General features: G+C 44.9%; 1 protein-coding gene, 1 long non-coding RNA gene and 1 other non-coding gene across 3 annotated transcripts; all 3 read left to right on the forward strand.

Annotated features, from left to right (window-relative positions):
- The first annotated feature begins 24,833 nt into the window (after positions 1–24,833).
- On the forward strand, positions 24,834–97,875 carry LOC133765222 (rho GTPase-activating protein 20-like). The gene is made up of 17 exons (XM_062198880.1): positions 24,834–25,296; positions 30,624–30,716; positions 38,215–38,379; positions 42,126–42,269; positions 44,740–44,781; positions 45,959–46,043; positions 52,391–52,468; positions 54,624–54,690; positions 60,464–60,643; positions 64,497–64,633; positions 65,845–66,006; positions 70,428–70,534; positions 71,260–71,455; positions 72,625–72,775; positions 79,784–79,867; positions 96,539–96,633; positions 97,858–97,875. Exons 4-17 carry the CDS (start codon positions 42,244–42,246, stop codon positions 97,873–97,875), a joined length of 1,428 nt encoding a protein of 475 aa, XP_062054864.1. The 5' UTR covers positions 24,834–25,296; positions 30,624–30,716; positions 38,215–38,379; positions 42,126–42,243.
- An 8,033-nt stretch (positions 97,876–105,908) lies between these two features.
- Positions 105,909–110,692, forward strand: LOC133765481 (uncharacterized). Its single transcript, XR_009866599.1, has 3 exons — positions 105,909–105,947; positions 108,345–108,382; positions 110,434–110,692. It is a non-coding gene; the product is annotated as an uncharacterized LOC133765481 (long non-coding RNA).
- Positions 110,693–142,413: 31,721 nt separating this feature from the next.
- On the forward strand, positions 142,414–142,486 carry TRNAK-CUU (transfer RNA lysine (anticodon CUU)). Its single transcript has one exon. It is a non-coding gene; the product is annotated as a tRNA-Lys (tRNA).
- Positions 142,487–144,179: the final 1,693 nt, after the last annotated feature.

Raw genomic sequence — 144,179 nt, forward strand, 5'->3', positions numbered from 1 at the left:
AAGGCCAACACTGCACCTTTATGAGACTCCCAGTGGGCTGCCTCTCTGATCCCCCAGGGCTCGTGGTCTGTGTTAACAGGCTGTGGCTGGCCTTCAGTTGTCATCTAGCATCCACCTGTGACACTATGTTGAGGACATCGTTTCAACTGATAATCAAGAGAGGAGGAAAAATGGGCCTCAAACATCAGCATCTGACAACTTGCCCCTGTCGGTGTGGACCTTAGCTTGCAACCTCAAATTTTTGGTCTACGTTTTGAAAAAGGAATTCAGAAAAATTGCTCAGCAAATCCACATATAACTCCTTCTCCTCAGTGACTCTGTTTCAACCAAGGAAGCCCAGCACATTTTCACTTTCTGATAACACCAACATCCTCACCTCTAGTGAACCCTAAGACCCACCTATCTCACCAGTCACCCACAAGGATGCTCCTTGGTGGAGAGTTTGTGGTTCTGAGGCTCACACTGGTAAAGGACTTGAACTTAGCTGTGAGCTTTTAGTGACACTACTGTTTGACTCACAGAGAGTTTGGACTACCTCACTCAGCATCATGAGCTGGGTCCTGGCCTCCAGCCACTGGGAATCTCTAGTTAGATGAAGTGGGCAGGACGTGTGATCATCCTACTGGTTCTTGAGCAGCCCACCCTCACTCAAGGCCATTTTGAAAGTCACATGTCCTCCAATTCTTGGGACATCACCAATTGCTAGTGGCCTTTGTGTGGCCTCAAACTGGACAATTCTTACCCTTACATTGGAGTACCCCCTTTGGTGGGACACTGTTGATATCTGTGCTACGGGCCTAACCTCACTGACCAACTCTCAGCTATTTTGATTGCCAAAATTCTACTGCCTTTTAATGTAGTAAAACTGCACTATGTATTCTCTACATCCTTGCTTTCATAGTGGAGTCTCCCTGGCTTATATTATTTGAGACATCATAGGCCTGTCGACTTGGATTTTAGCTTGTAGCTTTCCTATTGTATCCAAGTCAGTGGTGGAAGTCCCCAAGGAATGCCTGCTGTACAGACAAAACTGTCATTCCTCTTTGTCGCATGGTTGCACTTGGAGTGGTGATTATTCACATGCTACCTGGCAAGTGGATTTTATTGACCTGCTGTAGCAAATGGCAGGTGCTTCCTGTTATGTAAGCCAACACCAGACTTCTCCTTGCTTCTTTCCTCATGGCTGAAAATGTCATCAGAGTCTAAGTACTTCATCCCTGGTGCATTAAACATGGGACCAAAAGTATTGAAATACTTAGTTCCTGTCCATTTGGTGTATACACAGCAATGGAGTTTCTAGTTCATGTGAAGGTTATGTTTTTTTTAAATTTTGAAGTTAACAATAATTGTACATACTTAAGGGCTGCTGTATGATATTTTGGTACATGTCTGTAATGTGTCCTGATGAAAAATGGGGTGATCAGTATTTCCCTTTGTTTGTCAGTACTTATGATTGAAGTCTTGGGATTTCTTCTGTATGTTCATACAACACGTACTCCGTTATTGTGAGCTATCCTCTCCATTATTCTGTGTAACATTAGGAAGTTATTTCTTTGATCTTACTCTGATTCGGTACCCATCATCAAAACTCCTTGCATTTTCCCTCCAACCTCTTACATCCTTTATTAATTATTACATATTCAGATTGGTGTATTTTAAAGATTTATTTATTATTTTTATTTGAAAGGCAGAGCTGCAGAGAGAGGGAGAGACAGACAGATGTTTTCTTTCTGCTCATTTACTACCCAAATGGCTGCAGTAGCTGCAGCAGAGCAAATTCAAAGCCAGGAGCCAGGAGCTTTTTGTGGGTCTCCCAAAGTGGATGTAGGGGCCCATGCACTAGGGCCATCTTCCATTGCTTTCTCAACCCATAACCAGAGAGCTGGTTCAGAAGAGGAGTAGCAGGGGTATGAACCGGTGCCCACATGGGATTCTGGCACCACAGGCAGAGCCTTAACCTACCATGCCACAGCACTGGCCCCCGATTGTTTTTTTAGCTTGTGTTTGTGAGGGAGTGGGTACAGTATTTGTCTTTCTGTGTCTGGATTGTTTTCACTTACTTCCAGTTCCATACATCTTGCTTCAAGTGACAGGACTTCATTCTTTTCAAATGGCTGGATAGTATTCCCTTTTGCATATATACAACAAACTCCTGACCGCTTCGTCTGATGAACTCTCCGCTCATTTTGTTTGCCAAGATACTATTCCCTTTTAGTGAGACAAAAATGCAGTCTACTTTATCTGCATTCCTGCCCTTATAGTGGAGACTGTGGTACGAGAATGAGTTTCTGCTCCCGGGCATATCTGATTTGGGGACATCTTATGCCTGTCAATTTGGATTTCTGATTGTGGTTTTCCTATTCCATCCAACTCAGTTGGAAAAGTCCCCCAGGAATGTCTGCTTTGCAGACAAAACTTAAATCATTCCTTTTTCTCCCACGGTGGCATTTGGAGAAGTGGTTACTCTCACATGCCGCTTGGCAGGTGGGTTTTATTGGTCTGCTGTTTCAAGAGGCAAGTGATTATCGTTGTTGATGGGCACACCAGATGCTCCTTGCTTTTTCCTTCATGGCTGAAAATGTGCTTCAAACATGGGACTGTAGATACATGAACTACTCCCTGGTGCTTCAGACACGGGGCTATAGGTACACAGAACTACTTATACTTAGTTCCTTTCTGTGGGACATGTACCCAGTGGTGGTGTTGCTGGTGCACGGTATTGTTCTGTTTTCTGAAAATTTTGACATTAGCAATAATTCCACATACCTGAGGTCTACAGGATGATGTCCCGGTGCATGTCTGCACTGTGTCCTGTTGAAAAATGGGATAATCAGCATTTCCCTTTCTTTGTCACTGTTTTATGACAGAAGGCTGGAATTCCTTCTGTGTGTTCATGTAATATGTACTAGGTTATTGTGAGCTAGTCTCCTCACTGTGCTGTGTAACGATAGGAACTTGTTCCTTTGATCCGACTCTGATATTGTGCCCCTCATCGAAACTCCCTTCATCCGCCGCAGTGCCTGCCATCCTTTATTAATCATTATGCAGTCAGGTTCTTAGCTTGCGTATGTGAAGCTGTGCACGTGTTCTTTGTCTTTCTGTGTCTGGCCTTTTTCACTTAACATGATATCCTCCAGTTGCATACATTTTGCTGCCAAGGACAGGATTTCATTTGTAAATGGCTGAATAATATTCCGTTTGGTAGATACACAACAAATTCTTGATCTCTTTATCAGATGATGGATTCGTTGGTTGATTCCATAATTTGGCCATTGTTAACAGTGCTGCAGTAATCATGGTGGAGCAGGTGTCTCTTAGATCCAGTGATTTCATGTCTTTTGGATGTATACTGAGTATTGAGATTGTTGAGTCATATGGCAGTGCTATTAGTTTTTAAGAAATCTCCACAGTGTTTTCCTCAGTGGTTGTACTCATTTGGATTCCCACACTTGGTATATGAGAGTTCTCCTTTCTCCATATCCTTGCTAGAATTTTTTACTTTTTTTTTTTTGATAGGCGTTCTAGTTTTATGAGGTGATATCTTTTTTTTTTTTTTTTTTTGACAGGCAGAGTGGACAGTGAGAGAGAGAGACAGAGAGAAAGGTCTTCCTTTGCTGTTGGTTCACCCTCCATTGGCCGCCACGGCCCACGCGCTGCAGCCAGCACACCACGCTGATCTGAAGGCAGGAGCCAGGTGCTTCTCCTGGTCTCCCATGGGGTGCAGGGCCCAAGCACTTGGGCCATCCTCCACTGCACTCCCGGGCCACAGCAGAGAGCTGGCCTGGAAGAGGGGCAACCAGGACAGAATCCGGAGCCCGACCGGGACTAGAACCTGGTGTGCCAGCGCCGCTAGGTGGAGGATTAGCCTGTTGAGCCACGGCGCCACCCCTTTTTGGGGTTTTGATTTGCATTTCGTCTTCTTTTTTTTTTTTTTTTTTTTTTTTTTTTAAGAGATTTTATTTACTTGAGAGGCAGAGTTACAGACAGAGAGGTAGGCACACAAAGGTCTTCCATACACTGGTTCAGTCCCCAGATGGCCACATTGGCGAGAGCTGAGCCCATCCAAAACCAGGAGCCAGGAGCTTCTTCCCTCGTGGTTGCAGGGACTCAAGCCCTTTGGCCATCTTGCACTGCTTTTCCAGGCCATATGCAGAGAGCTGGATCAGAAGAAGAGCAGCCAGGACATGAACCAGTGCCCACATGGAACGCTTAGCCTAGAATGCTGCAGTGTGGGCCCCTATTTTCATTTCTCTGGTGGCTCTTAATAGTTTTTTTTTTTTTCATATATTTGTTGGTCATTTCCTTTTTTTTTTTCTTTTGAGAATTGCCTTTTTAGGCCCCTTGTGCCCATTTCTTAACTGTATTGGATGCTTGATTTTGATTTTGTTGAGTTACTGATATTGTGGCTACTAACCCTTTGTTGGATAAGTAAGTAGTTTGCAAGTATTTTATCCCTTTCCATTGGTGGTTTATTCACTCTATTACTGTTTTCTTTGCTGTATAGAAGCTTCAGAGTTTGATCTAGTTTTACTTTTGCTACCTGAACTTCTGGGGTTTTAAACAAAAAGTCATTGCCTCTACCTCTTTTAAGAGGTGTTTCCCTATGTTGTATTCCAGCAATTCCGTATTTTCGGGTCTTTGATCCATCTGAGTTGATTTTTATATGTTGTGAAAGATAGGCATTTAAATTTCATTCTTCTATATATGTATATCTAGTATTGTCAGCACCACTTATTGAAAAGACTTCGGGATTTTCATCAAGAATCAGGTAGCTGTTATGTATGTATGTTTGTATTTATATATTTTTTCTCTGTTTTCATTGATCTTTGTATCTATTTTCATGCCAGTTGCATCCTATTTTAGTTACTATAACTTTGTGAAATCAGGTATTGTTATCCCCCAGGTTTGTATAGGATCACTTTGACTTCTCTGGGCCTTCTCTGGTTCCATATGAATGTTAGAATTTTTGTTTCTGATGGTTTAAAGAATGTCATTGGTATTTTGATAGGACTTGCATTGAATCTGTAGATTTCCTAGCGAATATGAAGATTTCAATGTTAATTCTTCTAATTCACGATCAGGGGATGTCTTTACATTTTCATGTGTCTGACGATTTATTTCAGCAGTGCTTTATAATTTTATTGTGATCTTTCACTTATTTGGTTGTATTTATTACTAAATATTTAATATTTGTAGCTACTATAAATTTAGTTTTCTTTTTTCCTGTTTTTACTTTTTACTTAAAATACACAAATTTCATATACTTCATATATAGAGGTTCAGGAAGATGGTGATACTTTCCACTCAACTCTCCATCCCACCCGTACTCCCACCTTCCTTCCTTTTCCCTCTCCTGTTCCCATTCTTATTTTTTACAAAGATCTTAAACTAACCTTTACAGAGGATCATTATTGGTGTGTAAGAATGTAACTTTTTTTTTTTTTAACATTGATTTGGTATCCTGTGACTTATTGGTTTATCACTCCCAACATATTTTTACTGTGGTGTTTTCTGTCTAAAATCAGGTCTTCTGAAAAAACAGGTATTTTGATTTCCTCCTTCCCAATTTTCATCCTTTATTTCTTTACTTTACCTGAGTACTCTGGTGAGTACTTGAGATACTATATTGACTAAGAATGGTATATGTGGAGTTCTTATCTTGTTCCAAAACTCTGGTGAAATATTTTCAGCTTTTTCCCATTCAGTATGATATTGGCTATTGTTTATCGTATAGCTTTGATAATTTTGAGCTATATTTCTCCTGTACCATGTTAGTAGATTTTTTTTAATCATTAAGGGATTTTGAATCCTGTGACAGGAGCATTCCCTGAATCTGTTGAGATGTTCATTTGTTTTGTGTTGTTCGTTCTGCTGATGTGATTTCATTGATATTTTTATAGATGTTGAACCACACTTGCATTCCTGTGATAAAACACATATTACATGTTGTGTGTGTATATGCATACATCATACATATGTGTTTGTGTGTATATGTATATATCATACATATGTATGTATATGTATATATCATACGTGTGTGTGTGTGTGTGTATGGTATCTTTTTGATGCATTGTTGCGTTCATCACATTTGCAAAGCCTCACAGTCTAGAAAGTGGTTGAAATAAGAAAGCTTGAACTCACTACCCATGCTTTTTCAATCCTAGAAAATCCAAAACATTTTCCCTAGGCCACAGAATGACAGACTGTACTAAAGAAAATATTCAAAACCTAATTCCAGGGACTGGCACCGTGGTGTAGTAGGCTAAACCTCCACCTGCAGCACTGACATCCTATATGGGTACCAGTGCATGTCCTTCCTACTCCTATTCCAATCGAGCTCTCTACTATGGCCTGGGAAAGCAGTAGAAGATGGCCCAAGTGCTTGAGCCCCTGCACCCATGTGGGAGACCCGGAGGAAGCTCCTGGATCCTGGATTCAATTCGGCCCACCTTTGGATGTTGTGGCCATTTGGGGAGGGAAACAATGGATTTAAAACCTTTCTCTCTGTCTTTCCCACTCTTTGTCTATAACTCTCTCAATTAACTAAATAAATCTTCCAAAAAAAAAAAAAAAAAGAACTTCCAATGACAGTAAACCTTTCTGTATAGATATAACAATGTGAAATTCCTTCTGTATGGCATGGTCTAGTTTTGTATTCATTCAATAAATGTTTTTTCATATATTTCAAACTGAACCATTAAAAATTCATAAATTGGAAATTTAAATCAAATGAATAAGATCTCATATAGGCCAGTGCCGCGGCTCAATAGGCTAATCCTCCACCTTGTGGTGCCGGCACACCGGGTTCTAGTCCCTGTCGGGGCACCGGATTCTGTCCCGGTTGCCCCTCTTCCAGGCCAGCTCTCTGCTGTGGCCCGGGAGTGCAGTGGAGGATGGTCCAAGTGCTTGGGCCCTGCACCCCAAGGGAGATCAGGATAAGCACGTGGCTCCTGTAAATTAAAAAAAAAAAATCTCATATAAATTTCATCACGATTTTTCTAAAGCCATGAGTACAAGCATCCTGACAAAAGAAACTAAAAATGTGTTCCAGAATTTTGCTAGTTCCTTGGTTGATTTATTTTTATTTATTTTTTAAATTTATTTATTTATTTGAAAGTTGGAGTTACACAGAACAAGAAGGAGAGGCAGAGAGAGAGAGAGCGAGAGAGAGATTTATGGTCTTCCATCCACTGGTTCATTCCCCAGTTGACCGCAACTGCCGGAGCTGTGCCAATCTGAAGCCAGGAGCCAGGAGCCTCTTCCAGGTCTCCCTTGCAGGTGCAGGGGCCCAAAGATTTGGGCCATCTTCTACTGCTTTCCCAGGCCACAGCAGAGAGCTTGATTGGAAGTAGAACAACCTGAACTTGAACCAGTGGCCATATGGGATGCTGGCATTGCAGGCAGCGGCTTTACCTGCTATGCCACAGCACCAGCACTTAAAGTTCCTATTTAGACAACCAATCATTCCATCATCATCCAGTAAAATGACTACTCTGTCCATGACTGTACTGTCAAGAATCAATTAATGTGAGTTGTGAAAGGATTTTCTATAGTCTAGATGGAGAACATGAGACTTAATGGAGGTGACCAGTGTATATCTAGACTCTCTGAAAGGCTCAGTTTGATCTATAAATATATTCTCATAAAAAAACCCACACATTAGGTATCTTTATAGTAGGCCATGAAATATGTTAGAGTATATATAAATCCTATAACTTTGCTTTGTTGAATTTCATTATGGCTTCCCTGTGTCTTTATAGTCCCATACTAAGTTTAGAATCAAGTGTGTCAAAGTTAATCAAAATGAAACAAAAACTTTTGTAATGTTTATAAGTTTTGATTGAGATCATGTAAATATATGTATCTGGGAAGGACCAAGAATTTGATGCTATCACTTCCTTGAATGCATGATATCTATCTGTGTATACAAATTTTAGGTGGTATTTAATTATTGTCAGAAATGTTTCATAATTGGTAATATACTAGGTTTGCATATATTGTGTTGAATTTACTTTAAAATAATTTGTCCTTTATATACTATCATAAAGGATATTTTAATTTGACTTTCTGGTTTTTTGTCAGCACATGGAAATGTAATGGATCTTTTTCTACTAGATTTTCTAGTATTCTTCAGATATTATACCAACTATAAAGCCTTGTTCTCTGTGAAAAGAAAGCATTTTATGTCATTCTTTACAATGAGCATGCTTTGAACTCCATTTTTCGGTTGCTGGGACACCCAGAAAACTGTTGCGTAGTGATGACAGTGGGCATTCCTGACTCCCAAGTCTTAGGGAGAAAGTAGTCAGTAGTCACTTATCTCTTGTTATAAAGTGCTGCGTAGGTGATCAAAATGCTCATTATCATGAAAAACTTCCTTTTTAATTCTAGTTGTATGAGAGACAGTTTGTCTTGAATATATACTGAGTTTTGTCTCACATTACTTCTGTATTTATTGAGGTCATCATATACTTCTTCCCTTTATTCTGTAATGTACATTGCATAATGTATATTGTACATAACTATTTATATATAGTATACAAGATATAAATGGTATACGTTCTGAATGTTATACCAATCTTACATTCCTGAAATGTAAAAACCTCCTTTTCATGATGTATTTTCAGTTTTACATATTAACCAAATGAATTTCTAAACAATTTGCTCAATATTTTTATGCCTCTATTCATAATGGCCTCCCCAGATGCAGTCTTGTGAACTTCTTGGGGCCACTATGCACTGATCTGGTTATGCCTTTCTTTGCACTGAGATCTAAAAAATGCCATAAGGCAGAAAGTCTGAGCTGATCAGTACTAGTTGTTGCTCCTGTTTTAAAAGAGATTGATCGTATCTCTGATATCTTTGTCTATAAATAAGCCTACCAACTATGACGATGAATGGACAAACAAGACAATAAAAAAGGAGAGAATTTTTTAAGAATATCTTGATTTGTGTTGCATGGGTTGTTTTCAACACTGCTTGCATAGACTGCAAAAATATTATAACCCAGGTTTCATCATCAGGAGTTTTAACTTAACTGTTCTGTTTTAACTTAATGTAACATTTCCTTTGCTATGTTTTTTTCTGTGTTAATTTTTTATCTTGTGAAGGAATACATAAAATCACAGTTGAGAAATTACATTGGAAGCCAATTAAGTACAATTAATTTCTGCACAGCACTTCTAGATAGCTGTCTCTTCCCCTCTAATGGAGGTTAAATAATTTGCACAACTTCATACACCAAGGGAGTAGAGAGTCTTTATGATTTGTTGATCAACAGCATTCCTGTTATTTGTACCATGCTGCACTGCCTTCTCAGGCCAATGTTATGTATTTATTTCCTTAGTTTAGTATTTAGCTGAACCTCTTACTCATATCAACTGGCTGTTCTATTCAATTAAAAATTCCCTCGATGGTGAAAACTCTGTGATTGATATTTCTAACATCTGACCATGGTCCTCACTACATTGCACAATATGATTCTTCTCAACCATTTTCCTGGCTTAGGCTTAAATCTTGTTAACTGTAATTGAAAGAATTATCTCACAGAAGCAACCATAAAATCAAATTCATTGCTAGCTTAAGTTTTGTTTACTGAACTGAGATGGCTTCTATCAGAGTGTTGTCTTACAAACAATAGACACTGATCATCAATGACTTAAGAAACAGAAACGTAATGGAGTCGAAAAGTGGGGAGTGGCTGCCTGCATTAATGGATGGGAGAGTAAATGAGACTAGGAACACAGAAATGTACAGAAGGATGTTCAAAAGTCGGTACTGGGTTTAAATCATGCCACAGGATGTGTCTGATCAAGAGTGGCAGGAACGCTTACACCGAGTACTGAATACTGATGTTAGCACTTTGGTTTTCACCAGCACAAGGCACTATACATCCAAGGAGTTTTCATCTAGATCTGTTTTTCTGCCATGTTCACCTGATATTTGATGATCTCCTCTATGTTCCTGCTTCCCACTTAGGATTCTCTGCCTCAGACTGACCAGTCTCAATCACATGCAAATACCCAGCTAGATAGGAAAAGTGAAAGCAGAGGCTGCTCAGCTTCTCTGCAGTGGTCAGTTCTTCCAAAATGGGGAGGGAGAGCATAGATTGGTTTGGAGTGAAGAGGAGTCAACTGTGCTTTCATCCCTCTTGGTTGGGTTCCAGGAAGGGAAGAATTCCATGTGAATGTGTTGTTTTGTCATTAGCAAACAGCATGGGGTTCTGGAATCTGGGCCCTGAAGACCTCTGCTTTCCTGTTCCCATCAGAAATCTGGTTCTAAGAAGTAACAAAAGACCATCTTTTGATTTACTTACATTTCATTTCCTTCTCCAAGTAATCTAAATTCTGCCTTTACATTAGTTCATCATTCAAAAATCTACATATTCTAACTGTATTCCATTTGTCTGAATAGAAACATTGCAAAATTTTATTTCACTTTTTGCTTTTTACTTTTATGTCATAAAATTATATGAAAACCATGATATATTTTCTTTGGTACTATTGTAAAAATAGTGTTTAGGCATTTCTCATATAACATCAGGCTTTAGATTTATTTCTATTTTTTTAGGGCTGAGAGTTAACAATCAGAACAAGAAAAATATTCACTTTGCTAAGCAAATGGTATCTTACTTCATTTTAGCTAATGTGTGTGAGACAGCCCAATTCAAATAGAAAGTAGCTTTTTACCATACTCGCTTTCTTTTGGCAAGGGCGTAGTGAAGTCAGAATCGCCAGTCCTGTTGGGTGACTCCCAAGGCAGAGTCCTCTAGGGATTTGCAATTTAAACGCCCAGAAGCATGGCACTGGCGAAGGAAATGCCCTGACCACTGCTGGGCCACTTCCAAGGCTTTGCTCGGATGTCTCTGGTGAGGCTCCCATGCCTCCTGGCTCACCCAGCAGCAGTCCAGGCACCAGAGCCATCCATGGGTGGGGCTGGCGCAGCTCCAAAGGCAGCCGCTGCAGCCTCTGGGACCCTCTCACTAAGCTTCCCCCATGGAGAGGAGGCATCTTCCTGGCCTTGCCTTCAGAGCCAGCCCCAGGTCTGAGAGACTGAGTCAGCCTGGGGCCCACCTACTGCGGAACAGGAGCTGCAGAAACCTGAGCTTGGCTGCTTCAGAAGAGGATTGCTGGACAGTCTCCCAGGGTGCAACCCGGGCATCGCGGTGACCATTCGCGCACCTGGTACTCGTGGGTGCCCCTGTCAAGCGCCTGGAGCTCCCCCTGAGCAGCCGAGCTGGGAACGGATGGCTACTTGTGATTGCTGCCCCTTCGGAGCTTCGAGGAGCATGCACTGAGGAAACCCTACCCCACTCCTTATCTGAGGGCAGAGAGTCCCCGCGCTGTGGGTGCCAGAGCCTGCCCAGGGATGCCAGGCAGTTGGGCCTTGACCCACCGGCCAGTGAGCGAGGGGAGAGCAGCCAGCAGGAATGTGCCCCTTTTCCCTGTGCATCCCTGCCATGGGCAGGCCCCAACAGGGTGCCCAGGTCCTGCGGACCTGGCCCAGTGGCCTGCCACCACCGGACCTCGCTTCGAGGCCTGTGACAGATGTCCTGGCCCAAGTTGCCTGGCCCTCGGTTTGACAGATTGTGATGGGTCGCCTGGGGACCAGGGCAGTTGAAGCTGAAGGGTCACTTCACCATGGTGTGTGTGTGTTGCAGGAGGCGGGGGCCACTGGATCATAACTATCCACACAGGAGAGCTGGGGGAGGGCAGCAGGCGCAGCTGGCCAGCGCTGGTGGGGTTACATTAAATTTTCTAATGCAGCAAAAATGATAGTTTCTGCAGGCATGTTTTTACAAATTGTTAGTACTCTGTTTCTCGGAGCCCATAGGCAGAAGTGGCATGGAAAGTGGAAATGTCTCACTCTTTGCACCCCAGTGAAGGCAGGCCAGAAAAAAGCCTGTCAATGGACTTCCTTGGATGCTGGAGACTGCCCCTCTGCACCTGGATTCTGGAATCCTTCGGGCGGGCACCTGTCTTTCTCTCCTCTGACTTCTATTTACACTCCCCAGATCGTTGAGATGATAAATAGCATAGGACTCAGGGGAGATTCTCTATCTCTCTGAATTTCAGATGTCTCATCTGTAGAATTATTTTTAAGTTTTTTTTTTTTTTTAAGGTGGAAGTAATTTAAAGTATAATACCATGGTGCACACACTAGGTGCTCCAGAAATTAAAAAAAAAGTATTTTTACCTCAGGAAAATAAAATTAGGTTTAACTAGGAATCTGAACGTCAAAGAAGGAAAACAAATCATCACTAAACCACAGAGCAGCCCTTGTAGTTTTTTTGTTTATAAGCTGGGTCCCCTTTTTGTTTTTGAAATCCTTCTTGTGATTCAGCTGACCTTTCATTTTTTTATTTTAAGGGTTTTATTTGATTTTCAGTTAGTCTTAACAGATTCAGTATAGTTCATAGATACAATTCTTGGGAATAATAGAGGAAGGAGGAGAAAGGGTGGGAGAGTGGATGGGAAGAAGGGTAGGGTGGGAGGTATCACTATGGTCCTAAATTTGTACGTGTGAAATACATGAATTTTGTTTACCTTAAATGAAATCTAATAAAAATGTTAAGTGAACGAATGTCATGTATTTAATATATATGCAGACTTAGGAGCATAGTAATGTTTCTTCCTGGTCTCCCACATGGTGGGCATAGGGGCCAAAAAACCTGGGCCATTCTCTTCTGCTTTCCAAGGCACATTAGGAAGGAGCTGGATCAGAAGTGGAACAACTGCTACTCGAACCAGCACTCATATGGGGTGCCAGTGCTGCAAGTTGCAGCTTAACTCCCTATACCATAAAGCCAGGCCCAGTTCCCCTTTCATAGCAGCTGTCACAATTATAATTTATATTTTTAGTGGGATGATTGCATAAATGACCATCTCCGGTGCACTTTAGCATCAGGGTGTTCATAAGGCACCCATCATCCAGTGTTTTGTGTGGTATGAATACTGTGAATTTTTTAAGAAAGATTTTGTTTAATGAATACAAATTTCATAGGTACATCTTTAGGAATATAGCAGTTCTTGCCCCCATACTCACCCTCCCACCCCCCAGTCTCATCCCACCTCCTGCTCCCTCACCCATGCCATTCTTCATTAATATTCATTTTTACTTCTCTTTATATACAGAAGCCCAACTCTGTATTAAGTAAAGATTTCAACAGTTTACACCCTTGCACACACACACAAAGTATAATGTACTGTTTGAAGACAAGTTCTACAGTTAATTCTCATAGTACAACTTGTTAAGGACAGAGGTCCTACATGGGGAGTAAGTGCACAGTGACTCCTGTAATGTTGACTTAACAGTTGACACTCTTATTTATGACATCAGTAATTGCCTGAGGCTCTTGACATGAGCTGCCAAGGCTATGGAAGCATTTTGAGTCCACGAACTCTGTCAGTATTTAGACAAGCCCACAAGCAAAGTGGAGGTTCTCCCTTCAAAGAAAAGCTCATCCTTCTTTGATGGCCTCTTCTTTACCCGCAAATCTCACTCACAGACGTCCTTCATGGTGATCATTTTTTTGCCACAGTATCTTGGCTTTCCATGCCTGAAATGCTCTCATGGGCCTTTCAGTCAGATCCAAATGCCTTAAGAGCTGATTCTGTGGTCAGAGTGCTGTTTAGGGCAATTGTCGTTATATGAGTCTGCTGTGTGGACTGCTTTCCATGTTGGATCATTCTCTCCTTTTTAATTCTCTCTATTGTCATTTGCAGACACTTGGTCTTATTTATGTGATTCCTTTGACACTTCATCCTATCTATATGATCAGTTACACACTTAATATGATCACTTTGATTAGTAAGATGGCATTAGTACCACCCAGCTTCATGTGATTTGGAGTCCCATGGCAAGTTTTTAGCTTTACCCTTAGGGGTAAGTCCATGGGAACTTTTTGCTGAACTGTACATCTCTTCTCTTTCTTATTCCATTTCTTATTTTTTTTTAACTGGGATCTATTTTCAAATGGATTTAAACAACTATGATTAATTCAATGTTAAGTAAAGAGCTCAACCAATGGCATTAAGTAGAAAAAGTGCATAGTGACAACAATAAAATCATAAACTGTTTCTCGACAGTCAAGACAAGGGCTATTCAAGTCATTGCTTCTCTTAGTGTCAATTTCACTTCTAGAGGTTTCCTTTTAGGTGTTCTGTTAGTTGTCACAGATCAGGGAGAAAGTGATATTTGTCCCTTTGGGACTGGCTTATTTCACTAAGTATGGTGTTTTCAAGATTCCTCCATTTTGTTTCAAACGATGGGATTTTTTTTTTTTTTACCGCAATGTAGTATTCCATAGATTACATATCCCATAATTTCTCTATACAGTTTTCCATGGATTGGCATTTAGGTTAATTCCATGTCTTAGCTATTGTGAGTTGAGCTGCAATAAACATGGAGATACAGATAGCTCTTTTGTTTGATGATTTCTTTTCTCTTTGGTAACTTAGAAGGAGTGGGATGGCTGGGTCATATGGTAGGAAAATATTCAGACTTCTGAGGTTTCTCCAAAGTGTCTTCTAAAGTGGTTTTACCAGTTTGCATTCCCACCAACAGTGGATTAGGGTACCTTTTCCCCCACATCATCACCAGCATTTGCTGTTTGCTGATTTCTGTATGTGAGCCATTCCAACCGGGGTGAGGCGAAACCTCATTGTGGTTTTGATTTGCAGTTCCCTGATGGTTAGTGATCCTAAACATTTTTTCATGTGTCTGTTGGCCATTTGGATATCCTGTTTTGAAAAATGTTTAAGTCCTTGGCCCATCTCTTAACTGGGTTGTTTTTTGTTGTTAGGGAGTTTCTTGATCTCTTTGTAGATTCTGGTTATTAATCCTTCTTAGTTATATAGTTTGCAAATAATTTCTCCCATTCTTTTGGTTGCCTCTACACTTTCCTGTTTCTTTTGCCATACAGAAAGTTCTCTATTTGAAGTAATCTCATTTTTAATTTTGGCTTTGACTGCATGCACCTCTGGGGTATTTTCCAAGAACTCTTTGCTTGTGCCAATGTCTTGCAAGGTTTTTCCAATGTTCTCTAATAATTTGATGGTGTTGGGACATAGATTTACGTCTCCAATCCATGTTGAGTGGATTTTTGTGTGAGGGGATAAGGTAGGGGCCTTGCTTCATACTTCTGCGTATGGAAGTCCAGTTTTTCCAGCACCATTTCAGGAAGAGACTGTCCTTGCTCCTGGGATTGGATTTTTAGCTCCTTGATCAAAGATAAATGGGTTGTAGATGTGTAGATTGATTCCTGGTGTGTCTAGTCTGTCTGTTCCATTGTTCTATCCATCTGTTTTTGTACCAGTACCAGACTGTTTTGATTATAACTGCCTTGGAGTATGTCTGGAAAACTGGTACCATGATGCCTCAGGCTTTATTTTTGTTGTATAAGCTGACTTGAGCTATTCGAGGTCTCCTGCGTCTTCATATGCATTTCAGCATCATTTTTCTAGATCTGAGAAGAATGTCTTTGGTGTTTTGATCAGTCTTGCATTGAATCTGTAAATGGATTTCAGAAGAATGGACATTTCGATGATATTGACTCTACCAAAGCATGAACATGGAAGGTTTTTCCATTTTTTGATATCTTCTTCTATTTCTTTCTGTAATGTTTTGTTATTCTCATTGGAGAGATCTGTGACATCCTTGGTTATATTTATTCCAAAGTATTTTACTTTTTATAACTATTGTGAATGGGTTCAATCTTAGAAGTTCTTTCTCAGCTGGCATTGTTTGTTTATACAAAGGCTGTTGATTTTTGTGTGTTGAATTTATATCCTGCTACTTTACCAAACTCTCCTATAAGTTCCAGTAGAGTCTTAGTGGCATTTTTTTGAATCCCCTACGTATAGAATCATGTCATCTGTAGCTAGGGAATTTTGACTTCCTCTTTCCTAATTGGTATCCATTTGATTTCTTTTTCTTGCCTTAAGGCTCTGGCTGAAACTTCCAGGACTATATTGAGTAGCAGTGATGAGAGTGGCCATCCCTGTCTGGTACTGGATCTCAGTGGGAATGCTTCCAAGTTTTGCCCGATTTGCTTAGAGTTTTCATCATGAACGGCTGTTGTATTTTATCAGATGCTTTCTCTGCATCTATTGAGATAATCATACGGTTTTTGTCAGCATTTTTCGAATGTGATGTGTCACATGGATTGATTTGTGAATGTTAAGCTATCCCTGCATACCAGGGATAAATCCCAGTTGGTCTGGGTGAGTGATCTTTCTGATGTTGGATTCAATTGGCTAGAATTTGTTGAGGATTTTTGCATGTATGTTTTTCAGGGAAATTGGCCTGTAATTCTCTTTCTCTGTTGCATCTTTTTCAGGTTTAGGAATTAAGGTGGTGCTGGTTTTAGAATGAATTTGGGAGGATTCCCTCTCAACTGTTTCGAATAGCTTAAGAAGAATTGCAGTTAATTCTTCTTTAAATGTCTGGTAGAATTCAGCAGTGCAGCCATCCAGTCCTGGGCTTTTCTTTGTGGGGAGGGCCTTTATTAATGATTCAATTTCTGTCTTGGTTATGAGTCTGTTTAAGTTTTGTATGTCTTCATGCCTCAATTTAGGTAGCTTATATGTGTCTAGGAATTTCTTCTACATTTCCCAGTTTGTTGGGATACAGCTCTGTGTAGTCATTTCTGATGATTTGGTTTTATTTCTGTGGTGTGTGTTGTACATTTCCTTTTTCATCTCTAATTTTATTGAGTTGGGTCTTTTTTTTTTTTTTTTTTGGTTAGTTGGGCAATGGTGTGTCAATTTTGTTTATTTTTTTAAAAAAAGTAGCTCTTCATTTTGCTTATCTTTTATATTTTTTAATTCAATTTTGTTGATTTCTCCTCTATCTTTTTTTTTTCCTACTAGTTTTGGGTTTGGTTTACTGTTGTTTTTTCCAGATCCTTGAGATGTACATAGCTCATTTATTTGGTGCTTTTCCAGTTTTGTGATGTCGGCAGCTATTGCTCTAAATGTTGTTTTTAACACTGCTTTGCTGTATCCCATAAGTTTTGATATGTTATGTTGTCTTCATTTGTTTCCAGAAATTTTTTGATTCTTCTGTTGACTTCTTGTTTGACTCACTGTTCATTCAGGAGCATGTTGTTCAGTCTCCATGTTTGCATATGCTCTAGAGATTCCTGAGTTGCTGATTTCCAGCTTCATTCCGTTGTGGTCTTAGAAGATGCATGGTATGATTTAGATTTTTTTTTTTTGAATTTGCTAAAACTTCCTTTATAGCCTCATATGTGGGCAGTCTTAGAGAAAGTTTCATGCACTGCTGAGAAGAATGTGTATTCTGCAACTCTAGGATGAAAAGTGTTATAGATCTCTGTTCAGTCCATTTGGTGTATAGCATCGATTAAATCTGCTGTTCTCTTGTTGACGTTCTTTCTGGTTGATCTGTCCATTGCTAAAAGCAGAGAAGTGAAGTTCCCCATTACTATTGCATTGGAGTCTAAGTCTCCCTTTAAATCCTTTAACATTTCTTTTAAATAGCCAGTTGCCCTGTGATTAGGTGCATATATGTTTATAGTAGTTACATGTTCCTGTTGAATTGATCCCTTAATCATTACATAGTGCCCTCTCTCTCTCTCTTTCTCTCTTAAAGAGTTTTTTATTTGATAAAAGAGCTGTCTGCACTTAAATGTTTATTGTAGCTCAATTCACAATAGCTAAAACATGGAATCAACCTAAATGCCCTTCAACAGTAGACTGGCTAAAGAAATATGGAATATGTACTCTATAGAATCCTATACAGCAGCCGGTGCCGTGGCTTAACAGGCTAATCTTCCACCTTGCGGCGCCGACACACCAGGTTCTAGTCCCAGTTGGGGCGCCAGATTCTATCCCAGTTGCCCCCCTTCCAGGCCAGCTCTCTGCTATGGCCCGGGAAGGCAGTGGAGCATGGCCCAAGTCCTTGGGCCCTGCACCCGCGTGGGAGACCAGGAGAAGCACAGGCTCCTGCCTTTGGATCAGCGAGATGCGCCGGCCGCAGCAGCCATTGGAGAGTGAACCAACGGCAAAAAGGAAGACCTTTCTCTCGCTCTCTCACTATCCACTCTGCCTGACAAACAAACAAACAAAAAAAGAATCCTATACAGCAGTTAAAAAAAAAAAAAGAAAGAAAGAAAGAAATTCGGTCATTTGAAACAAAATGGAGAAATCTGGAAAACACCATACTTAGTGAAATAAGCCAGTCCCAAAGGGACCAAATATCATATGTTCTCCCTGATCAGTGACAACTAAATTAGCATCTAAAAGGAAATCTGAGACTGGCACCACTGCTCAGTAGGCTAATCCTCCGCCTAGCGGTGCCAGCACACCGGGTTCTAGTCCCGGTCCGGGTGCCAGATTCTGTCCCGGTTGCCCCTCTTCCAGTCCAGCTCTCTGCTGTGGCCCGGGAATGCAGTGGAGGATGGCCCAGGTGCTTGGGCCCTGCACCCGCATGGGAGACCAGGAGAAGCACCTGGCTTCTGCCTTCAGATCAGTGTGGTGTGCCGGCTGCAGCACGTGGGCCACGGCGGCCATTGGAGGGTGAACCAATGGCAAAGGAATATCTTTCTCTCTGTCCCTCTCTCTCTCTCACTGTCCACTCTGCCTTTTAAAAAAAAAGGGGAAATCTGTAGACGTGAAATAAACACTATGAGAAACAATGACTTGATCAGCACTTGTCCTGACTGTAAAGGAAAAACTTACTGTTTTATTCCATTTAGTATTTTTTTTATACTTAATACTATTGGTTGAACTCTTTCATTTACACACAAATATTCTTAGGTGTTTAAATTTAACTGAAAAGTGATCCCTGTTAAATATAAGAGTGGGAATAAGAGAGGGAAGAGATGTATAGTTTGGCACATGCTCTCTCAGACTTACCCCAATGGTAGAGCTAGAAATGTTCCATGGGATTCCAAATCAGTCCCATCAAGGTGGCATGTACCAATGCCATCTTACTAGTCAAAGTGATCAGTTTCAGTTCATAATTGATCAAAAAGTTAGGATTAAGTGTCAAAGGGACCACATAAACAAGACTAGTGTCATAAATAAGAGTGTCAATTGTTATATCAACAACAGGAGTCACTGTACACTTGCTCCCCATGTAGGACCTCTGTCCCTAATATGTTATACTATGCAAATTAATGGTAAAACTAATCTTCAAACAGTACTTTATACATTGTGTATATGTGTGGGTACAAACTGTTGAAATCTTAGTATATACCAAGTTAACCTTCTGTATATAAAAATAATTGAAAATGAATCTTGATGAAGAATGGGATAGGAGAGGGTGTGGGCAATGGGATGGTTGCAGATGGGAGGAAGGTTATGGGGGGGAAAGCCGTTATAATCCAAAAGTTGTACTTTCAGAATTTATATTTAAAAATAAAAGTTTTTAGCTGGCGCTACGGCTCAATAGGCTAATCCCTCGCCTTGCGGCACCGGCACACCGGGTTCTAGTCCTGGTTGGGGTGCTGGATTCTGTCCTGGTTGCCCCTTTTCCAGGCCAGCTCTCTGCTGTGGCCAGGGAGTGCAGTGGAGGATGGCCCAAGTGCTTGGGCCCTGCACCCCATGGGAGACCAGCAGAAGCACCTGGCTCCTGCCTTCAGATCAGCATGGTGCGCCGGCCGTGGTGGCCATTGGAGGGTGAACCAACGGCAAAGGAAGACCTTTCTCTCTTTCTCTCTCTCTCTCTCACTGTCCACTCTGCCTGTACCAAAAAAAAAGATAAAAATAAAAGTTTTTAAAAAAGAAAAAAAAAGATTGATTCATTTGAAAGAGTTACATAGAGAGAGGAGAGGCAGAGGCAGAGGCAGAGAGAGAGAGAGAGAGAGAGAGAGATCGGTCGATCAGTCTTCCATCTGCTGGTTCACTCCCCAGTTGGCTACAATGACTGGAGCTGCGCTGATGGACTTGGGCCACCTTTCTACTGCTTTCCCAGGCCATAGCAGAGAGCTGGATTGGAAGTGGAGCAGCGAGGTCTCAAACCAGTGCCCATATGGGATGCTGGCATTTCAGAACAGGGTGTTAACCCATTGTGCCACAGCACCAGGCCTATCCTTTGTCTCTTTTAACAGTTTTTGTGTTAAAGTCTATTTTGTCTAATATTAGAATGGCCACACCAACTCCTTTTGGTTTCTGTTGGCATGGCATATCTTTTTCCACCCTTACACTTTCAGTCTGCATGCGTCTTTCTTGATGAGATGTGATTCTTGTAGGCAGCAAATAGATGTTTTTTAAATCCATTCAGCCAGTCTGTGCCTTTTAATGGGGGAGTTGAGGCCATTTACATTCAAGGTGACTATTGATCAGTAATCACTTTTTCCTGCCATTTTTCCAAAAATATTCCCATTTTTTAGTTCGAATTTTCTTTGAACTTTCACTGATTCATTTTCTTCCTTCACCTTCTTTCATAGTGATGTCAGTGTTTCTGTGTGTGACTCATCCTTAAGCATTTTTTGTTGGGCTGGACAGGTGGCAACAGATTGTTTTAATTTCTCTTTGTTAGGGAAGGTCTTTATTTCATTTTCACTCGTAAATGAGATCTTTGCAGGCTATAATATTCTGGGATGACAGTTTTTTTTCTCCTAAGACTTGGACTATGTCTCACCATTCTCTCCCAGCTTGTAGGGTTTCTGATGAGATGTCTGCTGTGAGTCTAACTGGAGATTGTCTGAAAGTAATCTGGCGTTTCTCTCATGCACATTTTAGAATCTTCCCTTTAGGTTTTACTGTGGTGAGTTTGATTACAGTGTGCTGTGGTGAGGATATTTTCTGGTCATGTCTATTAGGTTTCCTGTGTGTTCCTTGTACTTGGATGTCCTTTTATCTCTCCAAACTAGGGAGGTTTTCTGTTAATATTTCACTAAAAAGGTTTTCTAATCCTTTCTCTCTCTCCATGCCTTCAGGAACTCCTAGAACCCGAATGTTGTGTGTGTGTGTGTGTGTTTATAGTATCCTGTAGATTTCCAGCTGTGTTTTTTAGGCTTCTAATTTCCTCTTCTTATCTTTGGTTTGACTGTATTCTTTCCTGTGCTTTGTCTTCCAAGTCCTATAGCCTTTCTTCTGCTTCACCAATTCTATTGTTAAGGCTCTCGGTTGCATTTTTGTATTTGTTCTGTTGAATTCTTCATTTCATTTGGATTTCTCCTTATGATCTCAATTTCATGGGAGAAATTTCCTTTCATATGCTGTTTGGATTTCAGTAGTTTGTGCATTTGCTTCTGATTATTTCTGTGTAATCTTATGATCAATTTTTTGAGCTCCATTTCTTGCATTTCTTCCATCTCATCATCTTCACAATCTAGCATGGAAGCATTGTGTTCTTTTGGGGACTTCATGTTGTCTTCTTCCTTCTTGTTTCTTGAATTGCTGCATTTGTTGTTTGGCATTTGTGGAGATACTCATTGTACTTTTATTTTTTTTTACTCTGGTGGGTTTTATATTTGTACTGTGACTGTGTAGATAAGTGGAATGTCTGCTTTTGAATCTCTAGAGGCTTGTAGTGGATGTGGTCAGAGAGCTCTGTTCAGTTCTCCAGGGTTAAGGGCATGCCTATGTTGACACGCCCAGGTTTGGCATGATAAATCTCACTCTCTTTTTTATCAGAAGGGAAAGTTATTCTGCTCAGCCGAGCTCCTCTCCTTAATGGAGACCAGTGCCTTAGCGCTAGCCCCAGTGGCTATAATATTCATCCACTCTGTCCCAAGGAGCACACAAAGGATCTGTGCAGTCCTCAGTGTAAGTTCAGATTCCCCAGCGATGTCTCTGTCCAGGTAACCAGGAAGCCCTGAGCGTGTGGAGTCTCCCAGTGTGAGTGTCCAGAGTCCCAGCCTCACCGTGGATCCTGCCTCACACCCTCAGTTTTTTTCACAGTCCCAGTAGAGAAGCCTCACATAGTCACAGGCTCCTATCCCCCTTGTTAGTTCTCCCCACCAGTCAGGGTCTCCATTTGGCTGTTGCTGGGCACGGACACGAGCTGGCACAGCTGTTACATGTCTAAAATGGTGCCTGCTCTATCGGCTTGTTACAGGATGCCATTGTATAGTGATTGTCCTTTTTTAATTTCCCTCCTCTAGTTTAGCCGGTACACTGTCCCCCATGGGGTTCCAAGCTGGGTTCCCTCTAGGTTCTTGCTTTTTTTGCCAGTGGCTTGGGCTTCTGCAGTCTGGTCTCACTCCCACCCCCCTTTCCAATGCTGGTGTGTAGGCTCTGCTGCTGGAGTCCTGAGCCTGGGCACCCACACCCTCTATGTATGTCCACCATGTCCCTTTAATTTTGGTAGCGTTTCCTTTGCTGCTTTCTCCCTAACTCTTCTCTGAGACTGTGCTCTCTCCACTTTTTTTATTTTAAAGCTTTTATTTAATGAATATAAATCTCCAAAGCACAGCTATAGATTACAATGGTTTCCCCCCCAGAACTTCCCTCCCACCCACAACCCTCCCCTTTCCCACTCCCTCTCCCCTTCCATTCACATCAAGATTCATTTTCAATTCTCTTTATATACAGAAGATCAGTTTAGTATATGTTAAGTAAAGATTTCAACAGTTTGCCCCCATACAGCAACACAAAGTGAAAAATATTGTTGGAGTACTAGTTATAGTATTAAATCACAGTGTACAGCACATTAATGACAGAGATCCTACATGATATTTTTTTAAAAATTGATTAATTTTCTATGCAATTTCCAATTTAAAACCATGTTTTTTTTTCCATTTCCAGTTTTCTTTATGTACAGAAGATCGATTCAGTATATACTATGTAAAGATTTCCTCAGTTTGCAGCGAGTGAGATCCCAGTGGAAAGAACGGGGCCATCAAAGAAGGAGGTACCCTTCTCTGAAGGGAGGAGAGAACTTCCACTTTGACTGTGACCCTATCGGAATAAGATCAAAGACGGCGAACCTTAAAGGCTTCCATAGTGTTGGCAACCCATGACTAGAGCCTAGGGAGATTGCTGATGCCATAAACAAGAGTGTTAAATTGTTAAATCAACATCAGGAGTCACTGTGTACTTACATCCCATGTGGGATCTGCCCTTAATGTGTTGTCCAATGTGAAGTAATGCTATAACTAGCACTGACACAGTATTTTTACACTTTGTGTTTCTGTGTGGGTGCAAACTGAGGCAATCTCTCCACTTTTTTTAAAGCTATCTTCTCCTGGGCTAGAACAGTAGGCTCCCTCCCTACTCCGCTGTCTTGGAACCCAAGACCAAATACTGTGAAATTGAAAACCAGAGCTTGACCATGTATGGGGCAAGTTTTCTTGCTTTTGAAAGGAGATACAAAATAACCGTGGTGGAAATGTGCTGATGGTAGAATGTGGGACACGAGAAGAGTGTTGCTTTGAAATGAAGAGCTCCGCAACAGGTGTTTTGGGACAGGCATTTTGGTGCAGCTGCCTTTTGGAAGCCTGCATCCCATAGCAGAGTAGCTGTGTTCAGTCCAGCCTCTGCCTCTACTTCTAATCCAGTTTGCTGCTATTGCGCATTCTGAGAGGCATCCATTGTTGATTCAAATACTTGGACTCTGCCACCCTCCCAGGAGACTTGGCTGGAGATCCAGGCTTCTGAACTTGGCCAAGCATAGCCACAGCTGCTGTGGGCATTTGGAGAGTGATCCTGCAGATGGAAAACCACTTTCTTTCCCTATAGATTTCAAAAAAGTAGAGATAATTGAACAATGTAAAGGAATATCTTGCTGTGTGTTATGGATTAGTTATCAAAGTGTTTGGCTCAGAAAGTGGTGGGAGTCCCTCATATATTAAAAAGTGGTTGGGGTCAGGCTGGTGCCATGGCTCACTAGCTAATCCTCTGCCTGCAGCACCAGCACCCCGGGTTCTAGTCCCGATCAGGGTGCCAGTCCAGTCCAGCTCTCTGCTGTGGCCCGGGAAGGCAGTGGAGGACGGCCCAAGTGCTTGGGCCCTGCACCCACGTGGGAGACCAGGAGGAAGCACCTGGCTCCTGGCTTCGGATCGATGTGGCGCACTGGCCGTAGCAGCCATTTGGGGGATGAACCAAGGGTAAAGGGAGACCTTTCTGTCTGTCTGTCTCTCTGACTAACTCTGCCTGTCAAAAAAAAAAAAAGTGGTTGGGGTCCTTGAAAGATGGTACTTTGATATTGAGTGTGATCAGACTATGATGATGAACGGTTTGGCAGGAATAAGACTATCCTAAATTTCCTTTTATTACCACATGAGTCCTAATGATTTGGAATTAGATTCATATGAAGTACCATTTTTTTCTCAGGTATGTTCAGTCTCCTATGGAAAAGAATTGTCCTCTCCTTGCTCAAATTTTTAAAACAAATTCTGAAATAATTTGATTCACATAGCTAGCTCATTTCTATCCCTTATGCTTTATATATCTAAAGAGGTAAAAAATATTTTCATCTATTTGCTTAGCACTATGAGATGAAAGAACACAAGAAATTTCCCTCTATTCTCAAAAAGTATACAATTGGATCAGAACTATCACTTGGTGAGATGCATAATTACAAACAAAACCAAAGTATGCGTAATGAAATGAACCAGTTTGTTTACCTCATGATCCTCCGTCATGTATGTTCCTCTTTTCAGATCTCAAGCTCCAGAGAGGCCAGGACCTTGTTTCAGTCATCCCGGCACTTGGCACACAGTATTCTGCACATTTAGACATGCTCAACAACTGATATTTGAGGATGCTCAATAAGTAAATTTTGATTAGTGCAAGCAGACTAGCCAGAAATAAGCATCTTGATAATCCTTATATTATCATATGTTTGAAAAGGGAACATATTCTTGTCTCAAGCAAATACTCTTTTCTCCAAGCTCCCCCCCCCCCCCCAGTTCTTGTGATTTCTGGCTATAGGCACTCTCCCCTCTAGCCTGGCTTGGCCATCTACCCTGTAAGTGTAGTCAACTTCATTTCCTTTCAGCAGATTTCATCATCAGTATTACTCATGTGCTCACCAATCAAAGTGACACTGTGGTAGAGATATGAAAGTAAGTGTGGTGCAGGTGAGCATTCAGGACTCCTCTTTGTAATTTGTAGCAAATTACTCAAATATTCCACTCTTTTGTTGATCTGTGAATATTTGAGAAATGAATTTTCCTCTGTAAACATTGCTTTGTCTCCTTTAGACTGGCAGAGGACAGTGCAGCAGCCCCCACACAAAACTACAATTTGCACATGGCTAAAGTCCGTGGTTATCTTACAGCATCCTGGGCACGTGAAGTAGGAATTGGTCTCTGCAGCAGGTGCTGCTTCTTGCATTTCCTGTTCATTTCTGTAGAGAGATGGAGGAGCTCCTTTGCTTGAGGTGAGTTCACCTGGCGAGTCATCATGGCTAGAAAGGCTAGTTAGTCTGTCATTTATTTATATAGGTAGGATACTTTTAGCATAATTGATTTGAGTCTATATCCTTGGATTTTGAACTTAACTATTCATAGTGGTAAATAGGAAACTACGTGTGGTATACTAGATGGCCCATTTAATCAATTGTTCAGACACATTTTTACCTATAAAGGATGATTGCAGATGCTTTCCTAGATTGACATGTATTGTTATGATACTCATACTTCATTTAAATGTATGAAATTCCCAATGTATTGTGTAAACTTCTGAAGGTCTCAGTCACCCTAGGTGGAGAATGTTCATGATTCTATGAACATTATACTGTTGAGCATCATTCTAGACATACTTTCCTATGAAATCAGAGCATTCCTCCTAATTACTTCAGGAGTCTTTGAATAACTCCGAAGGTACTTTCAGTTGATTAGATAAGTGTTAATTTACATCCCCCTTCCTCTCCTAACAACAGTTTTAAAGTATGCATTATTTTGAAATAAAAAAATGTTATTTGGGTTTTGTTTAGTTTAGCAAATGTTAGATTGCAGTGCTGTTATACACCTTTAGTCTTTATATATTTAAACGCCATGCTTAATACATTGCCTTCATCAATAGTGTCATAAGGTGTATTCTTTCTGTTATCACCTATTTTTTCCAAGGTCACTTTAAAATAAATTTTAGAATGTATGTTCTCATCTCTACTCTAAATCTTATCCATTTTATAATATTTTACTATAATTTTTTTATATATTTAAAAAAATTTTTAATAGGCAGAGTGGACAGTGAGAGAGAGAGACAGAGAGAAGGGTCTTCCTTTGCTGTTGGTTCACCCTCCAATGTCCGCTGTGCCCGATGCACCATGCTGATCAGAAGCCAGGAGCCAGGTGCTTCTGCTGGTCTCCCATGGGGTGCAGGGCCCAAGCACTTGGGCCATCCTCCACTGCACTCCCTGGCCACAGCAGAGAGCTGGCCTGGAAAAGGGGCAACCAGGACAGAATCCAGCACCCAGAGTGGGACTAGAACCTGGGGTGCCAGCGCCACAGGTGGAGGATTAGCCTATTGAGCCGTGGCGCCAGCCAATATTTTACTATATTAATGTCTTAATAATAGATGTTGTCCTAAGGTCTTTCTGTATGTAACTCATTTAATCTTCACCTTTATTAAGCAAATGCACATAGTCTTCATCCATTCATCAAAAATGACTTATTGAGCATCTGTGAATGTGCAGAATGCTGTGTGCCAAGTGCCAGGACGAATCCAGCAAGGTCCTGGCCTCTCTGGAACTTGAGGTCTGAAAAGAGGAAAATACATGACTGAGGATCATGCAGTAAGCAAACTGGTTCATTTAATTATGCATATTTTTTCTGTTTGTAATTATGCAAGATTATGGTTTAACCATAATCTTATAATTATAACCAAAGAATTATGGTATTAACCAAGATTATGGTTCTGATCCAATTGTGTGCTTTTTAAGAATAGGGGGAAATCTCTTGCATTCTTTCATCTCATAGTGCTAAACAAATATATATCAATATTTAATGATGGTTACAGGAATGCTTTTATGGAACACCATAACCTGAGAGTTGTTGGAATTACCTAGTGGGATTTCAGGGGGCTAGAAAAGATCACCCAACAAATGGAGTTTGCTAATAAGGGAAGTACTCATACACAAATGGAAATAGTGTTGATTAGGAGCAGTCAGACAGCTAGGTTTCCAAATAGCCTCAGTGAGCCCTGTTAAGACTGAAACATTCAGTTGACCTCTAGGGCTGTTCAGTACCTCTAACACTTGAAACGTGGATTCAGAAGGAAAGCAGGAATAGTGTTTTAGTAAAACATGGAGATAAAAATTCTGGTAGTCTTTTTATGAAATATGTTAAAAAAATTCTTCTAGAAAGCAGAGACTGCTTGAAACATTATATGTCAATTTGGTAAACAATGGCAATAATGAGATCTTCCCCAAAACACTCCATGACACTTTAATGTCAGTCTTTCCTGTCTGTATTTGGCAAACCAATGATCTTACTATTACTACTTATATGGTTAATTATAGCAGTGCATCTAGAAGTGAAGTCCAGAAAGTAATGCCCTAGAATGAAATGTTGGTCTCGGTAGTAGGAGATGCCAACCAGTCTGTTGCTTCCAGCTCCTTCTGTAGCACCGGTTTTGCTTGAGCTGAGCCATTAACCTTTAAAACAGCCCAAACTGGGTTCAGAAAGGTAGCAAAAGGAATGACAGGAAAGGCTGAAAACCTGAGAGCAAGGGCTGCTTCTGGGTTCTCATTGCAAATGTGTGGACCCTGAAAATCTTTATGAAGTAAGGGAGCTATTGATGTTAGTGAGCTTGATCATTTCAGGAAAAATGCCATGAAAGCTCTGTATGCCTTTTCACATCATGAGGTGTTTCACTAGGCATTCTGTGAAATGACATTTTTAAAGGTTGACATGCATTTTCTTCATTCCCTGTCAGCTAGCATCTTTAGCACAAATTCTTAGAGCTTTATATCATCTATGTGTTGCTGTACACTCTTGTGGGGTTTTTAATGTCCTATTTTATTTATGTAGTTGAAATTTAGAGTGACTAAGGACAGAAGGAGAGAGAGGGATGGGGGGAGAGAGAGAGAGAGAGAGAGAGAGAGAGAGAGAGAGAGAGAGAGAGAATGTGTATACCTCAAAACCAGTGGTTCACTACCCAAATATCTACAATAGACAGTACTGGACCAAGTCAGATCAAGATCCTAGAACTACAGCAGGGCTTCCCACATAAGTAGCAAGGGGCCCGAGTCCTTGGACCATAATCCATCGGTTTTCAAGGTTCTCTAATAAGGAGCAAGATAGAAGGGCAGCTGGATCTCAAATCAGCATTCCAATATGGAGTGTGGCATCACAAGTGGTGGTGGACTCATCCACTGCAACATCAAGCAAGCTTGTCTCAACCTCCTGTGCTGGGAGGCTTACCTTATGTAGAAGACATTGAAACCAAATGCTGAGGAGTCACGGCTGACATCCACACATTGCTCTACACAGAAAATGCAGCATTCTAAGAGTGCGGTGGGCCGCTGGTCTGGATTAGCTATCACTCAGTTTTTCTTATCATAGGTAGAGGAATGAAAACCTGTTGCAGTTGAGCCCATCAACATCAGTAGTTGAGACTTAAACCATACCTGAACTTTGAGTGAGATCCTTTTCCTAGTGTTGTCAGTCTGAGAAGCCAGCCTCTATGGGAAAGCTTAAGCAGAGTATACTCACCCATGAAATTTGGATTTTGCTGCATTCAAACAGAGAATATCAACAGTAAGTATGTTTTGTTCTATCTGTTTACTTTTTGAAAGTCCGAGTGATGCACATACGCATACACACACATACATGCACACAGGGAGGGGATAGAGAAAGAGAGGTAGGTAGATAGGTAGATAGATAGAGATATCAAAAATCTGTTCACTCCTCCAAATGCCTGCCACAGCTAGGTCTGGGCCAGGCTGAAAAAAGGGATCATGGATCTACCCCCGGGTCTCCCACATGGGTAGCAGTGAGCCCAAGAGCTTGAGGCGTGATCCATCAGTCTCACAGGTATGTTTGCAGGGAGCTGGATTGGAAGCAGAGCAGCTGGGACTTGTACCACCATTTTGACTTGGGCATCACAAGTGGTGGCTTAACCCACTGTGGCACCAGGCTGGCTCAATGAGTATTTTGTTTCTCATGCAAATTTGTAGACAGCTAGAGTGGGTCTATTTCACAGGTCTCATTCTGCCATTGGAGGGCTAGTGGCTACTCTGGACTCTTAAGATTAACTCAGAATCATTCACACTACCTTTCACCAACGTTTCCATATTTGCCATGTCTCATGGCCAAGCCAGAGAGTACAGTTGTCTCTCTGGTCCTTGAGGATCGGTTCCACTCACCTGTGGATACGAAATTCCAAAGATATTCACATTCCTTACATATAATGGTATATTACTTCCATTTCATCTGCTCATATATTCCTGCATACTCTAGACCAACTCTGGATGACATTATAATATCTAGTACAGTGTAAATAGTTATACTGTTTTGGGGGGAGGACTGACAAGAAAAAGAATCTTTACATGTTCAGTTATCTTTCACTTTACTTGAGTAGCCTGAAACTTTACCTTGTAGCCTGAAACTGTAAGAGACAATATTGTGTGAGTGAATGAGCATGGGTAACATTAAGTATTTGACCTGTTTTTGACCCAGTAGTGGTCATTTGCCAGCCTTGTAACAGATCACAATTTACTCTTGGGCACCACTATTCAAGACTCCCCTAGCTCAGAGAGTTGTTGATTTCTTTCAAGTTTAAGCTCTCTTGAAAAATATCATTATTTGTTTTCATCCATACCATCTCACGTTGGAGATTTCTCCAAATTTATGTCAATTCCATATTTTTCTAAACCACAGCTTGCCATTTCTTTGAGGTATTATCTGGGAGAATTTTGATCTGAAAACTTGGGCAGGAAGGCTTTTAAAAATGTAGTATTTTGCTTAGAGTGTATAAAAAGGCTCATAGTAGAACAAGGGTTCCATACCTGTCTTGTTAATCATTTTCTCGCTATATAAACATGCATGCTGAACAGAAGCTGCCTTTACAATTAGAATGCAGTGAAGCTGCTTCTGTTCCTTATCACGACCCTGTTTTAAAATATAGGCTCAGAGACCATTAGCATCATAGGGTACATATTCCCAAGAGACATTTTTCACCTCTGCTTTCATTTGCAATTTCATTTCAATTGTAGTGTTGAATATTTTCCCCATGTCTTGTGTATGAAAGGACAGAATGGTGGTAGAATGCTACACTGTAACTCCTAAATTCCCAACAAGGTGTGACTAATGCTGTCAGGTTTAAATTAAGATGAATTTCTTCAAGCTCGTTAAGACTGTGATATTCAGCTTTTCTAGTAGGAAGTTCACATGGGGGATTTCTCAATTCAAGAATATTAACACACTGAGTAAAAAGACACATGCTTTGTTGTTTCTAGGTTCTTTGTTTGAGTAATTTCATTTAATGTCATGCATTCCTGAGGAAGCTGAACTGTGGGCTCAATGGGATCCCAATTGTGCTGTAGTTTGACATTTACCTGGTCCCTTCCTTCAGTCCCCAGCGAAGGAAGTTCATCCTGTGGCTTCCCAACAAGCACATCCAATAAAGTGTTTCTGAACCATTTTCTTTTCACCTTTTGCATCCTTTTAGCAATTGAGTATCCAGGACACAGGAGATTCCCTTCACATGCTTTCCAAATTTACCCATGTCTGATTGTGTGATTTCTATTTACACTTTCCTCAGGTATTCCACTGTTAGATGATTGACTACAGAATGGAAGGAAACAGAAGACAGAAGCCTTTATCTGAACCTTTCTTTGCTTAAAGAATCCATCAGGTAAGATCTGTGACTGGTGTGAAACTGAATTTTCTATCAGAAAAGTATTCAAATGAACATCGGATCAAGAGAGTCCTTGAGGAATTTGAGGAATTCTGTTTTGTATTACTTGTAAATAATCTGTGAAATATGTGAAATTGTATCTCAAGTAATTTTGTTCACTATCACCATAATAAGCATTTATGTTGGAACAACTGTAGAATGGATACTGTTCTCTCTCTTTCAAATTTTTTATTTACATTTTGTAAAATTGGAACAGTAGGGATCCTTCCATTCTGCATGATTGAAAGCCAGCAGTATTTGCTGGTGCCTATTTTTAAAGTGTACATAGAAAAGCTACCTTATATCTATGAGTGTTGACAATTGTGTTCCAGTCTGGCCAAAACCTTGTGACCTAGCAATAAGATCATAATAAAACATCTAGGTAGGAAAATGAGTTGACCTTCTGATAACCCAAGTCAACTTTTGTTACCATGTTACCTATTTTTGTCCTCTATCATTGGATCTATTTTCAAATAAGAGAAACATGATGTATTTTCAGTTATTTGTATGAAATACATTTTTATCTATGTTTATTTGTGCCCTTTGCTATGCAACTTGTTTCCACAAAGGGACTTAACCAGCTCAAAATCTTTTTTTCAATTGTCATTCATGTTCTGTGTTTGAAAGACAGAGAGGCTAACAAGTAGAGTCCTTCCATTTGCTGGTTCTTTGCTCAAGTTCCTGGAGTAGTGAGGGGGTAGATCAGGCTGATGCCAGGTTTAAAGAACTCAGCTCAGGTCTCCCACATTGGTGGCAGGGATCCAGGCTCTTGAGCCAGCAGTCCTGCCTCCTAGAAGGAGTATATGTAGTAAGGTGGAATGGGCAGTTGATCTGGGACTTGATACTGGCACTGTGGTAGATGATGCTGGCATCTTAACTGCTGAGCCAAACACCCATCCTGAATCTGTGTTGTCTTGGAATATTATCTGTGTACCCAAAACCCTGCAAGTATAAACTGGACAACCCCTAATCTAAGTCCATGCAAGAATACTATCTCAAACACCCTTGAAAACTGTCTACATATGGATATACTTGCTGGAAGCCAAGAGGTAGGTGTGTATTTTTCTGTGATAAAGCAGCTCTTCTGATACCCAGAGAGCCCCAGAGGGGGAACCATCCAGCAGAGCGACAGAGAAACCCTATCTAGACACTGAGAGAATACTTCCAGGGTTTCTGGAGTGCTATTTGTGGGTCAGGCAGGCATCAGGGATTGAATTATCCTATTCCATGCTTTATCTCACACTTCATCACAACACTTTGAAAGTCATTATCTTCTTTTTACAGATATAAGAACTGAGGTGCGGAAATATTAAGTAGCTTGCCAAAACTCAAACATCCATAACCTATCTCCAGTCCCAATTCCAAAGACCCTATTATTTTACCATCTGCCCTTGCCTCCCAGAGGTGAGGTGACAGGAGAGGGTCCCCTGCATCAGCACACAAGCTTAGCTGCAAGAAGAATAGAATGCTATGTGTTGGAGAAGTGACAATATTTGTGTATCCAATTGCCAGTCTACTCTATGGACATAAGGAATGGAGTAACTAACACCCTGCTCCCTCAGCACTGTTTCAATAGGCAGTATTCTGAAAAAATCTTTTTCATGAGACGTTGCCTTGAGTAGTTTATGAGCCCAGGGTACTATAGTCATAGCATCACTACATTTCTTCCATCATGATTTCTTCTCTCATTCCTTTATGCATTTTTTGTAGCCCAATTGTGTGTTTAATTTGTGTTTAACATATTATCCTATCCCCCTCTACTCTGTTTCAATCGACTTGAGAGACAGACATGGGAACTAGGAGATCTGATTTAATGTGTATATTATCATCACCAGTATTCGTTTCTTTAGGAAGGCTGAGTAGGACATGCTTTATCGCTTTATCCTCCATTTTGTGATTTCTTTTGCTCATTTCTATAAACTGTGGGAATGGTGATTAATATTGGGAGCCTGATTTTCCACTGTGATGTTGGAACTCTGCCTTGAATGAAAAGAGAGAGGAGAGATGCAGCTAGAAGCAGCATTTCAGGGTGCGCTTAGATATTTTACAATGGTTTTGATTTGTTCAAAAATGTTCTCAAATATTGTTCATTTTATGAACTTAGTTTTGTGACAGCACTTCCAATTTGGTGTTCCAGAATGCACTCATCTCAATGAAGTACCTGCCTTGTGCCAAGGTCCTGAGAGGTAAAATAGGACTTCCTATTCTTGCCAGCAGAGGGCAGCAAAGAACACTGGAGCAGGTGCTTGATATCAGCTACTGAGGATGTTTCCCTTGGTGGAGGCAAAGATGAGGGTGTTCAGAGGACCAACATGAGAAAGGATCATTACAGGGATCCAGGAGGGAGACCAGACCATATGGGGAGTGTAAGGGTTCTCCCAAGGGCTCATAACTGCCAGCACAAGTAGACATCTGGAGAGTCATTGATTATAACCTTTTCTTGGTATTGACTGCTATTTCCAGGCTGTCTGATGCCAAGGTGTGGCTGGCTGCCTAAGTTAACAGGCAACTAAAAGCATATCTGGGCACTAATAGAAACTGGCTGCCTGAGAGTTATCAACAAGCTGCCCACAGAGGCTGAGGGGTCCAGAAGCAGCCCCGTGAGGGTGAAGGATGAATGGGTGTGAGGGCTCACCAAATCCAGCTGCAGAAGAGACCGAGGCCCCGGGTACATGCCAGGAAGATGATTCTGCGAAATACATATACATGCATATGTATATAATACCAAGGATATTTTCCCCTTGTCTTGGGGGTGGGGGGCACTGCTTAGCTATGGAAACACTGTGTGACTTAGGAATTAGACAGTTCTCACTTTACCAACTGTTAGGTATCTGGCCCCCAGTCACACAACTTCACTGAGCTTCAGTTTCTCCACCTGTCAAATGGAATTAATAATTTTTACCTCAGAAGCTGGTGTTGAGGCAAGGGGAGGCTGTGTATAAACTACCTTGCAAGAAGCTTGACGTTTTGTAGTTGCTCAATGGATTTGATTGCGTGACATATTCTCCCTCCTTTCTCTTTGGCCACGGACAAACATCCATGATAGTGTTCACTATTTTGGAAAATAATGTCTCCCTGTCTTTTCTAAGCATCCTTGGTGTTAAGCAGGAATTACTATGTGAGCTAGCTTGCTAAATCTTCTATGCTGTTACCCCATTTTATAGTTGTGGCAATCCTTTGCGGTGCAGTATCACCTCTGTTGTGCAGGTGGAGACACTGAGACTCTTCTAGCATAGCTCCTTTTACCAGCACCCTGTGCATGGCGAATGCTGAAGAGGGGATTCAAAAAGTACATAGTTTGGTTGCAGCCCTCCTGCCAGTGTTGCTACAAAACCTTCTTTCCTGTGTAGATAGCTCATCACCCATTTACTTGTTTTGAGGTTTAATTTATATAGGTATGTATGTATGTATATATATATATTTGAGAAAATCAACTTTGAAGAACCCAAGAATAGTGCATCCTTTGTGAGCGCTTAGACATTACTATAGCTTATGAGACATAGATAACATCCTCCACTGAATACATTAAAATGAAGTAAATCTTTGCAAACAAGTTTTCCTATTAACTCTCATCATCCAAGAATTTGAGGACAGAGGTCCTGCATGGGAAGTTAATGCACAGTGACTCCTGTTGTTCATTTCACAGTTAACACCCTTATGTGTGATGTGAGAGATCACCCATTTAAACACTTAGGGGGGAAAATTGAATAAAAGAATTTTGTGTTTGTGATATGTTAAAATAAAATAACCTTATAATTGACACAGCATCACATCGATACTATCTCTTCATTTGGTATTTAGGGCCGAAAGGTCAGTGTTCAATGACAGAAATGAAAATAGACTGCTATGGTCAGAGTTCTTCCCCCACCCACCCAGTTCTCCTGTTGAAGCCCTTATCTCTTGCTCTTTCTGTGCCATGCAAGGACACAGTGTGAAGATGGTTGTCTGTAAGCCAGGAAAAGAGGCTGAGTCAATGGGGCCCCATGCTCTTGGATTTTCAACCTCCAAAACCGTCAGACAAGTAAACTTCTTTCTTTGACACATTACCTAGCCTAAGGGGTTTTGCTACAAGAGCAGAAAATGGGTGAATCATGTTTTATTTTAATGTTGAACAAATTATTTTTGTATAAAATATTATATAATTATACTAAAATATGCAAAGAAATACTATTGCAGTATAGCTTTGAAATACAATGCCGCTTGGGCAAGCTGGAGGAAAGCTTGCTGAAATCTCTGTTTCTTACAACTATGTGCAAAGGAACAATCATCTCAGTTTAATTTTGAAGAATTGAATGACGGTGCCAAAATCTAGAAAACCAATATATCAGTTTGAGAGTTTGTCAGTTATGGCATGAGCCTTAGAACCTTGACATCACAATGGTGGGTGATCTTGACTACTGCGGAACCCACAGTCTTCAGAGACTTGTTCATAGTTTCTGTTGAATAGTACAGACAGAGTCGAAGATTATGAGACATGGAAAATAATGTCAGAGCTTCTGAAAGTCATCCGCCAGTCCCCAGCGCAAGGTAGCCTTTTCCTATACTACTTGTGGTCATTTAAGCAGGCTGGTCGTCCCAGGAAGAGTTCTGTTCTGTTTTCCCTAAAACAGAGGAAGTAATTCCTGACTTTGGTGCTGGTTTCATGAGAAGCTACTTTTGTTCTTTGCTTTAGTGCTACGGAGCTCAAAAGAGCAGGCTTTGTACTATCAGGGGAGACACTTCCTTGGCTTCATGGCAAAGAGTTTTCTCTGAAAAGATCTCAAAAGAGGCTGTCCTTTTTATGAAAGAGTTTTATGTTCTGCTCAGTCCAACTGGTTTTACCTATTATGGCCACAGAGCCCCATTGGTACATGGTCCTAACTCAACCAGTTATATCTAAGCCTGTCTGATGTTAAGAGATGTTTGTGGAGGTTACCAGCAGTATTTCATGTTGTCTAGCACTTCTCTCCCCTTGCCTCCCAATTTGAACACTAATTTAGATAAGACGGGAAGCATTTTACTAAGTGGGAATCAATGTATCCCTATTATGTAAATTATCATGCTAACAGGGGTCCACGTTACAATGACTTCTTTACCAATCGCTGTGTCATCTTGTTTTACATGTGATAGGCTGAAAATTGCCTTGTGTTCCCTCTTCTGAAACCATGTTTTAAGAGCTTGGTGAGTCTCAGCTGAGGTGTCCATCCTAGTGTTCTTTACAGAGGGCAGTGTGGTAGTTGAATGGAAATACTCTCTCTAGAGATATAAACTGCTTTAGAATATCAGGGGCATGTGATTTAATTTTCCTTTGAAGGCAGAAGGCATGCCTGTTGCTTTTACTTAGAATGAATTAGCAGCAGATATGTATGGAGAACTTCACAGTTGAAGATTGCTTTTGATATTTTACTGTAACTTGCACTAAAACCAGGCAGATTGATATTGTTCCAAATTACATGTTCTCTTTTATGATATATGCTCCCTTTCATACACAGCCAGTTAGAAACAGACAAACTCTGAAATTTTCAATAATCTTCAGTACTTTCTTTCTTTATTCTTAGAATGTATCTATTAAGGAATACAAATTTTCATAAGTACAATTTTAGGAGTATAGTTATTCTCACTGTATCAGTCCTCCCACCCACACTCCCATGCCTCGTCCCCCTCACTCTCCCCTTCCCAGTTCTATTCTCCGTTAAGATTCATTTTCAATCAACTTTGTACATAGAAGACCAACTCTATATTACGTAAAGATGTCAACAGTTTTCACACAAGCACACATATACACATACACAAACTGAAAACTGGTTTTACAGTTAACTCTCAGTACAACTCATTGAGGACAGAGGTCCTGCATGGGGAGTCAGTGCACAGTGACTTCTGCTGTTAATTTAACAATGAACACTCTCATGGATGACGTCAGTGACCACCTGAGGCTCTTGAAATGAGCTGTCTAAGCTATGGAAGGCTTTTTTTTTTTAATAGAAAATGTTTATTTCATAAATACAAATTTCAAAAGGACAACTTTTGGATTATAGCGGTTTTTTCCCCTATGGACAAGGCCATAAGCAAAGTGGAAGTTCTCTCTTTAGAGAGAGAACTTCTCTTTAGAGAGAAGTACATTCTTCTTTGATTGCCACTTTTTTTCCACTGGGGTCTCACAGAGATTGTTCATGTAGACTATGTTTTAGCCACAATGTCTTGGCTTTCCATGCCTGAAATGCTCTCACAGACTTTTGATCCTCAATACTGCCAAGTGCACACTAGCAGAATCTTTCATATGCACATTTCTGCTAACTGCGTATTCAACAGAATTTCAGCTTTTTCTTTCTCATGCTCCTCAGACATGTTACAGCCTTCGCTTCTTGCTGATTGCAAATCCGCATTCAAATTTTTAGATGCTTATGGCAATGGCACCTAGTCTCAGGAAGCAACATTCTTTTTGTTAAAATAATAGAGGTACAACAATGACCAGAAACAGAGAGATTGAAAACCACAGGAATTCCTTGTTACGGACCTGTAGGGCACAGGTTTATTTGGGATTCTCTGGGTCCACTTCATAGGGCCCTCTAAGCTTGGTCCACGTGTTGGGAGATTGCTCTGGGTTAGGATCTGCTTCTGAGCTAATTCAGAACATTGGCTGAATTCCCTGACTTGTAGTTGAGGTACCTTCCTCCTCCAGCTGTCACCTGGGGGCTGGTATTTGCTCCTGGGAGCTGACTGTATCTAGTCTCATGGTTCTGTGCAGCTCCTGCCCATATGATAGATTCATTCTCCCTTGCCCTTCAACTCTCTCTGGCTTCCCCTTCTGTGCCATGTCCTGAGTCAATGTAGATGATAATCTCTGATTTGGGGACCTCTTGGGGGTTAGTTTAAGCCTCCTATATGAGGGAATGTAGTCTCCCTATTTGAAGGTTCATCACATTCATTCTGTCTTCACAGTCTCTTTTTGCAGATAGCACAGTCATAGGCTGCAATCATTAGGGTGTGAGGCTTTTGGATGGGTTGTTTTAGAACCCTCTGTGTACCACAGACTTTCTGGAAAACATCCCTTCCATCCTTCCACCAGCAGTTGTCCATGGTTCCCAAGACCTCCATGTTAGTAAGTCCAATGATGAGTCCTCAGTAACCACCTGCCTTACCTTCCATAGCGTTTGATGGGAGTGATGGCTCCCTTCTTGTTATCTTCTCAGTTCTCCACTTACCTGACACCTCTTGGTCTGAGCGGCTGTCTTCTTTTGCACGCCTGTAAGACGATACTTGCCCTAGGTTCTCCCTTGGATGTGTTCCCTGTCCAGCTCTCTCAGTGCCACCTGCTCTTTGAGACCTGTAAAACCTGAAACCCCATTGGCATCTGTAGTTGGAGATCCTTGTCTGAGGAATTGAGATGACAGTTTTATCATGTGTCACTCCTAATGATTGACATCAAACTAGTCTGTGCCCATTGACTAGCTACTCTTTGGTGTTTGCTGTTGAGCAGGGATGCTGATTCTCAGGAGCCTGGCACCTCAAAGGATGCAAGTGCTTCAAATGGACCTGTCCGAAGACTACTGGTGCACGGTCCGATAAAGTTAAGAACGGGTGATAAGAAAACAAAGCGTCAGGCTTTTTTGTACAAGGATGAGCTGAAGATTTCCAATGTTCGGTAGGTACATATGATGCATGCTATCCTGATCATCGTGAAATATATTGTCTCTAACAAAATTCATTTTCATGCACTCTTTCTCAGCAAGTAGCATGTTTTTACTTTGTTTTTGCCAGTGGTTTCATTCTTCACTTAGTAAACAAGCAGTCATGGAAGTTTTATTCTGTATTGTGCCCCTGTAGACAGTGCAATCAAGAATGGGAGAGACGGGGTTCCTCTCTCTCTCTTGTTTTGAACATTTATTTATTTATTTTAAAGGACGAGTTAGAGATGGGGCAGTGAGAGAAAGAGAAGGGTGGGGGAGAGAGAGAGACAGAGACAGAGACAGAGAAAGTCTTCCATCCACTGGTTCACTCTCCAGATGGCAGCAAATGCCAAAGCTGTGCCAGTTTGAAGCCAGGATCCAGGATCCAGGAGCTTCTTCCAGATCTTCCACATGGGTACAGGCGCCCAAGGACGTGGGCCATCTTCTAATGCTTTCCCAGGCCATACCAGAGAGCTGTATTGGATGTTGAGCAGCCGGGACTTGAACTGGCACCCACATGGCATGCTGGCACTGCAGGCAGTGGCTCTACCTGCTACGCCACAGTGCTGGTCCCAGGATTCTTCTTTCTTGAGACTTGCCTAGAGATGATAAAACTAAGAAAGAGACAGTTGAAGATTGTAATAATATGCATCTGATAGTAGCAAATAAACAGTGCCATGTGGAGAGTGTCAGAGAAGAGTCCCACTAGGGTGCCTATGTGAGATGCAACATTGAAACCGTTCCTCTGGTGTGAGAAGCAGCCACCTGTTCTAGACTGGGTATCCCAATTTGCCTGGCCGAGGGGACTGCAGGCCATCATGTATGCAGCTTGACCCTTTGGGAGCAGGGCTTTAGCAAGGCTGATGTTTCTGGAGCTCATTGTAATTGACCAGGTCAGAGGTGAGACTGAGTAAGTGCTCAGGGTTCTGGTCACAGAGGATCTTGACAGATCCCAGTAAGGGGTTGAGGAATTCCTTTGAAGGGGTTTCCTTATGGAAATGACCATATCAGGTAAATATTGTAGCGTATCATTGTGGCTGCTGGGAGATAATGGATTGGAGAGCTGGCAACAATATAGGAGGGAGACTGTGTCCTGGAGATGATAACCCAGATCACCGATACCAAGGACCCCAACTTGGGAGGGACAGTGAAAGCAAAAGGTACAGAGGCAGATTTAGTGTGCTGGTTGGAGATAGACACAAGTGGTCACTCCTACTGTCAGCCTTGAACACAAATGCAACCAGTACATAGCCTGGAATAAGGCAACTGCTTAACGCATGTGTGCAGGGAAGGGGTAGGAAGGAATAGACTGATCTGGACATCTGCTTATCTGCTCCATCTGTGTTTTCATAATTTACAAAATATTATATAAGGCAAAGACGAGTTCCAGAAACAAAATCTCACCAGGAAGCTTTGCAGTGAGTAAAGAAAAATAAAAGTTGCCAGTGCTGCCCTCCCCTTGGCTTCCAGTTCTGCCCTGTCCTAGAGCAGAGAAACAAGGATTGGCAGTGCACCGGCCATAGCGGGCATTTTGGGGGTGAACCAACGGAAGGAAGACCTTTCTCTCTCTCTCCCAGTTTTATAAAATGCAGTCTCATCTTAGTGACAATCATATGAGGTATGTTGGATCAGGGGTGTGTTAAGCGCAGTATGGTGTGTTCAGGGTATCTTGTACCTCCTCTTGCCTAATCCTTGCCTTCATTATCTGAGATGGGTCTGCATTCTTGTTTTCCAACAGGCTCTGATGCTGAGAGAGCCCCAGTGGCTGCCTCAAGGTCACCACAGTAGTCGTGGGCCCATGATTTTTTTCCTTAAGATTTATTTTATTTATTTGAAAGTCAGAGTTAGAGATGTGGAGACAGAGAGGTCTTCCCTCCATTGGTTCACTCCCTAGGTGGCCACAACAGCCAGAGCTGCGCCGATCTGAAGCCAGGAGCCAGGATCTTCTTCCGGGTCTACCGCCTGGGTGCAGGGGCCCAACGACTTGGGCCATCTTCTACTGCTATCCCAGGCCATAGCAGAGAGCTGGATTGGAAGAGTAGCAGCCAGGACTAGAACTGGCGCCCATATGGGATTCCGGTGCTTCAGCAGGCCAGGGCTTTACCCACTGTGCCACAGTGCTGGCCCCGTGAGCCCATGTTTGAAACTAGATCTCTTTATTATAGTACCGGCTCTCACCCAGCTGCCTCAACACTTTGTATTCTTTTGGATCCCATGGCAGATTTTATGACAATTTCATTTCAATAGCTTTAAATCATAGGGAGCCCTGTGGCCAAATCCCTGAACATCCTCCTTAAGGCTTAGAGCTCTTCACATCTACCACTCACCTGAGAGTTAGATTTGTAAAGGAACAAGGCAGCATGCCAGAGGGCGAAAGTGGGTCGGACCAAACCAGTACTGAGCAATCTCACTGCTGAAGCTGCGATATCGTCACCTTGTGCTCTCTGCAGAAAAAAATGAGAGGTGATTTCTTCCCTTATGGATAAGACGTTGAGCACTTGGACTAAGGTACACTTTGTTTTGTGCTTTTATCGTGGCTGCAGTCTGTAGGCCACAGTATTTTTTTAAGCCAGAATCTGTGGGGCAGATGATCTGAACCAAATCTTAAGAAGGGAAATTTGAGCTGGTGTTGTGGCTCACTTGGCTAATCCTCCACCTGCAGCGCCGGCACCCTGGGTTCTAGTCCTGGTTGGGGCACCGGATTCTGTCCCGGTTGCTCCTCTTCCAGTCCAACTCTCTGCTGTGGCCCGGGAAGGCAGTGGAAGATGGCCCAGGTGCTTGGGCCCTGCACCCGCATGGGAGACCAGGAAGAAGCACCTGGCTCCTGGCTTCGGTTTGGCAGTGCACCAGCCATAGCGGGCATTTCGGGGGTGAACCAACGGAAGGAAGACCTTTCTCTCTGTCTCTCTCACTGTCTAACTCTGCCTGTCAAAGAAAAAAGGGAGGGGGGGGGAATTTGAAATAAGCTGTCTTTAGAGAAGGAGTGGAGAGGGTCCCCTCCCCCGACCCGGCCAGGATCAATTTGAATATTTATAGCATCTTTCACAGGCTGGAGAAAATCATCAACTTAAAAATTTAGCCTGCTAGGGATTTATTGAATTTTGAATCCAGCTTGCAGTTAGTTGCCTTGGCAGTGCCAGCCTCAATGACTTCACAGGCTTTGTACAGCCCAGGGACCAGACATTCACCATCCCAGCTTTCAAGGTGCAAAATTTGTAGAAGAATTAAGATTCAAATGTATTTGTGATATCTGAAACTAAGGTTATTCCGAGATTATGTATGTATAGTCTGTCTCTGTGAAGAAGAAAATTTTATAAATAATTCATCCATGATTTAATCTTTGTTCAACCCCTCAGACACTCTGTTGAAGTCAATCAGATGTGCATGACCAGAGAATGAGTGATTCTCTTAAAATGTAACACCTTTAAACTATAGAGTATGGCCTCGAGTCCACAGTCAGCATTCAGAAAGAGACCAATGCATCTGTTGCCACTGGCTGCCATTAATCTTGTGTGTGGGGGCCCCTTGTGGGCCAGCCTTCATTGAGCACATGCTTTTGTCAAGGTCCACCTGACTCTTGCCTGTGCTGTGCACTGAGAGGGAATAGATGGATGTAAGGTGTTCTTGGTTATGGAACATGGAGAATTGGGGTTTGCTCAGGAGAAGATGTGCTCTCATTTAAGAAAAAAAAAAAAACCATCTTGCTTGATGATCTTTTTAGGTACGGCAAAAATATTTACTACAAACATGTAATCCCTGTCAATGAAATATGGATTTCCAAATGCATTGTTGAGGAAGGTGATACCAGTGCCTCCAGGTGCCTGAATATTGGGTGGCCAATGGTCAACTACAGGGCCAAGTTCTTGTAAGTATCACTGCTGAGTCTTGTAACTTTACTTTGATATGGAAGGATATAACCCTTATTGCCTTTTCTAACAAAGATAGAGAAATGCACCTAAATTTTCTTCCAAACTTGTTTTTTTTTGGGGGGGGGGGGTGGGGAGGGAATGATAAGCATTTTAATTTGACCCTGTAATAATCTGCTGCCTCATGCTTTGACTTCCAGCCATGGCACTTGTCTGACACATATTTTCCCCAAGAAGTTTTTATGTGCCAATATGTGTGGAGAGAATGAAATGGGAACTGTGGAATGATTTGCTTTGGTCTGGAGCAATGGTTTTCCAAGGGCTCCATGAGCTACTTGGGGAGTGGGTATTTTGGATTAGTAAAAATAGATTTGAGAGAGCAAGGCTCTGGGACCCCTCTCCAATATCCTCCATCCTCTAGGTCTAGGCTTTTGTGTGTTTCAACTAGTAGAGTAGATCAATTCAGCTTGGAAAAATCCTTTGATTCTCCCAAAGTAATGCCCTAAAGAAATAATACTTGATTATACAAATTAAATTATATCCTGGGTTGCTAGAATTGCTATTTGGTGTCTTCAGTGATACAGCCACCTGAAACAAAGATTTGATTCATGGGATGTGGGTGAGTTTTCCAAGGCCCATTTTGAGGCTGGTATGAGGAAAGGAAACGGGGCTCCATTCCCTAGACATCTTGTGTCTATGTTTTTGTGTACACAGGTACCTTGCAACCCCTGCCTGCTGCTCTGAACAGGCACAAACCATATGTCCTGTGTGTTTTTCACATAGACAGTTCATCCCAGGCACTTCGTGCTCTTTTTTGCTCTGCTCTCCTCATTCCCTCCAGGTCTGTCAGGTCGTATTGAAGTTGATACAAAGGAGATATATCCAAACTGTTAATTAACTCAGTTCTGTGATGGAACTGCTTGCAAATATTACTGAGAAGAAAGACATGCTTGTACCACTGTCTGCATGTCTTCTTGGCCGTGACAACTTTGCTCCCTAGGTTCTCAGATCCTATTGCTTAATGTCTTCTTAATCTTGCAGGTGAAAGGAAGCTGCCTATTTGGGCATATGTGGTGCCCTTGATGAGGAGTTCCACTAGACAGTTTTTTGAATGAGGGAGAAGCGTGGGCACGAGGTGGACATAGGCTGTATTGGCTATGAAGCTATGTAAACACATACAACACATTTACAACACCGCCCAGCTCCGAGTACATTTCCTGTTGGCTGTTATCACTCTTATGCAAATTGGCATAAGTAACCAGTGGTGTTCAAGTCCATATGAAGGTGGAAAGCCAAGGAAATGTCCACTTTGCTGTGGAAGCATGTCCTGAGAAGGCATAGAAATGCAGCATGGAGGAGCTCTTGCTGGTAGAAATAGGAAATGTGGCAGCCCCTGCAGAAAAACGTGTTGCTTCCATGAGTTCAATGTAGGATGACCACAGGACTGAGCAGTTCCACTCTGGAATGTAGGTCCAAGGAAAGTGTAAACATACATATATTCTATGTTTGTTCCTAACTCTGACTTTTGGGCACAAATGTTCCTAGCAGTGGTGTTCATTAGAGCCAGACATTAGCAACAAATCACATGTTCATGACCTGATGAATGGATAGTTAGGATGTGTAGGATCTGGGGGTGGTGGGGAATAGGGCGTGGCTGTTTACTAGCGAGCAGGGTTTGCTCTTGGGATAATGCAGATATTCATGAGCAAGGTATTACAGATGCTGCCGGCACAGGACCCAGTCATATAAATGGTCAGTTTTATTTTCATGTAGTTAATCACTCCCCAGCTGTTTTGGATGCTAGTAAATTATAAGCCCATGTATGTTTGAAACTGCAGATCTTTCTCACTTTGGATTTCAAATACATTCATGATGTAGCAGAAAGGATATAAAACATTAGTCACCAAACACTAGGTGCTTTGACATTCTTCAGCACATCATAGCACTGAAATGATTTTCGAGGTATTTATTTGACATCTGACAATTCTGCAGCCTCTGTGCAGTACAGTGGTATGGATTTCCCCGCTAAAGGGAGCTCAGAGCATTCCATTCACATGCCCAGTCTCTTCAGTATGACCTAATCTGATCATAATGCTTTTTCCATTTGAATAGCACTTCAAGCTACAAGAGCACTCTGAGGTTTAATGACCTCCACTTTCGATGGTGGATACTGAGACTCATGTCAGTTCAGTGACTCCTGTGATCACTGAGCTAGCATCCCATAGTTGCAATCCAGGGTTTTGTTTCAAGTCAGCTTCTCCTTCCCTTTAAGAACTCTTTCCCATCACTGTCATGTGGCTGTACAAGAGCGGACTCCACCCAGAGCCCTTGTATGCAAGGGCACTACTTAGCCTGAGTCCCTGTCACCCACAATTGCCTGCTGGTGTGTTTATCTGCAATGGTAGTCTTAATCAGTTGGAATTAGTCTTTCATGTAGCTTACTATTTTCTCTGACTTCTCTGCTTGCAGTTCCAGAACATTCATGGAAAAATGGGAACGCTTGCTGGACAGGTATTCTCTAGCATACACGTTTTGAATCTTCAGTGTGTGATAGGAGGCATAAATCTCTGCGAGCAGTGCCCCTACATGATTCCCACTTAAAAATGCTCTTCCCACTTAAAAATACTCTCAGATGATCTTGCAATCCTTGGTTCCTCTACATGTGCTGTAAGTCATGTTCCCTCATTCACATGAATGTTGTATTCATTGTTGAAGAAGTTCAAGATGTATCTTTCATCTTTTCCTCCGTACAGCCTATGGATCAGAGCTAACAATATTCCCAATATGTATTAAATGTCTATAAATATAGCTAGTACTGAGCTACTCAGTAGCTGAGTGGATCTACTCAGTGCTCTACTGAGTGAGTCTGAAAGCACCTGTTGCTTCCTACACTTGAAGCCATGAAGGTGGTCCAGATAGGTAAACTTTGAGGGGTGGATCTGCTGCCCAAACCACACATCAAGACACTCCCTATTATTTTCCAGGCCATGCCGTCTTTCCCAGAATTATTTTCCTACTCATCTGGTTTTGTTGTTCTTGGTTTGGCTTTTTAAAGATTTATTTATTTATCTGTTTGGGAGGTAGAGCTACAGAAAGAAGGAAAGGTGGAGGGTAAGATCTTCCATCCACTGGTTCACTCTCCAAGTGGCCGCAGTGGCTGGAGCTGGGCTGATCTGAAGCTAGGAGCCAGGAGCTTTTTCCTGGTCTACCGCGGAGCTACAGGGGCCCAGGCCTTGGGCCATCTTCTACTGCTTTCCCAGGCCATAGCCAGGAGCTGGATTGGAAGAGGAGCAGCCGGGCCTCGAACCGGTGCCCATATGGGATGCCGGTGCCACAGGCGGTGGGTGATGTTACCTCGTATGCCACAGCGATGCCACTCCTCATCTTTTGACCTTGCTGAGTTCTACAAATCTAAATATAAATAATATAAAAGTTATTTATACATAAATATATTTATATCCTGTAAGTATGCTATAGATATCTGTGCACAGAAATACGTATGTATGTCTCTGTATCAGTATATGTATTAGCTAGCTCAAACAAGAGTTTCGTGTGTGTGTATATATATATATGTATATATGTACATATAAATGATGAGAAATATATAGAAAATTTTTGCCACATGAATTGATTTGATGAGAAACATTAGCTAATTCATTAATTTTTGTTTCTTAATGATTTTTATCAGGTGTATAACTGAGTCGAAAGAGAAAGATCAAAAGCAGACCACACTTCTGCAGATAGAATCACTCACCGATAGCAACATTCCTTATGTAAGTGTGTTTCAGACTCCACATTTTAAATTCCAATTTCCTGACTTTGAAAGAGAGGTAGAGACAATGGGGATAGAGGTTTTAGGTAGAGAAACAGGTAGAGATCAAGCAGTATGGGAAGAGGAACAATATAATGGAACAGAGGAGGGGATGAGAAGAAGAGGGAGGAGAGAGTGAGATTGGAGTGACAGAGAGAGATGGGAGAGAGAGAGTATTCAGAAGGGAACATGGAGAAATATATCTTTACCTACACATGCAGTTTTTTTGTGTACATAAAAAGTAAACGTTAGGTTATATGAAGCATTGGGAATCCACGATAACTCAATGCTTATGCTTAGAAAGAATATTTCCTGTTAAATATACACGAAGTTTCATGTTTTCATAAAGTGTTTTTCCCAAGCCAGTATTCTGGGAATTTAAATATTTCTCTTCATTTGTCACTGCTTTCAAACAATGGTTTTGTTTGTTCCCAGTTTTTCAATATTTATTTCATGTTAAAATATTTTTATTTATTGGGAAGGAATTTTAAAACCCTGAAATGTGTGAAAGAGTGATAGGAATATCACACCCAAATGTGCTGATTTGATAGCATCCTGTCCTATTTTTGTTCCATAATTTATTTTCTCTGTCTCTCTCTTGATATGTGTCTGGATATGCTTCTTTCTGAAGGCAGTTACATATGCTGCATGCCTTTATCTTCGAATACCTGTGTATTCCCAAGATCAAGATATAGTCTTAGATAAACACCATACAGTCCTCACCTGGAAATTGAACATTGGTATAAATAATATTGTCACCTGTTGTTCATGTCATGTTCCAATTGATTGTTCTAGTAATGCTCCCTTTGTGGAACAGAATCCACTCTCGGAGTTAGGTATTGCATTGAGCTGGTTACGTCCCATACCAAAGTCTGTCAGGATTGAATTAAACTTGAAGGGGTGAACCTTTGGAGAGATCGGTGTGTGTCTTCCTCATTTTTGTGTGTTGTAGGGAAGAATAGCTTCAGTTGGATCACATTTGATTTCTAACATTAAGACACACTAGCCCAGATCTTCATAACGGTGACCATGATAACACTGATACGCTATTTGACTTTTTCTTTACAGCGGCTTCAGATCACAAAATGTGGTATTTGCAGTAGAAAAAGCCTAGTCCAACACAGCCATTTACCAGCAGCTAATCAGAGCCAGGCATCTTTTATGAGCTGTTTTCCATAACCAGAGGAATTGCTTGAAGAAGTTGAGAATGGAGTTCTCCTGTAGGGAGGAGCACCCTTGTCTCAACCTGCTTTGGTTTTAGTTGTGGCAAATGGTTGCTCATCCTGGAATTTTTCAAAATCAGTTTCATTTATGTATGGTTTTCATAAAATAACCATACCTAATGCTATTCATTCACACTTGAAAATCTGAGTTTTCTCTAATTTTATCTTGATTTTATCTTACAGAAACTTGCCATTTCCTGTAGTAAAGTTCTGGTGCCAACCAATTTTCTAATTTGCTTTCATCCAAAAATGTGTTGATTTCAGCTTCACCTTTTTTTAAAAAAAAATTTTTTTTATTTATTTGAAAATCAGACTTACACAGAGAGAGGAGATGCAGAGAGAGAGAGAGAGAGAGAGAGAGAGAGATCTTCCATCCGATGGTTCACTCCCCAATTGGCTGCAATGGCCAGAGCTGCATGGATCCGAAGCCAGGAGCCAGGAGCTTTTTCCAGGTCTCCCACACAGGTGCAGGGGCCTAGGGACTTGGGCCATCCCAATGCTTTCCCAGGCCACAGTAGAGAGCTGGACTGGAAGTGGAGCAGCCAGGTCTTGAACCGGCACCCATATGGGATGCCAGCACTTCAGGCCAGGGCGCTCACCCACTGCACCACAGCGCCGGCCCCTCAGCTTCACTCTTGAAAGGTACTTTTGCTGAACCTGGAAAGAATATAATATTTCTCTCTCTACGCCTTGCAGATATCCCACTGTGTTCTGATCACGATGCTTTCTGATAGCTTGAGTGATCCATGGTGACTGTCTTATTTGCCTATTTTTGTATCCCTGCTTTCAGGATCTGTGCTCCTTCTCTGACTTACAGTAATATGACCACAATGTGCCAAAACATGGTTTTCTTTGAATCTATTTTGTTTGATATTTTCTGAGTTCCTTTAATTTGTAACTTTTTAAAAAAGATTTATTTATTTACTTGAAAGTCAGAGTTACACAGAGGGAGAAGGAGAGGCACACACAGAGAGAGGTCTTCCATCCACTGGTTCACTCCCCAGATGGCTGCAACGGCTGGAGGCACTCCGATCCGAAGCCAGGAGCTAGGAACTTCCTCCGGGTCTCCCACGTGGGTGCAGGGCCCAAGGACTTGGGCCATCTTCTACTGCTTTCCCAGGGCACAGCAGAGAGCTGGATGGGAAGTGGAGCAGCAGGGACTTGAACTGGCACCCATATGGGATGCCAGCATACAGGCAGCGAGCGACCTTACCCGCCATGCCACAGCACCAGCCGCTAATTTGTAACTTTTTATTTTTGTCAAATTTGGGGAAATTTCACAGTGAGTGCAAACATTTTTTCCTTCTTGTAGGCAGCAAATAGATGGGTTTTGTTTGTTAATCCATTCAGCCAGTCTGTGTCTTTTAACGGGGGATTTGAAGGCATTTACATTCAAGATGACTATTAATAAGTAACTACTTTGCCCTGCCATTTTCCCAAAAATATTCCTGTTTTTTACATTGAATTTCCTTTGAACTTTTACTGAGGGATTTTCTTCCTTTACCTTCTTTTGTAGTGATGACCATGTTTCTGTGTGCAACACATCCTTAAGCATCTTTTGTAGGGCTGGACGGGTGGTGATAAATTCTTTGAATTTCTGTTTGTTATGGAAGATCTTTATTTCACCTTTGCTCAAAAATGAGATCTTTGCAGGCATAATATTGTTGGATGACATTTTTTTTTCTTTTAAGCCTTGGAGTATATCTGGCCATTCTCTCCTTGCTTGTAGGGTTTCTGATGAGAAGTCTGCTGTGAGTCTAACTGGAGATCCTCTAAAAGTACTGTGGCATTTCTCACATGCACATTTTAGAATCTTCTCTTTCTGTTTTACTGTGGTGAGTTTGATTACAATGTGGCATGATGAGGATATTTTCTGGTTATGTCTATTAGGAGTTTCGTGTGCTTCCTGTACTTGGATGTCGCTTTCTTTCTCCAAATTAGGGAAGTTTTCTGTTATTTCATTAAAAAGGCATTCTAATCTTTTCTCTCTTTCCATGCCTTCAGGAACTTCTGGAACCTGTATGTTGGGTCACTTTATAGTAACTTGTAGATTTCCAACAGTGTTTTTTAGGTTTCTAATTTCCTCTTGTCTTTGGTTTCATTGTATAGTTTCCTGTGCTTTGTCTTCCAAGTCTTATATTCTTTCTTCTTTTTTTTTCTATATGCAGAGTGGGCAGTGAGAGAGAGAGACAGAGAGAAAGGTCTTCCTTTGCTGTTGGTTCACCCTCCAATGGCCGCCACGGCTGGTGCGCTGCAGCCGGCGCACCATGCTGATCCAAAGGCTGGAGCCAGGTGCTTCTCCTGGTCTCCCATGGGGTGCAGGGCCCAAGCACTTGGGCCATCCTCCACTGCCTTCCTGGGCCACAGCAGAGAGCTGGCCTGGAAGAGGGGCAACCGGGACAGAATCTGGTGCCCAGACTGGGACTCAAACCTGGTGTGCCGGCACTGCAGGCGGAGGATTAGCCTATTGAGCCGCGGCACTGGCCCATATTCTTTCTTCTTCACCGATCCTGTTGTTAAGGCTCCCCACTGCATTTTTAATTCATTTTATTCAATTCTTCATTTCATTTTGATTTCTCTTTAAGGTCTCAATTTCATGGAGGAAATTTTCTTTCATGTCCTGTTCAGATTTCAGTAGTTTGTGCATTTGTATCTGATAACTTCTGTGTAATCATGATCAACTTTTAAACTTCATTTCTTCTGCCTCAATGTATTCACAATCTAGTATTGAAGGGTTTTACTCTTTTCAGGGTGTCATGTTGTGTTCCTTATTCTTGTTTCTTGAACTGGTGGGTTTGTTGTTTGGCATGTGTGGAGATACTCGTTGGTTTCTTCCTTTTCTTCTTCTTTTTTTTTTTTTTTTGTCTAGTGGATTTTATCTTTGTACTGTGGCTCTGTAGATAAGTGGAATGTCTACTTTCAGTGAATATCTAGCTTGTAGTTGGTGTGGTCAGGGAGCTCTGTTCAGTTCTCCGGGGTTAAGGGCATGTCTGAGGTAATACACCCAGGTTTGGCACAGTAAATCATCTCTCTCTCTCTTTTTTATCAGAAGGGAAATTTTTTCTACTCAGCCGAGCTCTTCTCCTTAATGGAGACCAGTGCCTTAGCGCTAGCCCCAGTGGCTATAATATTCATCCACTCTGTTCCAAGGAGCACACAAAGGATCTGTGCAGTCCTCAGTGTAAGTTCAGATTCCCCAGCAATGTCTCTGTCCAGGTAACCAGGAAGCCGTGAGCATGTGGAGTCTCCCAGTGTGAGTGTCCAGAGTCCCAGCCTCACCGTGGATCCTGCCTCACACCCTCAGTTTTTTTCACAGTCCCAGTAGAGAAGCCTCACACAGTCACAGGTTCCTATCCCCTTGTTAGTTCTTCCCACCAGTCAGGGGTCTCCACTCGACTAGTTGCTGGGCATGGACACCAGGTGGCACAGCTGTTACATATGTCCAAAATGGCACCTGCTCTATTGGCTTGTTACAGAATGGCATTGTAAAGTGATTGGGGAGAGAAATTGTGTCCATACTTTTTTTTTTTTTTCTCTTATAGCTTGGAAGGTACACTATCCCCGTTGGGGCTCAAAGCCAAGTTTTCTCTAGGCTCTCTTTGCAGCTTAATCACCAGTGCCTTGGACTACTACTACTACTGTATGGTCTCACCTCACTTTTCAATGCCAGTGCGTAGGCTCTGGGCTGCTGAGCTGGCTCTCGGCTATTGGAGTCCCAAGTTGTGGGCATCCATGCCATCCATGGAAGGTCCACCATGTCCCTCTAATTTTGGTAGAGTTTCCTCTGGCATTTTCTCCCCAACTCTTCCCTGAGACTACACTCTCTCCACTTTTTAAAAACTATCTTCCCCTGGACTAGAGCAGTAAGCTCTAATTTTTTCAGTCATACCTTTCTTCCTTCTTCAGACTGGCTGTTTCCAGTTTATGTATTTTCAAATTTGTTGTCTTCCTATTTGCCATCTCACTTGTGCTTTTTAGTCCACCCACTGCATTGTTCTTTCAGATATTTTTCACAGCTAAAGTTCCCATTTTGAAATATCTTCTGTTTTTGTGCTGGGACAGCCTCTACTTTTTTTTTTTTCATTTTCAGCACATTTGTTTCAATGTCTTGGAGCACATAGCTGCTTTTGTTTCATAATATTCATATGAAACTCTTAGAGATCTGGTCACATTTCCCTAGGCTGTTATATATCAAATAACATCTCATATGGAAAAGAAATGAAACTCATTTCCATATTTTCTAATTATTGAATAGTTATTTAAATTACATGCTTATAAGCATCTCCATCTATTGTGTTCATAGAGAGAACAGGATCAGAAAAGAAGGCCCATATCCTTGTACTGCTTATTTTGCATTTAATGATTTCCATATACCATGAAAATTCATTATGTTACAAACCAGATAAATTGGAAAAAGATGAGTAAGCCTTTAAAAGAGTTTTTTTTTCCTTAAAAAACTCTGTAAAAGTGTTCATATACAGTTTTAAAATTCTGTGGGTATCTCAAAAAAGAACTCAAATGTCTAGAATTTTCAGCCTTGAATTCTGGGTTCATGGAATCAATACATTTTGACAATGAAAATCTAAAAAGGATGATCTGACTAGGAGAAGGTATTCCCTACATAGTGGTTTACAGAGCAAGAATGCCTGTGAGAGCCAGTTCTTACTCTCATTTGATGAGGACTGAACATATGATATGCAAAGAAATCAATCTAAACATAAAAACACAACTCATCAAGAGAAGGAGAGAGACTAACTCCTTGTTGAACTATTCCCTGCATGATGGAGACTCTTTGGGTGTTGGGCTCTTTCTGAATTGAGGTTCTTTCTCTTTGGGCCTTAGCAGTTATATTTTTAGTACCATAACTCCTCTATTAGAAATATGTTAATTGATTGAAATTCTTTCTTCTGGCTTTGTGTTATGTAAAGTAATAAAAATCAGTTATCATTAAGGTTTGGTGCTTCATATGTATTTTGCTTTGTCATTACTCAAACTTTACTCTGAATCCAAGAGTTTCATAATTATGTAATCATATACTTTAACATTCTCCTGTATTAGCAGTTTTTTCTTCTTTTCCCTTTTACAGTCTGGAATTATAACAGTTACCAATTTAGACACCGTGAATGACGTTATCCATATGGCACTACCAGTGCTAGGATTAAGTGTAAGTAATCTGAAAGATACTTTTAGTTAGTTAAATAACAACTTTGGTTTTTGAGATGAATATGTGTTCCCCTTGATCCAGATACATGCACACATGCTTACAGTGCATATTTGTAAAATACAGTTCCGGGCAAAGATACCAATCGTAGGCAGCAATATATTTTGTCCCAAAACCATGTGCACATGTGGGAATGGAAAACATCGGAGATATATTTGTCTATGTATGGGTATTGCTCTTCTGTTCGGATTTTAAATTTCATGTGAACTGAAAGCTACAATTTAATGAAATTGGAGTATAATTTCAGATTGCTATTGTCATGTATTTTATTTTTGTGTATATATATACACACACACACACACACACACAAATATCTTACGTGCTTCCTAATACGAAGGTTATAAGCTTGTCTGTTGGGTTGCTATTTCTGTATATTCTGGTTTCTCCAATCCCACACCTATCATCTCAGTGTACACAAACCTAATAGACATGTCTAGTTGAATATTTTTTTTAATTTTTGAGGGTCAGAGAGGACAGAGATAGCAAGAGAGACAGACAAAGACAGAGAGACACACAGAGAGGAAGACACAGAAATACATAGAGAGGGTGCTCCCTTCTGTTGGTTCAATCTCTAGATGCCCACAGCACCTAAGGGTGGTCTGAAGCTAAGGTCTGGATCCAGGAGTACAATTCAGGTATCCCACGTGGGTGGCAGGGACCCAGTTACTTGAGAATTCATAGCTGCTTCCCAGAATGCACATTAGCAGGGAGCTAGAATGAGGACCTAGAACTTGGATTGGAACCCAGCTGTTGTGGCGTGAGTCTCAGGCATCTTAAGACCACCATGCTAAAATCTCACTCCTTGTAAATTTTGACATGAAGAACACCTGCATAAAAGCCGTATGCCTTAGATGCTGATTCAGGGAATGATATATCTGGTGCCTCTAATAAATTATTAAAGAGCAAGATAAGAGTTGAATGAAAGTTTGCTATTTGGGGAATGTGTGTGCACACCACATACATGTCTTTTTTAAAAACTTCTTTTATTTGAGAGACATAGACACACAGAAGAGTTTATGTCTATGGTTTCCCTCGACAAGTGCCTACAGCAGCAGTGGAGCTGATGCCTGGAGCTGAGAACTTAATCCAGGTCTCATGTGTAGATGATGGAAAGCCAGCTAAATCCACTAAAACACAGCATTCTTCAAAGAGACCGGAGATAGCTGAGAGTGGAATGATCAGGATTAGACTTCCCTTTACTAGTGAAGTGGCATAAATATGAGTCCTTATTCCTTAGGTCACTTGGGGTAATAGCATTGTGATCCTTGTCAAAAGTCATATGGCATGAATCTGGGGTGTAGTCTTGGAGGCTCAGAGAGGGACCGAAGTTACTTTGGTCAGTCCTGTTAACTCGAAGAGCATTGGCACTGGTCCCAATTATTTTCTTCTTTGGAAATGTAGAAACGCTAAAGAAATACATCCTTGATCTGGCTAAAAAGCCCATGAGAGTTTCTCAGGCATGGAAAGCCAAGACACTGTGGCAAAAAAAAATGACCTAAATGGAAGATCTCTGTGAGTGAGATCCCAGTGGAAAGAACAGGCCATCAAAGAAGGAGGCACCTTTCTCTGAAGGGAGGAGAGAACTTCCACTTTGACTGTGACCTTGTCTAATAAGGCCGGAGTTGGTGAACCCAAGAGGCTTCCATAGCCTTGGCAGCTCATGACAAGAGCCTCTGGTGATTACTGACGTCATCAATAAGAGTGTTATTTGTTAAATCAATAATAGGAGTCACTGTGCACTTGCTTCCCATGTAGGATCTCTGTCTTTAATGTGTTGTACTATGTGAATTATAAGACTTATCTTCAAACAGTACTTTATGCTTTGTGTGTCTGTGTGGGTACAAAGTGTTGAAATCTTTCTTAGCATATACTAAGTTGATCTTCTGTATATAAAGCGAATTAAAAATGAATCTTAATGAAGAGTTGGTTGGGAGAGGGAGTAGGAGATGTGATGGTTTGCAAGTGGGAGGGTGGTTATGGGGGGAAATGCTTTCAAAATTTATATTTATTAAAGTTTTCTAAAAAAAAAAAAAGGAAATACATCCTTGAAGTATGCCCTGACAAAGACTTGTGATGCTTAGTTCTTTTTGTCTCTTAGGGCTCAGAAACGGACTACCAAATGTGGGTCTATTCAAACCAGAGAAAGAACTCTTACCCACTCATTGGTAAGTGTCCAGCAAAATAAAAAATGAAATGTATTGCTTCAAAACGGTAACTATTAATTTCCAGACTATGCATTGTCTGTTCTTAAGCTTAAATATCTTTACAAGGGAGAAAACAACCTCATGTAGTCAGTACTCATTTATAAAATTAATTGCCAAGTGTGTACTCTACCCCGGGTGCCTGACAACATATCTTCATACAGCAATTTAAGTTGTAGTTGGAGAAGAAACTGAAGTTTTATTCTCTGCTTTTCCATGTGGATAACACAACTGTCTTGGAATAGTCCTTTTTTTTCTTTTTTATAATGAAATGAAAATGGAGTTGAATTTCATCTCTCCAAACATTCGATTGATGCCTATATACTGGTTTGTATTCCCCTTTTCTATTTCTTGTCTCATAGGTAACCTCTATTTTTAAGTCTTGCAAAATCTGTCACGTCTGTGTCCAAGTATACCACTCTCCCTCCTCCTTCCTTTCTTATTCTTTCTTTTAAGTTTTATAATAACATACTTTCAGTTTACTTTAAAATTATATGCTTAACCCTCCACTAAGTAAAAATTTTACCAATAGTAAGAAAGAACAACAACACTGTTCTGAATAGTAGAGGATCAGATTATTATTTACAGACAAGGGCTTTAAACAATAATCACATCTCAAAATGTGAATTTTTCTCATATACATTAAATTTTTGTACTCTGTTTGGTACCAGAGATCAAGGAAAGCATATGATATTTGTCTTTTGGGGGACTGGCTTATTTAACTAAATATAATGGTTTTCCAATGCATCCCTTTTATCGCAAAAGACAGAATGTCGTTCTTTTTTGTGGTTGAATAGTATTCCATAGTATGTATATAGCACATTTTCTTTACCCAGTCATTGGTTGATGGACAGTTGGGCTGATTTTATATCTTAGCTATTGTGCAATTCAGCCACAATAAACATGGGGGTACAGATAACTCTTTCATGCACTGATTTCATTTCCCTTGGTAAATTCCCAGGTGTGGGATGGCTGGGTCACATGATAGGTCTATTTTCCTGTTTTTGAGGAATCTTCATACTGTGTTCCATAATGGCTGTATTAACCTACATTTCCACAGATGTGTATTAGGGTATCTTTTTCCTACGTCCTCACAAACATTTCTTGTTTGTTGATATTTGCATGAATTCCAATTTAATTAAGGTAAGGTAAAACCTCATGGTGGTTTTGTTTGCATGTCTCAGGTAGCTAGTGATCCTTAGGATTTTTCATGTGTCTCTTGGCTACGTGAATGTCCTCTTTTGAAAAATGCCTGTTCAAGTCCTTTGAGCATTTTGTAGCTGGGTTGCTTGTTTTGTTGTTGTTGAGTTTCTTGAGCTCTTTATAGATTCTAGATCTTAATCCTTTATCTGCTGTATAGTTTTCCAGTGTTTTATTCCATTCTGTCATTTGCTTCTTCACTTTGTTGAGTGTTTGCTTTGTAGAAGTTTCTTACTTTGGTGTAATCCCATTTGTGTATTTTTGCTTTGATCTCCTTGCTTCCAGGGTCTTTTTCAAGAGGTGTTTGCCTATGCCAGTGTCTTGCAGAGGTTCTCCAATGTTCTCTAGCAGTTTGATGGTATCATGTCATAGCTTTAGATTCTTGACCCATTTTGAGTTGACTTTTGTATAGGGTATATAGCTATATAGGTAGGGTTCTTATCTCATACTTCTGCACATGTATATCCAACTTTCCAGCACCATTTGTTGAAGATACTGACCATTCTCTAGGTATTGATTTTAGCTCATTTGTCCAAAGATCAGTTGGTTGTACATGTTGAATTGGTTTATGAAGATTCTATTCTGTTTCATTGATCTATGTATTTATTCTAGTGTCAGATCCAAGCTGTGTTGATTATCAATGCCTTGTAGTATGATTTTTTTAAAAAATATTTATTTATTTATTTATTTGAAAGTCAGAGAGAGGAGAGACAGAGAAAGAGAGAGATCTTCCATCTGATGGTTCACTCCCCAGTTGGCCGCAATGGCCAGCGCTGTGCCGATCCAAAGCCAGGAGCCAGTAGCTTCTTCCAGGTCTCCTATGTGGATGCAGGGGCCCAAGGACTTGGGCCGTCTTCTGCTACTTTTCCAGGCCATAGCAGAGAGCTGGATTGGAAGTGTAGCAGCCGGGTCTTGAACCAGCATCCATATAGGATTCCGGCACACCAGGCCAGGGCGTTAACCCACTGTACCACAGTGCTGGCCCCTGTAGTATGCTTTGAAATCTAGTATTGTGATGCTCCCAGTTTTGTTTATGTTGTTTAGTATTGTTTGAGCTTGTTGGGCTCTCTGGTGTTTCTATATGAATTTTAACATCATATTCTTTAGATCTGAGGAGAATGCCTTTGGTATTTTCATTGGATCACATTGAATCTGTAAATTTCTTTCTGTCATATGGACATTATGATGATATGTCTTCTGATCCATGAACATGGAAGATTTTTCCATTTTTCTCTGTTTTCTATTTCTTTCTTTAATGTTCAATAATTTTCATTGTAGAGATCTTTCACCTTCTTGGTTCAATTTATTTCAAGGTGTTGACATTTTTGTAGCTATTGTGAATGGGACTGATCTTACAAGTTCTTTGTCAGGCTTGGCATTGTCTGGGTACACAAAGTCTATTACTTTTTTTGCATTGATTTTATATCCTGCAACCTTACCAAGCTCTCTTATGAGTTCCAGTAGTCTGTTAGTGGAGTTTCTGGTTCCCCTGTGTTTGTGAGTGTGTGTGTGTGTGTGTGCATGTCATCTGTAAACACATATATATTTATTGTGAAATTATGCCAAGAAGTTATTTGAGCATGATTAACAATTAAGATAATCACATTCAAACTCCTAAAAGGTTTTCTGATTAACAAACATGTACAGTTCAGCCATTCTTTTTGTTGAATTTTCTAGCACTTCATCTTGAGGTTGTTGATAAAAACATTATACCCCTCCTAAAAGAGTTGTTGAATTAACCTATATAAAGAAGAAACCATTCATGAATCATCATGTGTTTCAGTGTCTCTCATAGAAACAAGCCCCGGAAAGGAAAGGAGGCGAACCATTTGTCATAGACTTTGTAATATAATGCTGGTGATTTCTATGAAAATCATACAATATTACTTACCGGGGCAATCTCCCTATTCTTCTTTCAACAGTCATGTAAAGAAACTAATTTGTAATTTATAATGTTTTCAAGTCACTTACAAAATTTGAAAAACAAAGTTTCTGTTCTTTCCGAATGTACTTTGTCAGTCTCAGAATCCAGGAATTGCTAAATACATCTGAGGACAAAAGCCAACCACCTATTTTATGATGTTTTTCCTTTTTTTTTTTTTTTTAAGGGAAAGGGTTTATTGGAGAATACCCTACAGACCAGAGTGAAGGGGCGGCGAAGGAAAAAGAGGAGACTGTAAGAGAGAGAGACAGAGAGGAGAGAGGAGGGAGGAGAGAGGCGAGAGGATGAGAAGCCAACAGAGCAGGGAGCAGAGCCAAGAGAGCATGTATTCAGGAACAGGCCCTTTTAAAACTTTGCCTGAGGGCGGGCAGGGAATCCCATTAGGATGGGGGTGGAGCCTGGCTCAGGTAGCTGGGCTGTGCAGCCACCTGGCTAAAACTGCACCAGTTTCCTAACATTCCCCCCTTTTGTTTTTTATAAAGCAGGATTTCTATGGGGTTACATTAGTCCCAAAAGCCCAGGGAGGGTAGAGGGATGATGATCTGTCTTTAGAGCTACTTCCTGCTGGCATGGGGCGATGTCTCAGGCTGCTGTCTCCTGGGTGGGGAGCCGAGTATCTTCCTGTAGCAGCATTTGGTTGACTGCCTGGTTGTTGAAGGCCTTTCCTTTGTTCCATTATAACTTGCTGTAAACACTTAGACACTGTAGTATAAAAGACAGGGTTGAGAATAGTAACCAATGATCCTAAGAGTAGCATTAACCATTTCATAGAGGAGAGGAAATTGAGGGGGGGGTCTCTGGATCCTTGTGGGGACAGTTTGATGGATGTGGCTTAAAGCTGGTCCCAGCCAAGACTGGGAGAAAAGGCCACTTAGCTTTTGCAGGTAGCTGGGCTTGTCTGTAGAGAAATTCTGAACAATCGTACAACATTAAGTGGGAAGAGGACCATCAGTACACACAGGTTGGGAGTAGAGCCATTGGTGGTAGAGTAGATGCTATAGTTGCAAAAGAATGAGGCCCAAGTGGGCCTCTGATGTTTTTCCTTAATTTTGACATCTTTGTAACAAGATAGCAATAGAGATAGTGTGAAAATCAAATACTGTAAATGAATTTATTGAGTAGATGTCATTTGTTTATGTCAAATGTTTTTTTCTGGAGGATGATTTGGACCTGAACAATAGCATGCATGGTGACTGGCTCTAAGAAATCCTAAGAGTGTATCTGTCATTGGTGACCCCTAGCAGTCATTATGGACGTGTGTTTAATATACTCTCAGTTCCTGATCATCTTTTTCTGTCCTGGTTATGCTGATGGTTTGGTTTTATTAATATTGCAGTGATAGAAGCTTCTTTTACCATGAAAGAGACAAGGTGCTATAATTCGTGCTCTGAACAGAGTATTAATGTCCCATGAAATGGAACATTTAACTAATATGTCAGAAATTGAAGAAAGGGAGCTTTCACTTTGTTGTTGAAAAGAAAATCCCTTTGACAGCACAGAATCATGAAAACATGTTCGAAGTTTAGTTTTTGAGAGGCAAAAATAGAAACAGAATGTTAAATTGCTAGTTCTATCCTTAAAGGTCCACAAAGATTGGAGGTGTCCTAGAGCAAGGAGCCAGAAGGCAGGTCATCAATCCAGTCTTCCACGTGAGTGGCAGGAACATCAGTATTCAAGACAACAGCTCTGCATCTTAGGGTCTGATCTGCATTTGCAGAGAGATTCAGTCAGGATCCATGATCAAGGACCAAACCAGGTGGTTCCGTGTGGGACACAGGTGTCTTCATGGACATCTCAATTGCTAATACCCAGCAGTAGCAGAGGATCTTTGAGAATTTCTTGGGTTGCCAGCAATTTAAAAATGAGAGAGGAAAGCAATGACTGTACATGTACTCTGTGAACATCAGTTGGTAGGATGGCTCTGGGTCTCTAACACTCTGCAGCACTCCCTCAGCTAGTTAGCTGTGAGGGGCTCCCGAGAGGGCCCAAGTAGGAGGGAAGTGTAACAGCAGACTATGGCCCCAGTGCTCTTGAGAATCACAGGCTATAAAACTGACAGAGAAATGAAGTCTCTTTTCATGATCTAACATCGTGGGCGAGAGATTCTAGATTACAGCAACTCATGACATATATGGCCCAATCATTTAAAAAATGCAGACCACTGATGTTTACTCATATGAGGATGGTAAGTATGGAAAGGGGTGGAATCTGGTTGAAATTGATCACATCTTTTTTTTTTTTTGTGAGGTGTAAAAATCTAGTTGGAGGCAGATTTTAGGAGGCCTTATACTTTACAATGGAAATAACAAGTCATCAATGTGTAGTGCACTGAGGGATCTTGGTCTTCTAAGCTAGGCAATGGGTTATTACTTCTGTTTGCGTTGAAAAGGTCCTCTGCCTAGGTACCTGCTTTATGCAGTGCCTCCCCAGAGAGAGCACACCTGATGCTCACTCCCAAGACACAGCTCTCTTGCTTGCAGAAGCCCCAGGAGAACTTGAGCTGTCCACGGTGGTGTACCCACACTGACAACAAGGCATGTTTGATCATACCTGTCACCATCAGCCTGATGTATATTGAGATTTTTATCTGCCTAGGGTATGAATGTCCATATGCTATTCAAGCAAGCTACCATCGAGCTGCTCTTCATAATCATGAACCGGGGAAGTCCACCTCCACCCTGAGCATGGAGGATCCTGTTCTGGACATCTTGTCTTATGGAGGGATCCAGTTCGTTTTGAAGCCCAGGCACGTGGCTGAAAGGCCGCGCCGCTGCGGTAAGTCTAATTTCCAGCAGGGTTCTGCTCTCTGTTCATCCATGCATTCCTGAGAAAAAATTCATGACAGAGAGCTGTTCTCTATGAGGGAGGAGGTGTGCATAAGTACAGGGACCCCCACCACGCTGCTCCTCTCAGAAAGGAACCCACTGCAACATTGTTGAGAAATCAACTGTAACAAATACTCACCAAGAACCAGGCTTAGAGAAACTGTTCAAAATCAGAACCCATCTCACTTCCAGGAGGATTGTGGTGGTTCTTCTACATTAGAACTTTTGTCTCCTCTGGATACCCTGAGCATTTGCTCCATAAAATAATGCATGCACAATCCTATGTGTCTCCAGAGAGAAGTTTCTTGGGGCCTGGCATCATGGTACAGTGGGTTAAGCTGCATCCTGCAATCCACATCAGAGCATTGGCTTCAGTCCTGGCTCTCCCAGTTCTGATGAAGCTCGCTGGCTTTATCAGAATGTGCCCGGGAAGGAAGCAGAAAATGGCCCAAATACCTGGGTCCTTTGTCTCGCATGTGGGAGACCCAGGTGGAGTTCTAATCTCCAGCCCTATCCCTGGTTGTTGTGGCCATTTGAGAAGAGAACAGAGTGATGAAAGATGTCTTTCTCTGTGTGTTATTCTGTATTACAAATCAATCTTTACAATGAAGAGCATCAGGTGTGAAGGCCTGGAAATGAAGACTAACCATTCCAGAGGTTACCCCTGAATCTGGAGTGAGAGCAGGAAGTAATCAGTTTACTGCATGCCTTAGACTTACCTTATATGGAAGATCTCCAGCTTGGTGAGAAACTGTGGCGTTGAATTTGGATCTCTTCTGGCTTGGGCTGAAGTGGCTAGGGGGTTGCTTCCTGAATTGATCTCTTCATTATGCCCATGGCATGCTGACTTTCTCCAGGCTTCAGATGCATATCTAGACCAGACATGGACTGAACAGTTACGATCAGGGATGTTTCAGCTTTTTGCTTTCCATTCTCTCCCTACTTGTCAGTATTCTTTTGAGAGACCTTTCTCTGAAGAACAGTTTTTAGTAAGGTGGGAAATATTGTGGCAAGAATATAATAATTTCCACTGTGAATGGTGTTCGTACTTTTCTTGTTGTGAGGATATTCTGTGAGTTCTATAGCTTATAAATGTGTTTTTGGTTGTAACTTGTGAGCATATAGCAATATTCTATAAATGTTGCTCCTATACAAGATTGTAAATCTTAACTTTTTAAACATCTACAACCCCCATTTGGGCAAGAGAATGCCACCACCAGAAGTATCGCCAGGACTGTCAGAAAGGCTCAGTGGTTTTGAAGTGAGCTGGTTGAATTACGCAACGTGTCTCATGGAAAATGGCTGCTGTTTCCATTGGTCACAGAAGCAGCATGCGCTCTCACTAAAGAATGTACCTTATGAAAGCCTCAGCTAAGCACCGAAAGTATTTTTGTTTGAGAAAGATTGTAATGGCACTCATCTCTCTTTGTTCCCATATGTTCTGGATGTATAGATTCATATCAAGGCATGGAGCATGATGCTTAATTGCTTAGCCGTGTGACAACTAAGTAGTGGATTATGTCCCAATAGTTTTTTAAATAATGAAATCAGGTGAGTCTTAGGTGCACCAGGTTGCACACAAGTTAAACCATGTATTCTTGCCTGTTTTAAACAAAAAGTTGGATATGGTAGTATGTATGAGCAGCCTCCTGCATTTGAGATGGCATTTGCTTTTTTCTTGTCTCCTTTTAAAATGGTGGAATTTTGAATGCTTGGTGTTGGATTTCTTTGTGACCGCATGCTCTCTGGAGAGTACTAACTAACCAGAAAGAGAATGGAGATAAAGTTTACTTTAGGGTGAGGAAACTGATGTGTCGGATCCTTTACACCATTAGATTGTAAATGATTATAGAAGAAAGCAATTTTCTTCAGGGTTGTGATAACTTGTGTGCCATGCTGAGTAATACATTATATTAGTGCAGTGAGGTGTAGATAGCATCATTCTTATACAAGTTGAGTCAAAGGGAAGTCCCAAGAATTGACTAACTGGGCTGGCTGATGAAGTGGCACATCTTGGAGCCTATCCTGGCTTCCTCAATGATACAGCACCATGAGGATTGCCCTCCGTTGTTTGTCTGATGGTGATGCATTCAGGGGCCCAGAAATGCCAAGAAGATGGCTGATGAAAGATATTTGGGGAGGGGGCCGATGGTGTGGCACAGCGGGTTAAAGCCCTGGCCTGAAGCGCTGTCGTCCCATATGGGCACCAGTTCTCATCCCGGCTGCTCCTCTTCCGATCCAGCTCTGTGCTATGGCCTAGGAAAGCAGTAGAAGATGACCCGAGTCCTTGGGCCCCTGCACCCATGTGGGAGACCCAGAAGAAGCTCCTTGCTCCTGGCTTTGGGTCGGCATAGCTCTATCCATTGTGGCCATCTGGGGAGTGAACCAGTGGATGGAAGTCCTTTCTCTGTCTCTACCTCTCTCTGTAATTCTGTCTTTCAAATAAATAAAATGAATCAAAAAAAAACCAGATTGTTTTTGGCAATTTCCCCTATCTGTCTATCACACTGCACCTTGACTCCTCTGGTGCCTTTTATGATATTCAGCATAAATGGGTCATTTAAGAAGAAAAGTTTAGGTGCCTTCTTAAGAAAACGTGCACAGCTGAGCAGTAGATATTCCAAACTCATGTTTTCTTTGGTGATTCTCTTGTCTGTGGAAAATTCTTCTTCAGCATTCACCTGGCAGAGCTTGATGGGTAGCTAAAATATAGTCTGTATAGCTTGGCAGGGTGGCACAAGGAACAAGGCCCCATGGGATCCTGCCACTCGTTTGGGAACCAAGTGAAGAAGGTGGAATCAAGTCACCTGGGGAACAGGTTAAGCTTTGTAACCCTGAAGAGTGAGGGAGGGAGGCAGAGGCTGGTGGAGTGATATCAGGGAGCTTGTGTCATGAAGTGCAGATCTCTTTGATGGGAGTGAGTTGCTGGTGGTTGGGCATTCAGACTACCAAACAGGAAATCTCATAGGGAAAGGTGACTTAGCATGAAGTAGATTATGAGACTCCACTTAGTTTGAATGTCAACTGTATTTTTTAGCTTTTCAAATGAGTTCTGACACCTGACTCCACTGGGTAAACTTCAGAGGATGTGTACAACTCAGTGTGAGGTGTCTCATTATGCAAAAAAAATAAAAAGCAAAAACTGTAGGTAGCACTGCCAGAATTGAACCTGAGCAGCTTCCTCAAGTCTTTATATTCCATTTCTGGTTGATTAATTGATTGTTTGATTTGAGAGACCATCACACACATGCCCAAGAGAAGGAGGGAGGGAGGGAGGGAGGGAGGGAAAGAAGGGAGGAGAAGGGAGGAGAGAGTTGAGATGAGTTTCCTATCCTCTGATTCACTCACTAAATGTCAGCCGTGGCCATGGGCCAGGGACAGAACTGGAATCTGGTATTTATATCATGTCTCCTTTATGACAGGCAGGGCTAGAGCTGGGATTTGGGAACTTATTCCATGTTGTGCTTGTTAGAGGTAGGAACCCAAATTTGTTAGCCATGCATAGTGCCTCAGAGGGCCTGCATTTGCAAGAAGCTGGAATTGAGAGCCAAAGATGGACATCAGGTCCAGATACTCTGATATGAGCCTAGGGCATCTTAACAATTAGGCTAAACACCTGATTCTAACTGCCAGCTTATAGGAAACTGGGAAGAAAAGTTCATGAATGTCACGTGGATGGAACTAGCCAATTTCAGATTGTAAGCTCTTGTGCACCACAAATGGAGCAGTTTCTGTCTTTTCTAAGGGTGGAAACAGAATCTGTCATTGATCCTCCACAGCTAATGGTCTCACTTTCTCCTCAGGCTTTCCCACGAACTGGCTGTCTTGCTGGGGCATTACCAGAAGCCATAATGACGTGCCCCAGGACGCCGCTCCTGCTCTTTCAGTGCCAACATTCCTGAGAGTGTCTGGTGTGGAGGACCTGATGCTCACGCTTTGGGTAGGTACCATTTTGATCTCCTGAAGCCCTCCTGAGGAGTGAGCGTTCTGAGGGTTGGTGTCATCATCCAAAAGTGTTTCCGATGAGGCCATCGTTTGTCAGTCCCTGGCTTTGGCTGACATGCCTTCTGAACGTGACCTCAAAGAAGAACAGTCAGATCCGTTATCGTGGTCTTACTTGAAACGCAACAGGAGAAACAACCGTTCCGTTTATTCTGCTGGTTTCAGCGATGTTACCCAGTCACCTGCTCACACACAGCAAAAGGAATGTTTCTGAATCTCTTTGAGTCGACATCCCCCATGTTCCCCTTTTAGCCTCTTCCTTGAAGTGTTCCTTCATTTCCTTTTTGTCTAGATGACTCGAACTTATAACTCAAGGTCCCTCACTGTGGGTGTGGTTTGTATTTCAGATGATTAGATGGATCATCTGCCATTTATTTATCCTTCTATCATAAGAAATTGTGTCAGAGGAAAGCCACAGAATGTGGCCTGTGTTATTTCCCGGGAGGGCATTTGAGAGTTGGCACATTGATTGTCCAGCACATCTACACGCACTATGCTAGATGTAGGGCATTTTATGCTAGGTGGGGAGGAATGTATCAAGTTAGTTCCATGCTAGATGGTGGCCCAGCCCTTGCAGCATTCACAAGTTGAAGGAGTTGCTAGGATCCTCATCACTGTGACATCATTCATGGATAAAAGGAAAGCTTGAGAAAGGTAATGTACTATGCCCAAGGTCTCATGAAAAGTAAGGGACCTAATAGGTGACAAATTCCTGGAGATACCTGACTGTGACACTCCTGTTCCCCTCTTGGCATGAAGATGGGGCAGAAGGACATGGAAGTCAACAAGTGTGGCAATGAGATTTTCCTAGTTGGGCAAGGTCATCAGTACTAGGAAATAATGAGAACAGCGTGGTGAAACAGGAGAGAGTGATTCACTGAAAGCTTGAAGCAGAGAAGTTTGGTTTAAAAGTTCCATTCCTTGAGAATGAAAATAGGTTAAAGCCAGCATTCAAAACAATTTAGTGGGTGGACACAGATCAGAGGGATGGGTCGAACATGTATTTAGAGACACTGAAACAAATTTTCTTCTCTCACTTCAGCTCCTGCTGTATTAGTTCACATACTCTTCTTTACAGGGGCTAGCTTTTGTTCTGGGCTTGTGGATATGAAATGTCCTTTAATTAGCTTTCCTTTTCCTTTCCCACAGGAGTTGATCCGCCTTATCAAGCAGAAAGGGCCAAAGACAGAGAATATTTTTCAAAAAGTTGGTGACCTAAAGTCATTTATAGCCCTGAAGGAAAGATTCAATACAGGAGATAGAGGCGACTGGGGCAATGAATCGCCACTTGTGTTAGCAACACTATTAAAGGTAGGGGGATTCTGGCATCATCTATGCACAATATGGAAGCTGTGTGATGGGTTTCATTCCTCGTGACATCTCAAGAAGAGTAATAGGCCTAATCAGTTAAGCGCCTGAGAAACTGAAAAACACATCAGAATGTCCAGGTTGTAGGCAGCTACTCCCTTCATTGGACAGACTCTGCTTGTTAGATAGCTTTCCCCAGTCTTCAGACTCCATGCTTGCTGTCCTCATCTGAATGCTCCGTGCAGAATTATGCTAGCATAGTTCCTAATAATTGCCCAAGCATCTTCCAAATAAACCCTGGTTATTCATATAGAATTTTGGCCAGTACAAATCTCCTGCGTTTGCCAGATTTGACAGTGTCTTCCTAATGACATCAGAGTTTCCCAAAGAAACTTTATTTGAAATTTTGAAAACCATTCTAGGTGTTTTCCACAATAAGCAAACATTGCTTTTAAAATGAATTACACATACACATAAATGCCAAGAAAATTCCATTCTTTCCATTGTCATTCTTTCCCCTGTCTCTTATGCCTTTGCTTCACACGTGGTATCAGGACTCTGCTATTTGGAGCTGCCTTCATTTTGACTACTGTTGGCATCTTATGTTCATTTCCATTGTACTTAAGCCAATACTCATAGTTATAGTTACATAGCAACGAGCCCCAGCACAAAGCTCAGCTTGTAAATCTGACTTTGAAAGTGTTGCAGCAGGCAAAGCTACGTTAGAAGTTTTAAAATGTTGGGCCTGTGTTGTGGCATAGCAGGGTATGCTGGGGGTTGGAATGCTGGCGTCGTATATCAGAGCACCAATTCGAGTCCTGGCTGCTGTGCTGCTGATCCAGCATCCTGTCAATGCATCTGGGAAGGCAGTGGAAGATGGCCAAGGTACTGAGGTTCTTGCCTCCCATGTGAGAGGCAAGGATGATGCTCTTGCTTCAACCAGGGTCTGAACTGGATTTTGGAGCCATTCCTTTATGTAGGATCTCTCTCTGTCTCTCTTCCTCATTCATGAACAGTGTGTGTGTATGTGCATGTGTGTCTCGCTCTCTGTGCCTCTGCCCATTGAGCACAGAATTTTCTTTTTTTATTTATTTGAAAGTCAGAATTACAGAGAGAGGAGAGGCAGAGAGAGAGAGAGAGAGAGAGAGAGAGAGAGAGAGAGAGAGGTCCTCCATGTGATGGTTCACTCCCCAATTGGCTGCAATGGCCAGAGCTGCACCAATCTGTAGCCAGGAGCCAGGAGCCTCCTCTGGTTCTCCCACGTGGGTGCAGGGGCCAAAGGACTTGGGCCACCTTCCGCTGCTTTCCCAGGCCATAGCAGAGAACCTGGCTGGAAAAGGAGCAGCCAGGCCTCGAACCCGTGCCCATACCATATGGGATTCCGGCACTTCAGGCCAAGGCGTTAACCTGCTGCAAAACAGTGCCAGCCCCGAGCAAAGAATTCGAAAAACCAAGGTGGTGCAAAATACACATGTATTTCAAAGTTATATGGTAAAATCACAAGTATCCAGGTTCATTTCTATGAGGGAAAATTGAATTGTTGGTATTTTCAACAGCTTGAAACAAAAATCTGGTAATGTCGTAATCACTACAAAAAGTATCCTTACATTCTTCGAAACACTCATTACACTTGCTCTTTCCTTACCCTCCATCAATGCTTGGCCACATGTTAAATGGTTACACTTCTGTAATGACTTACAGGCCCACACGTACATCACTCAATCATAAAAATATACACTAGGTTAGACAGTCACATGTTTGTGTCGTTTGTGTTGTACATGAAGTTGATGTCATTTTCCAACAAGATATAGGGTTTACCCCTCTGAGGACTTTGGAGTCTGATTTTTGATAAATACCATGTGAATCACCTGGAGAGTTGGTCCAGGCTAAAAATAAATGCAATCATCGAGTTGAATTTGCCATTGAGCTACCTAGAAGCAGAGGTACAACAGCAAATCGTCTTCACATATTCTCCTTGGCTCACAGTGTGGCTTCCACAACATGCCCCGTCTATTCATCCTGCAGCACAGGGAAAGCCAAGAGAGGACACATACCCCACATGCATGGAAGTAAGTACTCAGCAGACAAAGCTACTCCTGAACCATCCCAGACTTCCACATCATTCAGAGCTCCACACATCTTGGACATACTCCTTGGGAAACAGTCGAAGGCTGTAACTACAGTGGGAGAGTATTGGACACGAGTGACATAGTCAAGGTATAAGAGGGCTTGGATTCTGTCCATTTTCTTCACTGTTCTATCCCCAGTAGTCCAAACTGGATATGACATAAATGACTATTGAAGAAATACTAGAATGAGCGAGCAATGTCTGGATTATGAACACAACACTTACTGAGAGGCATTTCCTACACTCACTGCTATTTAAACGTGTCATGGGCCATATAGTAAGACCAGTGGAAAGAAAGCTAGCAACGGGATATGAACTGGAAATATAAATCCCACCATCGTCTGGTTATATTTGTGAAGAGTTGATCAAGGGCAGCGCCGTGGCTCACTAGGCTAATCCTCCGCCTGTGGCGCCAGCACACCGGGTTCTAGTCCCGGTCGGGGTGCCAGATTCTGTCCCAGTTGCCCCTCTTCCAGGCCAGCTCTCTGCTGTGGCCAGGGAGTGCAGTGGAGGATGGCCCAAGTGCTTGGGCCCTGCACCCCATGGGAGAGCAGGATAAGTACCTGGCTCCTGCCATCGGATCAGCGCAGTGTGCCGGCCGCAGCACGCTGGCCGCGGCGGCCATTGGAGGGTGAACCAACGGCAAAGGAAGACCTTTCTCTCTGTCTCTCTTTCTCACTACCCACTCTGCCTGTGAAAGAAAAAAAAGAAGGCCGGCGCTGTGGCTCAATAGGCTAATCTTCCACCTAGCAGCGCTGGCACACTGGGTTCTAGTCCCAGTCGGGGTGCCAGATTCTGTTCCGGTTGTCCCTCTTCCAGGCCAGCTCTCTGCTATGGCCCAAGTGTTTGGGCCATGCACCCTGTGGGAGACCCGGAGAAGCACCTGGCTCCTGGCTCCTGATCAGCGTGGTGCGCTGGTCGCAGCGCACTGGCCGCAGCGGCCATTGGAAGGTGAACCAATGGCAAAGGAAGACCTTTCTCTCTGTCTCTCTCTCTCACTGTCCACTCTGTTTAAAAAAAAAAAAAAGAGTTGATCAATGAGCTAGTGAAAAGGAAAGTCGAATGAGGCTATTAGGAGAGTATTTTGCCCCAGGGAACAGACATAGTCAAAATGTCCAGTCCTTACTTCCTATTTTATGTGAGTACACGTGTGTATATTTAGTTCATTTGGTTCGGAACCTTTGCTGCTAAGACTTAAAAGGATTAGTCTGAAATCAAAATGTGAAGTATGTATGTTTACATGTCCTCAGTGCATAATATGATTTAGGATGACCCATAAGCAGATCTGTCAGTTTGTACTATTTTACTAAAATATAGGCAAAGAAGACTATAGAGATTTGTTTTATATGTTTGAATGGCAGAGTGATAGAAAGAGACGCGTATGGGTCTGGCAGTGTAGCGCAGTGCATTTACCTACTGCCTGCAACACAGACAACCTATATGTGCACTGATTTGAGTCCCAGCTGCTTGCTTCTGGTTGAACTTACCACGAATGGACATGGGAAGGCAGCAAAAGATGGCCCAAATACTGTGGTCCCTGCCACTCACATAGCAGAGCTGGGTGGAGTTCCTGGCTTGTGGATTCAATGTGGACATTTGCAGAGTAAATTCGTGTATGGAAGATTTCTCTCTGTTTCCCTCTGTCTCTCTCTCTCTCTCTCTCTGTGTGTGTGTGTTTCAACTCCATCTTTTACATAAATAAATAAGCTTACAATAACACACACACACACACATGCTCATACAGAGATATCAATCTTCCACATGTAGGTTCACTCCCCAGTTTTTTGCAGTGGCCCAGGTTGGGCTGGGCCAACCTGAAGCCAGAACCCAAAACTTGTTTCAGGTCTCTGAAATAGGGCAGAGCCCCAAGTACTTGGGCAGTTACCCACTGCTTTCTCAGGCACTTCAGCAGTGTGCTGAATCAGAAGTAGAGCAGCCAGGAATTGAAGGGACCCTCTGATATGAGTTGATGGCATCCCTGGCAGCAGATAAATCCACTATGCCATAATAACTACCCCCCAAAAGATGATTGAGACAATAAGATGAGGTTTTTCTTCCCTTCCAAAACTTCTCAGACTCTGAGAAGTCAGAAGAAAGTCAGAAGAAATTGAAGCACCTGTTTCTGCATGTACACAATGGTGGGAATGAGAGGCCAAACTCTATGGAGGTCACAGTTTGAGCGTCTAGAGAAAAAGTGGAGATTAAATGAAATATTGCAATTACATGTTTTCTTTGTAACTTCTCCAGTCTATACTTGCCAACAAATTGATATAACTTCTTTTTTAATCTCTATAAGGATTGCCTTCGAGCCTTTCCTAACACCCTGTTTTCAGCTGACCTCTATGATCAGTGGCTGAATGTTCTTGATGAAGGCAATGACGAGGAGGCCAGAGACATCCAGAGGTGATTCTATATAATTGGTACTGTACTCCAGACATGCCTCAGAAAGCAACCGACATAGTCTGAGAAAAAGATTCTCTTCTGCTCTCGAGCATGAACCACTAAAAGAGTGCACATTGTGAAGAGGGTTCTTGTAGTCCCACACACCACAGCCAGAATCAGAAGACATGTAGACTCTACCATTGTCATTGAGTTCTTATTTCTCCCCAAATAGTGTTGTTATCGAGTTGTTGATATTGTACACATTCTGAATGTATGACATTGGTGGGGAGGAAGCCTGCTGGTGTCAGAGACATGGTACAAGAACAGTTGACCACGGGTCTGACCGTCATACTGTCAGGAGCAACTAAGTGGAGATCTCTGTGTGTGCTTATGGAATTGAAGTCAGTCAAGCACTTTTGTATACATTCATGCCTGGGATGTGTTTGTTCCATCACTACTTTAGACTCTTGGCTTGAGGCAGCATTCTTGCACTATTACCTTTCAAAGAAGGGCAATGCTTTCAATTAATTGCTGTTGAATTTCCTCAGTAAGCTCTCACCTGAGAACATTCTGTAACACAACATCTGTTTTTAATATACCTGTGTTCAATTAGATATTGACAGAGTTATCCCAAGTGAAAACACAGCAAAAAATCATAGGAATTTTTTTAAGACTTACAGCTCCTTTTGTCTGTATTTTCATTGGATTATGTGACTTGTTATAAGACTCCATTTTTTTGTGTTTAGGCTTTTAGCCCATCTGCCCAGAGCTAACGCAGCTGTCCTAAGACACTTGTTTTCATCATTATATGCAATCTCACGTAATGCATCATACAATCAAATGACTACATCAAAGTTAGCTTTGTGCATCACCCCGAGCCTTCTGTGTGTCTGGCGATCTACTTCAACAAGCCCAGCCCTCGAAGGCGAATTGAGGAGAAAGGTAATGAGGTACCCTGTTTGTATGTGTTGAGGAGCACAGTCCCATTGGGAAAGTGAAAGTCAGGATTTGCATTCTGATGAGCCTTTTTTTTTTTTTTTAACCGTGAAGACTTCCATTTTACAGTGTCAGGTCACTTATTCTGTATTGGGAATTGTGGAAGGGTGGGGTGTTATGCAGGAAATTGATAGCAGTGAGTTACTTCTTTCCTATGTAGGAAACAGAAGAGTGATATGACTTAAACATGGAGAGAGAAGAAGCTCATGTAACATGATAGAAGGAAACCAAGTTTTGGTAGTTGGGCAATCTAAGGTGCAATTCTGTCTCTGTCACTGAGAGCCATGCAAACTTGAACCAAGTTTTCTTCATGGCTTCCTGAGCTGAGTGATGGCAGTGGTGATAATAGTGGTCAGTAGTGGTCAGCAGTGACACTGCCTTGTGTGCTTGGGCAAGATGAGCACACTTCTCCTTCCACCAGTGACCTTCATCCACCTGCTGTGGCTCATTCAGAGAAATGTTTGTGTACAATTTCATCTCTGCTACTGGAATGTGAAGGTGAATCAAGGTTTCTGGAGCATTGTAGTGGGCCCATAACATCTCCAGTATACTCACAGCTCTTCTCAAGCTCATGCAGAATGTAATGCTGGGTTGAGGCAGAGCCATGCTGGTGGAGAGACTTCAGCTAACCAAGCAAACAGTTTCTTTGCACTGACTCCTTTCACGTCAAAGGATCCACAAAGAAACTCTGCTTCTCAAGCTTAAGATAATTCACTTGAGAAGCACATTTCACATGTGTTCTTCTCTCGAGTACTTGACATGTTTTAGTGTGGAATGATTACATCTTCACTTCAAACATCCTGCATAGGTTAACTGACAGTTATCCTATTTTTGCCAAAGAAGCAAGTGATATCAAAATATTAGCCATTTAACTAGGCCACAAGATATGTTGGTCTTCTAATGAGAAGTGTTTTTGGACAAGGTACATAGTATTCTTGAAAGTGTAACTGTCATTTAGGAGATAAAATTGGTTCGTATGTGTTAATGTCAAGTGCAAATTTTTGTTAGAATCCAGAATTTCACATTTTTGTGATGTTCACAGTTCACATAGGACTTGTGCTCCTAAACAGACCAAGTGGAAAAGAGCACCCCATGTCCACCCTTTTGTGTCACAGATTTCCCTTGTGGAGTTTATGATTGCAAGTTATCCCAGAATATTTGGAGATGACCAGAAGTCTAAGAAGAGCTGTATGAATTCCAAAAGAAACTTTGGAGAGAGTAGCCGGCAAGTCATCGCCACTGCGGGGCAGAGTGCTGCCGGCCTAGGTGAGAGTTCCCTGAGGTGGGATCTTAGGGCCAGCGTGCCAGGTTCTCTGGGAGAATTTCACTGCTTTGCTAAGAACCAGACTGCAAGCCTGCCAGGTGTCACGGGAGAAGCTCGAGGTGATGTCCTGTAGCTCAGGGCTAACCCCAAGAATAATGCCACCCCTCCCATGACGCCACCTGCTCTGTCTTCACAAGGGTAGCGCAGATCAGGAGGTTTTATGGTGTCCTGAGACCAAAGGACAGATAAGATGATGTACTTGACTTACCACGCCACTGTTGCAAATAATGTGTGCATCGGAGAGATCATGTGTTGATATAGTCTACGGATCCATTTTCTAACCAAATTTAAGTGTAGCCCTTACAAATGAGTGCCTCTTGTGCTGAGGAAACATGGACTTCAAGTAGTATGTGACTTGGCTGCTAAACATATTCAGATGAATGCACACTTTTTCATAATAGGTATTTATGATACAACCAGAAACAGTGTGTGCATAGACAAGTTCATACTTTGAAATGCATTGCAACATACACTTCCTGAATTACTCTCTCACACATAATCAGTGTGTTCCTGTTGAAGCATCGGCGAGGCTAGCAACACTACCGGTTGTCTTTCTCTCCCCTTGGTACTCTGTGGTAGCTGACACATCCCAAGTCCCAGTGCTCTTTGAAACCCTTTGAAAGGGAACAGTGTTAGGGATGAACAGAAAAGACCTCATGTTCTTCCCAGTGTTCCAAATTTGGTGCCTTCATGTACCAACGTGTCATCTTTATATGTTGTGTACATAAATAGTACTCAAAGTTAAAAAGAAAAACCTCAGAATAAATATAGGATAGGGATTTGTTTTGCTCAAGAAAGTAGTACATCTATAAAACATTTTTTTCATTAATTGCTCTTTCATAAGCTGGTCTTCATGATGTCTCAGAAACTGCAAGACAATCTCCAATATGAGTCAATGATGTTATTCTATCCTTGGCTCCCTGTGGAAAACTGATGGGTACTTTTCCAAAGTACAAGATTCTTCATTTAAATGATTTCAAGAATTAAACCTCAAACTTTTAATTCAAAACAAGAATTGGTTTGATTCACAATGATTATTCAACTTGGGCATCATTTTCTCAGAGACATACTTCGATACACTTAGTTTGATAATGTCTCAGAACTTATGCAACCCACATTGGGAGCAAATGATATTTACATTTCAAACAAATTCTTCTCCTGCAATCAGATACTGGAAAGTGACTGAAAATATACTAACACTACTTTTGTTTTCTCTTCAATGGACAAGATGACACTGTCACCGGAGTCTGAACCCATTAAAGGTATGGTGTCTGGCCAGAACTTTCCAGTGGAGACAGAAGTCAAGCCTGAGCTTGTAAAGGGACCACCTGTGTCTTCTGTCTTCGCAATCTGCGTTACTGAAGAGTACCAAGAGCGTGCTTCCTTTAAATGTCCCTAAATTTCCTTTCACCTAACGCTAAAGGATAGTTTATAAAAGGTTTGCACCTTGTTATCAATGTGCTTGAAATCTTCAGTTTCTTTCCTGGAAGGCTAGAATTCCTTGGTAGAAAATTGCCCATGAGGCACCTACCCTAAGACAAACATTTTTGAATCCAGTTATTCTGTAACTGTCTCATAGTTGCAAAATTCAATCATTGATTTTCAAGGTAGATTTTCAGTATCTCTGTCCTTATCCTTTTTGCACCTCTTAAAGTCATTCCCATGTTTTGTATATAAGTGGAATTTAAATAAAAACAAAACACCTGAAATGAATTTAGAAAGGAATTTTCTTGCTCAAAATATTCAAATGGCCAATGGACAGGTGAACAAAGGCTCAGGATCGCTAGTCTGCAGGGAGATGCAAATCAAAGCCACAATGATTTTTCACTTCAGCCCAGTTAGAATGGCTATCATCCAAAAATCAAAAAGCAATAAATGCTGGTGATGATGTGGGGAAAAGGTACCCTAACCCACTGCTTGTGGGAATGTAAACTAGTAGAACCATTATGGAAGACAGTATGGAGATTCCTCTGAAATCTGAAAGTAGATCTACCATATGACTGAGCCATTCCACTCCTGGGAGTTAGCCCAAAGAAAATGAAATCAGCGTGTGAAGTGTCATCTGTACCCCCATGTTTATTGCAGCTGAATGCACAACAGCTAAGATGTGGAGTCAACCCAGATATTCATCAACTGATAATGGAATTAAGAAAATGTGGTATATACACACTATGGAATACTCCTCAGCCATAAAAAGAAAAGAATGAAATCCTGTCTTTTGCACAGAAATGGGTACAAGTGGGAACCATTAAGCCTGATGATACAAGCCAGTCCCGAAAAGACAAATATATTTATTTTCTCTGCTATGTGGCAGGTGATGTAGAATACAAAAAAATACTTAGGAATAAAACAGATACTTTGTGATATGATTGTGCTTTTTAGGCCTTGTGTATACTTCTGTGGAACTGTAGTCTTCCTACTTTGTTACTTGTTGACTATATGGTTAGTGATAAATTAAGCCTGTGACTGTAGAGTGGACTGAAAGCTTTTCTTTGTAAAAATTAAAGGAAAAGTAGGGAAGAAAAGAGGGGGTTGAGAGAGTGGGGGGGGGGGAATTATGATTCCCTTCTTAGAACTGTAGCTGTGAAATACATGAAATCTGTTCTCTCTCTATTAGTAACAATTCTAAAGATGATTCAGTTTGTGCAGTGGGTTCTCATCATATCTAGTTTCCTTTTCTTCAGTCTAACACTCTCCCAACTGAGCTATTTTGGCTGCCCCCAGTATGTTTTCTTTTTCTTTTCTTCATGAGGTCTCAGAAACCTCAGGAAAATCCCCTTTATGAGTACATGAAGTTGAGATTTCAGAGTTGATTTTACTTGTATCTTACACTGAGATGAGTCTGTTTTCTGAACATATTCTAAGACAGCTTTAGATTTTTCCACAGTGGAATCAGTAAAACCAACATGAGAATCTGACCCAATGTCACAGAATGTGACTGACCCAAACCCTCCACTTGGCAAAAAGGCTATGCCTTCTGACGGGGTACCCTTATCCCCTGGCTGCCGTCCCTCCTGTGCTGAGTGCGTTGGGTGGCGTGCCCCACCCGTGTGCCCCGTCTGCCCCTTCTGCTGGGGGGGGGGAGCGTAGGCATGCTGGTCGGTCTGCCGGTCCCCGCGGTGGGGACCAGGCGCTGCTCTTTCGGCCCTACCGCGGCCCGCACCTCCCCCCTCCGTGTCGGGGGAGGATCCCGGTGGGCCGGGCTGTCGGTCCATCGCTCGTTTTGGGGGCCTGTGTGCATGCCTTCTGAACCTTGTCTTCTGAGTTACTGAAGAGAACAACCGGCGTGGTTCCTAAGCATGCACTTGAATCTTCCTTGCACTGCCTTGAACGTCTGCTACAAACCAACTTGCCAAAATGTATAATTTTCCTAACTGGAATTGAACTCCTCCATTGATAACTCTCTTGCTAGAGAATGACCAGTGTGACCACTAAACTAAGGCAATGGTTTTGACTTCATATTTTTCTTGACTTGGCTTCCATGGGAACACTGACTATGCAGTTTGCCTTTATTTTTCTTGTGCTTCTATTTCTGGAAGGAAAATTACAGTTCAAAATGACATCCAAGGACAAAAAGGAAACATCTAAGAGAGAATTTAGAATAGGAATCTTTTTTTCTTGAGCAAAAGTAAGTTCACCCAGCATTTTCCCATAATGCATGTTTGCATGTGTCTCCTTTCATGTGCTTGTATCATATTTGGATTCAGAATAACTTCATTACCAGTTATCTGATGTTGAGAAGGGTCTGCTGTTGGAAAATACACTATGATAGGTTTTGTTTTTCCTTCAACATGAAAGTTCACACTTCACTTGGAGTGTGGCACAGTGTAAGATGTGGTGACTGAACAAAATCTTCCACTGGCAAATAATGCCGAGCCGGAGCTGGCCAGGGCCCACATCTGTCTTTTGACCTCTTCATTCTGAACACTGGATGTGTCCAGTTAGCAGAATTACTTAGGATTTCATTTTATGTTCTCTACCCATCTTTTAATGTGACATTAAGAGCTTCTTTTTCACAAATGTTTGAGTGTGTGTTTCCTAACTAGCTTGACGTCTTCAGTTTCTGCCTTGGAAGGGCAGATTCCCTTGAAAGAAAATTGCTGATGAGGCACAAACACTGAGACAACCATTTGCTTCTGCTGGCATTGTGACTGTTTCACAGTCGTACACCAAATCAGCACTTTCCAGGTTGCCAAGATTTTCATTTTCTGTATCCTCACACATTTGCAACCTCAAATCGTAACTCCAGTGTTTTGTAGAATAGTGCTACTCCAATAAAAATAATATACCTGCAATGAATTTAGAAAATCTTTTGTTTGGCTCCAAAAGAATTCTGTCTTTGCATCTTGTACTCATGATATGTATTTCCCTCTCCTTTTCTTCACGAGGTCTCAGAAACCTCAAGGAAATCTCCATTATGATTGCCGTGACCTCTGATACGGTCTGTTTTCCAAAGCTATCCTAAGACAGCTATAGATTTTTCTTCAATGGATTAAATAAAATCTTCCTGGGAATTGGACCGAGTGTCTGGGAGTGTGACTGGCACAAACACTTCCTTCACTGGGCAAGGAGACCAAAACTAAGCATGGAATGAGCCCACCTATGTCATTTGTCCTCTGTCTTCTGAGTTACTGAAAATAACAGTTGCCAGGGTTTTTTAGGATTTTATCCCATCTTTCCTAAAATTCCTTGAAACCTCCACAAGAACTAACTTGCCAAAATGGTTGAGCAATTTTCCTAACTTGGATTGAAGTCGTCTTTTGCTGTGCAGCAGGGATTAAAATGCCTAGATAGTGAGTCACCCTTGTTGTCTCTATGCCAAGACAGTGGGTTAGCAAAGTAGCACTTTTTCCTTGGCTCTCACTGGGATACTGGCCACTTCCCTAATTACAGGATCTTTTCATTGCATCTATGCCTATCCTCTTTTTTTGTGAAAGGGGAAGGGCAATTCTCAGCACAGAAATGACCTGAGGAAGGGCCCATCTGTATAGAGTCATAGGAATTGGTTCCATAATCACTGGAATCATCAAGGCTTGCCAGTAGGACAAGGAGGAGGTCAACGTTGTCTCTCTCAGCACCAAGAACAAGGTCTTGGCTGTCACACTCTCCGGCAAGACTGAAACTGAACTCTCGGTGCACCAGAGATATACAGATAAAGAAACCCATATTCAGCTCAAGCCCAACTTCTATCCTTATGAACTGCAGCATACTATACCACTGGGACACTCATAGACACAGTTACCATTGGTGAACATTGGTGAACGCTGAGAGACTAGACGCCTAGAGCAGCTTAACTCCAACCAAAGCAAAAATCCAAGTGATAACCCTGCATATGTCTAAACCATGAACTCTTTTCAATAAAAACTTATTCATAAAGAGGAGAAATGAAGAAATATTTCTATGCCCAGACATGCTTTTCTCTGACAACTGAGATACTGAATTAAAGAGATGGCATGGTGGTTTTGCATTTTCACCTTTCATCCCTAAATGCTTGGAGCCATCCATCAAATACTGAATTTACCAAATATATGAGGGCAAGGCTAATGACAATTGAGGTTTTCAGTTGCAGTGAAGGAGGGAAAAGATTAATTCACAGAGACTGTCACCATGATCCCTACTAAGAAAGTGAACTGGGCATCATATTGTGCTTGCTTGGCTCCCTAGCACAACAAATAGGCAAATGATAGTTAAAAGAAATTTCATTACATCTGTGGCTTACAGTGTTACCTTCTGAAAAGGGATGCACTAATTGAAACATGGAACGAGTGGGTTCTCCAATCCTGCCTGAGACACTCTTATTATTTGTTTTCAATGGAGTTTGAAACCCAACATGACAATTTTTTTTTTTTTTCGCCTCGGCTGGTCTCAGAACCCCGGGAAACGTGTCCACAATGCATGGCTGTTGCCTGAAGTGAAGTCATGGATTTGATCTCTGCTGCTGGAATGAGAGTGTTCTTAAAGCATGCCTAAACACTTTGAGATTTGTCTGAGGTGGAGTACATGAACCCAACATGAGACTCAAAGAGTGCCAGGAATGGGACAGGCCCCAATCCTCCAGTAGGGAAAAAGGCCGGACCCAAACAGCTGTGCAGCCACGCTTGCCTTCTGCCCTGTGAGTGAGCAGAGAGGAGATTGTGCAGCTGCCTAAGAATTTCCCCCATGTCTCCCACATGCCGGGAGCGTCAGCGAGGGAGGGACATGACTAAGCATGGGCTGAACATGGCTCATGAGAACTGGGGCTGGCAGTAGTGTCCTGCAGGGAACAGAGAGTTCCTAGAGGTGTACTCACCTGGCCCCTCAGAGGAGACTGTGGTCTGGGTGAAATAAGGTTCTATCTTTGCTCCCACTGGAACACCAAGGTGGCACTTGCAAGTTCCTGTATCCTTTCACTTCACATGCCCTTTAACTTTCCCGTTTGTTGCAAAGTGATTCCTTCTCCAGAAATAAGTGCCTCTGCTATCAAGCTGTGATGGAACCGTGGATATGTGCCGAGGAAGGATGTGTCTCCTGGTTAAAGAGTGCCAGAATGCTAGTCAGGTTAACCGAGACTGCAAATTGTACTTCCCATTACACCTAGAGCTTACATGCACCACTACTTACAGGAGGGTCTCCACTTGGCTTGAGCACTTTAGATCATTAACGTGGCAAAACACACTGGAGAGTGGGATGAAACTAAAGCATAAGTGGCCCAACGTAGGGGGAAACTCGACACCGGCCATGGCACCTCCGCACCATGGCCCTGGTACCACCAGTTTCCATTCTCAGGGATACATTGTGGCCTAGGCACACACCAGTGCTGTCTGCGCACTGACCTAAGAACCCATATTAGGCATGAGGAAGTGTGGTGCTGGGAGAACTTTTCTCTGCCTGGTCCTCTAGGCAGAAACAGGTATGTTGCTGAAAAGACCCTTACTCAGACCAAGTATGCTATGTCTCTTCTTCTTCCGCAGATGCCGAGCCTGACAACCAAGAACCAGTGCCGGACGTGCCACAGCCAGGCGTGACTATGAATGCTGAAACCAAGCCCCGCCACGGTAGGGGCCCGGGCGTCTTGTGTCCTCTGCCCCTGGGTGCCCGCGGGGTTGCCGGAGCTCCTGGAGCGAGGAGGGGGCTTTCCTAGTCCCTCCGGGACCGGGAAGCGGTCGCCCAGCGACTCCTGGTCCCGAACCCCTGGCCAGTGCTCTGGAGCTGCGGTGGCATCCTCGGCTCTCTGCCAGGAAGGATGTGCTTCCTGGCAGAGAGAGGGGCCGCGGTGCGAGTCGGGTGCTCCGACACGGGGCCGTGTGTGCTCCCGGGTTCTCAGCTTGGCTGCACGCTGCCTGGGCCTGTGTGCAAGGCGTCCGTTTCTCCCCGCTGGGGTCTCCTAACCCGTCCGGGAGGGGGCTATGCTTCCTGTTCCCCACGTCTGCTCCTGCCATGGCCCCGTCCGGTGCAGCAGTCCCACCAGCATGCCTTGAGTTGCCACGCAGGCTGCGAGTGCAGAAGGCTCCCGGGACCTGGCGTGGAGTGCCCCACTGCCCCTGGTGGCCCAGTGTGCGCAGGGGACTTAGGCGCGGGCACGCCGCGCTCCGCAAGGATGGTCCTCTGGGCCTCTGCTTCTCCTGAGATGTCCTTGCCCCGGCCCCTCCCCGGCCCGGCCCTGGTGCCTGCCTTCAGTTTCCCTTCGGTGGGATTTTTTGTTGCGTAGGCACACGCCCGTGCTTCTCCTTACTGACCTAGGTACCCACGTTAGGCGAGGGGAGATGTGGGGCTGGGAGAACCTTTTCTGCCTGATCTTCTAGGCGGAGGCAGGTGTGTTGTCTGAAAAGACCCTCACTCAACTCAGGCCAAGTATGCTATGTACTCTCTCTCTTCTTCCGCAGACACGGCGGAGCCCGGCACCCGGGAACCTCTCCCGGACGTGCCGCCTTCGCGCACGGATGCGCCCGACGTTTGCACCGAGCCCGACCACGGTAGGGGCCCGGGCGTCTTGTGTCCTCTGCCCCTGGGTGCCCGCGGGGTTGCCGGAGCTCCTGGAGCGAGGAGGGGGCTTTCCTAGTCCCTCCGGGACCGGGAAGCGGTCGCCCAGCGACTCCTGGTCCCGAACCCCTGGCCAGTGCTCTGGAGCTGCGGTGGCATCCTCGGCTCTCTGCCAGGAAGGATGTGCTTCCTGGCAGAGAGAGGGGCCGCGGTGCGAGTCGGGTGCTCCGACACGGGGCCGTGTGTGCTCCCGGGTTCTCAGCTTGGCTGCACGCTGCCTGGGCCTGTGTGCAAGGCGTCCGTTTCTCCCCGCTGGGGTCTCCTAACCCGTCCGGGAGGGGGCTATGCTTCCTGTTCCCCACGTCTGCTCCTGCCATGGCCCCGTCCGGTGCAGCAGTCCCACCAGCATGCCTTGAGTTGCCACGCAGGCTGCGAGTGCAGAAGGCTCCCGGGACCTGGCGTGGAGTGCCCCACTGCCCCTGGTGGCCCAGTGTGCGCAGGGGACTTAGGCGCGGGCACGCCGCGCTCCGCAAGGATGGTCCTCTGGGCCTCTGCTTCTCCTGAGATGTCCTTGCCCCGGCCCCTCCCCGGCCCGGCCCTGGTGCCTGCCTTCAGTTTCCCTTCGGTGGGATTTTTTGTTGCGTAGGCACACGCCCGTGCTTCTCCTTACTGACCTAGGTACCCACGTTAGGCGAGGGGAGATGTGGGGCTGGGAGAACCTTTTCTGCCTGATCTTCTAGGCGGAGGCAGGTGTGTTGTCTGAAAAGACCCTCACTCAACTCAGGCCAAGTATGCTATGTACTCTCTCTCTTCTTCCGCAGACACGGCGGAGCCCGGCACCCGGGAACCTCTCCCGGACGTGCCGCCTTCGCGCACGGATGCGCCCGACGTTTGCACCGAGCCCGACCACGGTAGGGGCCCGGGCGTCTTGTGTCCTCTGCCCCTGGGTGCCCGCGGGGTTGCCGGAGCTCCTGGAGCGAGGAGGGGGCTTTCCTAGTCCCTCCGGGACCGGGAAGCGGTCGCCCAGCGACTCCTGGTCCCGAACCCCTGGCCAGTGCTCTGGAGCTGCGGTGGCATCCTCGGCTCTCTGCCAGGAAGGATGTGCTTCCTGGCAGAGAGAGGGGCCGCGGTGCGAGTCGGGTGCTCCGACACGGGGCCGTGTGTGCTCCCGGGTTCTCAGCTTGGCTGCACGCTGCCTGGGCCTGTGTGCAAGGCGTCCGTTTCTCCCCGCTGGGGTCTCCTAACCCGTCCGGGAGGGGGCTATGCTTCCTGTTCCCCACGTCTGCTCCTGCCATGGCCCCGTCCGGTGCAGCAGTCCCACCAGCATGCCTTGAGTTGCCACGCAGGCTGCGAGTGCAGAAGGCTCCCGGGACCTGGCGTGGAGTGCCCCACTGCCCCTGGTGGCCCAGTGTGCGCAGGGGACTTAGGCGCGGGCACGCCGCGCTCCGCAAGGATGGTCCTCTGGGCCTCTGCTTCTCCTGAGATGTCCTTGCCCCGGCCCCTCCCCGGCCCGGCCCTGGTGCCTGCCTTCAGTTTCCCTTCGGTGGGATTTTTTGTTGCGTAGGCACACGCCCGTGCTTCTCCTTACTGACCTAGGTACCCACGTTAGGCGAGGGGAGATGTGGGGCTGGGAGAACCTTTTCTGCCTGATCTTCTAGGCGGAGGCAGGTGTGTTGTCTGAAAAGACCCTCACTCAACTCAGGCCAAGTATGCTATGTACTCTCTCTCTTCTTCCGCAGACACGGCGGAGCCCGGCACCCGGGAACCTCTCCCGGACGTGCCGCCTTCGCGCACGGATGCGCCCGACGTTTGCACCGAGCCCGACCACGGTAGGGGCCCGGGCGTCTTGTGTCCTCTGCCCCTGGGTGCCCGCAGGGTTGCCGGAGCTCCTGGAGCGAGGAGGGGGCTTTCCTAGTCCCTCCGGGACCGGGAAGCGGTCGCCCAGCGACTCCTGGTCCCGAACCCCTGGCCAGTGCTCTGGAGCTGCGGTGGCATCCTCGGCTCTCTGCCAGGAAGGATGTGCTTCCTGGCAGAGAGAGGGGCCGCGGTGCGAGTCGGGTGCTCCGACACGGGGCCGTGTGTGCTCCCGGGTTCTCAGCTTGGCTGCACGCTGCCTGGGCCTGTGTGCAAGGCGTCCGTTTCTCCCCGCTGGGGTCTCCTAACCCGTCCGGGAGGGGGCTATGCTTCCTGTTCCCCACGTCTGCTCCTGCCATGGCCCCGTCCGGTGCAGCAGTCCCACCAGCATGCCTTGAGTTGCCACGCAGGCTGCGAGTGCAGAAGGCTCCCGGGACCTGGCGTGGAGTGCCCCACTGCCCCTGGTGGCCCAGTGTGCGCAGGGGACTTAGGCGCGGGCACGCCGCGCTCCGCAAGGATGGTCCTCTGGGCCTCTGCTTCTCCTGAGATGTCCTTGCCCCGGCCCCTCCCCGGCCCGGCCCTGGTGCCTGCCTTCAGTTTCCCTTCGGTGGGATTTTTTGTTGCGTAGGCACACGCCCGTGCTTCTCCTTACTGACCTAGGTACCCACGTTAGGCGAGGGGAGATGTGGGGCTGGGAGAACCTTTTCTGCCTGATCTTCTAGGCGGAGGCAGGTGTGTTGTCTGAAAAGACCCTCACTCAACTCAGGCCAAGTATGCTATGTACTCTCTCTCTTCTTCCGCAGACACGGCGGAGCCCGGCACCCGGGAACCTCTCCCGGACGTGCCGCCTTCGCGCACGGATGCGCCCGACGTTTGCACCGAGCCCGACCACGGTAGGGGCCCGGGCGTCTTGTGTCCTCTGCCCCTGGGTGCCCGCGGGGTTGCCGGAGCTCCTGGAGCGAGGAGGGGGCTTTCCTAGTCCCTCCGGGACCGGGAAGCGGTCGCCCAGCGACTCCTGGTCCCGAACCCCTGGCCAGTGCTCTGGAGCTGCGGTGGCATCCTCGGCTCTCTGCCAGGAAGGATGTGCTTCCTGGCAGAGAGAGGGGCCGCGGTGCGAGTCGGGTGCTCCGACACGGGGCCGTGTGTGCTCCCGGGTTCTCAGCTTGGCTGCACGCTGCCTGGGCCTGTGTGCAAGGCGTCCGTTTCTCCCCGCTGGGGTCTCCTAACCCGTCCGGGAGGGGGCTATGCTTCCTGTTCCCCACGTCTGCTCCTGCCATGGCCCCGTCCGGTGCAGCAGTCCCACCAGCATGCCTTGAGTTGCCACGCAGGCTGCGAGTGCAGAAGGCTCCCGGGACCTGGCGTGGAGTGCCCCACTGCCCCTGGTGGCCCAGTGTGCGCAGGGGACTTAGGCGCGGGCACGCCGCGCTCCGCAAGGATGGTCCTCTGGGCCTCTGCTTCTCCTGAGATGTCCTTGCCCCGGCCCCTCCCCGGCCCGGCCCTGGTGCCTGCCTTCAGTTTCCCTTCGGTGGGATTTTTTGTTGCGTAGGCACACGCCCGTGCTTCTCCTTACTGACCTAGGTACCCACGTTAGGCGAGGGGAGATGTGGGGCTGGGAGAACCTTTTCTGCCTGATCTTCTAGGCGGAGGCAGGTGTGTTGTCTGAAAAGACCCTCACTCAACTCAGGCCAAGTATGCTATGTACTCTCTCTCTTCTTCCGCAGACACGGCGGAGCCCGGCACCCGGGAACCTCTCCCGGACGTGCCGCCTTCGCGCACGGATGCGCCCGACGTTTGCACCGAGCCCGACCACGGTAGGGGCCCGGGCGTCTTGTGTCCTCTGCCCCTGGGTGCCCGCGGGGTTGCCGGAGCTCCTGGAGCGAGGAGGGGGCTTTCCTAGTCCCTCCGGGACCGGGAAGCGGTCGCCCAGCGACTCCTGGTCCCGAACCCCTGGCCAGTGCTCTGGAGCTGCGGTGGCATCCTCGGCTCTCTGCCAGGAAGGATGTGCTTCCTGGCAGAGAGAGGGGCCGCGGTGCGAGTCGGGTGCTCCGACACGGGGCCGTGTGTGCTCCCGGGTTCTCAGCTTGGCTGCACGCTGCCTGGGCCTGTGTGCAAGGCGTCCGTTTCTCCCCGCTGGGGTCTCCTAACCCGTCCGGGAGGGGGCTATGCTTCCTGTTCCCCACGTCTGCTCCTGCCATGGCCCCGTCCGGTGCAGCAGTCCCACCAGCATGCCTTGAGTTGCCACGCAGGCTGCGAGTGCAGAAGGCTCCCGGGACCTGGCGTGGAGTGCCCCACTGCCCCTGGTGGCCCAGTGTGCGCAGGGGACTTAGGCGCGGGCACGCCGCGCTCCGCAAGGATGGTCCTCTGGGCCTCTGCTTCTCCTGAGATGTCCTTGCCCCGGCCCCTCCCCGGCCCGGCCCTGGTGCCTGCCTTCAGTTTCCCTTCGGTGGGATTTTTTGTTGCGTAGGCACACGCCCGTGCTTCTCCTTACTGACCTAGGTACCCACGTTAGGCGAGGGGAGATGTGGGGCTGGGAGAACCTTTTCTGCCTGATCTTCTAGGCGGAGGCAGGTGTGTTGTCTGAAAAGACCCTCACTCAACTCAGGCCAAGTATGCTATGTACTCTCTCTCTTCTTCCGCAGACACGGCGGAGCCCGGCACCCGGGAACCTCTCCCGGACGTGCCGCCTTCGCGCACGGATGCGCCCGACGTTTGCACCGAGCCCGACCACGGTAGGGGCCCGGGCGTCTTGTGTCCTCTGCCCCTGGGTGCCCGCGGGGTTGCCGGAGCTCCTGGAGCGAGGAGGGGGCTTTCCTAGTCCCTCCGGGACCGGGAAGCGGTCGCCCAGCGACTCCTGGTCCCGAAGCCCTGGCCAGTGCTCTGGAGCTGCGGTGGCATCCTCGGCTCTCTGCCAGGAAGGATGTGCTTCCTGGCAGAGAGAGGGGCCGCGGTGCGAGTCGGGTGCTCCGACACGGGGCCGTGTGTGCTCCCGGTTTCTCAGCTTGGCTGCACGCTGCCTGGGCCTGTGTGCAAGGCGTCCGTTTCTCCCCGCTGGGGTCTCCTAACCCGTCCGGGAGGGGGCTATGCTTCCTGTTCCCCACGTCTGCTCCTGCCATGGCCCCGTCCGGTGCAGCAGTCCCACCAGCATGCCTTGAGTTGCCACGCAGGCTGCGAGTGCAGAAGGCTCCCGGGACCTGGCGTGGAGTGCCCCACTGCCCCTGGTGGCCCAGTGTGCGCAGGGGACTTAGGCGCGGGCACGCCGCGCTCCGCAAGGATGGTCCTCTGGGCCTCTGCTTCTCCTGAGATGTCCTTGCCCCGGCCCTTCCCCGGCCCGGCCCTGGTGCCTGCCTTCAGTTTCCCTTCGGTGGGATTTTTTGTTGCGTAGGCACACGCCCGTGCTTCTCCTTACTGACCTAGGTACCCACATTAGGCGAGGGGAGATGTGGGGCTGGGAGAACCTTTTCTGCCTGATCTTCTAGGCGGAGGCAGGTGTGTTGTCTGAAAAGACCCTCACTCAACTCAGGCCAAGTATGCTATGTACTCTCTCTCTTCTTCCGCAGACACGGCGGAGCCCGGCACCCGGGAACCTCTCCCGGACGTGCCGCCTTCGCGCACGGATGCGCCCGACGTTTGCACCGAGCCCGACCACGGTAGGGGCCCGGGCGTCTTGTGTCCTCTGCCCCTGGGTGCCCGCGGGGTTGCCGGAGCTCCTGGAGCGAGGAGGGGGCTTTCCTAGTCCCTCCGGGACCGGGAAGCGGTCGCCCAGCGACTCCTGGTCCCGAACCCCTGGCCAGTGCTCTGGAGCTGCGGTGGCATCCTCGGCTCTCTGCCAGGAAGGATGTGCTTCCTGGCAGAGAGAGGGGCCGCGGTGCGAGTCGGGTGCTCCGACACGGGGCCGTGTGTGCTCCCGGGTTCTCAGCTTGGCTGCACGCTGCCTGGGCCTGTGTGCAAGGCGTCCGTTTCTCCCCGCTGGGGTCTCCTAACCCGTCCGGGAGGGGGCTATGCTTCCTGTTCCCCACGTCTGCTCCTGCCATGGCCCCGTCCGGTGCAGCAGTCCCACCAGCATGCCTTGAGTTGCCACGCAGGCTGCGAGTGCAGAAGGCTCCCGGGACCTGGCGTGGAGTGCCCCACTGCCCCTGGTGGCCCAGTGTGCGCAGGGGACTTAGGCGCGGGCACGCCGCGCTCCGCAAGGATGGTCCTCTGGGCCTCTGCTTCTCCTGAGATGTCCTTGCCCCGGCCCCTCCCCGGCCCGGCCCTGGTGCCTGCCTTCAGTTTCCCTTCGGTGGGATTTTTTGTTGCGTAGGCACACGCCCGTGCTTCTCCTTACTGACCTAGGTACCCACGTTAGGCGAGGGGAGATGTGGGGCTGGGAGAACCTTTTCTGCCTGATCTTCTAGGCGGAGGCAGGTGTGTTGTCTGAAAAGACCCTCACTCAACTCAGGCCAAGTATGCTATGTACTCTCTCTCTTCTTCCGCAGACACGGCGGAGCCCGGCACCCGGGAACCTCTCCCGGACGTGCCGCCTTCGCGCACGGATGCGCCCGACGTTTGCACCGAGCCCGACCACGGTAGGGGCCCGGGCGTCTTGTGTCCTCTGCCCCTGGGTGCCCGCGGGGTTGCCGGAGCTCCTGGAGCGAGGAGGGGGCTTTCCTAGTCCCTCCGGGACCGGGAAGCGGTCGCCCAGCGACTCCTGGTCCCGAACCCCTGGCCAGTGCTCTGGAGCTGCGGTGGCATCCTCGGCTCTCTGCCAGGAAGGATGTGCTTCCTGGCAGAGAGAGGGGCCGCGGTGCGAGTCGGGTGCTCCGACACGGGGCCGTGTGTGCTCCCGGGTTCTCAGCTTGGCTGCACGCTGCCTGGGCCTGTGTGCAAGGCGTCCGTTTCTCCCCGCTGGGGTCTCCTAACCCGTCCGGGAGGGGGCTATGCTTCCTGTTCCCCACGTCTGCTCCTGCCATGGCCCCGTCCGGTGCAGCAGTCCCACCAGCATGCCTTGAGTTGCCACGCAGGCTGCGAGTGCAGAAGGCTCCCGGGACCTGGCGTGGAGTGCCCCACTGCCCCTGGTGGCCCAGTGTGCGCAGGGGACTTAGGCGCGGGCACGCCGCGCTCCGCAAGGATGGTCCTCTGGGCCTCTGCTTCTCCTGAGATGTCCTTGCCCCGGCCCCTCCCCGGCCCGGCCCTGGTGCCTGCCTTCAGTTTCCCTTCGGTGGGATTTTTTGTTGCGTAGGCACACGCCCGTGCTTCTCCTTACTGACCTAGGTACCCACGTTAGGCGAGGGGAGATGTGGGGCTGGGAGAACCTTTTCTGCCTGATCTTCTAGGCGGAGGCAGGTGTGTTGTCTGAAAAGACCCTCACTCAACTCAGGCCAAGTATGCTATGTACTCTCTCTCTTCTTCCGCAGACACGGCGGAGCCCGGCACCCGGGAACCTCTCCCGGACGTGCCGCCTTCGCGCACGGATGCGCCCGACGTTTGCACCGAGCCCGACCACGGTAGGGGCCCGGGCGTCTTGTGTCCTCTGCCCCTGGGTGCCCGCGGGGTTGCCGGAGCTCCTGGAGCGAGGAGGGGGCTTTCCTAGTCCCTCCGGGACCGGGAAGCGGTCGCCCAGCGACTCCTGGTCCCGAACCCCTGGCCAGTGCTCTGGAGCTGCGGTGGCATCCTCGGCTCTCTGCCAGGAAGGATGTGCTTCCTGGCAGAGAGAGGGGCCGCGGTGCGAGTCGGGTGCTCCGACACGGGGCCGTGTGTGCTCCCGGGTTCTCAGCTTGGCTGCACGCTGCCTGGGCCTGTGTGCAAGGCGTCCGTTTCTCCCCGCTGGGGTCTCCTAACCCGTCCGGGAGGGGGCTATGCTTCCTGTTCCCCACGTCTGCTCCTGCCATGGCCCCGTCCGGTGCAGCAGTCCCACCAGCATGCCTTGAGTTGCCACGCAGGCTGCGAGTGCAGAAGGCTCCCGGGACCTGGCGTGGAGTGCCCCACTGCCCCTGGTGGCCCAGTGTGCGCAGGGGACTTAGGCGCGGGCACGCCGCGCTCCGCAAGGATGGTCCTCTGGGCCTCTGCTTCTCCTGAGATGTCCTTGCCCCGGCCCCTCCCCGGCCCGGCCCTGGTGCCTGCCTTCAGTTTCCCTTCGGTGGGATTTTTTGTTGCGTAGGCACACGCCCGTGCTTCTCCTTACTGACCTAGGTACCCACGTTAGGCGAGGGGAGATGTGGGGCTGGGAGAACCTTTTCTGCCTGATCTTCTAGGCGGAGGCAGGTGTGTTGTCTGAAAAGACCCTCACTCAACTCAGGCCAAGTATGCTATGTACTCTCTCTCTTCTTCCGCAGACACGGCGGAGCCCGGCACCCGGGAACCTCTCCCGGACGTGCCGCCTTCGCGCACGGATGCGCCCGACGTTTGCACCGAGCCCGACCACGGTAGGGGCCCGGGCGTCTTGTGTCCTCTGCCCCTGGGTGCCCGCGGGGTTGCCGGAGCTCCTGGAGCGAGGAGGGGGCTTTCCTAGTCCCTCCGGGACCGGGAAGCGGTCGCCCAGCGACTCCTGGTCCCGAAGCCCTGGCCAGTGCTCTGGAGCTGCGGTGGCATCCTCGGCTCTCTGCCAGGAAGGATGTGCTTCCTGGCAGAGAGAGGGGCCGCGGTGCGAGTCGGGTGCTCCGACACGGGGCCGTGTGTGCTCCCGGGTTCTCAGCTTGGCTGCACGCTGCCTGGGCCTGTGTGCAAGGCGTCCGTTTCTCCCCGCTGGGGTCTCCTAACCCGTCCGGGAGGGGGCTATGCTTCCTGTTCCCCACGTCTGCTCCTGCCATGGCCCCGTCCGGTGCAGCAGTCCCACCAGCATGCCTTGAGTTGCCACGCAGGCTGCGAGTGCAGAAGGCTCCCGGGACCTGGCGTGGAGTGCCCCTCTGCCCCTGGTGGCCCAGTGTGCGCAGGGGACTTAGGCGCGGGCACGCCGCGCTCCGCAAGGATGGTCCTCTGGGCCTCTGCTTCTCCTGAGATGTCCTTGCCCCGGCCCCTCCCCGGCCCGGCCCTGGTGCCTGCCTTCAGTTTCCCTTCGGTGGGATTTTTTGTTGCGTAGGCACACGCCCGTGCTTCTCCTTACTGACCTAGGTACCCACGTTAGGCGAGGGGAGATGTGGGGCTGGGAGAACCTTTTCTGCCTGATCTTCTAGGCGGAGGCAGGTGTGTTGTCTGAAAAGACCCTCACTCAACTCAGGCCAAGTATGCTATGTACTCTCTCTCTTCTTCCGCAGACACGGCGGAGCCCGGCACCCGGGAACCTCTCCCGGACGTGCCGCCTTCGCGCACGGATGCGCCCGACGTTTGCACCGAGCCCGACCACGGTAGGGGCCCGGGCGTCTTGTGTCCTCTGCCCCTGGGTGCCCGCGGGGTTGCCGGAGCTCCTGGAGCGAGGAGGGGGCTTTCCTAGTCCCTCCGGGACCGGGAAGCGGTCGCCCAGCGACTCCTGGTCCCGAACCCCTGGCCAGTGCTCTGGAGCTGCGGTGGCATCCTCGGCTCTCTGCCAGGAAGGATGTGCTTCCTGGCAGAGAGAGGGGCCGCGGTGCGAGTCGGGTGCTCCGACACGGGGCCGTGTGTGCTCCCGGGTTCTCAGCTTGGCTGCACGCTGCCTGGGCCTGTGTGCAAGGCGTCCGTTTCTCCCCGCTGGGGTCTCCTAACCCGTCCGGGAGGGGGCTATGCTTCCTGTTCCCCACGTCTGCTCCTGCCATGGCCCCGTCCGGTGCAGCAGTCCCACCAGCATGCCTTGAGTTGCCACGCAGGCTGCGAGTGCAGAAGGCTCCCGGGACCTGGCGTGGAGTGCCCCTCTGCCCCTGGTGGCCCAGTGTGCGCAGGGGACTTAGGCGCGGGCACGCCGCGCTCCGCAAGGATGGTCCTCTGGGCCTCTGCTTCTCCTGAGATGTCCTTGCCCCGGCCCCTCCCCGGCCCGGCCCTGGTGCCTGCCTTCAGTTTCCCTTCGGTGGGATTTTTTGTTGCGTAGGCACACGCCCGTGCTTCTCCTTACTGACCTAGGTACCCACGTTAGGCGAGGGGAGATGTGGGGCTGGGAGAACCTTTTCTGCCTGATCTTCTAGGCGGAGGCAGGTGTGTTGTCTGAAAAGACCCTCACTCAACTCAGGCCAAGTATGCTATGTACTCTCTCTCTTCTTCCGCAGACACGGCGGAGCCCGGCACCCGGGAACCTCTCCCGGACGTGCCGCCTTCGCGCACGGATGCGCCCGACGTTTGCACCGAGCCCGACCACGGTAGGGGCCCGGGCGTCTTGTGTCCTCTGCCCCTGGGTGCCCGCGGGGTTGCCGGAGCTCCTGGAGCGAGGAGGGGGCTTTCCTAGTCCCTCCGGGACCGGGAAGCGGTCGCCCAGCGACTCCTGGTCCCGAACCCCTGGCCAGTGCTCTGGAGCTGCGGTGGCATCCTCGGCTCTCTGCCAGGAAGGATGTGCTTCCTGGCAGAGAGAGGGGCCGCGGTGCGAGTCGGGTGCTCCGACACGGGGCCGTGTGTGCTCCCGGGTTCTCAGCTTGGCTGCACGCTGCCTGGGCCTGTGTGCAAGGCGTCCGTTTCTCCCCGCTGGGGTCTCCTAACCCGTCCGGGAGGGGGCTATGCTTCCTGTTCCCCACGTCTGCTCCTGCCATGGCCCCGTCCGGTGCAGCAGTCCCACCAGCATGCCTTGAGTTGCCACGCAGGCTGCGAGTGCAGAAGGCTCCCGGGACCTGGCGTGGAGTGCCCCACTGCCCCTGGTGGCCCAGTGTGCGCAGGGGACTTAGGCGCGGGCACGCCGCGCTCCGCAAGGATGGTCCTCTGGGCCTCTGCTTCTCCTGAGATGTCCTTGCCCCGGCCCCTCCCCGGCCCGGCCCTGGTGCCTGCCTTCAGTTTCCCTTCGGTGGGAGTTTTTGTTGCGTAGGCACACGCCCGTGCTTCTCCTTACTGACCTAGGTACCCACGTTAGGCGAGGGGAGATGTGGGGCTGGGAGAACCTTTTCTGCCTGATCTTCTAGGCGGAGGCAGGTGTGTTGTCTGAAAAGACCCTCACTCAACTCAGGCCAAGTATGCTATGTACTCTCTCTCTTCTTCCGCAGACACGGCGGAGCCCGGCACCCGGGAACCTCTCCCGGACGTGCCGCCTTCGCGCACGGATGCGCCCGACGTTTGCACCGAGCCCGACCACGGTAGGGGCCCGGGCGTCTTGTGTCCTCTGCCCCTGGGTGCCCGCGGGGTTGCCGGAGCTCCTGGAGCGAGGAGGGGGCTTTCCTAGTCCCTCCGGGACCGGGAAGCGGTCGCCCAGTGACTCCTGCTCCCGAACCCCTGGCCAGTGCTCTGGAGCTGCGGTGGCATCCTCGGCTCTCTGCCAGGAAGGATGTGCTTCCTGGCAGAGAGAGGGGCCGCGGTGCGAGTCGGGTGCTCCGACACGGGGCCGTGTGTGCTCCCGGGTTCTCAGCTTGGCTGCACGCTGCCTGGGCCTGTGTGCAAGGCGTCCGTTTCTCCCCGCTGGGGTCTCCTAACCCGTCCGGGAGGGGGCTATGCTTCCTGTTCCCCACGTCTGCTCCTGCCATGGCCCCGTCCGGTGCAGCAGTCCCACCAGCATGCCTTGAGTTGCCACGCAGGCTGCGAGTGCAGAAGGCTCCCGGGACCTGGCGTGGAGTGCCCCACTGCCCCTGGTGGCCCAGTGTGCGCAGGGGACTTAGGCGCGGGCACGCCGCGCTCCGCAAGGATGGTCCTCTGGGCCTCTGCTTCTCCTGAGATGTCCTTGCCCCGGCCCCTCCCCGGCCCGGCCCTGGTGCCTGCCTTCAGTTTCCCTTCGGTGGGATTTTTTGTTGCGTAGGCACACGCCCGTGCTTCTCCTTACTGACCTAGGTACCCACGTTAGGCGAGGGGAGATGTGGGGCTGGGAGAACCTTTTCTGCCTGATCTTCTAGGCGGAGGCAGGTGTGTTGTCTGAAAAGACCCTCACTCAACTCAGGCCAAGTATGCTATGTACTCTCTCTCTTCTTCCGCAGACACGGCGGAGCCCGGCACCCGGGAACCTCTCCCGGACGTGCCGCCTTCGCGCACGGATGCGCCCGACGTTTGCACCGAGCCCGACCACGGTAGGGGCCCGGGCGTCTTGTGTCCTCTGCCCCTGGGTGCCCGCGGGGTTGCCGGAGCTCCTGGAGCGAGGAGGGGGCTTTCCTAGTCCCTCCGGGACCGGGAAGCGGTCGCCCAGCGACTCCTGGTCCCGAACCCCTGGCCAGTGCTCTGGAGCTGCGGTGGCATCCTCGGCTCTCTGCCAGGAAGGATGTGCTTCCTGGCAGAGAGAGGGGCCGCGGTGCGAGTCGGGTGCTCCGACACGGGGCCGTGTGTGCTCCCGGGTTCTCAGCTTGGCTGCACGCTGCCTGGGCCTGTGTGCAAGGCGTCCGTTTCTCCCCGCTGGGGTCTCCTAACCCGTCCGGGAGGGGGCTATGCTTCCTGTTCCCCACGTCTGCTCCTGCCATGGCCCCGTCCGGTGCAGCAGTCCCACCAGCATGCCTTGAGTTGCCACGCAGGCTGCGAGTGCAGAAGGCTCCCGGGACCTGGCGTGGAGTGCCCCACTGCCCCTGGTGGCCCAGTGTGCGCAGGGGACTTAGGCGCGGGCACGCCGCGCTCCGCAAGGATGGTCCTCTGGGCCTCTGCTTCTCCTGAGATGTCCTTGCCCCGGCCCCTCCCCGGCCCGGCCCTGGTGCCTGCCTTCAGTTTCCCTTCGGTGGGATTTTTTGTTGCGTAGGCACACGCCCGTGCTTCTCCTTACTGACCTAGGTACCCACGTTAGGCGAGGGGAGATGTGGGGCTGGGAGAACCTTTTCTGCCTGATCTTCTAGGCGGAGGCAGGTGTGTTGTCTGAAAAGACCCTCACTCAACTCAGGCCAAGTATGCTATGTACTCTCTCTCTTCTTCCGCAGACACGGCGGAGCCCGGCACCCGGGAACCTCTCCCGGACGTGCCGCCTTCGCGCACGGATGCGCCCGACGTTTGCACCGAGCCCGACCACGGTAGGGGCCCGGGCGTCTTGTGTCCTCTGCCCCTGGGTGCCCGCGGGGTTGCCGGAGCTCCTGGAGCGAGGAGGGGGCTTTCCTAGTCCCTCCGGGACCGGGAAGCGGTCGCCCAGCGACTCCTGGTCCCGAAGCCCTGGCCAGTGCTCTGGAGCTGCGGTGGCATCCTCGGCTCTCTGCCAGGAAGGATGTGCTTCCTGGCAGAGAGAGGGGCCGCGGTGCGAGTCGGGTGCTCCGACACGGGGCCGTGTGTGCTCCCGGGTTCTCAGCTTGGCTGCACGCTGCCTGGGCCTGTGTGCAAGGCGTCCGTTTCTCCCCGCTGGGGTCTCCTAACCCGTCCGGGAGGGGGCTATGCTTCCTGTTCCCCACGTCTGCTCCTGCCATGGCCCCGTCCGGTGCAGCAGTCCCACCAGCATGCCTTGAGTTGCCACGCAGGCTGCGAGTGCAGAAGGCTCCCGGGACCTGGCGTGGAGTGCCCCACTGCCCCTGGTGGCCCAGTGTGCGCAGGGGACTTAGGCGCGGGCACGCCGCGCTCCGCAAGGATGGTCCTCTGGGCCTCTGCTTCTCCTGAGATGTCCTTGCCCCGGCCCCTCCCCGGCCCGGCCCTGGTGCCTGCCTTCAGTTTCCCTTCGGTGGGATTTTTTGTTGCGTAGGCACACGCCCGTGCTTCTCCTTACTGACCTAGGTACCCACGTTAGGCGAGGGGAGATGTGGGGCTGGGAGAACCTTTTCTGCCTGATCTTCTAGGCGGAGGCAGGTGTGTTGTCTGAAAAGACCCTCACTCAACTCAGGCCAAGTATGCTATGTACTCTCTCTCTTCTTCCGCAGACACGGCGGAGCCCGGCACCCGGGAACCTCTCCCGGACGTGCCGCCTTCGCGCACGGATGCGCCCGACGTTTGCACCGAGCCCGACCACGGTAGGGGCCCGGGCGTCTTGTGTCCTCTGCCCCTGGGTGCCCGCGGGGTTGCCGGAGCTCCTGGAGCGAGAAGGGGGCTTTCCTAGTCCCTCCGGGACCGGGAAGCGGTCGCCCAGCGACTCCTGGTCCCGAACCCCTGGCCAGTGCTCTGGAGCTGCGGTGGCATCCTCGGCTCTCTGCCAGGAAGGATGTGCTTCCTGGCAGAGAGAGGGGCCACGGTGCGAGTCGGGTGCTCCGACACGGGGCCGTGTGTGCTCCCGGGTTCTCAGCTTGGCTGCACGCTGCCTGGGCCTGTGTGCAAGGCGTCCGTTTCTCCCTGCTGGGGTCTCCTAACCCGTCCGGGAGGGGGCTATGCTTCCTGTTCCCCACGTCTGCTCCTGCCATGGCCCCGTCCGGTGCAGCAGTCCCACCAGCATGCCTTGAGTTGCCACGCAGGCTGCGAGTGCAGAAGGCTCCCGGGACCTGGCGTGGAGTGCCCCACTGCCCCTGGTGGCCCAGTGTGCGCAGGGGACTTAGGCGCGGGCACGCCGCGCTCCGCAAGGATGGTCCTCTGGGCCTCTGCTTCTCCTGAGATGTCCTTGCCCCGGCCCCTCCCCGGCCCGGCCCTGGTGCCTGCCTTCAGTTTCCCTTCGGTGGGAGTTTTTGTTGCGTAGGCACACGCCCGTGCTTCTCCTTACTGACCTAGGTACCCACGTTAGGCGAGGGGAGATGTGGGGCTGGGAGAACCTTTTCTGCCTGATCTTCTAGGCGGAGGCAGGTGTGTTGTCTGAAAAGACCCTCACTCAACTCAGGCCAAGTATGCTATGTACTCTCTCTCTTCTTCCGCAGACACGGCGGAGCCCGGCACCCGGGAACCTCTCCCGGACGTGCCGCCTTCGCGCACGGATGCGCCCGACGTTTGCACCGAGCCCGACCACGGTAGGGGCCCGGGCGTCTTGTGTCCTCTGCCCCTGGGTGCCCGCGGGGTTGCCGGAGCTCCTGGAGCGAGAAGGGGGCTTTCCTAGTCCCTCCGGGACCGGGAAGCGGTCGCCCAGCGACTCCTGGTCCCGAACCCCTGGCCAGTGCTCTGGAGCTGCGGTGGCATCCTCGGCTCTCTGCCAGGAAGGATGTGCTTCCTGGCAGAGAGAGGGGCCGCGGTGCGAGTCGGGTGCTCCGACACGGGGCCGTGTGTGCTCCCGGGTTCTCAGCTTGGCTGCACGCTGCCTGGGCCTGTGTGCAAGGCGTCCGTTTCTCCCTGCTGGGGTCTCCTAACCCGTCCGGGAGGGGGCTATGCTTCCTGTTCCCCACGTCTGCTCCTGCCATGGCCCCGTCCGGTGCAGCAGTCCCACCAGCATGCCTTGAGTTGCCACGCAGGCTGCGAGTGCAGAAGGCTCCCGGGACCTGGCGTGGAGTGCCCCACTGCCCCTGGTGGCCCAGTGTGCGCAGGGGACTTAGGCGCGGGCACGCCGCGCTCCGCAAGGATGGTCCTCTGGGCCTCTGCTTCTCCTGAGATGTCCTTGCCCCGGCCCCTCCCCGGCCCGGCCCTGGTGCCTGCCTTCAGTTTCCCTTCGGTGGGATTTTTTGTTGCGTAGGCACACGCCCGTGCTGAGTTGCCAGAGCTCCTGGAGTGAGAATGAGGGCTTTCCTATTCCCTCTTGGTCGGGAAGCTGTCTCCTAGTGATTATTTTTTCCTAGAAGTTGTCCTGTGTCCTAAGATTCCCTTGTCTTTTGCTTTCATGTATTTTTCATTTTGTCTATCAGTGTTTGAACTTGTTTAAAAGTGCTTTTTGAATCTCTTTTGCTTCGCTTTTCCTAACCTTTCTTAAATGTTTTCTTTTTTTTTTGTTTCTGTCCCTTAGTGGCACAGTCTCTCTCCGTGACCATTTTGTCTTTGCACTCTAATATGTATTTTGTTTCCTGTAATTTGCCATGATTTAGGAGATTTTTCTCAGTGTCCTCTTTCTGTGAATCCAAGATTTTCTGTTTTTTTCTGTTTCTTTGTAGGTGCTGTGGTCTCTCTAATCTTGTTACACAAGGTTGTCCCCAAACTTGTAGCGCCCTCAGTTGAACTTATGAGCAGTCTCTTTGGCTCATGTGTGGTTTGTGCTTTAGAGTTACTGGTTTTGTTCCTTTTGATGTGACATTTTTGTGGTGGAATGTTATTGCTAAGTGTCTAATTATTCTGACAACGTGTCTGTGTTTTCAACCTGTTTTGGAATCTTCATACTTTTGCTCAATATAGATGCATTTCTTCAGTGTAGAGGTGCTCGTGTGCAAGTCGTGTCCTCCCTGACTGCCATTTGTCCTCATGAATCCTATCATTGGCTGAACACTGCTGCATAATGACTCGGCATTTTTGAATGTTCTCCGAGCCTTTTAGTTTTTCTTCCTTACTGTTTAGTTAGGAAATTATTTTTTGTTATTCTATACTAATGCTGAATGGAATCTGTCTTCTCAGTCACTCAATTCAGTATGCCTGGATCCTTCCATGGATGATATAATAGCAGAATCCTAATCAAGTGTCAAGTTTTTTCGCTGAACCTAATGCTGCAGTGTGCAGTGGAGCCAACCTGCACCTACATTTGCATGTCGTTCCATTCCTGTTTTCCCCATTCGAACATTTGTAAATATAGTAGAAATTTTTTCAGATATCGTCTGAGATGATGCCAAACTAAAAAACACTTTTGGACTACCTGTGACTTTACTTGTCTCCCAAGTAGACACCATTTGTCCCATTTGTACGTTACCAGATCTCTCATTACATCTTTCTCTATTCTTTGGATGTCTGGAATTGTCTTTGCAATTAGGAGTATCAAGATATGTCCTTGGACAGAAAGAAAACCTTTAAGAATGAGTGGAGCACAGGAAATGATTTTACTCCAGCTGTTTGAAATCCATGAGCCATTTCCCATAATGCATGTTTCCCTGTACGGGATCATGAGTCAGAATTGTCAGGAATATCCATTGTGAGTGTGTTCATCTCTGTGTTTCAGAGATATTGATTTTATTCCTCTCTGATGTGGAAATGGGTATACTGTCTGAAAAATCACCGAGGACTTATTTTCTTTCCCTTGCCCAAAGACCTGATGATTACATGGGAATCTGACATTTAGGATGGTATGATAACTGATCAAACCCAAACTGTGTCCAATGCTGCTAGCACCAGTCTCCCTTTGGGTACACTTCTGTTCTGACCTCTGTTCTCTTGAGCACTTGATGTGCTCACATATCAGAATGCCTTACAAGTTCCTTTGATATTCTCTGCTGATCCTTTCTCTGAACACTAGGGGTTACTTTTTCAATTTTTCCTTTGTGTTTCTTAGGTTGCTGGAAACCTTTGATTTTCTGTCCTGGAAGGATAGAGTTCCTAGGTACAACATTGCTCTTGGGGCACATTTACTGAGATAGCCAGTTTGCTTCCTGTGGCTCTACACTGGCCTCACAGGTGCACACTCAATATGCACTTTCCAAGATTACAAAGATGTTCAGTTTCTCTCTCCTTATGCTTTTGCAGCTGTTTATGGTCACTGCAATGCTTGGTACACAAGTTCTATACCACCACGTGCCATACACTTTTTTCCTTGTAGTATTCTATCTTTGCATTTGGTACTTCTGATATGTAGTTGATTGTTAGTTTATGATGTCTCAGAAACCTCCAGAAAGTGTTGATTTTGAGTACCATTTGCTCGGATGTCAAATCATTGATTTGCTTGTAATAGCAGGTCGAATGTGTTTTCTCAACCTATCCTAAGACAATTTTAGGTATATCTGCATCAGAATCAATCTAACCAACAGGGAAATCCTAACCATTTCCACACATATACCTGGCCCAAATCCTCCATGCAAAGAGAAGGGCATGCCTGAGCTTGGCATTTGTCAGACATGTCATTTGTACTCTGTTGCTTTACTGAAGAGTTGGCATGGTTGTTTAGTAGCTTGTCGCATCGTATCTACATTTCTGGAGCCCTCCATGAAGGATAAACTTGCCTAAATATTTGCATGACTTTGTCATGTGAATTTAAGTCTTCAGTTGCTGTCCAGGAGGGACCAGATTCCTTGATGGAGTTATCCATGTGGCTCCTGTACTAGGGACAGTGGGTTGTGCATCATATTATTCTTTTTTTTGAATTTTTTTATTTAATAAATGTGAATTTACAAAGAGAAATTGTAGTGTTGTGGCTTCCCCCCCAACCTCCCTCCCTCCCACGGCCCTCTCCTCTCCCACTCCCTCTCCCATCCCGCCCTTCATTGAGTTTCATTTTCAATTACCTTCATACACTGAAGATCAACTTAGTATATATACTAAGCAAGGATTTCAACAGGCTGCCCTCACACAACTGCACAAGGTATAGGGTATTGTTCGACTAGTAGTGTTGTTTATAAGTTTCATAGTAAAACACATTAAGGACAGAGATCCTACATGGGGAGCATGTACCCAGTGACTCCCGTTGTTGATTTAACAATTGGCACTTATTTATGACATCAGCAATCACCCGAGAATCTTGCAGTGAGCTGTCTAGGCTATGGAAGCCCCTTGAGTTCACCAACTCTGAACTTGTTTAGTCAAGGCCGTATCACAGTGGAGGTTCCTTCCTCCCTTCAGAGAAAAGCGCCTCTCTCCTTGATGGCCTGCTCCTTCTGCTGGGGTCTTGTTCACCAGGATCTTTCATTTAGATTATTTTTGCCACCGTGTCATGGCTTTCCATGCCTGTGAGACTCTCATGGACCTTTTAGCCAGATTCGAATGTCCCAAGGGTTGATTCTGAGGCAGGAGTGCTGTTTTGGGCGTTTGCCATTCTATGAGTCTGCTGTGTGTCCTGCTTCCCCCGCAGGATCATTCTTTGCCTTTTAATTCTATCCTTCATTATTTGCTTACACTGGTCTTATTTGTGAGATCTCTTCGACATATACCCTATCTTTTGGATCGGTTGTGTATTTATACTTATCACTTTACCAAGTGCACTGGCATTGGTACCTGCCTCCTTGGTAAGACTGAGTTGAAATCCCCTGGCGCATTTCTAGTGCCACCATTGGAGGTAAGTCCGAGTGAGCATGTGCCAACCTATATATCGCCTCCCTCTCTTATTCCCACTCCTATGTAATAGAGATCACTTTTCTGTTAATTTTAAATGCCTAAGAATGATTGTGTATTGATTACAGAGTTCAACCAGTGGTCGTATGTAGAACAAACAGAGCAACAACAATAACAACAACAAAAATACTAAAAGGAATAAAATAGTAAGTTGTTCCTCAATAGTCTAGGCAAGGGCTGATCATGTCATTGTTTCTCATAGTGTCCATTTCACTTCAATGGGTATCATTTTAGATACTCGTTCAGTTGCCATCGATCAGGGAGAACATATGATATTTGTCCCTTTTGGACTGGCTTATTTCACTCAGCATGATGTTTTCCAGCTTCCTCCATTTTGTTGTGAATGCCCGGATTTCATTGTTTTTTTACTGCTGTATAGTGTTCCATAGAGTACATATCCCATAGTTTCTTTATCCAGTCATCCGTTGATGGACATTTAGGTTGATTCCATGTCTTAGCTATTGTGAATTGAGCTGCAACAAATATTGAGGTGCAAATGGCTCTTTTTTCTCCCCTTTAATTCCATTTGGGTAAATTCCAAGGAGTGGGATGGCTGGGTCATGTGTAGTGCTATATTCAGGTTCCTGAGGACTCTCCAAACTGTCTTCCATAGTGGCTTTACCAGTTTGCATTCCCACCAACAGTGGATTAGTGTCCCTTTTCCCCTACATCCTCGCCAGCATCTGTTGTTGGTTGATTTCTGTATGTAAGCCAATCTAACCGGGGTGAGGTGAAACCTCATTGTGGTTTTGATCTGCATTTCCCTGATGGCTAGGGATCCTGAACATTTTTTCATGTGCCTGTTGGCCATTTGGATTTCCTCTTTTGAAAAATGTCTGTTAAGGACCTTGGCCCATTTTTTATTGGGTTGTTTGTTTTGATTTTGTGGTGTTTTTTTGATCATTTTATAGATTCTAGTTGTTAATCCTTTATCTGTTGTGTAGTTTGCAAATAATGTCTCCCATTCTGTCGGTTGCCTCTTCACTTTCTTGACTGTTTCCTTTGCTGTAAAGAAACTCTTCAATTTGAGGTAATCCCATTTGTTTATTTTATCTTTGATTACCCGTGCCTCTGGGGTCTTCTCCAGGAATTCTTTGCCTGTTCCAATATCTTGAAGGGTTTCCCCTATGCTCTCAATTAGTTTTATGGTGTTGTGGCGCATCTCTAGTTCTTTGATCCATGTTGAGTGGATTTTTGTATAAGGTGCAAGGTAGGGGTCTTGCTTCATACTTCGACATGTGGACATCCAGTTTTCCAATCACCATTTGTTGAAGAGGCTGTCCTTGTTCCAGGGGTTGGTTTTAGGTCCTTTGTCAAATATGAGTTGGTAATAGATGTTTGGATTGATCTCCGGTGTTTCTATTCTGTTCCATTGGTCTATCCATCTGTTTGATCTGTCCATTGGTGAGAGTGGGGTGTTGAAGTCCCCTGTTACTATTGTATTTGAATCTATATCTCCCTTTAAATCCTTTAGTAATTCTTTCAGGTAGCCAGGCACCCTGTTATTAGGTGCGTATGCATTTATAATAGTAATGTCTTCCTGTTGGGTAGATCCTTTAATCATTATATAGTGCCCTTCTCTGTCTCTTTTAATAGTTTTTATGTTCAAGTCTATTTTGTCTGATATCAGGATGGCCACTCCAGCTCTTTTTTGATTTCTGTTAGCTTGGAGTATCTTTTTCCATCCTTTCACTTTCAGTCTGCGTGCATCTTTGCTGATAAGGTGTGTCTCCTGAAGGCAGCATATAGATGGATTCTCTTTCTTGATCCAATCAGCTAGTCTATGTCTTTTGGTAGTAGAATTAAGACCATTCACATTCAGTGTGATTACTGTTAAGTACTGTCTTTTCTCATTCATGTTTCCTAAAGGAGCTGTTTATGTATTTTGAACTTTGTGTGTAGGTTACTCTACATTCGCTTTTTTTGGTAGTGAAGTTCTTGTTTTTGTATTTCTGTGTGCAGCACATCTTTGAGCAAGTGTTGTAGGGCTGGATGCATGGTTACAAATCCTTTCAGTTTCTGTTTGTCTTGGAAGATCTTTATTTCCCCTTCATTCATAAATGATAGCTTTGCAGGGTATAGTATTCTAGGTTGGCATTGTTTGTCTTTTAAAACTTGAAATATATCATGCCATTGTCTCCTTGCCTGTAGTGTTTGTGATGAGAAGTCTGGGGTGAGTCTGATTAACTTACCCCTGAATGTGATCTGTCGTTTTTCTCTGGCACATTTTAGGATTTGTTCTTTGTGTGTCACTGAGCTGAGTGTTGCCACAATGTGTCATGGTGAATTTCTCTTCTGGTCTACCCTGTTTGGAGTCCTGGCTATCTTTGAATTTGCCTGTTGTTATCCAGTTGCCTTTGTTTGAAGTTTTCTGATGTTATTTCATTGAAAACACCTTCCAATCCATTCTCTCTTTCCACCCCCTCAGGGACTCCTATTAACTGAACATTACACCGTTTGATTGAATCTTGTAGGTCTCCGACCATATTTTTTTAATTTTTTCATTTCTTCTTCCTGCGTTTGAACTGACTGTATTATTTCTGGAAGTTTGTCTTCGAATTCTGATATTCGGTCTTCTATTTCATCTGTTTGATTTCCGGGGGAATCCACGGTGTTTTTATATGGTCAATTGAGTTTTTCATTTCCAGTATTTCATTCTGGCTTCTCTTTAGGATCTCTAATCCTTGGGCTTGTTTTTCATTCCACTCTCGACACTGTTTCTCATTATTTCTAAGTAATCTTATTATTAATTTTCTGAATTCTTTTTCTGGCATGGTTTAAAATTCTTCTTCTTCAGCCTCTGTTATGGTTGGTTTAGCCTGCTCCATTGGCAAGTTTATGTGTTCTTCTATCTTCTTGTTGTGGGTTTTTGTTTTGTTTTTTGGCATTCCGTCTGGGTGGTTTTTCAGGTTGATTTCCCTCTGCTGTGGGCTGCTGAGTCTGTACCAATATCCAGTGTAAGCAGGCTGCTCTGCTTCTAGAGTTTGCTTATTTATGTTTTGCTTATTTATTTATTTTTTGTAACTTGTGTGGGCTGGTGTCAGGGCTTTCAGGTGCCAATCTCTGCCCCTTGGGGGCTGGTTTCCTTGTTCCTATGTTCGCCCTTATGTGTCTGTGCCTGGGGTTCGTTGGTCAGCCACTCTCACTGCACCTCCTGCGTGAGGAGTGTCAAGTAGCTCCAGACCACCTTTGGACTCTGCCCCTGCTGCTTCCTCCTCCGAAGCAGAGGCCAGCCTCCTTTAAGCCCGAATGTAAACAAACAGGATGGCTGCACTCTGCCTGCTGCAGCTCTGATTGTGGGTGGGGCGGCTCCTAAGGATCCTTGCGTTTTCGATCCTTCAGTGCATCCCCCTGGATCCTGCCCTCTTCCTGTGGGTGCTATTTAATTTTTTTTCTTTCTGGAAACTTGAGTAGACTGGTGTCAGGGCTATGAGCTGCCCTCCCTCGCTGCCTGCCCCTGCGCAAGGAGTGCAGTGTCCCTCCACTCCACCTTTGGGCCCCACCTCCGAAGGTTAGTGTGGAGGCAGAGGCAGTTCTCCTTTAAGCCCATATGTAAACAAACAAGATGGCTGCTCCCCGCCCGCTGCAGCTCCGATTTGGGGGAGGGATCCTGGATCCTGAATCGGGTTGTGCATCATATTGTTCTTTCGTGGCTCCCACTGGGACATGGAGAGAGCACTTTCTGAATTACTGGATGTCGGAGGCCACCTGACAAACCACACAGAGACACGCAGCAGTCAGTCAATTCATCACCACGTTTATTGCCTCGTCGCGTTCCAAGCCAAAGTAGGGGGCCCGGTGATGAGGGACTGGAGGCAGTCTCCCTAAGGAAACCCTTCAGTCTCTAGCCACGAGCACCAAGAAACACAAGGGTATATACCCCAGGCCCCATACAGATAACATTCATTGTGTGCAATCATGCATAGCACAGGAACGAAACAAGTTTACAAGGTAGCAAAGATCAGGGTACAAGCTCTGCAGATAGAGCAAAGAACATCATAAACCTTCATCAGAAGTCACATCCTGCCTGCAGGAATGTGGGATGAAAAATCTTGTGCCTACAGAACAAAAGTACAGGAAACAGGATTAGATAAGGGACAGCGTCAGCCTGCTGCATCTCATGTCGGGCCAGGGCCACTAGCCCCGACAACTGGATCCTTTCTTTTCATCTGTGACTGTTGTCTCATTTTCTCCAAGTGGAAGGGAAATTCTTTAAACTCACATGATTGCCAAGGACATAAACAAACCTCTAAGAATGATTTTCAACTTGCCAGTTGTTTTTCTCTCAAAACATGACAACATCTCCCCATTTTCTCCTAATTTGAATTTTTATAGACTTAGCCTTATTATGTCTCAGAAAACTTGTGAACATCCACATTATGAGAATGTGTTGTTTGGGTTGGAGATCACTTGTGTTCCTGCTTTCTGACATGGAGTTGGATCTGCATCTGAAAATCTACTTAGGCAACTTTTGTTTTTTCTTCCACAGGAAGTATGATAGTCTCACTGGAGTCAGACCCAGAATCAGGCATGGTGACTGACTAGAGCCTTTCAGTGGCAAATGATACCATGCCTCAGCTCAGTAGGGGTCCATATGTTTTATGTCTTCTGATCTATGAGATGCTGAAAATTTCATGTGGCATAAGTTCTGAGAACTCCTCTTCAATATGGCTACCATGCTTTCAGGCTAATGCTGAGAGCTACTTTTCCCAGAATGTTTGGCTATGTTTTCTTAATGTTCCTGAAACCTTTAGTTTCTGCCACGGAAGGATGTATTTCCTCGATAGAGATTTGCCCATGTGACACCTGTACAAGACCATCATGTGGAAGCACATCTTCTCTCACTGGCCACAGTTGCACATTCTATGGGCACTTTGCAAGTTACCAGAAACTTTGGGATTTTCTATCTTTACCCTTTGCTATATCCTAAGGTCATCTGATGCTTTGTTCTCAGCTGCTGTTCAAATACAAAAAAAAATCTTGAAGAAATTTAAAATAAGAATTGTATTTTTCAAAACAACTCTCCTATCTATCTGTTTTGTTCTCTTTTTTTTTTTTTTTTTTGACAGGCAGAGTGGACAGCGAGAGAAAGAGACAGAGAGAAAGGTCTTCCTTTTGCCGTTGGTTCACCCTCCAATGGCCACCGCGGTAGGCGCGCTGTGGCCGGCGCACCGCGCTGATCCGATGGCAGGAGCCAGGTGCTTCTCCTGGTCTCCCATGGGGTGCAGGGCCCAAGCACTTGGGCCATCCTCCACTGCACTCCCTGGCCACAGCAGAGAGCTGGCCTGGAAGAGGGGCAACCGGGACAGGATTGGTGCCCCGACCGGGACTAGAACCCGGTGTGCCGGCGCCGCAAGGCGGAGGATTAGCCTATTGAGCTGCGGCGCCGGCCTCTGTTTTGTTCTCATGCGTTTTCCTTTACTTCTCTTTTGGGGGTACCATAAAGTTCATGACAATCATCATTATGAATTAAACATGGTGGGGTGTAAAATAATTTATTTTAAACCATGTGCATATTGATATGGGCCTGTTTTCTGAAAACACCATTAGACAGCCTTAGTTCTTTTCATCAACAGAATAAGTAACACCACAATGGAAATCCAATCAGTGTCAAGGTGTGTGACTGACCATGATCTTCAGCCCAAATCTAGAGTGGAACCACACTTTCCTTTTGCACTTTATCTTCTTAGTTACTGAAAAGCACTTTGGTGTATTTCCTTAGGATTTCTTCTTACTTCCATACAGTTTCTTTAAGTTTACACAAAGAATCCATTTTCAAAATATTCATGTGACCACTAACTTGACTTGGTCTCTTCAGTTGTTATCCAGGAAGGATGGAATTGCTCAGCAGAGATTGTCCTTGAGGGCTCTAATCTAAGGCAAAGCTTTTGTTTCATGTTGTTCTCTGTGTGGCTCCCAGCAGAACACGGAATGGGCACTTTCCAAGTTACCGTATCCTTTCCTTTTGTCTATACCTGGCTTTTTCTTTATTGAGGGGTGTTTGCAATTGTTAAGTCACAAATGATATTTAAGGATAGAAATAAGGAATCTAAGGATATATTTGAAATTGGCATTTTTGTTGCTGAATCATTAAATCTATGAGCCACTTTCTCATTGTACCTCTCTTTATAAACCTATGTTTCTCTTGTGTCAGAAAACTCATGAAAATCCACATTATGAGCATATATTTCTATGGGTTCAAATAATGTTTTCCTGTTGTCAGTTGATAAAATGATTGCATTCTGCAAATATCCTAAGAAAACTTTTGATTTACCTTCCACAGGTGATTTAATGCTACCCTGGAGTGTGCACCAGTGTAAGGTATGATGACCGAGTAAAAACATTTTGCAATGGCAGCTGAAGCCTTCTGTCCTCTGCATTCTGAGTTACTAAAGAGCTGAGTTAGTGTCAGTCCTTAGTATTTTTCTTCATTTCTATGCACTTCCTTTAACCTAACACTAGGGGCTACTTTTCAAAAATATCTGTTTGAGTTTTCTCACTTTGCTTGAAAACCTTAGTTTCCTCACAGGAAGGAATACTTTAGTAGAGAATTGTCATTGAGGTATCTAAACTAAGACTAGTGTTTTGCTTCATGTTTTTCTATCATTTGTTTGCTGGAGTACACTGAGTGGGAATTTTCCAACTTGCCAGTTTCTTTCATTTTTTTCCATCCTTTTCCTTTGGCTTTACCAAGGGGTAGTGTAGCGGTCAGTACACAATGTATTCAAAGACAAAAATTAAACAATGTAAGAAGGAAGTTAGCATGAGGACTTGTTTTGCTCCCCCAAATTGTTAAACCTGTGCATCAAGTTCTCATCCATTGTATTTACATAAACTTACCTCTTAGAAGTCTCATGAAGTCCACATCATGGGTGCATTATGTTTCAGTATATTTTTTCTTTTACTGTTGCTCCATGTTGAAATGAATATGTTGTCTTCAAATATACTAAGACAACCCCTGGTTTTTCTTCAACATAAGAAATTTCTCCCACCACTCCAAACCAGAACAGTGTCATGTATATTCACTGACCAAAATCCTCCAGTGGTAGAAGATGAGAAGTCTGACCTTCTATGGGACCACCCGTGTCTACTGTACTCTGTCTTCTGAGTTACTGGAGAGCACAGTTGACATGATTCCTTAGGATATTTTTTCCCGATAAACTTCATTTCACCTCACAGTATGAACTAAGCTTTCTAGAATGCTTGCACATGTTTTCTAATGTTGTTTGACATCTTCAGTTTCTGTGCATGAAGAATGGACGGAATTCCTGGGTAGAGAATTGCCCAAGAGGCACCTAAAATCAGAAAAGTGTTTTGCATTGTTATTCTATTGTTGTCTCAAAGTTGCACGCTGCATGGACACTTTTCATGTTACCAGATAGTATCAGTATCTCCTTATGCCTTTGCCATAATGCAGGGTAATTTCAGTGCTTTCTACACAAATAGTGTTCAAAGGTAAAAATAAGACACCTAAAAATGAATCCAGAACATATATTTTCCTTAGCCTTTCTACATGAAGTCTCAGAAACCTCATGAAAATCCCCATTGTAAGTGTAGGATGCTGGTATTTAAAGTAGTTTGTTATTACTATCTGATACTGAGATGAGTCTGTCTTATGAAAATATTTTAAGACAGCTTTAGTTTTTTCTGCAATGGAATGAATGACACTCCAGGGGAATCCCATTCGGTGTCAAATATGGTGACTGACAAAAATCTTCCACGGGGAGAGGATACCAGGCCTAACCTTGCAGTGGGCCTACTGATGTTTTCTCTCCTCTTTTTCTTACTTATTATGAGTATAGCTGGCCTGATTCCTTAGGGTTTTCTCTATTTCTTTTAAAGATTTTTAAAATTTATTTATTTGCGAGGTAGAATTACAGACAGTGAGAGAGAGACAGAGAAAGGTCTTCCATCTGCTGGTTCACTCCCCAAATGACCACAATAGCCAGAGTTGCACCGGTCCAAAGACAGCAGACAAGAGCTTCTTCCAGGCCTTCCACATGGGTGCAGGGGCTGGAGCACTTGGGCCAACTTCTACTGCTTTCCCAGGCCATGGTGGAGAGCTGGACCAGAAGAGAAGCAACTGCGACTAGAACCGGTACCTATATGAGATGCTGGCACTGCAGGTGGAGGATTAACCTACTGTGCCAAAGCACCAGTATTTTATCTTTCTGGACAAATCTTTTAACTTTACACTAAGAACTATTGTGCAGAAATGTTTGTAGAAGTTTTCTAACTTGGCTTGGACTCTTCAGATCCTGTGCAGGAAGCATGGAGTTCCTTGCCAGGGAATTTCCCGTGGAGCAATTCACCTCATCTACTCCATTTTTTTATTCCTCCTATTCTATCCTTGACTCCTAGAGAAACACCAAATGGGCACTTTCCAAGTTACCAGACCTTTGATTTTTATCATAAATCTTTTTGTCTTCTGAAAGAGTAGTTGTGATTGTTAAGATACAAATAATAGTCAAGGATAAAAGGGGAAAAAAAAACCTAAGAATGAATTTAAACAAGAATTTTGTTCTAAAATTGTTAAACTATGGGCTTTTTCATTATCCATATTTTAAGAAACTGATTTTAATGATGTATCAGAAAACTCATTCAAGTCCACAATAGGAGCCAATTTTCTTGGATTTCAAATTTATTTTGCTGCCATCAGATGTTGAGATGGGTCTGTTGTCTGAAATATCTTGACAACTTTTGTTTGTCATTCTGCAGGTGCTGTAATGCTACCGCTGCTGTTGACACAATACCAGGTAGGGTGAATGGCCAAAATCTCGAAATGGCACAGGATGCCACGCCTGAGCCTAGATGGGCCCACCTATGTCCTCTGTCCTCTGCATTCCAAGTGGCTGGAAAGCTGAGTTAGGATCTCTTCTCCTTAAGATTTTCTTTTCTTTTCTCTGTATTTTACTTAACGTAAGACTAAGGACTACTATTTCAAAATGTTTGTTTTAAACTTTGCTTGAAATATCTTCAGTTTCTTCCCCTGGTGGGTGAAGTTCCTTGGTAGAGAATTGCCCATGAGGCCCATAAACTAAGACTACATAGTCTTCATGTTTTCCTCACACTTGTTTGAAGCACAACACTGAATTCACATTTTCCAAGCTACAAGTTTGTTTCATTTTTTTCTTATCCTTCATTAAATGTAGTTCTAATGCTGCAACACAATTTGGTATTCAAAGACAAAAACTAAAATATAAGAATCAAGGTACAACAGGAAGTTGTTTTGGTCCAAAAGAACAATTACTCTAGGTGTCAATTTGCTCATCAATGGTATCTTTTCATAAGCTTATCTCTAAGCTGTCTCAGAAACCTCCTGAACTCCACACCATGAGTGTATCATGCTCTCACCTAACATTATTTTTCCTGCTCCCTGGTGTTTCTTCAGCAGAACAAATTACCCTGCTACTGCAGACCAGACCAGTGTCCAGTATAATGACTGAGCGAATTCTCCAGCAGGAGAGGATGCCAAGCCTGAGCTTGGTATGGGCCCACCCAGTGCACTGTCCTCTGACTTCTGAGTTACAGAAGAGCACAGTTACCATGACTCCTTAGGATTTTTTTCCCCATGCACTTCATTTAACCTCACAGTAAGCACTGCTTGCACAAGTTTTCTATTTTTGCTTGACACATTCAGTTTCTGTCCAAGAATGGATGGAATTCCTGTGTAGAGAATTGCCCAAGAGGCACCTACAACAATGGACACTTTCTTTTTCTTTTTCTTTTTTTTTTTTTGACAGGCAGAGTGGACAGTGAGAGAGAGAGACAGAGAGAAAGGTCTTCCTTTTGCCATTTACCCTCCAATGGCCACCACAGCCGGCACATTGCGCTGATCCGAAGCCAGGAGCCAGGTGCTTCTCCTGGTCTCCCATGCAGGTGCAGGGCCTAAGCACTTGGACCATCCTCCACTGCACTCGCGGGGCATAGCAGAGAGCAGGCCTGGAAGAGGGCAACTGGGCCAGAATCTGGTGCCCCGACAGGGACTAGAACCCGGTGTGCCGGCGCCACAGGGCCGAGGATTAGCCTATTGAGCCACGGCGCCGGCCAATGGACACTTTCCAAGCTACCAGGTCCTTTCAGTTTACCTGCCCTTATTCTTTTGCATTATCAGGGGTTAATTCCAATGCTTTGTACACAAAGAGCATTCAAAGATAAAGGTGAATCTTCTAAAAATGAAGAGTAGGGATTTGTTGGGTTCAGAAAGTATAATATCTATGGTTTTTCCTAACACATATTTTCCTTAAATTGTCTGCATGAAGTCTCAGAAACCTCATGAAAATACTCCTTTATGAGTGTGTGACACTTGGCTTTAAAGTACTTTTTTTGCCACTCTCTCTCTCATACTGAGTTTACTTTATGAATATGTCCTAAGAAAACTTAGGTTTTATCTTCAGTGAAATAAATAATGCCACTCCTGGAATCTGACCCCATGTCAAGTATGGCAATTGACTGGAATCCTGCATTGGAAGAGGATTCCAGGGCACAGCTGTGTCCTCTGTCCACTCAGTTACTCAAGAGCTCCATTGGCATGATTTCTTAGGGCTTCCTCTTAACTTCTCCACAGTAGTACCAGCAAGCACTCTGCAAACCTAGGTTATTATTGGGAAAAGGCAATTTTTTTACAGGGTGAAGTTTGGTTCATAACCTGGAGACATGTATTATCAGTTCCTTCTCGTGTGTGTCTTTTCTTGGTTTAATGATGTTTACCTCATGTCTTAGGTGAAATCTTTAGGGGCAGTTCTTTAATCAGGAATTAGGATATCTCCAGAATCTGAGAATATTATTTCACTTTTTATTTCAACAGAAATGGAACCATCTCTTCATATCTGGTGCTTTGGAACAACAGTAATCGACCCTATAAAGCAGAGCTGCAAAACTCACATCTAGTAGGGGGCCGCCCAACTCTCTGAAATGTATCATTTTACTTCATTCAATGGTAGCACATTCACAGCTGAACATCACTAATTTTCCTACACTCTAACGTGCAGCTAAGAGTGTTTTTAGAAAAAAAATTGACAGATATTTCTTTCTGTCCAGAAATAAACAAATTGGCTCGTAACTGACTTCAAAGGAGTCATGTTTTCTGACTGTGCGGAAATCATGTTGTACACTTCACACTTCGCAATCTTATTCAAAAAGGAATATATAATGATCTGATTCCAAAATTTCAGCTCAACCCATTTCAGTCTTTAATTTCCAATTCCATTGTTCAAAGGGACATGCAACAGTTACTATAAAATCAGTATTTAAGGATACAGTGAAATATATAAAAACAGAATGAAATATGAGCTGATACTGGCACAAAAAATTTAAACCCACACATAATTTTCTTCATGGTAGCATTTTCATACATTTTTTCATCATGAAGTCACAGAAAGTTCATGAAAGCTCATATTCTAAAATCTCATTAAAATTTGATGAAGATGCATACCATAAAATCCTTTGAATGGATTTAAAATTGTGTCCATACTAAATCACATTTTAATTCTACCTTTATTTTTTTGAGGTTTGTAAAGATTTATTTATTTACTTGAAAGTCAGAGTTACACAAAGAGAGGGGAAGCAGAGAGAGTTCTTCCATCTGGTGGTTTGCTCCCCAATTGGCTGCAATGGCCGGAGCTGTGCTGATCTGAAGCCAGGAGCCAGGAGCTTTTCCTGTGTCTCCCACGCAGGTGCAGGGGCCCAAGCACTTGGGCCATCTTCTACTGCTTTCCCAGGCCATAGTGGAGAGCCAGATCAAAAGTGGAGCAGCCAGGTCTTGAACTGGTGCCCATTTGGGATGCTGGCACTTCAGGCCAGGGTGCTAACCCATTGCGTCACAGTGCCAGTCCCTATGTTTTTTTGAGTTTTATGTTCTCATTTTTCATTTTGAGGGGCTTTTGTTCTTTTTTTATCTTTTTATTTTTTGTTTTGTAATTTTAAATTTTTTTCCTATTTTGACATTTATGTTTTTATACCATTTATGAAATGGTTTATGCCTCCTGGACAAATAACTATTTTCAATATTCTGGATATCCTGAAGATGATGTTCATTATACCATATATTACTTTTATAAGAATCTTCAGAAAATCATACATTAATAATTAAATATTATAACTTGAAGGCATAAAGAAAATAAGTGATTCTCAGTTCCCACTCACTTTTAAAAAAAGAGTAAGCTCAGTTACCTGACTGTAGAATGCCATGATCAAACTCCACTAATTTGTTATGTAGGAAAATTTGGCATTATACTATGTCCAGAGCAAAACGTGAATCATAGCATCTTTCCATATATGTCTTCTAGATTTTAATTCCTATCATATTTTCATCAATGAGAAGTCACTTAAGAAAAATTCAGTAACACAGTCCTTTGAATGATGCCCATAAACCTTCAATATACAAATCACATTCCAGAACTCAAGGGAAATTTTAAGACCATCTGAACTACATCAACAATTTTGTAAGCAAAATCATCTGAAATATTCTTAAATCACCATAAATTCTCTCTCTGATTTAGTGCATCCAGCAGCGGGAATGGACCTAGTAAAGGTGGTAAGTTGGCTTTGGGGTTGATGCTTTTTAAAATGATTGGCTAAAGTATAGGGCCTGAGCTGCTAGGGTGTATGTGGCAAACTGCAGGGTTTCGGGATGTTATCAAGCACCTTAACTGCCTGAAAAGACACCTGGAACTTTAGGTATTTCCCTGCTATCTGCTGATTGGCTGTTGCTAGGGGAGTTTATCGCAAGGGAAGTTTATTGTCCTCTTTTCAGGAGCTTTTGGCTTAGGGTTCAGGCCTGAGTTACAAGATGGAGGCCTACTCTAAAATAGCTGCACCTTGATCCAGGCTCCGGTCTCTCGTTGTAAATCTCTATTGTTTTAAACATATTCTACTGATGGCCCATATCAGTGAATCTGTAAATCCAGTGAATGATGTGAAATCTTTTTCTCACACGCAGAGCTCATTACTTTGCTTAGTATATAGAAGACATACCCAGTGATCTGTCCACTTCTATCTTTGTTCACCTAAAGAATTACGCCATGACTTCTTGGCTTCGATAGTCATTTGTACATGATTATGGCTTTGAGGGAGGCCCAGCTCAGTTGGGTAGTTCTTCTGGTCTCACTGAGTCACTCGGGGGCCAGAAGACAACTGTGTATTTCTCAACTTCCTTTGATCGCTACATAGCCATATACCGGGGGAGGAGACTGGAAATCTTTTCTTACACAAATTTCATAAAGTTTTCCTATATTGCAGCTCCATCTGATTATTCCCTATTTTAGATAAACACTTGGACCCACTAGGCCTTGGCTTCTATATTTTCTCCACTACCAGGAATTACACTGGTGCTTTCAGTATTCTCTGGAAAATTTTAAATTCTGTGGTAAATGATCATGTTTTGTGGTAGTTATAGTCTGCTTAATGCCCACTAAAATGTACAGGCAGCTCTTCATATCCTGTGGTTTCAGCCAAATCCAGAAAGAAAATATAAGATGCAAAGTTTCTCATTATCATTATTCTCTGAAGTATAAGTTCCATTCCTTACAGAACATTTAATTTGTAGGAGGTAGTGTAGGAGATGTAGAGGTCACTTAAAAGGATATTTGAGGGTGGCATAAATTATATGCAAATACAGTTCTACTTGATATTGGGGTAGGGGCATCTATGGATTTTGTTATCTTTTGGGATCATGGAATCAATTCCCCACAGATGCTGAGCAAGAACTATCTATGGGGGAATGAAGATGTGCATATTTCTTGGAATAAAAGGATTTCATATGTGTTGGTAATATCTTTACATTTGAAAATTGGAGAGATAAAAGAGCACATATGGGATTTCAGAGGGTAGCAGTAAGACATCCTCTTGATGCATGATGTTTTAGATTAATTGCAGCATTATTTTGAAGTTCTGAAATACATGAAGCATTTCCATTCATGATGCTAAAGTGGAGGATACTAATGGGATCTCTTCTCATTAGAGATGATGGCATGGTTGTGTGAAAAATCTTTGAGACATCAACAATTGCTGTATAAAAGGGACAAAAATATATGCCTTCACAATGCATCTAGGTTTTGAATCAGGAAAGAAATACCCTAAAGTCAATCCTTCCAGTTGCAAAAGAAGGGACACAAAAGGAGGTAAAGAAAATCTGAGATTCAAGGAATTTGTCAATTGCAACTCATGGGCACGATTCTTGCTATAGGGAAATAGTTAATAGTTTTCTCTCAGCGCTCACACAATAGAGACTTGAGGAAAGTAACTTACATCTTCAGTTTGGAGAAAGATCATAGGGCCTGAACAACTGTAAAAGGGCACAACTCTTGAACTGACTTACAATGACTAGAAGGCAATGAGGTTTTCAGTTTATCATCTTTACGGTAGCTGTGAGAAAGATAGTATAATCAGCAGTCTATGCTTAGTGATGTGATAAGATTAAACATTTCCATCAACAAAATAAAGGCCCTTGGGATGAATTATGTTATTCCGGAAAGAAAACATACCCATGCTACCAGTATACATGTATACATGAATCCATGTATACAAGGTTTACTCATGAGCATATATCTTAAAAAAAACAAAAACAAAACTGTGCATGGATTTCAAAATTATTTGCCCCAAGGAATTCATTTCCATGAGCTTTTTGAAGTACCCTTGTATTTACACAAACACATTCATTCACTTCATATCCACAAAAGCAATGTGTTAGAATTTGTGGAATGGATGATATATTAGTGAAAATACAACGTCTTTACAAAGCAGTGGGCAATGTCTTGGATATTTTTCTTCAGCTCCTTCCATGCTTGGCAAATGAGCCAGTATTCTGAAGATCTGTAGTAGATAGTGACCCTCTTTTCTATTTTGTGTTTTGTGTTTTACTTGTCTGCAGCCCGGGTGATGGTAGGAAGAAATGATTTTGCCTTAGCTTTAGGCCACAGTGTCAATTCTTAGTTTGGTTGGCTGAGGCCTTTGAAAGAATGAAAGCATTCCTTGTACAATTCAGTTAAATAAAAATGCTACTAGAAAACTGTAAGATTTTTAATTTTCAACATGGAAAATGAGATTATGAATATCTTACATGAATGGTAAAGGTATAAAACTAGTTGAGAAAAAATAGCAATGACTTTGGAAAATGGTTGCTTCTGTGGAGGGAAGAAAGAGAACGAAGTACAGTAATATGAGACCTCAGGCATATGACCACTATTTAAAAGGAAGATTTAAAAATATTAACACTGTGCTATATGCTTCAGTTTATTTTTATCAAATAAAATATTATAGGTAATAAATACAAAATTCTTTTGCATGTATATGTGACATGGAGCTAATGCATGTATTTATGTACAAAATTGTGTGTACAAAAATGCATGGGAGGGCCCAGCATTGTGCTGCAGCAGGTTAGGCTGTCATCGGTGAGGCTGACATCCCTAACGGGCACAGATTCCTATCCCAGCTGCTCCACTTCTGATCCAGCTCCCTGCTGCTACACCTGGGAAAGCAGCAGTGGATGACCAAACTACTTGGCCCCTGCCACATGGGTGGGAGACCCCAATGAAGCTCCTGGCTTTGTCCTGGCCCAGCCCTGGCTGTTGCTGTCATTTGGGGTGTGAATCAGAAGATGGAAGATCTCTCTGACTCTCCCTCTCTCTAACTCTGCCTTTCAGACAAAGAGAGACATTTTTTGAACATGCATGGAAAATGGAATTAAAAGAAGAGTCTGTTAGGTCCAGTGTTGTGGCTCAGTGGGTTAAGCTGCCGCTTGAGATGCCAGCATACAATATGGCAGCACACCTTTGAATCCCAGATGCTCTGCTTCTGGTCCAGCTACCTCCTTGTACACCTGGAAAACAGAAGATGACCCAAGTATTCGGGACCTTGTAATCTATTGTGGGGGAACTGGAAGGAGTTTCAGGGTCTTGGCTTTGGCCTTATCCAGCTCCAACCATGGTGGCCATTTAAGGAGTGATACAGCAGGTTGAAGATCTCTTTTGTTGTCTCTTCCTCCATCACTCTGCTTTTCAAGCAAATAAAATAAATCTTGTAAAATTATGTTTAGTTTGGTAGACATTTTTTGAAAACATTCAGGTCTCTCATCATACATGATTCCCATGTGCTGATGGAAGACTTCCTGAATCAATGTATAAAAAGTTATTCATTACTTACTAAACAAGTGAATAGAGGAATTTCTATCATTCAGCAGTGCTGGCCTTTTCTATGACATATATGTATGTGAGTTCTCCATATTGACATGTGATCTTGGTGAACTCGGCGGTTTTGATGTATAGTAGTGTTCCATGCTACGAGTAGTGCATTCTTCTCACACCTACCTATCCATCTGAGCCCAAATTCCTAGGGGTTTTAGGTTTCAAAGGAACAGTTTATTAGCTTCCAAGGGAATGAACTTTTCAAAATCAACTCCATTCCTTTTTTTGTATGGGTTATTTGCATTCCGCTTTTGTAGTTTTTTGCTTTAATGTTTTAATGTCCATTGAGTTCAGCTTCCTGTACTAAGTGGTTAACACATCAACATTTTTTAAAGATTTATTTATTTACTTGAAAGTCAGAGCTTCAGGGGTGGGGCAGGGGGGAGATATTTTCCCTCCACCGTTCTCTCCCCAGATGGCTGCAATAGTCAGGGTTTGGCCAGGCAGGAGCCAAGAGCCAGAAACTTCACCTGGGTCTCCCATGTGGGCAACAGGGACCTAAACACTTGGGCCATCTTCTGCTTTCCCAGGCCACTCACTAGTAGGGAACTGGGTCAAAAGTGGAGCACCCAAATGGAATACCAGCTTTGCAGACAGTGGCTTTACCCAGTATGCCATACCACCAGCCTCATTTATGTTTGATGTATGTATTTAGAATGATTGATAAACTTCAGGTACTTTCACTGCATCTCACGTGTTTCAGCATATTTTAAGTATTTTGACCGTCACTTACCTATTACATGTGATTAGTATTCTGTCATTCCAGGCTCTTCTGCAGAGGGAACTTTTACAAAGTCTCTCTGGATTTCGCCTTTAGCTTTCATGGTTTTCAGCTGCTTTGACTTAGTGTCTCAGTCCACCACAATAAAGCAGTGAGTTCAGAAAGGTAGGAAAGAGTTTCATTCTGCATGAAGAATGAGATACCACAATGTCATTGACAGCACTTCAAGGCCAAGGTCCACAGCCCCAGCCACCATTTTAACCTCAGGCATTCCCCCTTCAGGTCACTGTCTCCCTTGCTAATCGCCCCAGAGAAAGATGACTAGTCACTGAGGACAGGCCCTGTGCCCAGTGGGTCTGCTGCAGTTACACTTCCCAATCCTACCCAAGTTTCCCCACTCATTCTCCCTCCAGGCTGTTCCTGGACCTCAGTGATTTGCCTGCATCCTCCTTCCAAGGGTTTATGAATCTAACACACTTCTTCCTGACAGTCACTTCCCAGTCTGCCTGAGCAAAAGAAACCCCAGGCAGCCTTCGAATGGCGTCATACTATTGGCATGACAGCAAAATGTAGGGACTTAACAGCAGTGGAAAGGTGTCTGTTTACTTGCTTCACTTCAGTCCCTTAATGTCATCGTAGTTAAAATAGTTGGTTTTTTGAGAAGAGGTGATTTTTGTGTTGTTAGGAACCCAGTGGTGGGAGTCAACATCAGATTATTGCTTGGTTAATGGAATTACATTAACCATGCCTGGTTTAAACATGATATCCATAGACGTTATCACAAGGGACTTTTCTGATTACAGGAAGAAAAGGGGAGGGTTGGGCATGTAGCTGAGCCATGCAAATACTCAATCCCACATTGGGGTACCTAGATGTGATCCTTCTTCCCCTGACTCCAGCTTCCCACCAGTGTACACCAAGGAGGCACGGGGGTGGCTGTGATCATTGGATTCCTGCCACTCATGTGGGAGACCTGTTTTGTTCATGCTTCCCAGCCATGGGTCAAGCCATGGAAATTGCTGGCACTTGTGCTATGAGCCAGTAGGTGAGCTCTCTCTGTCCCCTCCTCCCCTCCCTCCCTCTCAAATAGGGAAATTCCAAAAAATAAGATTTTTAAACAGAAAAGAAACTGCTCTCTCCCTCTCTCCTTCCTGTGTCAATCCACACTTGCTCATTTTATGTGTAACCATGAATGCCGAATGAGTCAAGGACAGCTCTAAAGCTGAGTGGACAAAGATGATCAACACCAGCATGCATCCTGCCAACAACAGTGCTTCGCAGTTCATCCAAATCTATCTCAGTGCCTCACATGCTGGGCTCATCATTGGGAATAACAAAGAAGAGTAAAAGAAGAGAAAATGCTAGCAGAGGAGTAGCGCAGCAATGTAAAGAACAGATCTAGGTAAGTGCTGCCTTGTCTATAAAATAGAAGGCAAAACCCAACTTAAAGCCCTCAAATCCACAGTCTCATGAACTAAATGCTATTTCATTTTCTGAGAAAGGCGTGTTTTTGAACGTCAGTGATAACATCCAGATGAGAGATTTTCTGTGAAGAGGACTGATTTGTATGTATCAACCTTATAATCCGTTACAGGAGAGGAGGTCTCTGAGAACATTCAGGTCCTCTTGGGAGAGGCCAGACTGCACTCTTCTATGCGGCTCAATGCCAACAGTCTTCTCTTTGGCCTGCCTCTCTCTCCTTGCTTCCCACTCTGCAAGGGACAGAGATGTGGAGGAGTTGGTCTGCCTACCAGACCCCCAGGAAGTGTGAAAGCAGTGGTTGTAGGAGCCATGCAGAGAGGGCAGGAAGCAGGGTCCCAGCAGGGCAGCAAGAGTCCAAAGAGGAGCCTCCCCTGGGTCTTCGAGCACACAGCCTAAGGAAGTGGGAGGACAATCAGGAGGCAAAAGACTGACTGCACTTACATCTCCCACCTGCTGCATCAAGTGCCTGTGATGGTGAGCTCTGTGGGCCCCCACTGGAGTCAGCAAGTGGACCGCCCCACATGCATAGTTATCTTTCATTCTCTCCCACAAGCAGAGTCTTGGCTATGCTTTTGTAAAAAAAAAAAAAAAAAGATGGGCAAAAGCGTGAATAAAAAATCTTGAATAAAGATTTGACAAATACATTCCTTGGTTCCTAACTATGACTACTTTTACCCACTTCTTTCTGAGGCAAAATCAGATCTTTGATTAGGGTTGGGGAAGAAACCAGTATGGTGAGTCAAAAACATTTTAAAAAGTTGGATGATTTCAAGCGGTGAGTGGGGAATTCACTTAACAATAAACACTTGTGTTCAAGATCTCCTCAGGGCACAGTATACTGTGGGCAGGGTTCCTCCTGAGTCACGCCAGAAAGTGAAACAGTAACTTCTTTGTGGGTTTCCTTCTCATTGTTTCAATTAGTGGCATAGTGAGGCACAATGGAATGGGGTGAATTCAAAAGCATCAGTTCCATTGACTTCAGTTTATCCTATATCAACATGGGGGGGGGGGGGTAGGAAAGATGCAGGAGGCTGTTGCAAGGGTCCTACCACAGCTAGGGCCGAATCAATGAAATTGCAGACAGGCGGGCAGAGCTGACTACTTTGTGGAGGCAAACACGTTTCTCTCAAATCCTTTCCCCTGCAGAAGTGGGCAGGTGTCAGAGGATTGGGCATTGGGTTGGGATGGAGGCTGGAGAGGTGCAGCCTTATCTGGTTAGAGGAAATGTGGTGTCAAGAGGGTGTCACTGCGCCGGCTGCAGCGTGGCGGCCATTGGAGGGTGAACCAATGGCAAAGGAAGACCTTTCTCTCTGTCTCTCTCACTGTCCACTCTGCTTGTCAAAAAATAAAAAATAAAAAGAGGGTGTCACTGAATCCCAGTAGTAACCAACAGCTGGTGCTGTTCCAGGATGCTGGGTGGAAAGTGGGAGGCAGGAAGCAGTCTCACCTTCCTTTCCATGAGCTGGTTCAGGAAGTTAAATGCAGCCAATGTTGATTTGGGCGGAGTGTTAAGCCTGGGATTTCCAGCTGCATGCACGTGCGAATCAACGTGGCCTTGTCCTTCCAGTGCTCACAGCTGAGTAAAATGGCTTTCCTCGTCTTCGTGGGCTCTTCCTTTCGTCCTGGCAGTTAGCAGAGACTGAAATTGGTAATCCTTTCATGAGTCTTGAAGAGTGCAACACAGAAAAAAAGGCATGGGTTGTGATGCAGGAGGGATGACACAGGACCTGTGAAGACGTGGGAGTAGCCAGACCTCGGGCAGTAGTGGTGCTGCCTGTGGGCAAGATGTTGGGAGCCACTGTGCTGGGTTCCCTGTGTAGGCCTTTGTTTAGACTAACCTTCAACTGTGTTCCTGTAAGGAGGAATCACTAGAAAAGTCCATTTGTACAGCTCACTGATATGGTTAGCGCCTGGCCATCTGGCTTCAGTGCTCTCTTTCTTGTACCTTGATAAGCATGTCTGCTAGCTGTGAGACCTCGCTGTAACTCCCTTTCTCAAATTGATACTGATTCCTGTGAAATTATTCCTTTGAACTATGTTGTGAGATGACACCTGCTTGCCCTCGACTGTTACAATCCTTGCCTTGTATTATATAAGCTGCTTCCTTCTCCAATAAAGTGAGACCTTGATCAGAATACTGTCTTGGTCTCCCTTCTCGTGTCTGCTTTGTCTCTCCATTCAGATCTGCCCTCCTCATGTCCTAGTTGATTACCCCGCGGGCCGGGGCACAAGAGGCTGCCAAGCCAGGCCCCTGCACTGGCACCATAGGGATTGCTCTTGCATCCAGAGCCAGGGCAGTCCCAGAAGCTGGCCATGCCTTACAGGGGGGAGGTTGGGAGCCAGGAGCCTTGCAGGGACAGAGCCCAGGTCCCATTAGGGCACCCACCTGGCACCCACAACCAGAGGGCAGAGTTGCAATGCCATGCCCCAGGTTGGGCCAACGCTTTGGCCTGGGCCGCACACTCTTTTGGGTCCACTCTGCGACCTGGGTCTTGGCCGAACAGGGTTGGAATGACCTGGCCACCCGGGCAAGCAGGGCGGAGGCACAGTGAGGCAGGGAGAGCTGTGCATGCCAGTTGAGCCCCAGTTGAGGCTGCAGTCCAGAATCCACCACCCCCCTTCTCCCGAGCACAAGGGTCTATGGAGCACGGCTGAAACCTTGCAGCGCTGGCACCTGGACAATAGCCTGGACAATAGGTTTTAGTGCTCTTCCCGGCGGTGACCAGCTTTGGTCCTCAGGTATCCCCTCCACTGCTGCCACTGCCATCAGCCCTCTCTGGAGCCACAGGATCAATATTGTCTTCTTGACCTCTGCAGCAGCAACAGAGGGCGCCTCTGCCACCCCCGGTCGACCCTTCCCTCATGATGGTGGGTGCTCCCTCCTGTCCCGTGCCCACATGCCCCCCCCCCCGGCTGGCCACACATCTTGGCCACGTCCCAGGGTCTGCCCTGTCATCCCCAGGGTTCAACTTGATGGGCATCTGCACCCCATGTCTGCTGAACAGAGAGAACACCTTGCCTAGAGTGGTCACGCCCCTGGCACTGGGAGGACACTGCCACAATTTTTAATGGAGCCTGGACTGTGGGAGCAGCCCCTGTTTTCTCCACGGGGATGCCCCTGCAATGTTGACCAAGGCTACTGAGACTGCTGACAAGGTGAGGGCCTCCGGTCAGCGGTGGCGGCAGGTTGGGGCTGCCGGGAAGCCAGCCTGTCATGGGTGGGTGTGAGGGTGTCTTGGAGAGGGACAGATGAGGGGCTCGGATTTGCCCTGAGGGGTGTGATGGGGCTGCCAGAGAGTTATTAGTAAACTGTATGGGTACTGTGATTTCAAGTTAGCACAGCTGCTTGATTGTGGAGTTGTCAGAGGTGACAGTTTCTATGCAAGGTGCTGGGCTCTGGATTCCAGGATATGGTTTTTCTTCTGGTCACTAAGAGTGTATGGAGTGTATGCAGTGGAGGGTGGCCCAAATGCTTGGGCTCCTGCACCCGCGTGGAAGACCAGGAGGAAGCACCTGGCTCCTGGCTTCGGATCGGCATAGCACCAGCCACAGTGGCCATTGGGGGAGTGAACCAATAGAAGGAAGACCTTTCTCTCTGTCTCTCTCTGTCTGTAACACTATCTGTCAAGTAAATTAAAAAAAAAAAAAAGAACAATGATTTAGTGTCTACTGACTCCCACCATTTTGAGCATCTTTATGCCTTGTGCCATAGGTTTCCATAGACCCATCAGCAGGGAGCAGGGTTGGAAGTGGAACAGCTGGGACTCAAGCTGGTGCCCACATGGGATGCCAGCATCACAGGTGGCAGCTTTATCCATGTGTCACAATGCCAGTCCTAATTCCTGATGTTATCAATGTATGTTTTTTAGAAGAGTTATTATTTATTTGAAAGGCAGAGTTACAGAGAGGCAGAGGCAGAGAGAGAGAGACAGACTGACAGACAGAGGTATAGAGAGATCTTCCATCCTCTGGTTCACTCCCCAGATGGCCACAATGGCCAGAGCTGCACCGATCCGAAGCCAGGAACCAGGAGCTTCTTCTGGGTCTCCCATGCTGGTGCAGGGGACCAAGGACTTGGGCCATCTTCTACTGCTTTCCTAGGCCAAAGCGGAGCCAGATCAGAAGTGGAGCAGCCGGGACTTGAACCGGCACCCATATGGGATGCCAGCACTGCAGGTGGAGGCTTTAGCTGTTGCACCACAGCACTGGCCCCATCAATGCTTAATTGACTTTAGTCATTAGCAGGTGGGCAGATCATAAAGAATGCTGATTTGATGGTTTTCCTTTGAGGAATAGGAGGTGTAAAATCTTTGGATGTGGTGAAAGTGTCTCCCTTTACATCCATACCTACCTGTACTTAGTATATACCAAGTTGATCTCCTGTATATAAAGATAATGGAAAATGAATCTTGATGAAGAATGGGATGGGAGAGGGAGTGGGAGATGGGGTGGTTGTGGGTGGGAGGGAGGTTGTGAGGGGAGGGTCCACTATAATCTAAAAGTTGTTCTTTCAAAATTTGTAGTTATTAAATAAAAGTTTAAAAAATAAAAAATAACACTTGCTATGATACATAAAGAGAGCAAGAATACTCAAGTAGACCTATGAACTACAGTGTGTTTGCTAATCTTTTGATTGAGGAGGGAATGTGAACTACTATTCTGTAGATGAAAATCAGATGAGTCAGTGATATTGCTTATATCATCTCTCAATAGTCCATTAAACTATTACACAGTAAAGCAGAGCAATGCAGCTTTATTGTGTAGGGACTTCATATTTTAGATATATTCCAGCTGTTTATTATTTGCTTGATGGTAGCTGTAGCCATGGAGACAACAGTAGAGATTACCATGCTAATCAGATGAGTGCTTAAGCTTTTTAAAATTCACTATCAGTTTGCATACATCAAAGCTTATCTCTAAAATTATGACCTTAGATGAGCTAAAAGCAGAGCCCATCTGCAGGTGATTTTACTAATTGGTTTCCGGGTCTTGTTAGCAAATACTATATTTAAGAATTTTAAATGAGCTGGCTCTTTTGACATTGCACACAAATCGGAAAAATAACAATATTGAATATGCTAGTCCAGAAAATTGGCATTGGGAAGAATCTTTAAGTATCTAAACTTCTTGGTTCCCACATTAGAAGGCAGAAACTTCCAGAGACTTGGAGCTCAGAGAGACTTCCAGCTGAGTCCAAATCAGAATCTCAGGTTTGCTGGGCCTCATGACATTTGGTTGCACAAGTCCACACAGACGCACTGTTATGTCTGTGGTACGTGCCCATTTTCTTCTACATCAGTGACAACTTTTAAAGGAATGTGAGGGATAAAATGATTGCCACAAGTGAACTCGAGTTCTGAACCGATGTTTGATTTTCTTGAAACTCAGGTGGTCCTCTGTGCTGCTTTTTCACATTCATCTTTATTGATTTCATCTTTCAAGGTGCAATTGTTTTGATATGAAACTGCCTAATAAATATAATCTATATCACCAAAATTCTGAGCAAAAGGAATAACAAAACATGACAATTTCTGGACTGTGCCCCATTCCCATTTATTGGAGCACTTTCCATTGCTGTGGAGATGAAGAAAATACACTGTTTGGTGAGAAAGATGTCTGACAGGGTGGGTCGTGTCCTCACAAGATAGCAGCTGCTGTCACATGCAGTTTTTCCCATGGCAAGACTGTTTTTTCTTGTTTTATTTTCATTGCACTTTAAACATGATTTCAGATTATGAATATGTCTTACTTAGATCATTTCCTTAAAGAATTTAAATACAGCCCCTTCTGTCAGGTTCTATTTGCCTCTCAATCAGAAAACTTAAATGTAGCTTAGACAGCACCTTTCTTAGCTCCTCTAATAATGACTCTGTCCTTTGTTCTAGACCCTGTCTAGTGCACTTGGGCCTCATTCCTTCGTAATCATAACCTCTACTCTACCTCCAATGGCTCTACTCCCAACCTGTGTGTACTGATGGTCCTCTTCCCCACTTAATGCTGTATAATTGTTCAAACCTGGTAAATGCCACTCTTAGGATCATTGGTTACTATCCTCACTCTGTCTTTTATCACCTTGTCTAAATATGAGCAGAGTCGGCAAACTTGGAAGGCTTCCACAGCCTTGGCAACTCATGACGACAGCCTAGGGTGGTTACTGGCGCCATAAACTAGAGTGTCAATTTGTTGGGTCAACAACAGGAGCCACTGTGCACTTGCTCCTCATGTGGGATCTCTGTCCTTAATGTGCTGTACATTTTGATTTAATGCTATAACTAGTACTCAAACACTATGTTTCACTTTGTGTTTCTATGTGGGTGCAAACTGTTGAAATCTTTATACTAAATTGATCTTCTGTATATCTGTATATAAAGAGAATTGAAAATGAATCTTGACGTGAATGGAAGGTGAGAGGGAGCAGGAGAGGGGAGGGTTGTGGGTGGGAGGGAAGTTATGGGAGGGGGAAGCCATTGTAATCCATAAGCTGTACACTGGAAATTTATATTCATTAAATAAAAGTTAAAAAAATAATAAAAAGGAAAAAAAAGAAAAAAGAATTTAAATACAGACATAAGCTGAAAGTTTTTCTATTGTCAAAACTTCAGTATGAATACATCTAACAAAGTGAATTTGATCTGATTTTTAAATAGTGTCTCATTTTAACATGTTGCATGAATTGCTTATAGAAATAAATCTTACATTTGGTAAAGTGAATTATACATTGTTTGATATACTGTATGTGGAATACAAGTATGTGATTACTTAATACTTAATAATAAATACCTAATACTTAATAATAAAATACTTAATAATAAAATAATAAATACTTAATACTTAATAATGCTTAATAATAAAATGAAAATACTTAATAATAAAAAATGAGGGAATCAAGATGGAAAATCTTGAAACCAAATGTAAAATAAAGCAACCACAGCAACAGATTTTCACTTTGTAAAATGAATATAATCATGACAACAGTGTTGGACCACACATTCCTGAAAAGCGGATTGTTAGCATGAATAAGGGCTTCTTCTAAGCTCCATACACTGGTGAGTAGGAGTGGTGATTTGCAGTATTGTTTAAGCATGCAGATACATAATTGTGCACCTGAGCACCGGTGACATCATAAAGATCAAATATGTTTCCTGTATTCTTCAGGTTTTGTGTGTTTTCTCTGGCTTCTGAGGTTATTTGGGAGAAGTGAATTTAGATTCTCTCTTTTTAAAAAAGATTGATTTTTCTATTTGAAAGGCACAGTTATGTAGAGAGAGTAAGCAACACACACACACACACACACCCCTAAATTCAAGCCCTGGTTCTGTTCCTTATTCCATTTCCTGTTAATCTGCACCCTGGGAGGCAGCAGGTGATAGAATAAGTACTTGGATTCCTGACACCTTTAGGAGACCTAGATTGAGTTCCTGGCTGCTAATTTCAGCCTGCTCCACCCCAGCTGTCACAGGCATTTGGAGAGTGAACCAGAGGATGGGAGATCTCACACACACACACACCCCTTTTCTCTGTCACACTGCCTCTCAAATAAAATGTACCTACCAACCGGTGCCACAGCTCACTAGGCTAATCCTCCACCTGCAGCACCGGCACCCTGGGTTCTAGTCCTGGTCGGGGTGCCGGATTCCGTCCCGGTTGCTCCTCTTCTAGTCCAGCTCTCTGCTGTGGTCTGGGAAGGCAGTGGAGGATGGCTCAAGTGCTTGAGTCCTGCACCCGCATGGGAGACCAGGGGGAAGTGCTTGGCTCCTGGCTTCAGATCCGTGCAGCGCACTGGCTCTGGAGGCCATTGAGGAGGGGTAACCAATGGAAGGAAGGCCTTTCTCTCTGTCTCTCACTGTCCAACTCTGCCTGCCAAAAGAAAAAAAAATGTACCTACCATCTCCCTGGCTTTCTACGCAACAGTATTTTCATATGCCTTTAATATACTTGAACCTGTCCGAAGGGTTAATGGGTGCCTGGTATTAACACTGATCCTCTAGTCACATATTTTACAGTGCTTCCAATTTGTCAGTTACTTTTCTGCCTGTTAATTATCATGTGCTATGGGAAAATGGTAAATTCATCTGCTAGGACTGCTATAGACTGGGTAACATAAACCATAGAAATGTATTTTCCCACAATTTGAGAGGCTGGAAGCCCAAGATTAGAGTTTCAAGATGGTTGGGGTTCTCGTGAGAGCTTGCAGACCGTTCTCATATGGCAGGGGAAAAGAGACAGCAAGATTTCTGGTGTTGTTTGTGTAAGGGAGTCCATGCTGTTGGATCAGGTCTTCACTCTTCTGTCTCCATTTGTCCTTAATCAGCTCCTCAAAGGCCTTATCTCCTCCAGTAGAGTCACTTGGGGACTTAGGACTTTTCCATTTGAATTTCAGGGGGAGGGGAGCAGTTCAGTCCAAAACATTTTCACAAAGAGCATGATTCCCTCTATGCCTTCAGAATTGTTGCTACCTTCACCCTGGGTGCTGTATCTCATTTTACTGCATATTTAGTATGAATTTCTGTGTTTAAATCTATGCTTTTTTCATCTTCTTCAAATCACTGTTCTTGTTGCCACCTTCGAAGTTCTCGATGCTGTTTCACTGACACAGATGCTGGGATCAATGTTTGTGAAATATATTTTCAAAATGTATGTTTACAATAGGCTCCAAATGAATCAGAAGATGCCCGAGATTGGGGCAGCACTCTCCCAGGGCATGGTGCAGATAATTGGCTGAAAGATGTGGCAAACTGGCAAGCTCCTTTGGGCCTCAGGACGGCTGAAGGAAGGGGTCCTTATGCCATCCTCAGATAAGCATTCTTATCTTTTGGCCCCTTAAAAATACCCCTATTTTCTGGCTATGCTATGACATTAAGGAGATGGAAAGCGGCCACACAGATTAAATTACTGTGCATGATCTTCAGTGCCATCTGCTGGAAGCAGGAAAAGTTGCTCCAGAAAGTTAACATTTTTACTGACAAAGCTATATATGCTAAAAGGTCATTAAGAAGGGTTGTTTGTGTATAACAGGATTTGGTTCATTTTTATTTTACTACCTGAAAAACTTCAAAATTAAAAATTGTGAATTGTGAAGCACAGATGCTCGGAAAAAAAAAACTAAAAAAATAATTAACATACTGCTTCAGTTAGGACAAGTTTGAACTGATACTGAAAAGCTAGAGCCCTACTAGGAAGTAAGCTGTTTTAAAAACTTGTGGTGCTTCATGAACAAAAGTCAGCACAAAGGGGGTTAAAGACAGACATAAGACCTAAAGCTGAAACACAAGGAGAAAGCTCCATAAAAATTTGGGAAAGGTTTTTTTTTTTTTTTTGGGGGGGGGGGGATATGGCAACAAAAGCAAAAATAAGCAAATGGGATTGCATTAAACTAAAGGGCATCTGTGCAACAAAGGAAGCAATTAATAGAGTGAAGAGACAAGCCCAAGCCACAGGCTTGCAGAAGATATATGCGAACTATACATCTGATAAAGGGTTACTATCCAAAGTACATAAGGAACTCAATCAACTCTATAGCCTGCAAACAAATAATCCAATCAAGAAATGGGCAAAGGAACTAAACAGGCATTTATCAAAACAAGACATCCAAATGGCCAACTGATGTATGAAAAAATTCGCACCACCACTAATCACCAGAGAAATGCAAATTAAAACCACAATGAGGTAGCATCACACACCTGTTCTAGTGGCAGTTAGCAAAAAGATGAAAGATAGCAACTATTGGTAAGAGTGCAGAGAAAAGGGGATTCTTATGCCCTGTGGTTGAGAATGTAAATTCACACAGCCATTATGGAAAACAGTGTGGAGAATCTACAGAAATTAAAAATAAAATTAGCACATGATCCAGCAATTCCACTACTGGTATATACCCAAAAAACTAAAATCAGTCTATCAAAGAGAACCTGCGTTCTCAAGTTTATTACAGCCTTGTTCACAATAGTTAAGGCAGGAAACCAACCTAGAAGTCCATTATCACATGTGATAGTGGAATGCGATTCAACCTTAAAAAGGAAGCACATTTCTGTGATTTGCAGCAATGTGAATAGGACAGCAGGACATTATGTTAAAAGAGGTAAGCCACACAGGAAGACAAGTATTGTATGATCTCACATGTGTCAAACTCATAGAAGTAGAGAGCAGAAGGCTGGGGGAAGGAGGTGAATGGAGGAGAGAGGAAGTGTTGGTCAGGGGGTGCAAAGTTTCAGTTAGGAGGAGTAAGCTTAGGGACTATTACACAAAATGGGGTGATAATAAGGAACAATGCATTGTATATATCCAAGTTGATAAAACAGTAGATTTTCTTTTCTTTTTTTCTTTTTTTTTTTTTTTTTGACAGGCAGAGTGGACAGTGAGAGAGAGAGACAGTGGCCGCTGCAGGCAGCGCGCTGCGCCGATCCGAAAGCAGGAGCCAGGTGCTTCTCCTGGTCTCCCATGCGGGTGCAGGGCCCAGGGACTTGGGCCATCCTCCACTGCACTCCCGGGGCACAGCAGAGAACTGGACTGGAAGAGGAGTGACCGGGACAGAATCCAGCGCCCCGACCAGGACTAGAACCCGAGATGCCGGTGCCACAGGTGGAGGATTAGCCTATTGAGCTTCGGCACTGGCCAAAACAGTAGATTTTAAATGTTTTGAGGTGGGGTGAATAGACAGGCAGCTAGATAGGCCCACAAGAGCTGGAAGTTGCTGTAAGGCTCCAAATGGAATTCTATCCTTCTACTTGTCAATCCAAAAGCCCCTTTCTTGGGATGCACTGGCCTGTCTGGGACCTAAGGGGGGCCACTATGAAAATCAAGCTCCATGAGGAACTTGTGTAGGTATCACAGCATTCCCAAGTGACTTCATGCCTGTAGAGGTGCCGCTCCTTACCCGCTGCCATATAAGGGGCCAATGTGAGGATCTCCCTCTCTCTCTTCTTTGGTCATGGACCACATCTAGAGGTGCTACACAGTTGCTTTTTCTCTCTCCCCTTCCCCACCCCTCTTCCCTTCTGGCAATCCCCTGGTCACTCATGATGAGTTTTGTGTATGTGTATTCATTTTCTCAACTTTTGAATAAATTTTGTTACCACTTTGTGCACTTTATATGTGTCTGCACTTAGAATGCTTGTCTGTGTGTGAGACAAGAACCTTGAGCAGGGGCTGACACTGTGGTGCAGGGGGTTATCACCCTGGCCTGAAGTGCTTGCATCCCATATGGGCGCCAGTTCTAGTCCCGGCTGCTCCTCTTCTGATCCAGCTCTCTGCTATGGCCTGGGATAGCAGTAGAAGATGGCCCAAGTCTGTGGGCCCCTCCACCCACGTGGGAGACCCGAAGGAAGCTCTTGGCTCCTGGCTTCGGTTCGGTGCAGCTCTGGCCATTGCAGCCATCTGGGGAGTGAACCAGCGGATGGAAGACCTCTCTCTCTGTCTCTGCCTCTTTCTGTAGCTCTACCTGTCAAATAAATAAAATAAATCTGTTTTTTTTTAAAGAACCTTGAGCAAAATTAATACACCTTTGTCCACATAATTTTCACTACAAAAAAATGACAAGCCTTTGAGGTGAAAGATTTGTTAATTAGCTTGCCTTAGTAAGATTACATGAAAACATCACATTGTCCCCATAAATGCATACAAGTATTATTCATCAGTTAAAATAGAATAGGGGCAGGCATTTGGTGTAGCACTTAAGATACCACTTAGGGCATGTATGTACCATATCAGACTGCCTGAGTTCAAGTTTTGGTTCTGCTTCTGATTATAGCCTTGTGCTAAGGCATACTCTAAGATATAACCAGAGAATGGCTCAGGTGGTCGGGTCCTTGCCACCTACGCAGGAAACCTAGATTGAGTTCTGGGCTCCTAGCTCTGGCTTGGCCCAGCTCTGTATGCTGTGGGCAATTGGAGAGTTAACCAGCAGATGGGAGATTTCTCTTTCTGCCCCCCATCTCCACCTCTCTTAGTCTGTCTCTGAAATACATGTTTTTTAAAGTTTTAAACATATTTTAAGAATAAGCTTGTGATCTGAGAAGTGTTAAGAAATTGGGGAATTTGTATTAAAGAGAAAACCACTGGAAAATGATAAATGTCTTTAAATTATAGAATCTTATCTACTGAGGAGTGGTGGTGAAGTCTTTTTTTTTTTTTTTTTTTTTTTTTTTTTTTTTTTTTTTTTGGACAGGCAGAATGAACAGTGAGAGAGAGAGACAGAGAGAAAGGTCTTCCTTTACCATTGGTTCACCCTCCAATGGTCACTGCCACCGGTGCACTGCGCTGATCTGAAACCAGGAGCCAGGTGCTTCCTCCTGGTCTCCCATGTGGGTGCAGGGCCCAAGCACTTGGGCCATCCTCCACTGCCATCTCGGGCCACAGCAGAGAGCTGGACTGGAAGAGGAGCAACCGGGACAGAGCTGGTGCCCCAACCAGGACTAGAACCTGGTGTGCTGGCACCGCAGGTGGAGGATTAGCCTATTGAGTCACGGCGCCAGCCAAGTCTATTGTTTTTTGACACATGAGATATGTTGAAGCATAAGATGGATTTACTTATGCTGGGATTACTGGAAAAGGCATCCCACAGTGAGAGGGAAGTTCCACAGCATGCTCTCAGAGTTTCCTTCAGTTACATTTTCTATAATCAGTGATTCTATTTGACATTTGGATTTCATTTAGTTTGATATGTTGAGTAATTATAAACATTTTTATCAATGGCCTCAAAGTTTTTAAAGGAATATCCAACTTTTCTGGCATTATAATTTTAAATATCTTTCCTGTGTGGTCTTTCATTTTCTCTGTGTTAAACTCAAATATGGAATTTGATTTTCTTTATTTTGTTGGTTGATTCACCATGTCTTTGAAAAACACTTTTTCTTTTTCAAAAAAGGATTATATATATATATATATATATATATATATATATATATATATATATTTGAAAGACAGAGTTAGAAAGGAAGGGAGGGAGGGACAGATAGAGAGATCCGCTATTTGCTGGTTCAGTCCCCAAATTGCCCCAATGACCCGTGCTGGGCCAGATAGAAGCAGGAGCCTGGAACTCCATCTGAGTCTCCCACATGGGTGGCAGTGGCCCAAGTACTTAGGCCATCTTCCACTGCTTTCCCAGGAGCATTAGCATGAGCACCAGGGACTCAAACCAGCACTCCAATAGTGATGCTGGTATTACAAGCAGCAGCTTACTCTCTGTGCCATAAATCTGGCTCCCAGAAAGCATTATTTTAGAGAGAAATTTTTCCTATGAGATCCCACCCCCATTTAGCAAATCTGGTTTACTCCCCAAATGCCCACAGCAGCCAGGGCTGGTCCAGGCCAATGCCAGAAGACCAGAACTCAACTCTGTGTCTTCTATGGGGGTAGCAGGGACCCAAGTACCTGAAGGATGTGCAATAACAGGAAGCTGCAATCAGAAGTAGAGAGGGACATAAACTCATGTAATTTTTTTCTCCTTTAATTTTAAATATAACAAAGTAGAGAATGTTATTCCCAGGAATTCTCTGTGATAAAATGTATCATGAGAAAAACATTCAGGAAGTAAGAAATACACATTCTAGTGGGTCCCAAGAAGAGGGATGGAACTGGGAGCTTCTTAAAAAAAAAATAACGCTTTCCCACCTCAAGTTTCATGTAGCTCAAGTTCTATAATATTATGTGTGGTTTTGGGGCAGGGGTAAAAGAAGATCTCACTTATGTACCATGTGAGGGGAAGGTAGAGAACGGGCAGAAGCCAAACCAGGAAAGAACAACACAGGGGGCTATGGGATTCAAAGAAGAGAAGGAGGATTTTAGCAGCTATTATGAGTAGGTAACTTTGGAGACAGAAGATATATGGAGAGGAATTATAGGAAGCTCATAATAGCAACATATTATTTATCAAAGTCAGTCTCATGATCTTTGAGATTCCTTTCAGAAACTGTATCATGCGGAATCCCAGTTCTATACTGTGCAAATTTAATCCAAATGCCATCTCTATTCCTAACTGCTCATATTCCTGAACCTAGGTTGTAGCAAGATTTGTGTATCAAGACAAGGCACTTTTAACAGGAAATAGTCTATTATACTGGCAGAAGGCCCATGTGGAATTTCTTAGCCAGAATCCTGAGCCCCCAAAAGAGAGGTCCTTCCTTGTATATGGTTTTAGTCTCTTTGACTCCCTTAAACTGTTATGATGTAGGACAACTTAGAGAGATAATTTTAAGTTCATGAGCTGGAATCTGCACCTCCTTTGCTATGTGCTGCCATGTTCACCTACTTATCAATCAGGAGACCCCTCCCCAGGAAGTACCTCCTCTCACCTGGGATGTGGGGGTGGTACCACATAAACACTTCCATTTTTCTAAGCTAATAAAAAAGCTAGGGGCTGGCATGGTGGCTCAATAGGCTAATCCTCTGCCTGCAGTGCCATCACCCCAGGTTCTAGTCCCAGTTGGGGTGCCGGATTCTGTCCTAGTTGCCCCTCTTCCAGGCCAGCTCTCTGCTGTGGCCTGGGAGTGCAGTGGAGGATGGCCCAAGTGCTTGGGCCCTGCACCTGCATGGGAAACCAGGAAGACCGATCTCTCTCTCTCTCTCTCTCAACTCTATCTGTCAAATAAATTAAAAAACAAACAACCAAACAAAAAAAGATTTATTTATTTATTTGAATGTCAGAGTTACACACTGAGAGAAGGAGAGGCAGAGAGAGAGAGAGATAGGTGTCTTCCATCTTCTGTTGTACTTCCCATTGGCTGCAACGGCTGGAGGTGTGCCAATCTGAAGCCAGGAGCCAGGAGTTTCTTCCAGGTTTCCCATGTGGGTGCAGAGGCCCAAGGACTTGGGCCATCTTCTACTGCTTTCCCAGGCCATAACAGAGAGCTGGACTGGAAGTGAAGCAGCCAGGACTTGAACTGGTGCCCACATGGGACACTGGCACTGCAGGCGGTGGTTTTACCTGTTATGCCACAGTGCTGGCCCCAGGAAATAGTGTTTTATTACTATCATCTTTATGCCATTATAAGGCTCAGTTGGATTTTTATACAAAAGCCTGAGGCCTGAAAAAAGGATTATATTATATATATGATTTTAGTTTCTTTGTCTCCCTTTAATGGTGACAGGCATACATAGGATTGAATATTCTAATGTCACATGGCAGCCTCTGGAATGTATACAATATTGCCCATGTATGCACACATAGTTACTGATTTTTTTTTCCCACATACATACTGAGCTGTTAACTGCAAGTGTTAACAACAAGTAGAAACTAAAATGGTTACATACAAGCAGATAATAACTACAGTTGGAGCATTGACAGGCAAGTAGAGAGTGACCACATTCCATTTCTAGGGTAACTTTCTTTTTCTCTGTCTGACCTTGGGGATGCCTCTACCACAATACATTATTACCCCAATGATCTTCAGAGTAGAAATAGAAACAGGAGATTTCCCAGAGGCAGGAAGGGGCGGTTCCTGAAGGAGGGGTGCCAGAATCCAGGTGCCGAGGGACGGTCTCCAGCATCTGAGGAAGTCCATTGCTAAACTCTTCTCTGAACTGCCTTCCCTGGGGTGCACAGTGTGAGAGAGATCAAGCATAGAAGGACAGCACCTTCCATGCCTTTCCCCGCTAAGTAGCTCCAATGAGCCAGAGTACCAAGAACTTTTGAAAGCACATGTCCACAAACTATCCAGGCAGTAGTGATCAGTACCATTTTGTTGCATTAGAAAATTTTATCTTTAGTTACAAAAATATCTTGTCATTAACATATTTCTAATTATTTTTAAAAGTTTTTAAAGATCCCAATATATGAGCCTCTAAAAAGTTTTTGCAAAAGTCATCTTTTACAACTAATTTTTAAAAAGTATCATGAAGTCCCACTGCAGTTCTGTCATGTTCTCTTTGGTGGTCTAAATTGTCTGTGGGTTTCTGTCGCCATCTAGTGGACAATGTACATGTGTGTTCCGACTTGAGAAGATTGGCATGGCCAATGTGACTAAGAGTTATCCATTTGTGCAATGGATTGTAAAGGAATGCACAGAATATGAAAATGAAATGCGTAAAAATAGTTCATTTCTAGGCTACTACAAAGGAAAGCAAATTTAAGGTATTGGATTGCAAACAATGATGATACAGAGCTAAAGTAAATAAAATCTTCTCTGATCCTGCTAAGATCCTTCAACTCCACCCTTAATAGCATGTAACACATTAAAAACAACCTTAGCACCATACCAATTCAAGTACAGTTGTGACTACAGGAGCAGGGGTTAGGCCCAGCTGAAGTCAGGAACCCATGGCTATGGCAGGAACCCAAGTACTTCAGCCATCATCAGCTGCTTTTCAGGCACACTGGCAGGAAACTTGATCAGAAGTGGAGCAGCTGGATCTCAAACAGGCCCTCTGATGTGGGATGCAAACATCCTATTGGCAGCCTATTCTGATGTGCCACAGTTCTTACCCCTATTTTGTTTTTCCAAATTTTGTATTTGGTTATTTATTTAAGAGGCGGAGAGGAGAAAGGGAGCTCCTCTCCTCTGGTTCACTGCTCTCAAATATCTGGCAACCAGGAACTCAATCCACGTCTCCCCAGTGGGTGGTAGGGACCCAAGTACTTGAGCCATCATCTGCTGCTTCCCAGGATGTGCAGTAGCCTGAACTAGAGTCAGGAGTAGAACCCAACCTAGAACCCAGGCATTCTGATATAGAATACTGGCTTCCCAACTGGCATCTTAACTGCTGTGCCAAATGCCCATTGCTCTATCTGTTGATTTTTATAGAGAAGATCATAATATTTTTAAAAGTCACACTGTTTCCTCTCACGAGCTGTAAATTCTTCTCTGTGGAGAGCAAGGACATCTAGGAAGCCCTTTGCATTGCATACTGGGGTGATAGTGGTGGTGCTGCTGTTACTTGTGACACCCCTACATGAATGGTCAGTTGGTTTTCCTGAGCCAGCACTGCCTCCCTGGGTTCCTTTGTGTTTCACTGCTGTGGGTTAACCCTGGAGCCCGAGATCCCAAAGTACAGCTGAACAGAGATCAGAATCCTTAGTCACAAAGTCATTGTCTCTTCAATTAATCTTCTTGGGGGACCATGGAGGAGTAAAAGAGAGAGGACAGGGGAGCTGTGGACATAGGTTTCAACTGGCAGCCAGCTTCCTCACAGAGGGCACAAACCAATCATACTCTCTTTTTTGTCTCTAGATTTGAGGCCTATAGAAAGCATGAGTAACCAGAGTTTTTTTTTTAATATTTACTTATTTGTTTAAAATGCAGAATTACAGAGGACGAGAGAGAGAGAGAGAGAGAGAGAGAGAGAGATCTGGTTCACTCCCCAAATGGCCGCAATGGCCAGAGCTGGCCCAATCTGAAGCCAGGAGCTTGAAGCCTCTTATGGGTTTCCCACGTGGGTGCAAGGGCCCAAGGACTTGGGCCATCTTCTACTGCTTTCCCAGGCCATAGCAGAGAGCTGGATTGGAAGTGGAGCAGCTAGGACTCAAACCGGTGCCCATATGAGATGCTGGTACTACAGGCAGCAGCTCTACCCGCTATGCCACAGCACTGGCCCCTAATCAGAACTTTTTATCTGATACTTGATTGAAAACTTAAGAATTCTTCAGTGTTCTAGCTAGAGTGCTGCAAAATGCAGTGCTTCATCTTTTTGTGATACACTAGGTTTAGCTTCAGTTCCAATGGGCATTATTTGTGCCACTTATCAGTGTGTTCCAGAAGCAATAATTTTGAACAAATAAGGGCTAAACCACTAACATCCCTTTCAACATGTGAAGCAAAAGGGTCAGTGATGACAAGACAATTGACACCTTCCTGGGATAAAGGAGATCTCAATTAAATTTATAGTCTTCGAGCAAATCACTTGATACCTTAAATGTTCAACCATAAAAGCCAAGGACTCAAAGAGAATGTTTGAGGTAGTTTTCTGTCCTTCAGGCAAAAGACTCTTAAGCTATTTTTAATATGACTTTGTTCTGGTTTTGTTCCTCTCTTGTCATTCGAAATCTGGAAAAAGATTGGAAGGTTAGATTTCACCCAACCTTTTTCATAAATTGAAACCTATTTATATTTTTTGATAAGTGCCTGAGAATATCAGACCACAGCGCTTTCAATTTGCAAATTCTTGCCCTCTTCTAGAACGTTTTCTGGAATCTCATCAAGGACCAAGTCAATGTCAGATCATTTTGGCATGTAGCAACTCATCCATAACATAAAGACCCTATATCTGTTTCATTATCCAGAAAGAACCAGCGAAGAATTTATTCTATAGGTTCAAGAGACATTGTTGAGGCCCCTAGAAAAAGAGGTGCCATCTAGACGTGATGGCAACACACATGTGAAGGTTAGACAACAGCAGTTAGATTCCTGTAGTGGCTGCTTCCTGGAAGGTGTTATTCCATAGAATCTCTTAAATCCAGCATCTGGAGCTCCAGGAAGGGAACATTTCAAGCTGGATAAAATAACATGTATACCATTTCTTTGAACCCTTCAGCCTTCAAGATCCCAACATGTTGACCTCAGTTTCAACACAGCTACTCTTAGTCCTCATTTCATTGCTTTTGGTGCTGCCTGTTGTTGAAGCACTAGGAGCTGGAGATGCAATCTCACTTTGTTAGGAGTGGTTCTCAGCATAACAAGCATTTGAGCTTGCTTGGAGGTGTCTGCAGGAAAGAGAAATGCACAGATGTGACTTTCAAGGGCCTCCTGAATCAAACCTTGCCCTGAGATTCTTTGTGCTATTTCAGTTAAGCCTGCGCTTTTGTGTCTGCGAGTTCCAAGAAACAGTAAATACGGTAGTTTGACATTTTCAGTTGTTCCCATAAAACAGGAACATAGATATCTGTTACAGTGGAAAAAGAATATTTTCTTTATAGCAAGTAATGCATGGAAAAATCCAGCCTGTAACTTGTATCAGCTGGTTTGAAAAGAGGCCAAAGAAGTATGATAGTTGAAATTTGTGGCCGGCGCCGTGGCTCACTAGGCTAATCCTCCACCTTGTGGCGCCGGCACACTAGGTTCTAGTCCCGGTTGGGGCATCGGATTCTGTCCTGGTTGCCCTTCTTCCAGGCCAGCTCTCTGCTGTGGCCAGAGAGTACAGTGGAGGATGGCCCAAGTGCTTGGGCCCTGCACCCGCATGGGAGACTAGGATTAGCACCTGGCTCCTGCCATCGGAAGAGTGCTGGCCACGGCGGCCATTGGAGGGTGAACCAACAGCAAAAGGAAGACCTTTCTCTCTGTCTCTCTCTCTCACTGTCCACTCTGCCTGTCAAAAAAAAAAAAGAAATTTGCATAAATAGTATTTCATGGTTTCAGAATGTCAAAGCACATGGAACAGGAATCAGAAGGCTCTCTCCCAGAACCCTGGGCGGTTACCACTGTGGGATTAGAATCCTGCCTGCTAACAGAGGAGGACTCTTTTCTCCACATCTTCATTGGATTTGTGCTTTATCTCCCAGGTTAATATCATACTGGAATATCAAATAGCCAAAACTGAAACCTTTTACCTCAGGGGAAAAAGAAGTTTAGAAAACATGCCCTGTCGAAAAAAAAAAAAAAAAAGAAAACATGCATTCAATGTGTCTAATGTTGAAATGTAGAAAAGATGTAATGTTAAGAAAAACTTTGTTAACATCAAAATAGAGATTTATGTAAAAAGAAACTTGTTAACTGAGTAACAACCTTGTGATGATAAATACTATGTTAAATATAAGTTTTCAAAAAGATAGCAATTAAAAGCTTATGTAGTTTGTCAAAAATCCAGTTCTCAAAAACATTTGACAATTTTTCTAACCTTAAAACCCAGTAGGGGCTGTGGATCGAGGCAGTGGTGTAGCAGGTAAAGCCACCGCCTGCAGCGCCACCATCCCATATGGGTGCTGGTTCGAGTCCTGGCTGCTCCACTTCTGATCCAGCTCTCTGCTATGGCCTGGGAAAGCCTTAAGAAGATGGCCCAAGTCCTTGGGCCCCCTGCCCCTGCATGGGAGACCCAGAAGAAGCTTCTGGCTCCTGGCTTCGGATTGTTGCAGCTCTGGCCATTGAGGCCAATTGGGGAGTGAAACAGATCTCTCTCTCTCTCTCTGCCTCTCCTTCTCTCTCTGTGTAACTCTGACTTTCAAATAAATAAATAAATAAATAAAACTTAAAAAAAAAAAAAAACCACACGTACAGACACAGAGGTGGGCATTTGACCTAGCAGTTAACCAACCACTTAGAATGTGTGTGTCCCATGTTGTAGTGCCTGGGTTTGAGTCCCAACTCTACTCCCTTTTCTAGCTTCCTGCTAATGAGCAGCCTGGGAGGCAGCAGGTGATGGCTCAAGCTCTCTAGGTCCCTGCCACCCTTATGGAAAATAGGTGAGTTACTCACTGCTGTGCTAGCCTTGGCTGTTATGGGCATTTGGGCAGTAAACCATAGGATGGGAGATCTCTCTTTCTCACTCTCCTTCCCTTTCAAATAAATAATCTTTTTATAAAAATGGAAATGATTGATCTCAGACCACCCATAGCTGAAGTCTGCTGATCCCTGTTCTATGTTCTAGCACATCCTCCAAGATATTATTCCCATTTTGAGGTTGTGACACATTATATGACTTGCACAATTCAAACAGCTTGGAAGGAACCTGGATTCCAATCTTTATCAACCTACACACTGCTATATAAAAATTACCACTGAGACCTCAAGTTTGTTCCCATCACCTACCCAACCTGTTGTATATATAGAATAAAGTTCATTTATTGGGCTGGCACTGTGGCACAGTGGGTTAAAGCCTTGGCCTGAAACACTGGCATCCCATATGGGTGCTGGATTCTGTCCAGGCTGCTCCACTTCCAACCCAGCCCTCTGCTATGACCTGGGAAAGCAGTAGAAGATGGCCCAAGTCCCTGGGTCCCTGCACCTGTTGTGGAGACCTGGAAGGAGCTCCTGACTTCGGATCAGTGCAGCTCCGGCAGTTGCAGCCATCTAGGGAGTGAACCAGAGATGGAAGACCTCTATCTCGTTCTTTTTTTTTTTCATTTATTAAACTTTTATTTAATGAATATAAATTTCCAAAGTACAGCTTATGGGTTACAATGGCTTCCCCCCTCCCATAACTTCCCTCCCACCTGCAACCCTCCCCTTTCCCGCTCCCTCTCCCCTTCCATTCACATCAAGATTCATTTTCAATTCTCTTTCTATACAGAAGATCAGTTTAGTATATATTAGGTAAAGATTTCAACAGTTTGCCCCCATATAGCAACACAAAGTGAAAAAAATACTGTTGGAGTACTAGTTATAGCATTAAATAACAGTGTACAGAACATTAAAGACAGGGATCCTACATAATATTTTTTTTAAAAAATTAATTAATTTTCTATGCCATTTCCAATTTAACACCATGTTTTTTCTGTTTTGTTTAGTTTTTTGTTTTTTGTTTTTGACAGGCAGAGTGGACAGTGACAGAGAGAGAGACAGAGAGAAAGGTCTTCCTCTGCCATTGGTTCATGCTCCAATAGCTGCCGCGGCAAGCACGCTGCGGCCAGCACACCACGCTGATCCGATGGCAGGAGCCAGGTGCTTCTCCTGGTCTCCCATGAGGTGCAGGGCCCAAGGACTTGGGCCATCCTCCACTGCACTCCCTGGCCACAGCAGAGAACTGGCCTGGAAGAGGGGCAACCAGGGCAGAATCCGGTGCCCCAACTGGGACTAGAACCCAGTGTGCCGGCGCCGCAAGGCAGAGGATCAGCCTAGTGAGCCGCGGCGCCAGCCAACACCAGGGTTTTTTTTTTTTTTTTCATGTCCAATTATCTTTATATACAGAAGATTGATTCAGTATATAATTAGTAAAGATCTCATCAGTTTGTACCCACACAGAAACACAAAGTGTAAAAATACTGTTTCAGTACTATTATAGCATCACTGCACATTAGACAACACATTAAGGACAGATCCCACATGGGATGTAAGCACACAGTGACTCCTGTTGCTGACTTAACAATTTGACACTCCTGTTCATGGCGTCAGTAATCTCCCTAGGCTCTAGTCATGAGTTGCCAGGGCTATGGGAGCCTTTAGAGTTCGCTGACTTTGATCTCATTCCGATAGGGTCATAGTCAAAGTGGAAGTTCTCTCCTCCCTTCAGAGAAAGGTACCTCCTTCTTTGATGGCCCCGTTCTTTCCACTGGGATCTCACTAACAAAGATCTTTCATTTAGATCTTCTTTTTTTTCTTTTCCATGGTATCTTGGCTTTCCACGCCTACAATACTCTCATGGGCTCTTCAGCCAGATCCGAATGCCTTAAGGGCTGATTCTGAGGCCAGAGTGTTGTTTAGGACATCTGCCATTCTATGAGTTTGCTGTGTATCCCGCTTCCCATGTTGGAGCGTTCTCTCCCTTTTTGATTCTATCAGTTAGTATTAGCAGACACTTGTCTGGTTTGTGTGATCCCTTTGACTCTTAGACCTATCAGAACCATCAATTGTGAACTGAAACTGATCACTTGGACTAGTGAGATGGCATTGGTACATGCCACCTTGATGGGATTGTTTTGGAATCCCCTGGCACATTTCTAACTCCACCATTTGGGGCAAGTCCAATTGAGCATGTCCCAATTTGTACATCTCCTCCCTCTCTTTTTCCACTCTGAAATTTAACAGGGATCACTTTTCAGTTAAAATTTAAACACCTAAGAATAATTGTGTGTTAATTACAGAGTTCAACCACTAGTACTAGAACAACAACAACAACAAACACTAAAAAGGATAAAGTATTACATTGTACATCTAGAGTCAGGACAAGAGCTGATCAGGTCATTGTTTCTTATAGTGTCCATTTCACTTCCAAAGGTTTCCCCTTTGGTGCTCAGTTGTCACTGATCAGGGAAAACAAATGATATTTGTCTCTTTGGGACTGGCTTAATTCACTCAGCATGATGTTTTCCAGATTGCTCCATCTTGTTGCAAATGACCGGGTTTCGTTGTTTCTTATTGCTGTATAGTATTCTATGGAGTACATGTCCCATAATTTCTTTATCCAGTCTACTGTTGATGGGCATTTGGGTTGGTTCCAGGTCTTAGCTATTGTGAATTGAGCTGCAATAAACATTAATGTGCAGATGGCTTTTTTATTTGTCAAATTAATTTCCTTTTGGTAAAATCCAAGGAGTGGGATGGCTGGGTTGTATGGTAGGGTTATGTTCAGGTTTCTGAGGAATCTCCAGACTGACTTCCATAGTGGCTTAACCAGTTTGCATTCCCACCAACAGCATCTGTTGTTGGTAGATTTCTGAATGTGAGCCATTCTCACTGGGGTGAGGTGAAACCTCATTGTGGTTTTGATTTGCATTTCTCTGATTGCTAATGATCTTGAACTTTTTTTCATGTGTCTGTTGGCCATTTGGATTTCCTCTTTCGAAAAATGTCTATTGAGGTCCTTGGCCCATCTCTTCAGTGGGTTGTTTGTTCTGTTGTTGTGGAGTTTCTTGATTTCTTTGTAGATTCTGGTTATCAACCCTTTATCTGTAGTATAGTTTGCAAGTATTTTTTCCCATTCTGTCGGTTGCCTCTTCACTTTCCTGACTGTTTCTTTTGCACAGAAACTTCTCAATTTGATGCAATCCCAAATGTTAATTTTGGTTTTGACTGCCTGTGCTCCTGGGGTCTTTTCCAAGAAGTCTTTGCCTGTACCTGTATCTTGCAGGGTTTCTCCAATGCTCTCTAATAATTTGATGGTGTTGGGTCATAGATTTAAGTCTTTAATCCATGTGAGTGAATTTTTGTGTAAGGTGAAAGGTAGGGGTCTTGCTTCAAGCTTCTGCACATGGAAATCCAATTTTCCCAGCACCATTTATTGAATAGACTGTCCTTATTCCAGGGATTAGTTTTGGATCTTTGATCAAATATAAGTTGGCTGTAGATGTTTGGATTGATTTCTGGTGTTTCCATTCTGTTCCATTGGTCTATCCATCTGTTTCTGTACCAGTACCATGCTGTTTTGATAACAACTGCCCTGTAGTATGTCCTGAAATCTGGTATTGTGATGCCTCCGGCTTTGTTTTTGTTGTACAAGATTGCTTTGGCTATTCGAGGTCTTCTGTGTCTCCATATGAATTTCAGCATCATTTTTTCCAGCTCTGAGAAGAATGGCTTTGGTATCTTGATTGGTATTGCATTGAATGTATACATTGCTTTTGGGAGAATAGACATTTTGATGATATTGATTCTGGCGTGCCAACGTGACTGAGAAAGAAACAGCGTGTTGGACTCGGCGAGGTTCCCCCTGGATTTTGGCAAGTAGGCCCCTCGGTGTTTTGTGTGCTGTTCGGTTCTGTGAGGGTGAGCAAAGAACCCCCTCCTACGCCCCTTTCCTTGTCCTTGTCCTCGGTCTAAGTGACCCCAGGTTAGCACACACTGCCCTGAAGCGTACATCGCTTCTCGGCTCCTCCTTTTACTTTCGGTTCACCCGGCTAGCTCAGTCGGTAGAGCATGGGACTCTTAATCCCAGGGTCGTGGGTTCGAGCCCCACATTGGGTTCCAGATGTTGCAGTTGATTTCTCCACAATGTTGCAGTGGGTTCGTTTCTGAGAGGAGCAGCGTGGTGGAGTCTGCAGGCTGCTCGCCTCAAGCCTGCTTTCACCCGACTCCCGGGGTCTGTGTGTTGACTCCGCGCCTCTTGCCCCCACCACGCTGCTCCTCTCACAAACGAACCCACTGCAACATTGTGGGGAAATCAACTGCAACATCAAATGTAGTGGAATGAGAAGGCCATGCCAAGGTGGCCACTGGCAAGTGAGCATCAGTTAGTTAGGAATGGCTTTGAAACCCACCTGGCTTTGGAAACTGCCTGGCAACAGACTGTGATTGGATGGCTTTGAAACATCCTGGCGACAGGCTATGATTGGATGGCTTCGGAAACTGCCTGGCAACAGGCTGTGATTGGATGGATTTGAAACTGCCTGGCGGCAGGCTGTGATTGAATGGCTCTGGAAACTGCCTGGCAACAGGCTGTGATTGGTTGGGGTATAGACCGCCCCTTGACCAGATTGGCTGGTCTTGGCTATATAAGCTGTTGTATCAACTGTAATAAACGAGTCTGCAGGCTGCTCGCCTCAAGCCTGCTCTCACCCGACTCCCGGAGTCTGTGTGTTGACTCCGCGCCTCTTGCCCCCACCACGCTGCTCCTCTCAGAAACGAACCCACTGCAACATGGTGGAGAAATCAACTGCAACAGGTATCCTCTTCTATTTCTTTCTTTAAGGTTTTGTAGTTTTCATCGTAGAGATCTTTAACATCCTTGGTTAAGTTTATTCCAAGGTATTTGATTGTTTTTGTAGCTATTGTGAATGGGATTGATCTTGGCAGTTCTTCCTCAGCCATGGCATTGCCTGTGTATACAAAGGCCGTTCATTTTTGTGCATTGATTTTATATCCTGCTACTTTGCCAAACCCTTCGATGTGTTCCAGTAGTCTCTTAGTAGAGTTCTTTGGGTCCCCTAAATAATCATATCATCTGCAAAGAGAGATAGTTGGAGTTCTTCCTTCCCAATTTGTATCCCTTTAATTTCTTTTTCTTGCCTTATAGCTCTGGCTAAAACTTCCAGAACTATATTGAATAGCAGTGGTGAGAGAGGGCATCCCTGTCTGGTACCAGATCTCAGCGGAAATGCTTCCAACTTTTCCCCTTTCAATAGGATGTTGGCCGTGGGTCTTTCATATATTGCTTTGATTGTATTGAGGAATGTTCCTTCCATACCCAGTTTGCTTAGAGTTTTCATCATGAAAGGGTGTTGTATTTTATCAAATGCTTTCTCTGCGTCTATTGAGAAAATCATATGGTTTTTCTTCTGCAGTCTCTTAATGCGGTGTATCACGTTGATTGTTTTGCGAACATTGAACCATCCCTGCATACCAGGGATAAATCCCACTTGGTCTGGGTGGATGATCTTTGTAATGTGATATTGCATTCTACTGGACAAAATTTTATTGAGTATTTTTGCATCTATGTTCATCAGGGATATTGTTCTGTAATTCTCTTTCAATGCTGCATCTTTTTACCAGCTTAGGAATTAAGGTGATGCTGGCTTCATAGAAAGAATTTGGGAGGATTCCATCTTTTCCGAATGTTTTGAATAGTTTGAGAAGAATTGGAGTTAGTTCTTCTCTAAATGTCTGGTAGAACTCAGCAGTGAATGCATCTGGTCCTGGGCTTTTCTTTGTTGGGAGGGCC

This window comes from Lepus europaeus, chromosome 8 (assembly GCF_033115175.1).
Source record: "Lepus europaeus isolate LE1 chromosome 8, mLepTim1.pri, whole genome shotgun sequence".
NCBI lineage: Eukaryota > Metazoa > Chordata > Mammalia > Lagomorpha > Leporidae > Lepus > Lepus europaeus.

What these genes read in the sequence shown, in the direction of transcription:
- LOC133765222 (XM_062198880.1), top strand. Translation starts at nt 42,244, where the DNA reads ATGGTCAACTACAGGGCCAAGTTCTT. An exon ending in TGGGAACGCTTGCTGGACAG is followed by an intron (nt 44,782 to 45,958) that starts GTATTCTCTAGC and finishes GATTTTTATCAG; the next exon opens with GTGTATAACTGAGTCGAAAG. An exon ending in TGTTAGCAACACTATTAAAG is followed by an intron (nt 66,007 to 70,427) that starts GTAGGGGGATTC and finishes AATCTCTATAAG; the next exon opens with GATTGCCTTCGAGCCTTTCC.